The sequence below is a fragment of the Anolis sagrei genome, chromosome 11 (genome assembly GCF_037176765.1).
Source record: "Anolis sagrei isolate rAnoSag1 chromosome 11, rAnoSag1.mat, whole genome shotgun sequence".
In the NCBI taxonomy this organism is placed as follows: Eukaryota; Metazoa; Chordata; class Lepidosauria; order Squamata; family Dactyloidae; genus Anolis; species Anolis sagrei.
The window spans coordinates 18402375-18546553 of record NC_090031.1 but is presented as its reverse complement, the minus strand read 5'-3'; the positions used below and the strand labels follow the sequence as shown (position 1 = coordinate 18546553).

Genomic DNA, 144179 nt, shown 5'->3' with positions numbered 1-144179 from the left:
GAGAAGGAAGGAAGGAGAGGAGGGAGAGAATGAAATAAAAAGTGAAAGAGGGGAAGAAGGAGAGAAGGAACGAAAGACAGAAAGAGGGAGGGAAGGAAGGAAAGAGACAAGGAAGGGTGGAACCAAAGAGCAAAAGAAGTGAGAAAAGAAACATGTAGAGAAGGAAGGAAGAAGAAGGGAAAGAAAAAGAAAGAAAAAGAGGGAAGGAATGAAAGAAGGAGGGAAGGAAAGATAGGAAAAAAGGATAGAAAGAGGGAGGGAAGGTTGGCCACAGCAACACGTGGTGGGTACAGCTAGTATTTACTATAATTCAATATATAATATAAATATATAATAATAATATAATGAACATAATATAATCAATATATTATAATACTGTTATTATCTTATATATTATAATATATATTCTTTTGTCGAAGGCTTTCATGACCGGAATCACTGGGTTGTTGTAGGTTTTTTTCGGGCTATATGGCCATGGTCTAGAGGCATTCTCTCCTGACGTTTCACCTGCATCTGTGGCAAGCATCCTCAGAGGTAGTGAGGTCTGTTGGAACTAGGCAAAAGGGTTTATGTGGTGGCAATGTAAATATGTAAATAATTTTGGGGGAAAGTATTTAGAGAAATAGAAGATATAATGAATATTAAAATAGAAGTCCTAGTATAACTTTATTATAATTATAGCTTATCTTTATTATCTTTATAGCTTTATTATCATTATATAATAATAAACAATTGAAAAAAGAGGATAAAGAAGCGATAACAAATTTATTAACAACTAGCTGTGCCCTGCCACGCGTTGCTGTGGCCTATAGTAAAACTTATCAAAGTTGAGGTAGATATCTGGACTATTATGTGTGTGCAGCGGCGGGGGGAATGATGGAGCCTGGGGTTGCGTGTGTGTGTGCGGCGGCGGAGGGAGTGGGGTTGCGTGTGTGCGGCGGCGGAGGGAGTGATGGAGCGTGGGGTTGCGTGTGTGTGTGCGGCGGCGGGGGGGTGATGGAGCGTGGGGTTCTGTGTGTGTGGCGGCGGGGGGAGTGATGGAGCGTGGGGTTGCGTGTGTGTGTGTGCGGCGGCGGGGGAATGATGGAGCCTGGGGTTGCGTGTGTGTGTGCGGCGGTGGGGGGAGTGGGGTTGCGTGTGTGTGTGTGTGCGGCGGCGGGGGAGTGGGGTTGCGCGTGTGTGTGTGGCGGCGGGGGAGTGATGGAGCATGGGGTTGCGTGTGTGTGTGCGGCAGCAAGGGAGTGATGGAGCATGGGGTTGCGTGTGTGTGTGCAGCGGCGGGCGAGTGGGGTTGCGTGTGTGCGGCGGCGGAGGGAGTGATGGAGCGTGGGGTTGCGTGTGTGTGTGCGGCGGCGGGGGGGTGATGGAGCGTGGGGTTCTGTGTGTGTGGCGGCGGGGGGAGTGATGGAGCATGGGGTTGCGTGTGTGTGTGTGCGGCGGCGGGGGAATGATGGAGCCTGGGGTTGCGTGTGTGTGTGCGGCGGTGGGGGGAGTAGGGTTGCGTGTGTGTGTGTGTGCGGCGGCGGGGGAGTGGGGTTGCGTGTGTGTGTGTGGCGGCGGGGGAGTGATGGAGCGTGGGGTTGCGTGTGTGTGTGCGGCGGCGGGGGGAGTGAGGTTGCGTGTGTATGGCGGCGGAGGGAGTGATGGAGCGTGGGGTTGCGTGTGTGTGTGCGGCAGCGGGGGGAATGATGGAGCCTGGCGTTGCGTGTGTGTGTGCGGCGGCGGGGGGGGGGGGTGATGGAGCGTGGGGTTGTGTGTGTGTGGCGGCGGGGGGAGTGATGGAGCGTGGGGTTGCGTGTGTGTGTGCGGCGGCGGGGGAATGATGGAGCCTGGGGTTGCGTGTGTGTGTGCGGCAGTGGGGGGAGTGGGGTTGCGTGTGTGTGTGTGTGCAGCGGCGGGGGAGTGGGGTTGCGTGTGTGTGTGTGTGGCGGCGAGGGAGTGATGGAGCGTGGGGTTGCGTGTGTGTGTGCGGCGGCGGGGGGAGTGATGGAGCGTGGGGTTGCGTGTGTGTGTGCGGCGGCGGGGGGAGTGAGGTTGCGTGTGTGTGGCAGCGGAGGGAGTGATGGAGCCTGGGGTTGCGTGTGTGTGTGCAGCGGCGGGGGGGTGATGGAGCGTGGGATTGTGTGTGTGTGGCGGCGGGGGGAGTGATGGAGCGTGGGGTTGCGTGTGTGTGCGGTGGCGGGGGGAGTGATGGAGCGTGGGGTTGCGTGTGTGTGTGCGGTGGCGGGGGGAGTGATGGAGCGTGGGGTTATGTGTGTGCGTGCGGCAGGGGGTGTGTGTGTGCAGGAAGCGGCGCGGCGGGGCTTGGAGTGGGCATGGCTTCTGCAGAGGGAGCGCCAGGGAACTTGCGGCTGGGCACCAATGCGCATGCTCAGTTGTTTTGCCGTTTTGTGAGTGTGTTGTTGTGTTGTTTTTCATTTTGAGTAGATATGTTTGTACCTTGTGGGTTGTGTTATGGGCATGGGAATTTTGGTTAAGTTTCGTTGGGGGGTTTGTGAGTTTTGTTGTTTTGCCGTTTTGTGAGTGTGTTGTTGTGTTGTTTTTCATTTTGAGTAGATATGTTTGTACCTTGTTGGTTGTGTTATGGGCATGGGAAGTTTGGTTAAGTTTCGTTGGGGAGTTGTGGAGTTTTGCTGTCCAGTTGAACCAACCTAACAGATTTATATATATAGATAGCAAGACTGCTTATAGCAAGCAACTGGAAAAGAGAAATAAATATACAAATAGAGGAGTGGTATAAGGAAGTTTGGAAATTGGCAATAAATGATAAGCTGACATGTATTTTAAAAGTTAAAAGAAGTATATGGAAACAAAGTGATTTTGATAATGTATGGAGAAAAAATATTGGAAAAGGATTTAAAAATAAAGAAGGAAAGTTACCGCCACAAGAAGAATTGAAATTTTGGACCGATGAAATGTAAAAGCTGTGGCTTGAGAGTGGGGAGGGGAGCACAGCGGTGAGGGACTGAAAATATGTATAAGCAGAAAAATAACACTAGATGCCAAAAGTATGTTAGGTTGTATTTAATAATATGTATCTGCTGTAAAACAATGTATAACAAATGTATTAAACCATGATAAAATAATAAAAATATAAAAAAATAATATATATTCTATATATTCTATTTATTATATTATAATATATTTACTATAGTTCAATATAATGAACATGTATATAAAATAATATAATAAATATATTATAATAAATATAATAGTGTAGTAGATATTATAATATTACATATATTCTTTTTATTATATATATACATTATGCAATATATATTTATTATATTATTTCAATTATATGTTTATATTTATTTTATTTTATTATATATTACATTCAATTAATTATATAACATATTATAAAACAATACAACACATATTTATTATATTATTTCATATTATATATTTATTCTATTTAATGACAATATATTATTTATTATATTATTTCCTATTATATATTTATTCTATTGAATTATATATTATATTCAATGTATTAATAATAATCTATATATATATAAATGCTCTGTGCATAATGAGTACCTTAAAAACAAAACAACCAATGAACGATATCACACCAAATTTGGCAACAAAGCGTCTCACAACACAAGGAGTGACCATCACTCAAAACATTGTGGTTTTGTCATTTGGGAGTTGTAGTTGCTGGGATTTATTGTTCACCAACAATCAAAGAGCATTCTGAACTCCATCAATGATGGAAATGAACCAAACTTGGCACAAAGTTCTCCCATGACCAACAGAAAATATTGGAAGGGTTTGGTGAGCATTGACCTTGAGTTTGGGAGTTGTAGTTCACCTACATCCAGAAAGCACTGTGGACTCAAACAATGATGGATCTGGACCAAACTCTACAATGAATACTCAATATGCCCAAATGTGAACACTGGTGGAGTTTGGGGAAAATAGAATCTTGACATTTGGGAGTTGTAGTTGCTGGGATTTGTAGTTCACCTACAATCAAAGAGCATTCTGAACTCCACCAACGATGGAATTGAACCAAACCTGGTACACAGTTCTCCCATGAGCAACAGAAAATACTGGAAGGGTTTGGTGGGCATTGGCCTTGACTTTTGGAGTTGTAGTTCACCTCCATCCAGAGAGCACTTTGGACTCAAACAATGATGGATCTGAACCAAACCTGGCACAAATACTCAATATGCCCAAATGCGAACAATGGTGGAGTTTGGGGAAAATAGAATCTTGACATTTGGGAGTTGTAGTTGCTGGGATTTGTAGTTCACCTACAGTCACAGAGCATTCTGAACCCCACCAATGATAGAATTGGGCCAAACCTCCCACACACAACCCCCATGACCATGAGAATGGGCCACAGCAACGTGTGGCAGAGGGCAGCTAGTATTATATAAAACAATACAACACATATTTATAAGATTATTTTGTTATATATTTATTCTATTGAATTATATATTAATTATTTATTATATTATTTCACATATATTTATTCTATTGAATTATATATTTTATTCAATGTATTATATAATATAATATATTATAAAGCAACACATAGTTATATTATTCCATATTATATATTTATATTTCTTATATTTAATTATGTTATATTATATTCTAATATTTATTAATTAAATTATTTCATATTATATTATATTATTTATTATATTATTTCACATTATATATTCATTATATTTAATTGTGTATTATGCATTATATTTCTATTATATTTATTATATTATATTGTATATTCTATTTTTTTATATATAGTCTTTACAAATGAGGTCTTGAATGCTACCCTTGACTTCTGTGCAGTTTCCCCTTGAGCCGCTCCATGGGGTTCATCACAAATATCATGGTCAACACATTCTCTTTCCTTAATTAGAAACCTTATCCATTTTTGTGGTAATGACGGCCACTGACTCTGCAAATTGTGCACATTATAAATGGTATGACAGTCTTGACACTCGAACATCACCAGCACTCACTTCTATAGTGATTAAACCTTTCTAGGGGGTTTTAAACAGAGGCTGCATGGCCATCTGTTGGGGCCGTTTTGACTGTATCTTCCTGCCTGGATGAACGGGTTGGATTTGATGCCCTTTGGGTGCCCCTTCCAATTCCAGGATCCTATGATTGACATAGATATAGATATGGAGTCTTCCTTGGAGACTAGGATGCGGAACAATGGCTTCAAACTACAAGAGAGGAGATTCCATCTGAACATGAGGAAGAATTTCCTGACTGTGAGAGCCGTTCAGCAGTGGAACTCTCTGCCCCGGAGTGTGGTGGAGGCTCCTTCTTTGGAAGCTTTTAAACAGAGGCTGGATGGCCATCTGTCAGGAGTGATTTGAATGCAATATTCCTGCTTCTTGGGAGGGGGTTGGACTGGATGGCCCATGAGGTCTCTTCCAACTCTTTGATTCTATGATTCTATGATTCTATGATAGACATAGAAGGGTTCAGACTGGATGCCCTTTGGGTGCCCCTTCTGACTCTAGGATCCTACGATAGATATAGATACAGATATAGATATAGAGGAGTTGTGCTGGATGGCCTTTGGGTGCCCCTCCCAACTCTAGGATCCCTTGATAGATATAGAAATATAAATAGCTATATAGACATATACGTAGAAAAGGTTGGACTGGATGGCCTTTGGGTGCCCCTCCTAACTCTAGGATCCTGTGATAGATATAGATAAAAATAGACCTAGAGGAGGTTGGACTGGATGGCCTTTGAGCACCCCTCCCAACTAGCATCTCAGAATAGATATATACATAGAGAGGTTGGACTGGATGACCTTTGGGTGCCCCTTCCAACTAGGATCTCAGAATAGATATTTACATAGAGAGGGTTGGACTGGATGGCCTTTGGGTGCTCCTTCCAACTAGGATCTCAGAATAGATATTTACATAGAGAGGGTTGGACTGGATGGCCTTTGGGTACCCCTTCCTACTTTATGATCCTATGATAGATATAAACCTAGAGAAGGCTGGACTGGACCGGATGGCCTTTGGATACCCCACCCAACTAAGATCCCAGAATAGATATATACATAGAGAAGTTGGACTGGATGGCCTTTGGGTGCCCCTGCTAACTCTAGGATCCTGTGATAGATATAGATAAAAATAGACCTAGAGGAGGTTGGACTGGATGGCCTTTGAGCACCCCTCCCAACTAGCATCTCAGAATAGATATATACATAGAGAGGTTGGACTGGATGACCTTTGGGTGCCCCTTCCAACTAGGATCTCAGAATAGATATTTACATAGAGAGGGTTGGACTGGATGGCCTTTGGGTGCCCCTCCTAACTCTAGGATCCTGTGATAGATATAGATAAAAATAGACCTAGAGGAGGTTGGACTGGATGGCCTTTGAGCACCCCTCCCAACTAGCATCTCAGAATAGATATATACATAGAGAGGTTGGACTGGATGACCTTTGGGTGCCCCTTCCAACTAGGATCTCAGAATAGATATTTACATAGAGAGGGTTGGACTGGATGGCCTTTGGGTGCTCCTTCCAACTAGGATCTCAGAATAGATATTTACATAGAGAGGGTTGGACTGGATGGCCTTTGGGTACCCCTTCCTACTTTATGATCCTATGATAGATATAAACCTAGAGAAGGCTGGACTGGACCGGACGGCCTTTGGATACCCCACCCAACTAAGATCCCAGAATAGATATATACATAGAGAAGTTGGACTGGATGGCCTTTGGGTGCCCCTGCTAACTCTAGGATCCTGTGATAGATATAGATAAAAATAGACCTAGAGGAGGTTGGACTGGATGGGTGCCCCATCCAACTAGGATCCCAGAAAAGATATATACATAGAGAGGTTGGACTAGATGGCCTTTGAGCACCCCTCCCAACTAGGATCCAATAATAGATATATACATACAGAGGTTGGACTGGATGCCCTTTGGGTGCCCCTTCAGCTCTAGGATCCTATGACAGGCATAGCTATAGCTATTGATATATCCATAAACATAGACGGTATAGTTAGATATAGGTATAGTTATAGACATTGATGATACAGGCATAGAGGGGTTGGACTTTGGGTTCCTCACCCAACTCTAGAATCCTATGATAGCTATAGACATATACATAGAGCGGTTGGACTGGATGCCCTTTGGGCGCCCCTCCCACCCGCTGAGCGTACCTTGTTGCAGGCAAGGCAGTGGAAGGCCCCTCCCACTTCTGGGGGGAAGCGCAGGCTGTAGTCTAGCGGGTGGGGCTCCATCAGTGGCAATGGCAGAGGCCCCCCAAAGAGGTGGAAGGAGGGCGGCCCCGGGCGGAAGCCAAAGGCCAGGCCGGGCCCCGAGAAGCCCTCCCTGCAGAGGTCCTGGCTGCTGATTGTGCTGCTGCACTCTGTAGAGGGAAAGGAAGGGGACATTCACACTGTGCCACTGCCCTGGGGGGCCAATGCCTTGGCCGGACCACCCAAAAGCCTGGGCATGATCTCTGACCTGGCGTCCGAGTCCCATTGGCAGGGCTGCTGATGCTGATGGTCTGGGGCTGGACATTGGCGCTCTCCGCCTCTGCTTCCGCAGGTGGGCTTGGCAGCAGCTGGGCCATGCCTAGGAAGAATAATAATATATAATATATAACATAAAACACCATATAATATATTATTACAATTATTAATAAGAATAATATAATGCAATATAGTAATAATGATAGAATATCTATAATATAATAATATATTACAATAATATACAAATCATAATAATATAACAATAATAATATAATAATATAACAACTTAATTATTATATGATTTAATAATACAATATAGTAATAGTGACATAATCAGAAGATATAATAATAATAATGATGATAATAATAATAATAATTCATTATATATTATTATATCTTTTGATATATTTTATAATAGAATCATAGAATCCTAGAGTTGGAAGAGACCTGGTGGGCCATCCAGTCCAACCCCATTCTGCCAAGAAACAGGAAAATCGCATCCAAAGCACCCCCAACAGATGGCCATCCAGCTCTGTTTAAAAGCCTCCAAAGAAGGAGCCTCCACCACACTCCAGGGCAGAGAGTTCCACTGTTGAATAGCTCTCACAGTCAGGAATTTGATGATCATGCCTTCTAAGCCTTCGTCCAAGTCATTCATAAAGATGTTAAACAGGACCAGGCCCAGGACGGAACCCTGCTGATGGCACTCCACTTGTCACTTCTTTCCAGGATGAAGAGGCAGCATTGGTGAGCACCCTCTGGGTTCGTCCGCTTAACCAGTTACAGATCCATCTCACCGTAGTTTTGCCTAGCCCACATTGGACTAGTTTCCTTGCCAGAAGGTCATGGGGGACCTTGTCGAAGGCCTTACTGAAATCCAGGTACACTCCATCCACGGCATTCCCCGCATCTACCCAGCTTGTAACTCTATCGAGAAAAGAGATCAGATTAGTCTGGCATGACTTGTTTTTGATAAATCCATGTTGACTATTAGCGATGACCACATTTGTTTCTAAGTGTTGGCAGACCACTTCCTTAACGATCTTTTCCAGAATCTTGCCTGGTATCGACGTGAGGCTGACCGGACGGTAGTTGTTTGGGTCATCCTTTTTTCCCTTCTTGAAGATTGGGACCACATTGGCCCTCCTCCAATCTGCTGGAACTTCTCCCATTGTCCAAGAACTCTCAAAAATGATTGCCAATTGTTCTGAGATTACTTCCACTAGTTCCTTCAATACTCTTGGGTGTAGTTGATCTGGCCCTGGGGACTTGAAGTCGTTTAGAGCGGCCAGGTATTCCCGGATGACTTGTTTCCCAATTTGGGGTTTAATGTCCTCTAATCCCTCATCCACTCCGTCTTGCTGAGGTTGAAGATGACTTTCTTTTTGTGAGAAGACCAAGGCAAAGAAGGCATTAAGTAGTTCTGCCTTTTCCCTGTCCCCTGTCAGCATTGCCCCATATTCTCCTCGAAGAGGCCCTATCGCCTCCTTGTTCTTCCTTTTTCTACTGACGTAAGAAAAGAAGCCCTTTTTATTGTTTTTAATGTCCCTGGGAAGACTGAGCTCGTTTTGGGCTTTATTTATTTGATGCACTTATTGACCGCCATTCTCAGCCCATAAGGGCGACTCATGGCGGTGTACAGTACACATAAAAAACAATTACAAAAAGCCAGTTTCGACAACATATAGACTATACAACAACTACAAACTACACTAAAAATCCGCTTTGTCTCTTAGTGGAATCATAGCCAGTCTCATTCCAGTTCCATTCCAGTTCTCATAACCGTATTATTAGCACTTAATTAAATGCCCTCTCGAAAAGCCATGTCTTAAGGCTTTTTCGAAAGGACATGAGGGAGGGCGCCTGTCTGATGTGTGCCGGGAGAGTGTTCCACAGCCGGGGGGCCACCACCGAGAAGGCCCTCTCCCTCGTCCCCGCCAGCCGTGCCTGTGAGGCAGGCGGGACCGAGAGAAGGGCCTCCCCAGACGATCTCAAAGTCCTCGTGGGCTCATAGGCCGAGATGCGGTCGGAAAGGTATTTTGGGCCGGAACCGTTTAGGGCTTTGTAGGCCAAAACCAGCACCTTGAATTGGGTCCGGTAGCAAATCGGCAGCCAGTGGAGCTGGGACAACAAGGGCGTTGTGTGTTCCCTGCCACCCGCTCCAGTTAGTAGCATGGCTGCCGCACGCTGAACCAGCTGAAGCTTCCGGGCCGTCTTCAAGGGCAGCCCCACGTAGAGCGCGTTGCAGTAGTCCAGGCGGGATGTGACAAGAGCGTGTACCACCGTGGCCAAGTCAGACTTCCCGAGATACGGGCGCAGCTGGCGCACGAGCCTGAGCTGTGCAAATGCTCCCCTGGTCACCGCTGAAACCTGGGGGTCCAGGCTCAACGATGAGTCCAGGGTCACACCCAAGCTGGGAACCTGCGCCTTCAAGGGGAGTGCGACCCCGTCCAGCACAGGCTGTAACCCTATACCCCGTTCGGCCTTGCGACTGACCAGGAGTACCTCTGTCTTGTCTGGATTTAGTTTCAGTTTGTTCGCCCTCATCCAGACCATTACAGCGGCCAGGCACCGGTTCAGGACCTCGACAGCCTCCTTAGTAGCAGGTGGGAAGGAGTGACAGAGTTGGACATCATCTGCGTACAGATGACACCGCACCCCGAAACTCCGGATGATCTCACCCAACGGCTTCATGTAGATATTAAACAACATGGGGGACAGTATGGAACCCTGTGGCACCCCACAAGTCAAAGGTTGTGGTGCGGAACAGGAGTCCCCCAATAGCACCTTCTGGGTGCGGCCCTCCAGAAATGACTGGAGCCACTGCAAAGCAATGCCCCCAAGACCCATTTCCGCAAGGCGCCCCAGAAGGATACCATGGTCGACGGTATCGAAGGCCGCTGAGAGATCCAGGAGCACCAACAGGGACACACTCCCCCTGTCTAGCTCCCGGCGCAGATCATCCATTCGCTTTAGCCTTGCGAATCTTTTCACTATAGGAGTTGGCTATTTGTTTGAATTCTTCTTTGGTGATTTCTCCCTTTTTCCACTTCTTGTGCATGTCTCTTTTGAATCTTAGCACAGTTAGAAATTATTTGGACATCCATTCTGGCTTCGTTGCACTTGTCCTATTTTTTCTCTTTGTTGGCACTGTTTTGCAATTATGCCTTGAGTATTTCACTCTTGAAAAACTCCCATCCATCCATAACTCCCTGTGTCCACGGAATGCTGCTCAGTATTTCCTTCATTTTTCAGAAGTCAGCTCTGAAAATCCAAAATGCAGGTTTGACTTGCCTTAGTTTTGGCCTTCCTTTGTACCTTAAATTGCAGGACACTTGCCCCTAAGGGTCACTTGCCCCTAAGGATCCAACCACTTCAACTGCATTGATCAGGTCCTTCGCATAATAATATAAAATAAGAATAACATAATGCAATATATTGTTAATAATATAATATAATATAATATTACAATAATATACAAATAATAATTATAATAAGATATAACAATAACAATTATAATATAATGTAATATAGTAATACTGAGATAATAATAAAAATATATAATAATAATATTATAATAATATTATAATGATATATTATAATAATATAAAAATAAGAATGTTGTTGTTTATTCGTTCAGTCGTCTCCGACTCTTCGTGACCTCATGGACCAGCCCACGCCAGAGCTCCCTGTCGGCCGTCACCACCCCCAGCTCCTTCAAGGTCAGTCCAGTCACTTCAAGGATGCCATCCATCTTATATTGTTATTATTATTATTATTATTATTATTATAAGAATAATATAATGCAATATAGCAATAATAAATATAATAATATATTACAATAATATACAAATAATAATCATAATAAAATTATAATATAACAATAACAACTTAATTATAATGCAATGTAACATAGTAATACTGACATAATAATAAAAATAATATACTATAATAATATATAATGATATAGTATAATAATATAAAAATAAGATTACGTTTTTATATTAAAATAATATAACAATACTATAATACAAAAATAATATATTATAATATCATTGTAATAATAATAATACATTTCATGTCTTCCCCGCTCCTAATGGCCTCAGGCCCTTCTCTCCATGCCACCAAAGATATAAACAATGACTTGGTGCAGTAATTTGAAACTGGTATAGAGCGATGTCTAGATGACCTCGAATCCCCCCCGAAGGTGATGTGAGCCCGTATGTTTGGGAACAGATTATGACATCTCAGATTCCCTAGAAGGCATGCAAAGCAGAAGCAAATGACGCCCAGGCGCCCAGCCTTCCCCAAAGCAGGATTTCCATAGGCTCGTTATGAGTGTTGACACCTGATAACAGACCTTCTTCCCACGCAAGTTCACAAGATGCCGAGCAGAATCACACTTAACGGTGTATTAACAAAGAAGCCTCAAGTTGGACGGGACTCCCAAAGTTCATCCAGCCCAGCCTCCTTCTGCCATAAAGGGAGACACAATCCAAGCCCTCCCAACAGATTGTCATCCAGCCTCTGCTATTATTATTATTATTATTATTATTATTATTATTATTTTACTGACACAAAACCACAGTATGTTACAGGAAACGAGATCTATATGCTGGATTTCGTATCACAAAATCACAAGTCGAATACTTCCCAAGCGTCCAGGACTGTGTGATTTTTTATTATTATTATTATTATTATTATTATTATTATTATTATTATTATTATTGTCAATCAATAAAAACAAAATAGCACAATAATGTAAACAGAAATAAATAAACAATTTAAGACGATAAGGCCCTCTAAAACCAGTATATATACCTTGGGGTGGGGGTCCCACTGTGTCCGGTGGAGGGTCCCACCTGCTTCTCCTCTTGCTCCGCACCAGGAAGGAGCGTGGCATTCTATAAAATAATAAAGGGAGGTAAAGAAGGAAGGGGACACTGGCCTCAGAGAAGGAGGGGGGCACCAAAGGCTATCTAGTCTGACCTCCTTACCATCTTGGCCAGGAAGCATTTTTGATATGCCGACTGCTAAATCAATCCAGGAATCATCTGCATACAGGGGCGGCTCGTCCATTACGCAAAGTAAGCGGACGCAGAACACTTTTTTTTGCCAGGGGCACAGAGGCGCCTCTGTAAATGCCCCTCGACCGCCACTTGAGGAGCGACCCCTCAGCTCACAACAGCCCTAGCAGTTCGGGGGGAACCTCGGCTTTCTTGCCTCGCTGCCGGGCGATCCTCTTCCCAAAGGGGCCGGGCCCTTGAGCCTCACCTAGCCCCTCTCGTTCCTGCTCCACCTGGCCACCGGGTGCGCGAGCAGAGCCGGTGCTCAATCGTTCGCGTTCGATCCCTTCCCCATGATCGGCTCCCTTTCCCGATCCCCCAGCACTTCACCTGCCTCCTCTCCTCTCTCCAATCCGCGGGTGGGCCAAGGGGCGGAGCCGCCGCGCCTGGCCCGCTACGGGTCTGGAGGCATGTCTGAAGACCCCAGTGTGTGCACCAAAAGTTGCCTCTTCTCCTGACTTTCTCTTCAGCCATTGGGACCAAGGGAGAGAGAGAGAGAGAGAGAGAGAGAGAGAGAGCCTCTCTGGCTGGAGGTATCTCCCACCTTTGCTCCCTCCTTTGTTTTTGCGCCTACTTTCAGGAAAGGTGGGCATCTCCACCTCTCTCTCTCTCTCTCTTGGTCCCAATGGCTGAGGAGAAAGTCAGGAGAAGAGGTGACTTTTGGTGCACACACCGGGGTCTTCAGGCACGCCTCCGGACCCAAAGCGGGCCAGGCAAGGGAGCAAGTGCTGCAAGTATAGTTACTGGGATGTATAGTTCACCTACAATCAAAGAGCATTCTGAACTCCACCAATGATGGAATTGAACCAAATATGGCACACAGAACTCCCATAACAAACAGAAAATATATATCAATGATTGGTTGGGGGGGGGGGGGGCAAAATACTGTTTGCTTACCATTGAAAATTACCTAGGGCTACCTCTGTCTGCATACCCATGTCATCGTTGCCCTCAGTCCTCTCTGCAACACCCTGGCCCACTAAACCAACCCACAACACTCGGTAACAGTATGATTTTTGTTCCTGGGTGATAAATGTAATTTCCTATCATCAAAACATGGGGAAAGTTTATTAAACTGCCCAAGCTTTGTCTTTGCGGGAGGGACATCATCCTGCCACAGTGGATTTTGCTCTGGTTTCTCAATGAATATGTCATCATCGAGTCTCAACCGGTTTGAGGCCACAAAAACAAAGTTTCTGGAGTTGAACAACGACTTACAGCATAAGGACCTCACAATTATATAGGAACTACTTACACATTTGTGACTAACTATGTCACATTTTTTTAAATTTTGTGACATAGTTAGTATACTTAATATAGTTAGTATTGTTATTTATATTAGTTTTTCTCTCCAAAACTCAAAGTGGTTTTCAGTGAAACTGACATCATATAATAATAATAATAATAATAATAATAATAATGATAATAACAATTATTTCATTACGTCATCATGAACTGCATTGACTCTCTTTTTGGAGAGAGAAAGCAGAGTATAAATAATAATAATAATAATAATAATAATACTTAATATTTAGTTCTATTTTAATGTTGGTATATTTTGAAATTCAAATTGTAGGTTCATTTGGTTTTATTGTAAGCCGAGTATAAATAATAACAATAATAATAATAATAATAATAATAAATTCTAATATAAGTCTCTTTCTTGGAGAGAAAAAGCAGAGTAATAATAATAATAATAATAATAATAATAATAATAATAATAATTTAATTCTGTTTTAATATAAGCAGCTTTCTGTCTCTACCTTGGAGAGAAAAAGCATAGTAATTATTATTATTATTATTATTATTTAATTTTATGTATTGTCGAAGGCTTTCATGGCTGGAATCACTAGGTTCTTGTGGGTTTTTTCGGGCTATAGGGCCATGTTCTAGAGGCATTTCTCCTGACGTTTCGCCTGCATCTATGGCAAGCATCCTCAGAGGTGTGAGGTCTGTTGGAAGTAGGAAAAATGGGTTTATATCTGTGGAATGACTGGGGTGGGGCAAGGAGCTCTTCCCTGCTGCAGTTAGGTGTGAATGTTTCAGCTGATCACCTTCATTAGCATTTGAAGGCCTGCCTGAGCCTGGGAAAAATCTCCTGCTGAGAGGTGTTAAGCTGTGCCATTCCACAGATATATAAACCCATTGTCCTATTTCCAACAGACCTCACCTCTGAGGATGCTTGCCATAGATGCAGGCGAAACGTCAGGAGAAATGCCTCTAGAACATGGCCCTATAGCCCGAAAAAAACCCACAAGAACCTATTTAATTTTATTTTGAGGTTGTTATATTTTGAGATTTCAAATGGTGTTTCCCTTTGGTTTCAGTGTGAGCAGCAATGGGCGTCTTTCTCTGGCAAAAGGCCTCTGCTTGCACCATGTGCTGGAAGGCGACCACGAAGGGACCCATTTGCATCCTCCTTTGCATTTCCCCTCAACAACAACAACAGGTAACGGTCAAAAGCAAATTCTGGCCCCTGGGAAACATGTCATCTGACCACAAGGAACTGAACCTCTGCACTGAATCCCATGCGCAACTCAATGGTCAAAAGAAGGATTTGCTACCAAATGGAATGCGCAATAACAAAAGTGTTATTGCACCAAAAATAATAGAAAGAGAAAACCTTGCGATGCATTTCTGCTGCAGAATGAATGCACTTTAATTGCCTGGGTTCAATGTTATGGAGTCGTGGGGATTGTAGTTTTACAAGGCCATGCTTTATCATAAGCATGGCCTTGCAAAACTACAATCCCCACGACTCTAAAGCATTAAAGTGTATTCATTTTGCAGCATAGAATACACTATATTTTATAAAATGATCTATCATACTGTCAGAAGAGACTCCAAAGGGTCTCAGTAAATATATAAATGCAGGAATAAAATTGATATATCATAAAAAAAACTATCAATATAAGCAAATGTATAAATATATAAATAAAATAATTTATGTATAATAAAATATATATCAATAAAATCAATCAATATATGAGTAAATAATACAATTTATGCACAATAAAATATCAATAAAAAGGTAAAGGTTGTCCCCTGACATCAAGTCCAGTCATGTCTGACTCTGGGGTGTGGTGCTCATTTCCATTTCTAAGCCGAAGAGCCGGCATTGTCCATAGACACCTCCAAGGTCATGTGGCTGGCATGACTGCATGGAGCGCCGTTATCAATATCAATAAAATACATAAATATCAAAGTAAACATAGAAATAATGCAATTTAAATATGTAAATAAAATAATACAATGTATGTATAATAAAATACATATGAATAAAATCAATCAATATATAAGTAAATATGTAAATAATACAATTTATGCACAATAAAATATCAATAAAATACATAAATATCGAAGTAAGTATAGAAGTAATGCAATTTATGTATAATGAAATATATAAATAAAATAATACAATTTATATGTAATAAAATACATATCAATAAAATACATATCATATAATACAATTTATATGTAATAAAATACATATGAATAAAATCAATCAATATATAAGTAAATATGTAAATAATACGATTTATGCACAATAAAATATCAATAAAATACATATCTAAGTAAATATAGAAGTAATGCAATTTATGTATAATAAAATATATACATAAAATAATACAATTTATACGTAATAAAATACATATCAATAAAATCAATCAATATATAAGTAAATATGTAAATAATACGATTTATGCACAATAAAATATCAATAAAATACATCAATATAGAAGTAAATATAGAAGTAATGCAATTTATGTATAATGAAATATATAAATAAAATAATACAAATATATGTAAAAATATATGTAAAAAATACACATCAATAAAATCAATCAATATATAAGTAAATATGTAAATAATACAATTTATGCACAATAAAATATCAATAAAATACATAAATATCGAAGTAGGTATAGAAGTAATGCAATTTATGTATAATAAAATATATAAATAAAATAATACAATTTATACGTAATAAAATACATATCAATAAAATCAATCAATATATAAGTAAATATGTAAATAATACAATTTATGCACAATAAAATATCAATAAAATACATATCTAAGTAAATATAGAAGTAATGCAATTTATGTATAATGAAATATATAAATAAAATAATACAATTTATATGTAATAAAATACACATCAATAAAATCAATCAATATATAAGTAAATATGTAAATAATACGATTTATGCACAATAAAATATCAATAAAATACATAAATATTGAAGTAAGTATAGAAGTAATGCAATTTATGTATAATAAAATATATACATAAAATAATACAATTTATGTATAAATATATATATATATATCAATAAAATCAATCAATATATAAGTAAATAATACAATTTATGCACAATAAAATCATAAAATACATAAATATCAAAGTAAATATAAAAATGCAATTTATGTATAATAAAATATATACATAAAATAATACAATTTATGTATAATAAAATACATATCAATAAAATCAATCAATATATAGGTACGACACAAAAACCTGACGTTAAAATGGAATTAAACATTAACAATTGTTGTTATTATTATTACCACCACAATCATCATCATCATCATCATGACGTGATAAGCTCTAATGATAACTTTATTTATTTATTTACTATATTTGTATAGTGTATATATTTACTTGGCAAATGATAACCTATAGTGGACTGCTTATTATGGGATGGCTCCTCCTCCTCCTCCTCACCTGTTTCACGAAGTGCTGGACGAATGGCAGCCTCCTCTCTTTCTTTCTTTCTTTCTTTCTTTCTTTCTCTCGTTCTCTCTTTCTTTCTTTCCTCCCTTTGCTCCATTCCCCTCCCTGATTTTTCAATCAGATTATATTGGTGTCCAAATCTGGTGGCCAAAAGAAGAGCCAATGAGGAAGCCCAAAGCCCAGCCTGTATTTGCTTATCAAAACCTTCCAGACTTTGAAAACTTGGAGAGAACACGACTTCTTCTTCTTGTGGCTCAACTGCAGTTGGCAGCTTTTTTCCTCCTTTCTGTCCCCACGAATTCTGTTCTGTTGAGATAAATAAAAGTGTTTTGCACCCAAAGGCCTTCACCCGAGAAGCGGAAAATAGTGGCGTCCCTATTAGGTTACATATTTATTTATTTATTTATTTATTTCAGTTACTTCTACCCTGCCCTTCTCACCCTGGAGGGGACTCAGGGCGGCTTACAAAGGCACAATTCGATGCCGACATCACATAACAGTAGTATAAAACAATCTAAATCCAGACTAAACTAAACTAAATCCAGACAAGACAGAGGTACTCCTGGTCAGTCGCAAGGCCGAACGGGGTATAGGGTTACAGCCTGTGCTGGATGGGGTCGCACTCCCCTTGAAGGCGCAGGTTCGCAGCTTGGGTGTGATCCCGGATTCATTGTTGAGCCTGGATCTCCAGGTTTCAGCGGTGACCAGGGGAGCATTTGCACAGCTTAGGCTCGTGCGCCAGCTGCACCCGTATCTCGGGAAGTCTGACTTGGCCACGGTGGTACACGCTCTGGTCACATCCCACCTTGACTACTGCAACGCTCTCTACGTGGGGCTGCCCTTGAAGACGGCCCGGAAGCTTCAGCTGGTTCAGCGTGCGGCAGCCATGTTACTAACTGGAGCGGGATGCAGGGAGCACACAACGCCCTTGTTGTCCCAGCTCCACTGGCTGCCGATATGCTACCGGGCCCAATTTAAGGTGTTGGTGTTGGCCTACAAAGCCCTAAACGGCTCCGGCCCAAAATACCTTTCGGACCGCATCTTGGCCTACGAGCCCACGAGGACCTTGAGATCGTCTGGGGAGGCCCTTCTCTCGATCCCGCCTGCCTCACAGGCACGTCTGGCGGGGACGAGAGAGAGGGCCTTCTCGGTGGTGGCCCCCCGGCTGTGGAACACTCTCCCGGCACACATCAGACAGGCGCCCTCTCTTATGTCCTTCCGAAAAAGCCTTAAGACATGGCTGTTCGAGAAGGCATTTAATTAAGTGCTATAACAATGCGGTAAAGATGACTGGAATGGAACAAGGAATATGAGATTGGTTATGATTCTACTATGAGACGAAGCGGATTATTTAGTGTAACTTTGTAATTGTTGTATTGTTAATATGTTGTTTGTAATTGCCTTTTTGTAAATTGCCTTTTATATGTGTTGTACACCGCCATGAGTCGCCCTAAAGGGCTGAGAATGGCGGTTAACAAATGCATCAAATAAATAAATAAATAAATAAATCTAGCAGCAAGTAACAGTTAAGAAACAGTTTCTGCATATAACAATAAAACCAATAAAGCCGATAAAACCACTAAAAACCAATTGCACCTCATTAACGGTCAGCGTTCACCATCTCATAGTCCAGTTTCCAATTCCACTTTGTCAGTCCTGTCAGTCCAATCGTCTGATTGTCCTTATCTAGTTGTCAGATTGCCCAAAGGCCTGGTCCCACAACCACATCTTTACTTTCCTCCTGAAGGAGAAGAGGGATGCTGATGACCTAATTTCCCCCGGGAGTGAGTTCCACAGGTGAGGGGCCACCACTGAGAAGGCCCTGCTCCTCGTCCCCACCAGCCTTACTTGTGATAGCGGTGGGGTTGAGAGCAGGGCCTCCCCAGATGATCTCAAACTCCGAGGTGGGACGTAGAGGGAGATGCGTTCGGACAGGTACGCTGGACCAGAACCGTATAGGGTTTTGTAGGTCAAAACCAGCACCTTGAATTGTGCTCGGAACTGGACCGGCAGCCAGTGGAGCTGACACAGCAGGGGGGTGGTGTGCTCCCTGTATGACGCTCCGGTGAGTACTCTAGCTGCCGCTCGCTGGACCAGTTGAAGTTTCCGAACAGTCTTCAAGGGCAACCCCACGTAGAGTGCATTGCAGTCAGGCATGTAGCCGGGGGGGGGGGGGGCTTGAGGGGCTTCACCCCCCCCCCCCCGAAATTCTCATAGTGGTTTGCGAAAAGGCCTTACTGGTGCATTATTTAAACTGTTATGTTTATTCATATCATGAACTGATCACCATGCTCAATATATCCCATATGCATGGGGGTATTCGGGTAATGATACAAAAGGTTTGCTAGGCTAGACCCTCTTTCACTCAGACTCAGCCCCCCCTGAAACTCACCCCCCCCTGAAATCCCCCCTGAAAAAAACTCAGCCCCCCCCCCCCCCCCCGAATCGAAATCCTGGCTACGGGCCTGATTGCAGTAGTCTATTCGGGATGTAACAAGAGCGTGGACCACTGTGGCCAGATCAGACTTCCTAAGGTACGGGCGCAGCTGGCACACAAGTTTTAATTGTGCAAAAGCTCTCCCGGCCACCGCCTAGACCTGGGGATCCAGCGATGAGTCCAGGATCACTCCCAAGCTGCAAACCTGCGTCTTCAGGGGGAGCGTAACCCCGTCTAACACAGGCTGTACCAAGACGACCAAGGCTGTTTCCGTTCCATGTTCCGGTCTAAAGCCAGACTGTGCCAGATCTAGATAATCAGTGTCTACCAGAAATATTTGTTTGTCCTTGCTTTATCCTCTCAACAGCCCTGCGAGGTGGGACAAGGGAGCGCATTCAATGAAGGAGAGAATAGCCCAGCCTTATTGGAAACTCAAAAATCAAACTCTATAAGGCTCCTATAGAGACCTTTCACCTCCCCTGACCTTTGCAAAGAGTGTCTGGCAAGAAATAACAACAATAACAACAACAACAACAACAATAACAACATCAATAAAAGACCACCTGGATCTGCACGCGTCGTTCGAAAATACATCACACAGTCCTAGACGCTTGGGAAGGGTTTGACTTGTGATTTTATGATACAAAATCCAGCATATAGATCTTGTGTGCTGTGGCATACTGTGGTTTTGTGTCAGTAAAATAATAATATAATATATCATTATTATTATTAATATTATATTATTAATATTAATAATAAAGGAAGTGGATGAAACCATGGAACATCTCCTCAGCTATGGGAAGAAAATCACACAGATGGACTACAAACAGAGGCACAACTCTATGGCCCAAATGATTAACTGGAACTTATGTCACAAGTACCATCTGCCAGTGAGGCCGAACCCAGAACTCCCTGCCTTCAAGCTGATCTGACCTGTAGCAGGGAGTTCCTCAGTTCTCCATTGTCCTGCTTGGGCCAACTGCATGAACGTGGCCACAGCAGCAGCTGCAACTCAGAGGCCTTCTCATTTCTTTGCCTTTCCCCCCCCTTCTTAACATTGTAACTAATCCCCCCAATAAAAAGTATCAATTAATTGTAACCTTTTTCCTCTCCATCATGTAACCTTTTCCCTCTCCTTTTCCCTCTCCTTTGCGTCCTTTTTGTGACCTTTTTCTCTCCTTTTTCCTCTACTTTGTGTCCCTTTACTGCCTCAAACCTCTTTCCATAAAACTTTCTTCTCCTGGGCTGCAGATTACTGCTGGCCCTCGCGGGATGCGATTTTTGCGTCCAGGGAAGGCCGAAACCGCGGATACGGAAACCCCCTCGTGCCCCCGTATCCACGAGACAACAGATCGCTTAAAAATGGTGTCATTCTTCTCCTAGGAGAATTCTAAGATTAATGGCTATTTCGGTTTCACTCTGCTGCCCCTTCCACCCCAGGAATAACCTTTTTTGTCTCTGAAACCCCAACCTGGAGCCCAGCTGTTTTTCCAAAGACGTTGACTTGTTACCACCATTTTGTGGATGTCCAAGGAGCCTGCTGATCCTGGGAAACTGTCGCGGTCAACCCATAGGATCCCCAAGATGTCGGCAGGCCGCCTTGGTCCTTGGTGTGGAGGGATCTGTAGTCCTCTCCATGGATCACGATCCCCAACGTTGGTGGTCGGCTCATAAGGACTCTGTGGACACTGGGACACCTGTTCCCACTTGCCTTCCCTGGATCTTATAACTCTGACCAACTTTCACAAACTTTCAAGAACTTTTAAAAACTTTCTGGAATTTCTTCCCCAAGCTCTATGGACTCCCTTTCATGATCAAGGGATGATATGGTTTCTTTCTTTTGGACTCTGGTGGGTGGGATGGGTGTATATGAAATTTCCTTTCATCCCTTATGTATCTCCCCTGAACCTTATGTGTATGTATGTCTATGAAAATATGAAAAGTCACTTCTTGTGTCCCCAATGTGGCACAAGAGCCCAGAGGAAACTTCTCATCTCTCTGGGGAAGATAATCCTTTGATTAAGAAACCAGGGCAGAAACTCCTTGCATGGCAGAAACAAAAGATACGCCCCCCCCCCCCCAGGCCTCAGAGCCAGTCCTCCTGGGGAAGTGTCCACTCGGTTGATCCCATCATTCCACAAAGGGGCAAACAGCCCCAAGTTGCTTCACCCTTTGTTTACTTCCCAAACCAAAACTGCTACCCAGATCGCACCTATTGTCTTCATATCCTGACCTCAATAAAATCCGGATCCTGACGGTTACACCAGACACAAGATGTTGATCCTCACCCATCATCACAATACCTAGCCAGCTAGAAGACCCCCGAGGGGACTCGCCAGCCCATGGACAATTAATTAACCATTTTAATCCATTCAGTCTCCATTGTTTTCTGCTCGTCCCGCCCATCCTTCTCCTGATTGGCCAGGAGGCCGAAGCGGCGCGAGCTCACCAATTGGCTGAGGCGCTCAAGAGGCAGCCAAGCCTCCTCCCAACTGTAGAGCACCAGTCAATCAGTGCCAAGCAGGCAAGTGGGCGGGCGGTGGGGAATTCAAAATTTACAGGCTTGTATTTTCTATAAAAATGTACGGTTTTAAATCGCAAGGCCGAACGGGATATAGGGTTACAGCCTGTGCTGGATGGGGTCGCACTCCCCTTGAAGGCGCAGGTTCGCAGCTTGGGTGTGACCCTGGACTCATCGTTGAGCCTGGATCCCCAGGTTTCAGCGGTGACCAGGGGAGCATTTGCACAGCTTAGGCTCGTGCGCCAGCTGCGCCCGTATCTCGGGAAGTCTGACTTGGCCACGGTGGTACACGCTCTTGTCACATCCCTCCTGGATTACTGCAACGCTCTCTACGTGGGGCTGCCCTTGAAGACGGCCCGGTAGCTTCAGCTGGTCCAGCGTGCGGCAGCCATGTTACTAACTGGAGCGGGTAGCAGGGAGCACACAACGCCCTTGTTGTCCCAGCTTCACTGGCTGCCGATTTGCTACCGGACCCAATTCAAGGTGCTGGTCTTGGCCTACAAAGCCCTAAACGGTTCCGGCCCAAAATACCTTTCTGACCGCATCTTGGCCTACGAGCCCACGAGGACCTTGAGATCGTCTGGGGAGGCCCTTCTCTCGATCCCGCCTGCATCACAGGCACGGCTGGCGGGGACGAGGGAGAGGGCCTTCTCGGTGGTGGCCCCCCGGCTGTGGAACACTCTCCCGGCACACATCAGACAGGCGCCCTCCCTCATGTCCTTTCGAAAAAGCCTTAAGACCTGGCTGTTTGAGAGGGCATTTAATTAAGTGCTAAGCAACAACATTACGGTAATGAGAACTGGAATGGTATAAGGAAAATGAGACTGGCTATGATTCTACTAAGAGACGAAGCGGATTTTTATGTAGTTTGTATTTGTTGTATAGTCATATGTTGTTGATACTGGCCTCTGTAACTGTCTTTTTATGTGTACTGTACACCGCCATGAGTCGCCCGTAAGGGCTGAGAATGGCGGTCAATAAGTGCATCTAATAAATAAATAAATAAATTTTACCCTGTATGGCGTGTCTCTCCTGACGAACTATCGCAGTTTGGCATTTGTACCAGCTGGACGAAATAAAAACAACTCGGTGGCTTTTCTTCAACTTTAGTGAGATTTTTTGGGAAAAATCTGGGAATTTTTTATTGGTTCTTTCCTTTGCTCACTAGAGTATCGGATTCTTGTTGGTGGGTCTGAGGGCTTCTCTCTCCTGGGTGGGAGCCACTAAATTCTAGCTCAATATCACCAGCAGTAAAGAATTGGTGGGATCATCAACCTGCAAAAGTAGTGGAAGATTAACATGCAAAAATACTGTGGGACTTTTGAATCGAGACGGACAAAGTTTTGGAACACAATACACCAGACATCATGATTGTGGAAAAGAAAAAAGTTTGGATGATTGATGTCACCATTCCAGGTGACAGTCGCATTGAGGAAAAACAACAGGAAAAACTCAAGACCTCAAAATCGAACTGCAAAGGCGCTGGCATACACCAGTACAGGTGGTCACAATGGTCATCGACACACTGGGTGCCGTGCCAAAAGATCTCAGCCGGCATTTGGAAACAATAAACATTGACAAAATCATGATCTGTCAACTGCCAAAGGCCACCTTACTTGGATCTGCGCGCATAATTTGAAAATACATCACACAGTCCTAGATGCTTGGGAAGTGTTCGACTTGTGATTTTGTGATACGAAATCCAGCATAGAGATCTCATTTGCTGTGACATACTTTGTTTCTGTGTCAGTAAAATAATAATAATAATTATTATTATTATTATTATTATTATTTCTGTAATTCTATTATTATTATTATTATTATTATTATTATAACTTTATTTGTACCCTGCTAGCATCTCCCGAAAGACTTGATGCAGCTTACATAGGCCAAGGCCTCAAAACACCATAAAACAATACAATACCTAAAGCAAATTAAAAACAGTTAAGCAGTATAACAACAAACATAAACAATACATCAAGACACTATAAAACTGGGCCAGCCAGAGTAGTGGGTACAAGATTAAAAGTGCTGATGTGGCAGGAGGTATGTAGGATTATAAAATAAGTGCAGTGTGTGGTGTGCAGCAATCTTAGTTATACTAAAGTGCTTCTAGGACTTGGTATTGGAGATTCCTAATCTGAAAAGGCACACCGGAACAGCCAAGTCTTCAAGTTCTTTCTGAAGACTGCCAATGTAGGGGCCTGTCTAAGATCTTTTGGGAGGGCGTTCCAGAGTCGAGGGGCCACCACAGAAAAGGCCCTGTCTTGAGTCCCCACCAAACGAGCTTGTGACGCAGGCGGGATCACGAGCAGGGCATCTCCAGATGACCGAAGTGAACGCGTGGGTTCGTAGACGGAGATGCGGTCCTACAGAAAACAAACCTTGGCTACCAAACAGCAAAAAATCCACCAAAACAAATTCCCACTTCCTGTACATGATGATCTAAAGCTTTACAGAAAATCTAAAACTGAAATCGAGTCACTGACCAACACAGTCAGGATCTACAGCACTGACATCAGTATGGAGTTTGGTCTAGACAAATGTGCTACAGTGGCATTAAAGAAAGGGAAAATTACACACAGCGAGGGCATAGAGACGCCAAATGGACAAACCATAAAGTGCAATCAACCTGAAGCTTATAAATATCTGGGCATATTACAGTTGGACAATATCAAGAATGGGCAAATGAAAAACGTGGTCAGCAAATAATATATCCAAAGAGTCAGAAAGGTTTTGAAGATCAAATTAAATGGCGGAAATACGATCAAGGCTATCAACACCTGGGCAATCCCCATCATTAGATACACTGCTGGGATTGTGAACTGGACACAAGCAGAGCTGGATGATCTGGACAGAAAAAAAAAGGAAACTGATGACAATCCACTATGCGTTACATCTGCATAGTGATGTTAACAGACTTTACCTGCCCAGAAAATCAGGAGGCAGAGAGAGGGCTTCTGCAAGGGAAACGAACGGTAGGAGAAGAGAAACATGCACTGGCAGAAGATGGGAAAGGCAGTCAAGAACCAACATTGAGGAAAGTCAAGAGTAGTATAGGATCATAGAATCATAGAATCATAGAGTTGGAAGAGACCTCATGGGCCATCCAGTCCAACCCCCTGCCAAGAAGCAGGAATATTGCATTCAAATCACCCCTGACAGATGGCCATCCAGCCCCTGTTTAAAAGCTTTCAAAGAAGGAGCCTCCACCACACTCCGGGGCAGAGAGTTCCACTGCTGAACGGCTCTCACAGTCAGGAAGTTCTTCCTCATGTTCAGATGGAATCTCCTCTCTTGTAGTTTGAAGCCATTGTTCCGGGTCCTAGTTTCCAAGGAAGCAGAAAACAGGCTTGCTCCCTCCTCCCTGTGGCTTCCTCTCACATATTTATACATGGCTACCATATCTCCTCTCAGCCTTTTCTTCTTCAGGCTAAACATGCCCAGCTCCTTAAGCCACTCCTCATAGGGTTAGTAAACTGCTTCAAGTGCAAAATACAAAGAGAGAATACCGTAAAAACACAATCCAGAGCAGAAGAGAAAACTGGCCAAAGAAGGCTCTCAATGGACAGTTCCTGGGAAAAATTGAGAGCCAAATGGACAAGAAAAAAACATAAAGGGGTCAAAGGAGGGCCTGATTCTGGCAGCCCAAGAACAAGCCATTCGAACCAATGCCATCAAAGCCAGAATTGAAAAGTCAACGACAGATCCCAAATGTAGATTCTGCAAGGGAGCAGACGAAACAATAGATCACATCCTCAGCTGATGCAAGAAGATCACGCAGACAGACTACAAGCAGAGGCATAACACCATTGCTCAGATGATTCATCGGAACTTATGCCACAAATACCATCTGCCTGCGACAAAGAACTGGTGGGATCACAAACCTGAAAAAGTTACAGAAAATGAACACGCCAAACTTCTCTGGGACTTGCGAATTCAGACTTTGAAGCTGTGAGGCAGGTAAGAAATAATAATAATAATAATAATAATAATAATAATAATAATAAATCTTGTTGAAACACAACAAGACGAGTCCACAGCAGACAAGATCACTCTGTTGGCTGTTGTATTGGCTCACACGTCGGACACTTCCCAAATGTCTAGGACTGTGTGATGTATCGGCAAATAATGTGTGCAGATCCCAGTAAGGTGGCCTTTTGCAGCTGACAGGTGGGGATTTTGTCAATGATGATTGTGTTTAAGTGCAGGCCAAGGTCTTGAGGTACTGCACCCAGTGTGCCCATCACCACTGGGACCCCTTTGACTGCCTTGTGCCAGAGTCTTTGCAGTTCTATCTTTAAATGCTCATATCATGTCAGCTTTTCTAGTTGTTTCTCTTAAATCCTGCTGTCACCTGGGATTGCAACATCAACGATCAATACTTTGTTTTTAACACGATTGTGAGGTCAGGAGTGTTGTGCTCCAGAACTCTGTCCGTCCGAATTTGGAAGTCCCAGAGTAGTTCGACATGTTCATTTTCTGTAACTTTTTCCAGCTTCTGATTCCACCAGTTCTTTGTCGCAGGCATGTTTTTTCTTTGTCCAATTGTCTCTCAATGAGCTGTCCATGGAGAGTCTTCTTTGGCCAGTTTTATTATTTTTATTTTATTTTATTATTATTTACCCAACTTTCTTCTCTTAAACAAGACTCAAAGTCATTAAGGCCATGTATTATTATTATTATTATTATTATTTTGTTATATTACATATGTGTGTGTGTGTGTGTGTATGTATGTATACACACACACACACACACACATAATTACCCTGAAAAGATTTGCAAAAGAAGGATAATCACAATTAACTATGGAGTCCTGCCAGCCTTGGGTTTAATATCCAGCACCATCTCCTGGTGGAAAGTGGGATTCAGCGGCTTCCTTGTTTGTGTTTACAGAGGATGAAAACTCATTTCTTCTTTTATTCCCTCCCTCCTTCCCTCTTTCTCCTTCCTTCCATTTTCTCCCTTCCCTTTTTCCTACATTCCTCCTCCCTTTCTTGCTTCTCTTCATCCCCTCTTTTCTTTCTCCCTCCTTCCCTCTTTTTTCTCTGCTTCTTCCTTCCTTCCTTCCTTCCTTTCCTTTTCTCTCTCGCCTTCCCACTTTCTTTTCTCCTTTTCCTTCCTTCCCTCTTTTTCTACTTCCCTTTCTTTTTCTTCCTCCTTTCCTCCTTCCTTTTCTCTCATTTGTTTCCCATTCTTTCTTTTTCTCCTTCCTTCCTTTTGCTTTTCTTCCCCTTTTCCCACCTCTTTTTTCTTTTACTCCTTTCCCTCCCTATTTTTCCTACATTCCTTCTCCTTTTCTTACTTTCCTTCATTCCCTCTTGTTCCTATCTGCCTCCCTTTTTCACTCCCTTCCTTCTTCCCTCTCTTTCTCCTCCCTCCCTTCCCTTTTCTCCTTTTCTCGCTCCCCTTCCTTCCCATTTTCCTCCCTCCCCTTCATTTTCTTTCTCCCTCCTTCCCACTTTCCTTTCTCCCCTTCTTCCTTTCTTGAAGAAATAATATAAATGAAGTAAATAAATTCCTCTTCCTATTCTTTCTCTCTCTTTCCTCCCTCCCTTCCCAGATGCAAGCAGAAGTTGTGCTCAGGGGGCTGCCCCATTGGTTTCTGTGGGCCATACACAGCCTGGGCCCCCACATGCAGTGCAGACCTGTCGTAAAGCAAAGCCCCCCAGATTTGTTCCCGTGACCCCAAAGCATAGAACTGGAAGAGACCTGGAGGGCCAGTCCAATCCAGTCCAACCCCATTCTGTCAAGAAGCAGGATAATCGCATTCAAAGCCCCCCCAACAGATGGCCATCGAGCCTCTGCTTAAAAGCCTCCATAGAAGGAGCCTCCATCACAGTCCAGGGCAGAAAGTTCCACTGCTGAACAGCTCTCTCACAGTTAGACAGTTCTTCCTCACATTCAGGTGGAATCTCTTTCCTTTCCTGGCCTGTGGTGCAGTTGGCTAGGAGTCAGCTGCATTAAATCACCGAAAGATCATGAGTTCGAAGCCAGCCTAGGTCGGAGTAAGCTCCCAACCATTTGTCTAGCTTGCTGTTGACATTTGCAGCCTGAAAGACAGTTGCATCTGTCATGTAGGAAATTTAGGTACCACTTATGCGAGGAGGCTAATTTAACTAATTTACAATGCCATAAAAATCTCCAGCAGAGGGCAAAAGAATAAGGAAGTACTCCATTGAGGACTTGGTGTCACAAGTGGACCATGAAGCGACAGCTCCCCCGGTGGCCAGAATTTGAGGGTACCCTTATGAAGCTTACTGTTGTAATCCAGGACAGGAAAAGCCCTCTGACTTTAAACACCACACCATTGGATAGGGGAACAATCCTTTTATTGAAGATAATTAAAAAGCAGGAAAGTAAAAAGCACTCTAAAGAAATAAGTAAATCCAATTAGGCAGGAAGGTAAGCAGGAACAAAGTAGTCCAAGGTCCAGCAAAGTCCACAAAAACAGTCATAACTTCCCAAGTAAAATGCAAGAAATCAGGAAACATGAATCCAAGGCATGAATATAGCAGCATAGATCAAAACCATGAAACAAAGGCACTTAAAACATGAATTTCCCAAGCAAAGTTTCTATGAATGAGATCGTGACTTGATTCCAAACAATGCTACATCTGACTACATATCCTATACTTGGGACTTTTATCTCCTCGTTAGCTAAGTCTCTAGAGTTCAGAAATTGGTTTTGCTTTCGCTAAGAATTTCTTATCTTTTTCTCTCGGAGCCTGCCAGAATGCCGAAGTCACTGTTCGGCTCTCCTGTTTAGACGGATCTCCTCCCATCTATCTATTTGCTCATTAATTTCTGCAGCTGGGCCAGGTGCCGAGCTGTTTTCATGTTGCCTATCCCCATCATCCCCACACCCCTCAGGGACATTCTCATGGGAAACTACATATTGAACAGGGATCTCCTGGTCATTCTCTGCATCAATATCATTGACCAAACCATTGCCATCTTGAAACCACACATCCAAAGCACCCTGATCCTGAAACACAATCACAGGCTGAGCTCCAACACTTAAATTGCCTCTGCGTTTGTCTATACATGTTGTGTGTCTGTGGCACTGAATATTTGCATGTATATGTGCACTGTGATCTGCCCTGAGTCCCCTGCAGGGTGGGATGGGTGGAATATAAATACTGTAAACAAACAAATAAATACCCTGTTGTTTGAAGCCATTGCTCTATTGCAACCTAGTCTCCAGGGCAGCAGAAAGGAAGCCTGCTCTGTTCTGTCGCCGCTGGACCTGAAATGAAGTGCCCTTAAGAGAGGATGTATGGCTTGAATCCAGAGGGAAGCCAGGGGGCCCAATAAGGTGCCTTTAGAGAAATTTCCCTCATTAAACAGTCTTTAGGAGGTGTGAGCTTAAATATAACAGCCTTTAATTGATGAACAAACAGGAATTGTAAAGCTTTCTTGGCAAAAAACCAGTTCTCTCAAACTTGTCCACAGGGAACAGGCACTATCTTCAATAACTTTGCTCAAAGGAAAATCCCCCTTTCTAGTTTCTCCCAGGCTACTGTGAACCTAAACCTGACTGATTTGAATCCACTACCGGCTGAACTGCGTCTCAGAACCGAGCAGACGTACCAGCAGGCCTGTAGTCACTTAGCTGGAGATCTTGACGATTAGAGCTGTTATTCCCTCCGGAATTCTTCAGGGCTGTAAGGCTGTTTCCCCGGAACTTTTGGGAATCTTTAGAGGCTCTCAAGACTGTTCTCCCTCGGGAAGTCTTAAAGGACGAAGCCTTTGTACAGATGGACGTCTGTACACATCCTCTGCATTGACTTCCTTTGCTGAGACTAACTGAAAAATGGCCCCTTCCCTCCAAAATCCCCAGAGAGGGGCAGGACCAAGGATCCTAACTATTATTGACAGGTGGCTTGCCCTATGAATGCAGCCAAAGGAAGCCACCTATCTGCAAAGTCCCTGCAACTTAGGACTATGAACAAACACTCAGTGCAAAACACAAAATTGGAGCCCCTGGAACAGCCGTTCCAGAACATGCTCCCTCCTCCCCCCTAGGACTTCCCCTCAGATCTTGAATCATGGCCATCATTATGTCTCCTCTCAAGTTTCTTTTATGCAGCTCAACATGCCCAGCTCTTGAAGCTGTGGCGCTGGAGGCTCGTGGGCCACATCCGGCCCAGAAGCGTACACAAGCCATACATCAGAGTTGGGCTCGAAGGCCACCCAGAATCAAGCGATGCAGCCAAAGGTCTCGATTTGCAGGTCTTAATGCCTTCCTTCCTTTGCAAAAGAGGACGGTCCCCTAGGTCTCCATTGTGTCCTGTTGCCCTGCTCTGATGCTGGCCCTTCCGGGCCCGACAGGCCCAATCAATAAATCATTAAAGGCCGAAGCCTGGTGAGAGGAAAGGAGGTTAATGAGGATCCCATGGAAAGGGAAGGGAAGGGGGGTCTACATCTTTTATGCATTTTCCAAGGGAGGGGTCTCCTTGCCCCTCTCTCCGGCTGCTGCGATGTTAGCATGATGATAATTAACTCAAAGCGAAGCCATGTTTGCTCGTTGCTTCGGTCTCCTTCTTTCTTTCCTATTTATTTCATCTTCTCCCAGGGAAGTCCCAGGGAAGATGAAATAAACATATGCTGCCGGCCGAAGGAGGGAAGGAGGGAGAAAGCCGCCCAGGAGTGGGAGAGAAATTAATTGCAATGCACCAAGCGGGGCTCACATCAAGAAAAGCGTGTTCCCGCTGCCTCGCGCTGACCCTTCGCAGGTGAGACTTCAAGGGGAACAGCAAAGCAAAGGCAAAGAAGGAGCCGTGAGATATGCAAAGGCGGCCCGGGATCCCTTCAAAGGCAGACGGGCCCAGAGCTGTTATCTTGAATTAATGTCAGCAACGCTCTTAGTGTGTTTTAGCAAAGAGAGACGCCGCTTTGCACGCTCGGCCTCAAATGGAGTATATTTGGAAGGAACAGAATAAGAATAACTATTATTGTCATTGTACATAGCACAACGAAATCAAATGCCATCTCCAATACGCACATCTATATAAACAAAAATGTAATGTACGTTTGTGGGATTAACATAACTCCAAAACCACTGAACGAATTGGCACCAAATTTGGACACAAGACACCTCTCAGCCCAACGAGTGACCGTCACTCATACAAACACTGAAAATACAACGGAAGGGACTGCAAAAAGATGCTACAGTGCATGGAATGTGTCCAGAGGAGGGCGACTAAAATGATCAAGGGTCTGGAGAACAAGCCCTATGAGGAGCGGCTTAGGGAACTGGGCATGTTTAGTCTGAAGAAGAGAAGGCTGAGAGGAGATATGATAGCCATGTATAAATATGTGAGAGGAAGCCACAGGGAGGAGGGAGCAAGCTTGTTTTCTGCTTCCTTGGAGACTAGGACGCGGAACAATGGCTTCAAACTACAAGAGAGGAGATTCTATCTGAACATTAGGAAGAACTTCCTGACTGTGAGAGCCGTTCAGCAGTGGAACTCTCTGCCCCGGAGTGTGGTGGAGGCTCCTTCTTTGGAAGCTTTTAAGCAGAGGCTGGATGGCCATCTGTCAGGGGTGATTTAAATGCAATATTCCTGCTTCTTGGCAGGGGGTTGGACTGGATGGCCCATGAGGTCTCTTCCAACTCTTTGATTCTATGATTCTATGTGCAAAAATGACTCCCCAGACAAACAAAACACACACTAACATATCCACACTCTCTTCCGAACTACAGCTCCCAGCATTCCCTAGACAAGGCCTTTTAGGAGAGGAGGATGATCCAAATGCCCGGCTTCCAAGCTGCAAGCTTTCTTCTCCTTGGATTTCTCTGAGAACATCCCAACCCCTGCATGTTTCCAGTTTCCTATTCCTGGACTGCAACTCCCAGCAATAGATAAGATAGATAGATTAGATAGAGATAGATAGATAGGTAGGTAGAAAGGTCAGGAGGACTGCTGGGAGTTGCAGTCCAAGAATAGGGAGAGAAGGAAGAAAGGAGAGAAAGAGGAAAGAAACGATGGGGGGGGGGGGGGATAGAAGGGAATAAGAAGAGAAGGAAGGAATTAGAGAAAAAAGGAAAAAGGGAAGGAAGGAAGGAAAGAGGAGAGAGGGAGGGAAGTTTGGCCACAGCAACGTATGGCAGGTACAGCTAGTCTTCTATATAAATAAAAATGTAATGTTAGTTTGTAGAATTAGCATAACTCAAAAACCACTGGACGAATTGACACCAAATTTGGACACAAGACATCTATCAGGCCAACGAGTGACCATCACTCATAAAACACTGAAAAACACAACGGAAGGCCACTAAAGCAGAAAGACACTACAGCGCAGGTGTAAAAACAAACAAAACACACAATACCATATCCACACTCTCTTCTGGACTACAGCTCCCAAATGTCAAGCAAGGTCTATTTTCCCCAAACTCCATTTGTGTATATTTTTGGGCATATGATGTGTGTGTGTGTGTGTGTGTGTGTGTGTGTATATATATATATATATATATATATATATATATAATAGATATATATATATACAATGCTCTGTTTGTTTTGAGTGACATCATAACTCAAAAGTCGCTGGATGAGTTGCTGCCAAATTTGGCCACAAGACTAACCCAAGGAGTGACCATCACTCAAAAAAATTGATTTTGTCATTTGGGAGTTGCTAGGATTTATAGTTCACCTACAATCAGAGAGAATTCTGAACTCCACTAATGATGGAATTGAACCAGACTTGGCACACAGGACTCCCATGACCAACAGAAAACACTAGAAGGGCTTGGTGGGCATTGACCTTAAGTTTGGGAGTTGTAGTTCACCTACATCCAGAGAGCACTGTGAACTCAAACAATGATGGATTTGGACCAAACTAGGCATGAATACTCCATATGCCCAAATATGAACACAGATTGAGTTTGAGGGAAATAGACCTTGACATTTGGGAGTTGTAGTTGCTGGGATTTATAGTTCACCTGCAATCAAAGAGCATTCTGAACTCCACCAATGATAGAAATGGGGCAAACACAGAACCCCATGGCCGACAGAAAATACTGTATATTCTGGTGGTCTTTGGCGGCTTTTCTGACACCCCCTTGCGACCCCCAGTTTGAGAAATGTGGCCTTAAGGCCATCCAGTCCAACTCCCTTCACCAGGGCAAGAAAACATAATCAAAGCCCTCCTGACACCCAGCCAGAGATATCGATAGATAGATAGATATGATTCACACACACATATATGTATATGACAGATATAGTATCACAGATTTGAAAGGGACCCCTAAAGAAGGACAATAATATGTTTCATGATCCAGAGTAGGCAAACCAGACAATCTCCACATCAACACTGACAAAGAAACAGCAAGAAATACTATTTACCCATAAGCATAACGAAATTAAAAATATTAGAAACCAAAACTTTCTCATTATTTTATTTTCCAGATCACCAGACTGGGCCACAGCAACACCTGGCAGGGGACGGCTAGCAAAGGAAACATTACAAGGGTGTTTGGGGGTTATATATATATCTAAAACTAACATTCAAAATTGAAGGACTAGATTTAGTAAACAGAGTCCCAGAAGAACTATGGACAGAAGTCCGAGACATTGTTCAGGAGGCGGCAACAAAGCACGTCCCAAAGAAAAAGAAAACCAAGAAGGCAAAATGGTTGTCTGCTGAGACACTGGAAGTAGCCCAAGAAAGGAGGAAAGCAAAAGGAAACAGGGATAAGGGGAGATATGCCCAGTTAAATGCGCAATTCCAGAGGTTAGCCAGAAGAGATAAGGAACTATTTTTAAATAAGCAATGCATGGAAGTGGAAGAAGACAACAGAATAGGAAGGACAAGAGACCTCTTCCAGAAAATTAGAAACATTGGAGGTAAATTTCAGGCAAAAATTGGTATGATAAGAAACAAAGATGGCAGGGACCTAACAGAAGCTGAAGAGATCAAGAGAAGGTGGCGAGACTATACAGAAGATCTGTATAGGAAGGATAATAATATTGAGGATAGTTTTGACGGTGTGGTGAATGAATTAGAACCAGACATCCTGAGGAGTGAGGTGGAATGGGCCTTAAGAAGCATTGCTAACAACAAGGCAGCAGGAGACGACGGGATTCCAGCTGAACTGTTTAAAATCTTAAAAGATGATGCTGTCAAGGTGATGCATGCCATTTGCCAGCAAACATGGAAAACACAAGAATGGCCATCAGACTGGAAAAAATCAACTTATATCCCCATACCAAAAAAGGGAAATGCGAAAGACCGCTCCAACTTCCGTACAGTGGCCCTTATTTCTCATGCCAGTAAGGTAATGCTCAAGATCCTGCAAGGAAGACTCCAGCAATACTTGGAGCGAGAGTTGCCAGATGTTCAGGCTGGGTTTAGAAAAGGTAGAGGAACGAGAGACCAAATTGCCAATATCCGCTGGATAATGGAGAAAAGCAGGGAGTTTCAGAAAAACATCTACTTCTGCTTCATTGACTATTCTAAAGCCTTTGACTGTGTGGATCATAATAAATTGTGGCAAGTTCTTAGTGGGATGGGCATCCCAAGCCACCTTGTCTCTCTCCTGAGGAATCTGTACAAGGACCAAGTAGCAACAGTCAGAACTGACCACGGAACAACAGACTGGTTCAAGATTGGGAAAGGCGTACGGCAAGGCTGCATCCTCTCACCCAACCTTTTTAACTTGTATGCAGAACACATCATGCGATGTGCGGGGCTGGATGAATGCAAAGCTGGGGTGAAAATTGCTGGAAGAAACATTAACAACCTCAGATATGCAGATGACACCACTCTGATGGCCGAAAGCGAGGAGGAGCTGAGGAACCTTCTAATCAAGGTGAAAGAAGAAAGCGCAAAAGCCGGGTTGCAGCTAAACGTCAAAAAAACCAAGATTATGGCAACAAGAATGATTGACAACTGGGAAATAGAGGGAGAAACCGTGGAGGCCGTGACAGACTTTGTATTTCTAGGTGCAAAGATTACTGCAGATGCAGACTGTGGCCAGGAAATCAGAAGACGCTTACTTCTTGGGAGGAGAGCAATGTCCAATCTCGATAAAATAGTAAAGAGTAGAGACATCAGACTGGCAACAAAGATCCGCCTAGTCAAAGCCATGGTATTCCCTGTAGTCACCTACGGATGTGAGAGCTGGACCTTAGGGAAGGCTGAGCGAAGGAAGATCGATGCTTTTGAACTGTGGTGCTGGAGGAAAGTTCTGAGAGTGCCTTGGACTGCGAGAAGATCCAACCAGTCCATCCTCCAGGAAATAAAGCCCGACTGCTCACTGGAGGGAAAGATACTAGAGACAAAGTTGAAGTACTTTGGCCACATCATGAGGAGACAGGAAAGCCTAGAGAAGACAATTATGCTGGGGAAAGTGGAAGGCAAAAGGAAGAGGGGCCGACCAAGGGCAAGATGGATGGATGGCATCCTTGAAGTGACTGGACTGACCTTGAGAGAGCTGGGGGTGGTAACGGCTGACAGGGAGCTCTGGTGTGGGCTGGTCCATGAGGTCACGAAGAGTCGGAGACGACTGAACGAATGAGCAACAACAAACATTCAAAACTTGTATATACACACACACAAGCTTTGAATATTAGCTTGGGACACATATCACCCCCAAACACCCCTGTAATATTTCCTTTGCAGCCTGTGCCCCTCTTTGGAAGATTCCCCCACTTCCTGTCCCTGCAAGAATTTCGGAAATGGGCTTGTTGTAGAAACAAATATTGGAGAGGCAGCTTCATCGGAGCCCCTGATAAGAATAGCCCCTTTGGAGATGTCTCTAACTTCTGGTGGCCTCAGCATCATTGTTCTTAACCGTTAGTCATTTCATAAAATAAAAAGAGTTCTAGAGTTGGATGAGACCTGGTGGGCTATCCAGTCCAACCTCATTCTGCCAAGAAGCAGGACAATCACATTCAAAGCAATTAGGAGGGAGGGAGGCGGGACAAGGGGATACAATGCATTCTTGAGTGGATTATGAAAACTCGGGAAATGTCCAAATGCCTGGCGAGTCCTACAAAGGCTTGCAAGCCAGGCTAGTCTATTGTCCTGTGATGGGTGGCAATAAACATAATCCAGGTTTTCTTTAACAGCACAGACAAGGGAACAATGGGGGAAAACTTAGGTGGATGTCTTTAGTGAGAGGCTGAATGGGTGACAGGTTGGGAGGGGGAAACTTTTCGAGGGTTTCCCCTTATCCCGTGGTGATATGATTAAGAGTTTGCTAATTGGTGACTCCCTTGGTGGCCAAGTACCTCCGAAGCCAAAGAATATCACCTTTTGTCACTGTCCATGCAAGGGATGTCTATAGATAAGAGTTCTTTGTGATGGCTAATCTCTGCCCCTCCAGGATCAGGGCAACTTCCTTACACATTTTTCCTCAAGGAGATGGGAAGGGGGCAAAAAGGGTCAGGGCAAGGTCAGATACATGAAGGGAAGTATAGAAATACAGGAGAAAATATGAAAATATAGAAATCATAATACAGAGAGTAAACCCAACTACCCTTCCCCAGTGTCCATAAAGGGAATATGTATCCATGAGGGGGAAAGAGAGTCCCTTGTTTGTGAGATGGGGGACCATCAGGAGCCCAGGTGTGTCTCAGATGGAAAAAGTCAAATACTTTTGTGGCATGATTTTCAGTAATAAATTGGTTACCTTCTGCTATAAACATATGAAAATAGGGCACAAAGCCTTGATTAAATGATACACACCAAATTGACCAAGGCTTAACCCTTATTATCCAGTCTGGTCTTTTCTGAAGCCAGCTTGCTGTGGGATCAGACATGGGTCTATTTTTTCCGCAATTCTATGCAAAATAAGTCTCTCCAGAACTTTCTAGAGGTGGCACGACAGGGAGATTGGTCTGTAGCTTTTTGGGTCATTGCAGTCTTTGCCTGGCTTCAAGACGGCGATGACTCTTGCTTTCCTCCAGATTTTGGGGATCTGACAGGATGCAGTGCAGTTGTTCATCAGCTCCAACAGCCAGCGCCTTGCTTTTGGACCAAAGTTCTTGATTTGTTCCATCCATAGATAATCCAGGCCAGCCGCTTTGCCATTTTTACATTTATTGAGAGCCATGTCCAATTCAGTAGATGTAAAGGGTTCATGAACGTTATTGTTCTCAATCTCTGGTTGTCTGGCAGATCACAGGAGCTGTCTTCATAGACCTGTCAGCGGCTTATGATACTGTGAACCACCGCCTCCTCCTGAGAAAAATGTATAATATCACAAAGGACTACCACCTCACCTGCCTATTAGGAAACCTGCTACAAAACAGGAGCTTTTTTGTTGAGTTCCAGGGCCAGAGAAGCAGGTGGCGGAAACAGAAGAATGGCCTGCCTCAGGGGAGCGTGCTCACTCCATCCATGTTCAACATCTACACAAATGACCAGCCACTGCCAGAAGGGACAGAGAGCTTCATCTGTGCTGATGAGTGTGCCATTACCGCTCAAGCAGGGAGCTTTGAGATGGTAAAACAGAAGCTTTCCGAAGCTCTAGGTGCTCTTACTGCCTATTACAGGGAAAACCAACTGATCCCCAACCCATCCAAAACACAGACATGTGCCTTTCATCTCAAGAACAGAGAAGCATCCCGAGCTCTGAAGATCACCTGGGAAGGAATCCCACTGGAGCATTGCAGCGCACCCAACATACCTGGGAGTCACTCTGGACCGTGCTCTGACCTACAAGAAGCACTGCCTGAACATCAAACAAAAAGTGGGTGCTAGAAACAACATCATACGAAAGCTGACTGGCACAACCTGGGGGTCACAACCAGACACAGTGAAGACATCTGCCCTTGCGCTATGCTACTCTGCTGCTGAGTATGCATGCCCAGTGTGGAACACATCTTACCACACTAAAACAGTGGGTGTGGCTCTTAATGAGACACGCCGCATTATCACGGGGTGTCTGCGCCCTACACCACTGGAGAAATTACACTGCTTAGCTGGTACTGCACCACCGACATCCGCCGGGAAGTAGCAGCCAATAGTGAAAGGACCAAGGCAGAGACATCTCCAGCTCATCCCCTGTTTGGGGATCAGCCAGCACGTCAACGACTTAAATCTAGAAATAGTTTTCTAAGATCTACCTTTGTAACACCTCAGCAAGCGAGAGTCCAAAAGTGGCAGGCTCAAACCCAGAACCTCAACCAATGGCCGAGACCAAATGAGAAACTCCCTCCTGGGCACACAGAAGACTGGGTGACTTGGAAGGCGCTGAACAGACTGCGTTATGGCACCACGAGATGCAGAGCCAACCTTCAGAAATGGGGCTACAAAGTGGAATCCTTGACATGCGAGTGCGGAGAAGAGCAAACCACTGACCACCTGCTGCAATGCAACCTGAGCCCTGCCACATGCACAAGGGAGGATCTTCTTGCGGCCACACCAGAGGCACTCCAAGTGGCCAGATACTGGTCTAAGGACACTGAATCAACTACCAAACTCACAAATTTTGTATTTTGTCTGTTTGTTTGCTTTGTTCTGTTAGAAATGTAATATATTGTCGAAGGCTTTCATGGCTGGAATCACTAGGTTCTTGTGGGTTTTTTCGGGCTATAGAGCCATGTTCTAGAGGCATTTCTCCTGACGTTTCACCTGCATCTATGGCAAGCATCCTCAGAGGTAGTGAGGTCTGTTGGAATTAGGACAATGGGTTTATATATCTGTGGAATGGCTGGGGTGGGGCAAGGAGCTCTTCTCTGCTGCAGTTAGGTGTGAATATTTCAACTGACCACCTTCATTAGCATTTGAAGGCCTGCCTGAGCCTGGGAAAATCTCTTGCTGGGAGGTGTTAATCTGTGCCTGGTTGTTTCCTCTCTGTTGTTTTGCTGTTGTAATTTTAGAGTTTTTTTAATACTGGTAGCCAGATTTTGTTCATTTTCATGGTCTCCTCCTTTCTGTTGAAATTGTCCACATGCTTGTGGATTTCAATGGCTTCTCTGTGTAGTCTGACATGGTGGTTGTGAGAGTGGTCCAGCATTTCTGTGTTCTCAAATAATATGCTGTGTCCAGGTTGGTTCATCAGGTGCTCTGCTATGGCTGACTTCTCTGGCTGAAGTAGTCTGCAGTGCCTTTCATGTTCCAGCAAGAGATTTTCCCAGGCTCAGGCAGGCCTTCAAATGCTAATGAAGGTGATCAGCTAAACATTCACACCTAACTGCAGCAGGGAAGAGCTCCTTGTCCCACCCCAGCCATTCCACAGATATATAAACCCATTGTCCTAATTCCAACAGACCTCACTACCTCTGAGGATGCTTGCCATAGATGCAGGCGAAAGGTCAGGAGAAATGTCTCTAGAACATGGCCCTATAGCCCGAAAAAACCCACAAGAACCTAAATGTAATATAATTTGCCTGGTTGTCCTGACACAACAAATAAATAAATCCAGTCTGGTGTCCTTGCCCTTAGCAAACTATAAGTTACTATCTCTAATTGGGGGGGGGGGGGGGGGGAGAGTCATGTTCGACTTCACTGTGGCCTCAGGCCCATTGTCCTTAACTGTGAGTCGTTTGTAAGTCAAATGTTTGTAACTCGGGGGCTGCCTGCCTGTGTATATATAATACATATATATATAATACTAATAATATATAGTATAACATTCCTTGGGTCCTCTTCCTTTTGTTCGTTTCCTGAAGAGAGATCAGGTCAAGCCTTCTTCTGGGCTTCCAGGCGGTCAGGCAGGCTTCTCTACGCGAGCTAGGCCGCGTCGCCGTGGCAACGTGGTGGGCGTGGCCCGCGCCGAGCCCCCTCAGGCCCCGCCCACTTCCCAGCCTTGTTTATTCCTCCGCCGAGCTCCTTCCCGAGCGCCCTCTCGCAGTCACGTGACCTCTCCTGGAAGGCCGGATCTTTTTTCTTCTCTCCCTCCGCCTCTACCCATCACGGGATCTTCCTCAAGGGATATCCTTCCGCCACCTCAGGCCATGCCCTACGTGATGGCACCCTGGAGGAGTGGGCGAGGCGGCGCTTTGCGGGAGCGGGGGAGGCGTGGGCTTTGAGGCCAGCGAGAGGAAGGAGGCCCGGCGGAGGAGGGGGGAAAGCGAGGGACTCTTTGTCGGTGGGCGGGGCCTCGCGGAGGGATCTCCTTGCGAGGCTGCGAGAGGCGGTGGCAGGGCCAAGATGGCGGCGCCCTGTGGGCTGGGAGGGCCCTGAGAGGCAGGCCAGCGCCGGGAAGCAGGCCCCGCAGGAGGAAGAGGAAGCGGAAGCGGAAGAGGAGCAGGGCGACGGTGAGAAGGAGAAAGAGGCAGGCAGGAAGGGAAGGATGGAAGGGAAGAAGGGAAAGAGCCCACCTGCTCTCCGAAGGGAATTGGGGGAGGGGAACATCACAACAACAACCTCATATGAATAAGAGTCAGCATCTAACAGTCATATCATAATGTGGACAACAAGTTAAACAGGAGCCAGGAATGTCATGCAGCAGCAAAAAAAATCCAGTGGGATTTTTGCCTCATATATAGGTTGATCCAACCCCTTAGAGGAGTTTCATACACTATCTTATATTGTTTTATTATATACTCCATTTATTATATACTCCATTGACAACTGGAAAATAGAGGGAGAAATCGTGGAGGCCGTGACAGACTTTGTATTTCTAGGTGCAAAGATTACTGCAGACGCAGACTGTGGCCAGGAAATCAGAAGACGCTTCCTTCTTGGGAGGAGAGCAATGTCCAGTCTCGATAAAATCTGCTCTGGCCAGAGCGAAGACAGAAGGGAGCAGAAGACACTTCCATCTTGTCTTTACTAATAATATAATATAGTATATTGTATATACATATAATATTTATAATATTATAATGTAATACAATATAATACTAGTAATAATAATTTAATATTATGATTATAATTATATATTTACATTACATGTAATATTACAATATAACGGTATAGTGCAATATAGTAATATATACTGATATTGTACTATGCTAATAATATAATATATTGTATGAAAATATATATTGTAAGCTGCTCTGAGTCCCCTTCGGGCTGAGAAGAGTGGCATATAAATGCCGCAAATAAATAAATAAATAGTAAAGAGAAGAGACATCACACTGGCAACAAAGATCCGCCTAGTCAAAGCCATGATATTCCCTGTAGTCACCTACGGATGTGAGAGCTGGACCTTAGGGAAGGCTGAGTGAAGGAAGATAGATGCTTTTGAACTCTGGTGTTGGAGGAAAGTTCTGAGAGTGCCTTGGACTGCGAGAAGATCCAACCAGTCCATCCTCCAGGAAATAAAGCCCGACTGCTCATTGGAGGGAAGGATACTAGAGACAAAGTTGAAGTACTTTGGCCACATCATGAGGAGACAGGAAAGCCTAGAGAGGACAATGATGCTGGGGAAAGTGGAAGACAAAAGGAAGAGGGGCCGACCAAGGGCAAGATGGATGGATGACATCCTTGAAGTGACTGGACTGACCTTGAAGGAGCTGGGGGTGGTGATGGCCGACAGGGAGCTCTGGCGTGGGCTGGTCCATGAGGTCACGAAGAGTCAGAGACGACTGAATGAATGAACAACAAATATACTCCATTTATTACATATTATATTTATAATTTAATATATTATATATTATTATAATATTATTATAATTAAACTTTATTTGTACCCCGCTAGCATCTCCCGAAGGATTCGATGCGGCTTACACAGGCCGAGGCCTCAACACACAACATACAAACTAAGCAAATCAAACAATTAAAAACAGATAAACAGGATAAAGCAAATAAACAACAGGCAAAAGCAATACACTAAAACACAATAAAAACTGGGCCAGGCCAAAGTAATGGGTACAAGAATTAAAAGTGCTGATGTGACAGGAGGTGTATATGAGGTTTCTAGGGCAAATGCAATGTGCAGCAGTCATTGGTTCTGATAAGGTGCTTTTGGGACTTGGTAGAGGAGATTTTTTTATTACCTGCCTCTCCTAATGGCTCAAGGTGAGGTACAGCAAAGCAAAAAACATATGAACATGACATATAAATAAATTACATAGATAAAAACCACAAAAATTAAAAAAAAAGTTGCCCCAAACACAAATACAAAATTGACATGTAGTAGCAATCGAATGTAAATCAAAACTCATGGTTGAAAGTGGATGGGTACTAGTATTATTATTAGTATTGACATTATTATTAGATATTACAAGGAGCCCCCAGTGGCGCAGTGGGTTAAATCCCTGTGCCAGCAGGACTGAAGATCGACAGGTCGCAGGTTCGAATCCGGGGAGAGGTGGATGAGCTCCCTCTATCAACTCCAGCTCCTCATGCGGGGACATGAGAGAAGCCTCCCACAAGGATGATAAAAACATCAAATCATGTGGGCGTCCCTTGGGCAACGTCCTTGCAGACGGCCAATTCTCTCACACCAGAAGCAACATGCAGTTTCTCAAGTTGCTCCTGACATGGCAAAAAAAAAAAAAGATATTACTGTTATGTATTGTTGAAGGTTTTCATGGCTGGAATCATTGGGTTGTTGTAGGTTTTTTCAGGCCATATGGCCATGTTCTGAAGGCATTTTCTCCTGATGTTTCGCCTGCATCTATGGCAAACATCCTCAAATGTAGTGAGGTCTGTTGGAACTAGTTCCAATAGACCTTGTTCCAACAGACCTCACTACCTCTGAGGATGCTTGCCATAGATGCAGGCGAAACGTCAGGAGAAAATGCCTTTAGAACATGGCCATATAGCCCGAAAAAACTTACAACAACCCTATTACTGTTATATTTATATCTCACTTTTATCTTATTAAAGATAAGAGAGGTAGTTAATAAAATTATTATTATTATTATTACTATTATTAGGATAATGCTTAATTTATTACTGACTCTCTTATGTACGGTGTTCCCTCACTTATCGCTTGTGTTACGTTCCAGGACCACCCGCGACAAGTGAAAATCCTTGAAGTAGAGACACTATATTTATTTTAATATTTATACATTATTTCAGTAGTTATACACTATTTGAAGTCTTTATAAACACTCTGCACACACTTATACACAACATAACCCTCTATGTTGTTCACGTAATCCTCGGTTCCGGCCTTATCTGCAGAGGCAGCCTCTCCATACAGACAAACACTCTTAAATCCATATTGAAAAACCGCGAAAAAGTGAGTCCACGAAAGTGAAGCAGCGAGGGGCCACTGTATATTATAATATCTCGATTGAGAGTCAAAGTGGCTTATGATATTTAAACCCGTGTGCTTTAAGTTTGATGTAAGCCAGCTTTTGGAGGAAATGCAAGTGTCTTCCTTTTCCCTTTCCAGTTCTGCCATCATGAAAAGGGTCGGATTGATAGGAGAGACAACAGAGAGCCTGCTTCTCAGCAAAGCAGGTAAAGGCTTCCTATTTTTCTCTGTGGTGGAATTATTTTCAAGCGCTTCTTGGTGTTAAACAGCCTCTGTCCTAAACAATCCTTACGGTGTTTTGTCCTAAAATGTCAGGACTAATGAAAGCATTAATGGGAGCATTTCTTTGCATTATTGTATTGTCCATGCTTTATTTTAATTGCTTGTATTGTTGTTATTGCTTGTTTTCCTCTTTTTTTTCAATTTTTTTATTGTAGCTTTAACATATTTGGTATTTAAACATTCTTATACTTATCACTTTCCATTAACAATTGTACAGAACATGTATGTCTTGATACCTATAATATTTCATTCTCCTGCTTCATTACACCCAATCACCCAGTGCTAACCCTTCACCCCCGACCAGCCAATTACAATACTTATTTCCAAAAATCAGTTGTTTCTATTACAGGTTTGGTCCCCTTACCTTCTATATATACATATTCTATCAATTTCCCCCAAATCTTCCCAAAATCATCTTTTTTGATAATCCTCTTTTAACCTTAATGTTTCCTGTCAGTTTATCGTTTATTGCGATGTCCCAAATCTACCTATACCACTCTTCCAATTGGCACTCCCCTCCTTCTTTCCATTTTTTAGCTATTAATAATCTTGTTGCTGTTACCAGATTGGCAATTAATTCTTTTAGTTCTTTTGGTATTTTAACATTGTCAATAAATGACAGCAGTGCTATCTCTGGTGTTCCTGTTATCTCTATTTGGGTGATTCTTCTTATTTCTTGAAATACATTTTCCCAAAATTTTTGAACATATTTGCAAGACCACCACATGTGTATATATGTGCCATATATATGTTGTTATTGCTTGTATTGTTGTATTTGGGCTCGGCCTCATGTAAGCCACACCGAGTCCCTTGGGGAGATGATAGCGGGGTACAAATAAAGTGTTTTTTTTTATTATTATTCTTACTAGAAGGAGCAGAAGACCTTCTGGGCAGATAGAGCCAGTCAACATCACTGCGAGGATGTAGTGAATTATGAATGGTCATGATAATAATAATAATAATAATAATAGAGGCTGGATGTGGGAGCTTTAATTGTGCTCTTCCTCCATTTATTTATTTATTTATCGTGTCATCAGCAACCATTGTATTACAATTCTAACAGAGCAAAACAAACACAGAGATTAAAAAAGAAAAAGAAAGAAAAAAAAACCACACAGATTTTGCAAATTTGGTATTTGGTTAAATGTCCTTTGACCAGTATCTGGCCACTTGGAGTGCCTCTGGGGTTGCCGCAAGAAGGTCCTCCATTGTGCATGTGGCAGGGCTCAGGGTGCATTGCAGCAGGTGGTCAGTGGTTTGTTCTTCTCCGCACTCGCATGCCGAGGATTCCACCCTGTAGCCCCATTTCTTAAGATTGGCTCTGCATCTCGTGGTGCCAGAGCGCAGTCTGTTCAGCACCTTCCAAGTCGCCCAGTCTTCTGAGTGCCCAGGGGGGAGTCTCTCATCTGGTATCACCCATGAATTGAGGTGTTGGGTTTTGGCCTGCCACTTTTGGACTCTCGCTTGCTGGGGTGTTCCAGCGAGTGTCTCTGTAGATCTAAGAAAACTATGTCTTGATTTAAGTCGTTGACGTGCTGGCTGATACCCAAACAGGGGATGAGCTGGAGATGTCTCTGCCTTGGTCCTTTCACTATTGGCTGCTACTTCCCAGCGGATGTCAGGTGGTGCAATACCGGCTAAGCAGTGTAATTTCTCCATAAGAGGATTGTACTGGATGATTGTGTTTTTCCTGTATAGTGGTAAAAGGGGTTGGACTATTTGGTCTCTTCCAACTCTAGAATTCTGTTGTTGTTGTTGATGATGTTGTTGTTGTTATGGAGGCTGGATGGGTCTCTGTTGGGGGAGCTTTGATGGTTCTCTTCCTCCATCATGTGAAAAGGGGGTTGGACTGGATGGTTATGCTTTTTCAGCATGGCAGCAGAAGGGGGTTGGTCTGTGGTCTCTCCCAACTAGGATTCTGTGAATGGCTGACTTGGATCTAGGATGCAGTTCTCAATCCCTGCAAACGACATGGGATCCTCTTCCTGTCTTGTGTTGCAATGGCAGGAAGAGGGCGGTGACCCTGGAATGGTAGACAACAGTGGCACTGGTCCAGTGCACTGGGAGTGAGCCAGGCTGGGTTTTGGCTGCTGTCCTTCGGCCTTGGCTTTGGCCTTAAAAAACTGTCCCGGATTGCTTTCTGCTGTTTGTAGAAAGCAAAGGCAAGGTTTTCGTTACCAGGGTTCAAGGAGAACCGAGGTATCTGACTTGAAATGTGGCCCATATTTTCTACAGATACCTGGGCTGTTCTGGCCAGCTTGTAATACAGGCCGTTTATTAATTAAAATATTAATAAATATTATTCATATTTTATTATTATATTTTATTATTATTAGATTTATTATACTATAATTTTTAAACATACAGGCAGTCCCCGAGATACAAAATTCTGACTTACAAATGACTCCTAGTTCAGAAAGGGGCTGAGTCAACAGGAAGAGCCTGGGGCATCCTGAGGCACAGTGGTGAAGGCCTGCCTCCCTGGCCTCCGCAGACACCAGAAGTGTGGTGGACAGGGAGGCAGGCCTTCCCCACCATCCCTCAGGCCACCGCACTTCCCAGGTCCATAGACACCGGAAGTGCGGCGGCCTGAGGCATGGCGGGGAAGGCCTGCCTCCCTGGCCTCTGAAGATCCCGGCAGAGCGGCAGCCTGAGGGGTGGCGAGGAAGATCCCGGAAGGAACAGCCGCACAACTGCTCCTGTCGTGGAAGGGCAAGGGGAGCCGGTGGAGGGAATTCCGGCCCGCACAGCAATAAACATTTTAGATTTAATATTAATATTTTCAAAACCCCGCAACACAGTGAGTCCGCGTAAAGTCAAACCACGAAGTCACAGGGGAACATGTGAGGTTCTCTGAGAACATCCCAACCCCTGCATGTTTCCAGTTTTCTATTCCTGGACTGCAACTCCCAGCAATAGATAAGATAGATAGATTAGATAGAGATAGGTAGGTAGGTAGGTAGGTAGAAAGGTCAGGAAGACTGCTGGGAGTTGCAGTCCAAGAATAGGGAGGAAAGGAGAGAACGAGGAAAGAAAAGATGGGGGGATAGAAGGGAATAAGAAGAGAAGGAAGGAATGAGAGAAAAAGAAAAAAGGGAAGGAAGGAAGGAAAGAGGAGAGAGGGAGGGAAGGTTGGCCACAGCAACGTATGGCAGGTACAGCTAGTCTTCTATATAAATAAAAATGTAATGTTCGTTTGTGGGATTAACATAACTCAAAAACCACTGGACGAATTGACACCAAATTTGGACACAAAACACCTATCGGGCCGGCGAGTGACCATCACTCATAAAAACACTGGAAAACACAGTGGAAGAGACTTAAAAAGCAAAAGAAATGCATTACAATAAATGTGCAAAACCACATATATACACCCACATAAACACATATGTACACACACAAAACACATATACACAGACTGGGCCACAGCAACACGTGGCAGGGGACGGACTAGTTCTAAAAAAAAAAGCAAAAAGCTGCTACAGTGCATGAGCAAAAATGACTCCCCCTGGCAAACAAAACACATGCTAGCATATCCACACTCTCTTCCATACTACAGCTCCCAGCATCCCCTCGACCAGGCCTTTTAGGAGAGGAGGATGATCCAAATGCACGGCTTCCAAGATGCAAGCTTTCTTCGCCTTGGATTTCTCTGAGAGCATCCTAATCCCTGCATATTTCCAATTTCCTATTCCTGGACTGTAACTCCCAGCAATAGATAAGATAGCTATATTAGATAGAGATAGGTAGGTAGGTAGAGAGATCAGGAGGACTGCTGGGAGTTCCAGTCTAAGAATAGGGAGAGAAGGAAGAAAGGGGAAGGGAAAGAAAAAGTGTGGGGGGGGGGGGGAGGAAGGGAAAAGAAGGAAGGAAAGAAAGATAAAATGAAAGAAAAAAAGGGATGGATGGAGGGAGGGAGGGAGGGAGGGAGGGAGGGATGGAAGGTTGGCCACAGCAACCCGTGGAGGATAGTGCTAGTAAGGAGATAAAGCTGATAATAAATCTTCCAGGAGTGGATTTCCCTTCTCTCCTCTCACTTCCTTTGGTCTCAGCCCCATTGTTCTTAAGTAAGTTTGCAAGTTGGATTTTCGTAACTCAGGAACTGCCTATATATCTATCTTATATAAATGCTCTGTGCATAATGAGTACCTTAAAAGCAAAAGAATCAATGAACGAACTCACACCAAATTTGGCAACAAAACATCTCACAACACAAGGAGTGACCATCACTCAAAAATTATGATTTTGTCATTTGGAGCTGCAGTTGCTGGGATTTATAGTTCACCTACAATCAAAGAGCATTCTGAACTCCATCAAACGATGGAATTGAACCAAACATCACACAGAACTCCCATGACCAAAAGAAAATACTGGAAGGATTTGATGGGCATTGACCTTGAGTTTTGGAATTGTAGTTCACCTACATCCAGAGAGCACTGTGGACTCAAACAATGATGGATCTGGACCAAACTTGGCACAGATACTCAATATGCCCAAGTGTGAACACTGGTGGAGTTTGGGGGAAATAGACATTGACATTTGGGAGTTGTAGTTGCTGGGATTTATAGTTCACCTACAATCAAAGAGCATTCTGAACCCCACAAATGACAGAATTGGGGCAAACTTCCCACACAGAACTCCCATATTTAAGGCCATCCAATCCAACTCCCTTCATCAGGGTAAGAAAACGTAGTCAAAGTCCTCCTGACAAAGAGCCATCCAGCCATAGATATACATAGATAGATGGATAGATGATCGATAAATAGATAGATATTATTCACACACAGAGAGATATAGTATCATAGATTTGAAAGGGACCCCTAAAGAAGGGCAATTATATGTTGCATGTCCCAGAGTAGGCAAACCAGACACTCTCCACATCAACACTGACAAAGAAACAACAAGAAATACTGTTTACCCACAAGCATAAAGAAATTACATATATTAGAAACCAACACTTTCTCATTACTTTATTTTCCAGATCAACAGACTGGGCCACAGCAATGTGTGGCAGGGGACAGCTAGTACATATATATAATTTTAAATTGCTCAACTTTCATGTTGTCTCAGCCTCGTTCTGAACTAGGAGTCATTTGTAAGTCAGATCTGTAACTCAGGAACTGCCAGTATATAAAATAATAATGTAATAATATATAACAATAACATAGTAATACATTATTCTAAAATAATGTATAAATATTAAAATTAATACAGCGTCCCTATTTTGTGGATTTTCACTTATTGCGGTAGGCTCTGGAATGGAACACACGCGATAAGTGAGGGAAGATTGTATTAATGGAGAGAAAAAGTGGAATATAAATAGATGTCATCATAATAATAGTAAATAGCAGGATTGCAAGCTGGTCCATGAACGACCATCTTCTGATGGTTGCCCTGAAGCAGCCACCACTACAATGTGTTTCCAAAGGTTTCCTTACAATTAGTGTCCAAAAACCCCAAAGTGCCCACTGTCTGTCTGTTCTGCGCTCACCCATCTGGCCTTTCCCTCAGCTTGACAGGCGCACCCATGGGGGTCCGGTAAGAGCTGCGCCTGGGGGGGCCGCCGTCGCACGTAGAAGGAGGGGCCAAGATGACCCAGCAGGGGAACGTGGGCGACCTTCTCGCCATGCTGGACTCCCCCGTCCTGGCCGTCCTGGAGGACATCACGGCCGCCTTTACAGAGAACCTCAACTCAGGTGAGTGCCTTTCTCCCTCCTCAAAGGACCTGCCAATCAAGTCTGCACATGGGACCAAAATGAGAGGAGGGAGAGCTCATGCTCCAGGGAACAGGGTCAGAGATGAGAGAACAGATTGGCTAAAATTGGCACAAGGAATTTCCACAACGAGAAACATAAGATACAACACTTTTAGGCAGAAAAATGAAATGTGCAGATTCAGAATGGGTAACACTTGGCTCGACAACAGAAATTCACGTGAAAGAAATCTTGGGTTCTACTGGAACACAAGCCCAACATGAGCCAAGAGTGTGATGCCGCAGCTAAAAAAGCCAATGGGATTTTAGGCTGCATCAAAAGGAGTTGAGTGGCCAGATCGAGGGAAGAACATGTGGTGCCTCTCTGTTTGGATTTGCTCAGATGTCTTCACCTATTGGCTCTAAGCTGAAAGGTGTCCAGAGGTAAAGGGCAACTAGAAGGATCAGAGACCATTAATCCCTATGAGGAGCGTCTTAAAGACCTCAGTGTTGTATGTCAGCCTGTTCAGCCTGTGATTGTGTCTCATGCTGATGTTCATGATGGGCCTGGGGATGAGTGTTTGCTTGGGCCTGAGTTAAGTACAGAAGAGATGCCTGACCTATTTCAGGAAGATGCCGAAGGCCACATTCCTGGGAGAGACCTTTCACTGCTCTTCTCAGAGCTACTATCTGAAAATGATGCTGAGATTGATTTGCCAGGTGTAGGGGCTAATGAGGGTGAAGTTAGTGAAACCTTGGATAGAAAGCAAAGTTTTAGTAAACAGAGGCAAAGCTTTCAGAGGCTGAGGTGATCACTTCATCTACTGAAAAAGAAAGATATTTATTTATTTACGACATTTACGACATTTATATACCGCCCTTCTCACCCTGAAGGGGACTCAAAGCGGCTTACAAGTTATATGTAAATACAATACATTATATTATTAGCATAGCACAATATTAGTACCATACATTCCCATATTGTAATATACCATTGTATTGTAATATTATTAGTAATGTAATATGAAATATATAATTATTATATTGTATTATTATATTTTATTACATTATAACATTATTATCAATATTATATGTGTCGGAACCCAGAAGCCTTAAAGAGCCAGACACAATAATGTAATCAAAGCAACAGTTTATTAAATCAAAACAAACAGAACTCAGAGACACTTGCTTCAGTGCTGCTGGTCAAAACTCAAAGTTTGCAGCAGTTTGCAGCTTGGAAAACGAACTTGGAAAATAAACCGGATTAAACAGGCAAAAAATCCGGATTAAACAAGAGTTCTAGCAAAATGCACCTAAATCACACAGTTCAAAGATAACGCATAAACAAAAAGCCGTGAAGAGAAGTTGTTGTCGAAAAGCAGTCCAAAGTTGAAGAAGTCCCAGTAGAAGATACCAAAGTCCAAAAAGCAGCGTTGTCATCAGGAACAGTCCATGGTAAAGGAGAGAGGAGATCCGCACTTACGAGAATCCAAGCCGGTCAGCACACAAAGAACACAGCAACCTGCAGTTCCAAGGACACAAGCCCAACAAGAGAAGCGGCAGCAACAGGACCCAAAGCATGTAACCAACACTTTGCCTACTGCAAAGTTCCATTCTTCCAGTGCCTTCATTTATGTTTGACATATATTCTGTGGTGCTTAAGAACAGAGGCGTACCTGCTCTGGGATACGACACTCAGTCTGTTTAACCTGCAGAAGAGAAGGTTGAGAGATGAGAGCCATGCATAAATATGTGAAAGGATGCCATAATGAAGAGTGAGCAGGCTTCCTTTCTGCTGCCCTGGAGACTGAATGACTGTGTTGTGACAGGATGCGTGTCTCAAAACCATGTTACTGTGAAAAGCTCTGTTTTAGACTGTATCCTGCTGCTTAAACTTCCATTGTATTTTCTCTCTCTCGTTTTGGTGGACGTGCTGCCCTGACAGACCGCGGGCCCGTGCTTGTCAATGCCTTGGTGGATTACTACTTGGAAACCAGTTCCCAGCAAGCCTTGCACATCCTGTCCACACTGCAGGAACCCCACGACAAGGTGAGACATACTCAAGGCTGTTTTGGGCCTCCTGTTGGTTCTATGCCTTCTTGGGTTTTTTGTGTGTGTGTGTCACGAGTTGCCTTCTCTTATTTATTTATTTACGACATTTATAAATAAAGGGTGGCTTATAAATGTCTCACCCCAAAGGGGACTCAGAGCGGCTTACAAGATATATATATACATACAATATATTATATTATTAGCATAGTTCTATATCAGCATTAAATATTACTATAGTGTACTATACCATTATATTGCAATATTATTAGTAATATTACATGTAATGTAAATATAGAATTATAATATATTACTATTAGTGTTAGTATTATATTGCATTACATTATAATATTATAAATATTATATGTATATACAATATATTATTGTACATTTTATTATAATATATTATTAGCATAACATTGGAGACAAAGTGGAACTGTCCCTTGGTCCCTTCTCTCTTCACCCTGGCCCAGAGCGGCAGTTGGTGCTAAAGGGACGGGTCCCCAACTGATGACATATGCAGGCGACAAGATGGAACTGTCCCTTGGCCCCCTCTCTCTTCACTTCTCTTCTTCTCCCCACAGCACCTTCTGGATAAAATCAACGAATACATGAGCAAGCCAAGCACCCGCCTCTCCACCCTCTCCCTCCTGGGCCATGTGATCCGGCGACAGCCATCTTGGAAACACAAGCTCTCCCAAGCGCCGGTCCTGCTTTCTCTGCTCAAATGTCTCAAGGTAGGCTCTGGTGCTTCCCGGTTGTGATTTTCATTGCTGTGGCACTCGACGGAGGCCATGCTGTTTGATTGACAGATTTGGACATCATCTGCAGAGTGACAGATTTGGACATCATCTGCATACAGATAACACCTTACTCTGAAACTCCGGATACTCTCCCCCAGCGGCTTCATGTAGATGTTAAATAACATTGGGGACAGTACTGAACCCTGAGGGACTTCAGAAGACAATGGTTGTGGAGTCGAACAGGTGTCACCCAGTAACACCCTCTGAGACCGACCCTCCAGGAAAGACCGGAGCCACTGCAGAACAGTACCTCCAAGTTCCATTTCTGCGAGGTGTCCCAGAAAGAAACCGTGGTCAACGGTATCAAAGGCCGCTGAGAGGTCCATCAGAACTAACAGGGACACACTGCCCCTGTCTAGCTCTCGGCGTAGATCATCTACTAAGGCGACCAAGGTTGTTTCAGTGCCATGTCCCGGCCTAAAGCCAGACTGTGCCGGATCTAGATAATCAGTGTCTACCAGGAACCCCTGGAGTTGCGAAGCCACCACACGTTCCATGACTTTTCCAAAGTAGGGAAGATTGGAGACTGGCCGAAAGTTGACAAATTGAGTTGGGTCCAGTGATGGTTTTTTTCAACAGTGGTTTTATAACAGCCTTTTTTAGGCTGGCTGGAATGTTGCCGTCCTGTAAGGAGGCATTAACCACCACCTTAGTGCAACTTTGTCCGCAAAGAACCAAGCAAATGCTTCACAGCGATCTTCCGAGTTGTCAGGGATCTCGCTCTGAGGCGGATTTAATAGTCCTCTGACAACTCGGAACAGTTCAACCGGATGGTTCTTAGCGGATGCAATATTGGCTGCAAGTAATGTTTTTTGTGCAGCCTTTATTGCCACGCTATAGAACCTTAAAAAGGAATCTAGACGTGCTTGGACTGACCTGCTATGCTTCCGTCGCCACACGTGCTCTAGCCACCTCTTCTTTTGCTTCATTGCTGCCAGTTCCTCAGTGAACCAAGGAGCCGGTGTAGCTCGGTTACTCGAGAGGGGGTGCTCTGGAGCGATCGTGTCTATAGACCTGGTCATCTCCCTATCCCAGAGAGAGACCAGAGCCTCGACAGGGTCACTTACCGAGGAGCCGGGAAAATTCCCCAAGAGCCGTCAGAAAACCATTTGGATCCATAAGTCTCCTGGGGGCGGACCATTTTAATGGGTCCACCACCCTTGCGGAGGTAGGAAGGCTCAATAAGTCTGATCAGGTGGTGGTCGGTCCAAGGCAACGGAGCGATGGTTAACTCCTCCTCCCTGCCACCTTCTTCCCATCCCTGACAGAAAACCAGATCCAGCGTGTGTCCAGCACTGTGGGTGGGACCTGATACTAACTGGGACAGGCCCATGGTTGCCATGAAGTTCTGAGCCACTCTTGACAGAGTGGTCTCAGCATGAACATTGAAGTCCCCCAGCACAATGAGCCGTTGTGACTCCAATGCCAGGCCTGAGAACACTCTGGCTAGCTCAGGTAGGGAGAGTGTAGTGCAGCGGGGTGGTCGGTACACTAACAGAATCCCTATCCTGTCCCGGTCACTGACCTTCAGGCTGACACACTCAAACATGGCAGACTGTGGGATGGGGCACCTAGTCAGGGGATGGAATGCTTATAGACAATTGCGACTCCCCCTCCCCGCCCTCCAGATCTCACTTGGTACTGCACGGAGTAACCTGGTGGACAAAGCTGGGAGAGATTAACCCCCCCCCCCCCCCCCCCAGCCTCATCCAACCAGGTCTCCATTTCAAAGCTCCCTGCCTGAGCGGTGATGGCACGATCGTCAGCATAGATGAAAATCTCTGTCCCTTCTGGCAGTGGCTGGTCATTTGTGTAAATGTTAAACATGGATTGAGCAAGCTCGCTCCCTTGAGGCAGGCTGTTCTTCTGTTATCGTCATCTGCTTCTCTGGTCCTGGAAGCGACCAGAAGTGACTTGCAGCATGCTGTTTGATGACACGGTGTGTCTTGCAATGCAAACCTTTGCTAATTGTGCAAAGTGGGTTCTTCATGGGGTCCCTCCTGTCACTAATTTTGAACCTTGAACATGTTCTTTAGTCTATTTTCAGTGGGATGGAGTGCACCAGGCCCTTTCAAAGAAAGAAGTAGACACACAGGCCCAGGACTGGTTTTATAACAGCTATATAACAAACAAAGGCCATCCTCATGTTCACACAAAGAGCAAAAACAATGTGAATCATTGATAGTTACAGATGCATTATGGGAGAGGGTCAAATTAGCCCTTTGAGTCTCCATGGCAGTTGATGGCAATGTTGTCTAGCTCTCTCTTTCTGATCTTTTTTTGCAGGCAAAGCAAAGAGGGACACTCTATAGTTGCCCTTGTCTTTTGACAGCATGGGTTTCAAATATCTTCCTCTGGGGTCATGATAAAAGGGCCGTGTAACATGTAGTGCACAATGCCTTGCGTCTGACACTGGCGACAGATGCAAAGTTTGTTTTCCAATCACCATATGACACTGCAGTGGGCATTACTTGGTTTGATTTGCCTACTCTGTAACACACAGCATAGAATTGTCCTTTTTAGGAGTCCATTTCAAATCTATGATACTGTATCTGTGTGTATGAATCATATCCAGCCATAGATATATGATATATATCTATGGCTGGATGGCTGTTTGTCAGCAGGGCTTTGATTACGTTTTCTTGCCCTGGTGAAGGGAGTTGGACTGGATAGCTTTAAGGATTTTTCTGTTGCTCATAAGGGTTCCGTGTGGGAAGTTTGCCCCAATTCTGTCGTTGGTGGGGTTCAGAATGCTCTTTGATTGTATGTGAACTATAAATCTCAGTAACTACAACTCCGAAATGTCAAGGTCTATTTCCTCCAAACTCCATCTGTGTTCAAATTTGGGCATATTGAGTATTCGTGCTCAAATTTGAAGATGGAAGGCCAACCGGACTCTGTACCTGATTGTTTCCATCAGTGCCTCGAAGCGTGCCAGCAGGTTGAGGGTGAATCCAGCAAAGACGGAGATCCTATGGCTGGGTCAACCGGGCAGTGGGGACATCCAGCTGCCTACCCTGGATGGCGAGGCGCTACGCCCGTCATCATTGGTAAAGAGTCTGGGAGTCCTTTTGGACCCTCTGCTGACGATGGAGGCCCAGGTCTCCGCTGTGAGCAGAACGGTCTATTTTCATCTGCGGCAGGCTAGATGGCTGGCCCCCTCCCTGTCCAGGGACGACCTAGCTACGGTGATCCAGGCTATGGTCATCTCAAGACTGGACTACTGTAACACCCTCTACATTGGCCTTCCTCTGTCGGTGATCCGGAAGCTCAAGTTGGTACAAAATGCAGCTGCTCGGCTTCTTGCAGGAATTCTGATGAGATGCCACATAACACCAATCTTACTGCAGCTGCATTGGTTACCAATTGAGCACCGGATCACTTTCAAAGTGATGGTACTCACCTTTAAGGCCTTGCATGGTCTGGGGCCGATGTACCTGAGGGACCGCCTCACCCCCTACCAACCCCAGAGATCCCTCCGCTCTGAGGACCAAGATCTATTGGAAATTCCCAGTGTCAAGACCTTGTATCTAACAGCAACCAGACGCAGAGCCTTTACAGCAGTGGCACCATCACTCTGGAATACTCTGCCACCTGAAGTCCGTACCTTGCGGGACTTATCAGTCTTCCGCAGGGCATGTAAGACATATCTGTTTCAACAGGCCTTTGACTTTTGATATTGCTGATCAAACCCTTCTAGTGTTTTCTGTTGGTCAAGGGAGTTCTGTGTGCCAAGTTTGATTCAATTCCATCATTGGTGGAGTTCAGAATGTTCTCAAAATCAGTAAAATATAAATCCCAGCAACTATAACTCCCAAATGACAACATCATTTTTTTTGAGTGAAGGATATACATTGGGTTGTTAGGTGTCTTGTGTCCAAATTTGGTGTCAATTCGTCCAGTGGCTTTTGAGTTCTGTTAATCCCAGGAGAATTTTGAGTTCTCAATAAGTTACTCTGCTGTGCATTAATGGGGAGGGTCTTTGGTGAATAAACCCACTTGCCCAACATGGTCTACCTGGGCTGACCTGCCTTCCTTCTCTGCAGACGGATGCTGACGTGGTTGTCCTGACGACGGGGGTGCTGGTGCTCATCACTTTGCTGCCCATGATCCCTCAGTCCGGGAAGCAGTACCTGCACGACTTCTTTGGCATCTTCGGCCGCCTCTCCTCCTGGTACTTGAAGAACCCAGGTGAGGCGCAGGGGGGTTTGTGCTGATGTGTGTGTGTGGGGGGTGTGTGGGATTTTGGAGGGGATGGTGAGCTTTAAATGTAATTTTATTGGATTTACTAGCGGTGCCCTGCCACGCATTGCTGTAGCCCAGTCTGTTGATCTGGAAAAAAAAGTAATGAGAAAATGTTGGTTTTTAATATATGTAATTTCTTTCTTCTTGTGGGTAAACAGTACTTCTTGCTGTTTCTTTGTCAGTGTTGATGTGGAGAGTGCCTGGTTTGCCTACTCTGGAACATGCAACATATTATTGTCCTTCTTTAGGGGTGGCTTTAAAATCTATGATACTATATCTATGTGTCTGTGAATCATATCTATCTATAGCTGGATGGCTCTTTGTCAGGAGGACTTTGATAATGTTTTCTTGCCGTGATGAAGGGAGTTGGATTGGATGGCCTTAAGTATTTTCTGTTGGTCATGGGGGTTCTGTGTGGGAAGTTTGCCCCCATTCTGTCGTTTGTAGGGTTCAGAATGCTCTTTGATTGTAGGTGAACAGTGAATTGCAGGGACTACAACTGCCAAATGTTAAGGTGTATTTCCCCCAAAGTCCATCTGTTTTCATATTCGTGCCAAGTGTGGTCCAGATCCATTATTGCTGGAGTCCACAGTGCTCTCTGGATGTAGGTGTACTACAATTCCGAAATGAAAGGTCAATGCCCACCAAACCCTTCCAGTATTATCTGTTGGTCATGGGAGTTCAGTGTGCCAAGTATGGTTCAAATCCGTAAATCCCAGAAATGAGGAGTACATTGTTATAAAAGTGAAAAAGCAACGGGCAGGAGAAGCAGTTGGGAGAGACCCACCTCCCACCGGGCAGGTTTGGAGGCCGCCGAAGGCAAGAGGGGCGTCGGGCCGTGGTAGAAATCGAGGCCCCGGCTTAGGAGAAGACGGCGAGCCTCCCGTCTCGTGTTGTTTTTGTTGCCCTCGGCAGCCCCCCGCAGCTTCTGTGCCCTCCCTGGCCGTTAGTGCTTACATCGGCCTGGTGGGCTTTCTCAGGCTCTCATGGTCTTTTTCCGTCTGTGTATCTGAGGCAGCGGCAAGAGCGATGGGGTAGAGGGAGGCACGCAGGCAGCAGTGCGCATGCGGAGGGTGACTTGGGCGCGGGGGAAGCTGGGAAATGGAGTCCTTCCTCCTCATCGTATTCCTCCCGAGGCCTCTGCGCATGCTCCGCGTTTTTAGGGTATTGTGCATTTGTGTTGTTGCGTATTGATGTTTTGAGGGTTGTTGGTCATACCTTGGGGGAAGAGGTATTAGCAGGCCAAATTTGGTGAGATTTCGCCCGGTGGTTTCTCCGTTTTTGAACGCCTAAGGACGCCCTTAAGCTTCTTATATATATAGATTGTGATGCCTGGAGATTTTGTGGGCAACAAGCGGAACATGAGCCAACAGTGTAAAGCATCAGCTCAAAAAGTCAAAGGGATTTTGGACTGCATCCAAAGTAGTCTAGATCGAGGGAATAATAATAATAATATAATAAAGCTTTATTTATACCCCGCTCCATCTCCCCCAGGGGGAGTCGGTGCAGCTTACCATGAGACCATGCCCATCAATACAATACAAGCTATAACACAAACACAGTAAAACAAGCAAAATACATAAAATGTAAAATTGAAATAATATACAACACAACAATATAAAATCAAGCATTAAAAACACAGGAAATTTCACTAGGCAGGGCCAGATGCATGGATAAAATTATAGAAAATATTAAAAACACTGGGAGATAGGGCAGAATAACTTATAAGGAGGAGGCTCCGGGAATGAGGAAAGATTTCATTGCACAACCCATAAAGTAAAGTGCGTCTAATGACATTTTGTTCAAAGTGTGGTCAGGGAGAATCTTTCATTCAGTCACGGAAGGCACATTGGAATAACCAGGTTTTCAAATTCCTCCTGAAGATTGCCAGTGTGGGGGCTTGTCTAATGTCTCCGGGAAGTGAGTTCCAGAGCCGGGGGACCAGCGCAGAGAAGGCCCTCTCTCTCGTCCCCGCAAGTCGCACTTGCGATGCGGGGGGAGGGGGGGAGGCAAAAGAAGGGCCTCTCTGGAAGATCAAAGGGATCATGTGGGTTCGTAGATGGAAATACGGTTGCGCAGTTAGGAGGGTCCCAAACCGTTCAAGTCCTGGTGCTTTGTCGGACCTCTTTCTCTGGAATCACACTGTCTCCAATTCTGGGCACAACAGTTTAAAAGATATATTTATGTATGTATGTATTTATTTATTTATTTACAGTATTTCTGTTCTGCCCTTCTCACCCTGAAAGGGACTCAGGGTGGATTACAGTGTACATATACATGGCAAACATTCAATGCCATAGACACACAACATATATAGACAGACATACAGAGGCTATTTAACATTCCAGCTTTTTCATGAGGATATTCTGGCCACCAGAGGAGCTGTCACTTCACCGTCCATTTGTGACACTAATGGAGTACTTCCTCATTCTTTGCATGCTTCCTGGAGATTTTTATGGTGTCGTAAATTAGCCTCCCCCCATAAGCGGTACCTAAATTTCCTACTTGAAAGATGCAACTGTCTTTCAGGCTGCAAAGGTTGACAGCAAGCTACACAATTTGGTCGGAAGCTCACTCTGACCCGGGCTGGCTTCGAACTAATGATCTTTTGGTCAGTAGTGATCTTAATGCAGCTGACTCCCAGCCAGTTGAGCCACAGTCCCGATATGGACTCTAATCTGGAAGGGATCCAGAGGAAGAGGGAGACTCAAAGGACTGAAGGTCTGGAGACTATGCTCTATGGAGATGGCCTTAAAGAACTGAATCTGTTTAGCCTCAGAAGAGAAGTTGGTAGGAGACGTGATCACGTGAAAGGGTGTCATAAGGCGGAGGGAGCAGGGTTAGGGTTAGGGTCTTTTGGCACGGCACCCAGTGTACCCATTACCACTGGGACCACCTGTACTGGTTTATGCCAGAGCCTTTGCAGTTCAATTTTGAGGTCTGGATAATGGCTGAGTTTTTCCTTTTGTTTTTCGTCAATGCGGCTCTCACCTGGTTTGGCGACATCAATAATCCAGACTTTTTTTCCACAATTGTGATGGTGTATTATGTTGTTGTTGTTATTGCTGTTATCATTATTGATTTATGGTTATTGAGTGGCCATCTGCTGGGGGTGCTTTGATTGTGCTTTTCTTGCATAATTGCAGAAGGAGGTTGGACTAGATCAGGGGTCCTCAAACCTTTTAAACAGAGGGCCAGGTCACAGTCCTTCAAACTGTTGGAGGGCTGGATTATAATTTGGAAAAAAACCCGAATTAATTCCTATGCACACTGCACATATCTTATTTGTAGTGCAAAAAAAAAAACCATTTAAAAACAATACAATATTAGAATCATAGAATCATAGAATCAAAGAGTTGGAAGAGACCTCATGGGCCATCCAGTCCAACCCCCTGCCAAGAAGCAGGAATATTGCATTCAAATCACCCCTGACAGATGGCCATCCAGCCTCTGTTTAAAAGCTTCCAAAGAAGGAGCCTCCACCACACTCCGGGGCAGAGAGTTCCACTGCTGAACGGCTCTCACAGTCAGGAAGTTCTTCCTCATGTTCAGATGGAATCTCCTCTCTTGTAGTTTGAAGCCATTGTTTTGCGTCCTAGTCTCCAAGGAAGCAGAAAACAAGCTTTCTCCCTCCTCCCTGTGGCTTCCTCTCACATATTTATACATGGCTATCATATCCCCTCTCAGCCTTCTCTTCTTCAGGCTAAACATGCCCAGCTCCTTAAGCCGCTCCTTATAGGGCTTGTTCTCCAGACCTTTTATCATTTTATTCGCCCTCCTCTGGACACATTCCAGCTTGTCAATATCTCTCTTGAATTGTGGTGCCCAGAATTGGACACAGTATTCCAGGTGTGGTCTAACCAAAGCAGAATAGAGGGGTAGCATTACTTCCCTATATCTAGACACTATGCTCCTATTGATGCAGGCCAAAATCCCATTGGCTTTTTTTGCCACCACATCACATTGTTGGCTCATGTTTAACTTGTTGTCCACGAGGACTCCAAGATCTTTTTCACACGTACTGCTCTCGAGCCAGGCGTCCCCCATTCTGTATCTTTGCATTTCGTTTTTCCTGCCAAAGTGGAGTATCTTGCATTTGTCACTGTTGAACTTCAATGAAATGAAGTTCAACTAAAATGAAGAACAATGTTAATAAATATAAATTTCTTAGTATTTCAATGGGAAGTGTGGGCCTGCTTTTGGCTGATGAGATTGTTGTTGTTGTTGTTGTTGTTGTTGTTGTTGCGTGCTTTCAAGTCATTTCAGACTTAGGTTGACCCTGAGTGAGGGCCAGGTAAATGACCTTGGGGGGTCGTATTCGGCCTTAGTTTGAGGACCCCTGGACTAGATATCCAGTGGTCTCTTCCAGCTCTAGAATTCTATGATTCTATCCATGCACAAAAATACCATTTCTTAATTTTTGTATTTGAATTGTTTTAAATTGTCCTTAGCTATTATTATTATTTTATTATTATTTGCTTTATTTTTATACCGCATTTTTCAGCCTAATTCGGCGACTCAATGCGGTTTACAATGCAATTTATTACAATAACAATTAGTTAAAAACACAGTATACACAACGGACAATACAAACAACACAACAACACAACATAGTCATCAACGCCTCAGTAAAAATCAGATTCCGTTCTCGTAATCCTTCTACCATTCCTTGTTCATTTATACCGTCTTCATGAGTTCAATTGCTATGTTGACCGAACGCCTGTTCATAGAGCCACGTCTTGACCTTCCTCCGGAACTCCAGCAACGAAGGGGCCTGCCTGATGTCTACGGGTAGGGCATTCCATAGCCGAGGGGCCACCACCGAGAAGGCCCTGTCCCTCGTCCCCGCCAGCCGCGCCTGCGACGCAGGCGGGACCGAGAGCAGGGCCTCCCCGGACGATCTTAACGTCCTCGTCGGTTCATAGGTGGAGATGCGTTCGGAGAGGTATTGTGGTTGTTAGCTGCCTTGAGTCCTCACAAGGAGAAAGGTGGGGTGGTAATAAAGTGTATAATAAAAATAGTAAGGGGGAGTAATTCAGGCCCAGAAAAGTTGTTCCCGCACCAGGTCTCACGCCCTGCTCCCTCCGCTTCCCTGCAGGTCACGTGGCCGAGATCTACCTGGTGCACCTGCACGCCAGCGTCTACGCCCTCTTCCATCGCCTTTATGGAATGTACCCTTGCAACTTTGTGTCTTTTCTGCGCTCCCACTACAGCATGAAGGAGAACCTGGAAACCTTTGAAGAGGTGGTCAAGGTGAGCGAGGGAAGCCCAGGCCCCAAGGGCAGCCTCAACACAAGCTGGGCTTGTCTTCCCATTACCTTGGGAGAAGTGCACAGGCCGCCCCCGAGTTACAAACAAGACCCGTTCTGTAGGTTTGTGCTTAAATTGGATTTGTGTGTAAGTCAGAACAGGGACATTCTTTAAGTGTCACTCCAGTCATATATACAGTGTTCCCTCACTTATTGTGGGGGTTATGTTCCAGGACCCACCACAATAAGTGAAAAACAGCGATGTAGGGACGCTATATTTATTTTAATATTTATACATTATTTTAGTAGTTCTACACCAGTGTTTCTCAACCTGGGGGTCGGGACCCCTGGGGGATCACATAGGGGGCGCCAAAGACCAGAAAGAACAGTATTTTCTGTTGGTCATGGGGCTTCTGTGAGGGAAGTTTGGCCCAATTCTATCATTGGTGGGGTTCAAAATGTTCTTTGATTGTAGGTGAACTATAAATCCCAGCAACCACAACTCCCAAATGGCAAAGTGTATTTTCCCCAAACTCCACTAGTGTTCACATTTGAGCATACTGAGTATATGTGCCAAGTTTGATCCAAATCCCTCATTGTTTGAGTCCTCAGTACTCTCTGGATATAGGTGAACTACAACTCCAAAACTCAAGGTCAATGCCCACCAAACCCTCCCAGTATTTTCTGTTGGTCATGGGAGTCTTATGTGCCAAGTTTAGTTCAATTCCATCATTGATGGAGTTCAGAATGCTCTTTGATTGTAGGTGAACTATAAATCCCAGCAACCACAACTCCCAAATGGCAAAGTGTATTTTCCCCAAACTCCACTAGTGTTCACATTTGAGCATACTGAGTATATGTGCCAAGTTTGATCCAAATCCCTCATTGTTTGAGTCCTCAGTACTCTCTGGATATAGGTGAACTACAACTCCAAAACTCAAGGTTAATGCCCACCAAACCCTCCCAGTATTTTCTGTTGGTCATGGGAGTTCTGTGTGCTAAGTTTGGTTCAATTCCATCATTGATGGAGTTCAGAATGCTCTTTGATTGTAGGTGAACTGTATATCCCAGCAACTACAACTCCCAAATGACAAAATCATAATTTTTTTAGTGATGGTCACTCCTTGTGTTGTGAGACGTTTTGTTGCCAAATTTGATGTGATTTCGTTCATTGGTTCTTTTGTTTTTAAGGCACTCATTATGCACAGAGCATTTTTATATATATAGTTTGTCAGATATTATTATAGATCTACAAATATTATTATAGACATGTAGATATTATTGTTATAGACATATAGATATTATTATTATTATAGAGCTATAGATATTATTATTACAGGCATAGATATTATTATGAAAGACTGATAGATATTATTATTGTAGATCTTGTAGCCCAGGGTTGCTATAGAGTAAAAATGGATGGCCATCTGTCAGGAGTTCTTTGTACCTTCCTGGACAGCGTTTCCTATTTTTGTCCTTTCTTTGAGTACTGGACTTTATTTCCCAGAATTCCTTCCCATAACTCAATATGGAAGTTGAAGTGTGTAGAGATGTGTGTGTATATACACATACACACTTACACAGACACACAGAATACCTCCCGTGACAGGAGGAAAAGGGAAGGGAAGGGAGGGAAGGGGTGGATCTGGAGAAGCGTGCTCTCCCTCTCTCTTTCTCTCTCTCTTAAGCTTTCCTTTCTTTCTCCCCTCCCTCTCCTTTCCGGCTTTGCCCAAACAGCAATGCAATGGGAGGGAGGAAGGCAGGCAGGCAGGCAGGCAAGCAGGCAGCACCTCCATGAGGAAGACCTCTAGGTGTAAGGAGGAGGAGGAGGAGGATGCCACCTCTCTTTCTCTCTCGGCTGGCAAGAAGGAGGTGAAATGCTTTAGCCCAGAAGTGTTTGGGAGGGGAGAGGCAGGGCTATCGAAAATGATCCATGGGACACCATTCCCTCCCTCTCTCTCTCAAGCCATTCTTTCTCTCAACTGTTGGTCCCCCGTCCCCCCCTTGTGCAGAAGGGAGGGAGTCATTTTAACGCATGCTGTGTATACTCATTTAGCATTGTGGCAGATTAAGTTCCTTCCGGTTAGTTTTGTTGGGTTTTTTTGAGTGGAGAACATACATTGGGTTGTTAGGTGTATCGTGTCCAAATTTGGTGCCAATTCATCCAAGGGTTTTTGAGTTCTGTGAATACCACAACATTACATTTTTATTTATATAGACTAGCTGTACCCGCCATTCGTTGCTGTGGCCAACCTTCCCTCCCTCTTGCTCTCCTTTCCTTTCCTCTACTTCTTTCCTTTCCTATTTATCTTCTTCTTTCTTCCATCTCTACCTGTTTCTTTCCTCCATTTCTTTGCTCTTTGGTTACATCCTACTTTCCCTTTCACTTTTTTATTTCCTTCTCTCCTTCTTTGTTTCTCTCCCTTTCTTTCTTTCTTTCTTTCTTTCTTTCCTTCCTTCTTTTCCTCCCTCCTTCTCCCTTTCCCTCCTTCAATCCTTCCCTCTTTCCCTCCTTCTCTCATTACTTCTTGACAGTCCCTTCCAACTCTATTCTGTAAGTCTATTTAATTTGTATTATATAGTAATATATAATGGTAATATATTATATAGTAATGTATATAACAATATAGAAAATATTGTATTTATATCTTACATAGAAAGAAGGAAAGGAAGAAGGAAGGAAGGAAGGAAGGAAGGGAGGAAGGGAGGGAGGGAAAGAAGGGAAGGAAGGAAAGGAAAGAAGGAGGGGTGAAGAAAGGATGGAGGGAAGGAAATGAAGAAAGGGAAAGGAGGGTGGAAGGAAAAGAAGGAAAGGAAGAAGGAAGGAGGGACAGGATGGAAGGGAAGGAGGGAAAGAAGGAAAGGAAGGAAGGAAGGAAAGGAAGGAAGGAGGGGTGAAGAAAGGGGGGAGGGAAGGAAATGAAGAAAGAGAAATGAGGGTGGAAGGAAAAGAAGGAAAGGAAGAAGGAAGGAGGGACAGGATGGAAGGGAAGGAGGGAAAGAAGGAAAGGAAGGAGGGACAGGAAGGGGGGAAGGAAAGGAAGGGAAGGAAGGAAGAAAAGGGGGGAGGAAAAAAGGGAAGGGAGTGAGGGAGAGAAGGAGTGTGGCAGAGGGAGCTACCTCCCGGTCTGGATGTTAATAGAAGAGAGAGAGAGAGAGAGAGAGAGTTAAATGTGTACTCGTGTTGCCGGAGAACATACATTGGGTTGTTAGGTGTCTTGTGTCCAAATGTGGTATCAATTGGTCCAGGGGTTTTTGAGTTCATTACAAACAAACATTACATTTTTATTTATATAGATTATTATTGTTATATTATGTTTGTTTATACCACGCTTTTTTTCTCCACAAAGAGACTCAAAGCGGTTTCAATTACTAATAACTCAATCGCTAATTATACAAATACTAGCGGTCCCCTGCCAGGCGTTGCTGTGGCCCAGTCTGGTGATCTGGCAAATAAAGTAATGAGAAAGTGTTGGTTTCTAATATATGTAATGTCTTTATGCTTGTGGGTAAACAGTATTTCTTTGATTGTAGGTGAACTGTAAGTCCCAGCAACTACAACTCCCAAATGACAAAATCATAATTTTTTGAGTGATGGTCACTCCTTGTGTTGTGAGACGTTTTGTTGTCAAATTTGGTGTGATTTCGTTCATTAGTTCTTTCGTTCTTAAGGTACTCATTATGCACAGAGCATTTTTTATATATAGATTCTCTCTCTCTCTCTCTCTCCCTTTGTTTTCAGCCAATGATGGGCTATGTGCGCATCCACCCTGAACTAGTGACAGGATCTAAGGATCATGAGCTGGATCCTCGGAGGTACGGCACCCCTAAAGACCTTTGAGGCCCATGTTTGGGCTGCACCTACTTCCTGCTGCGGTTGGGCCTTGTCTCGGTGTGACTCTCTCCGAGTGAGGACTGATGGACACCTCTTTGTCTTTGTCAACAGGTGGAAGCGGCTGGAGACGCAGGACGTGGTCATCGAATGTGCCAAAATCTCCCTGGACCCGGCCGAGGCCTCCTACGAAGATGGCTACTCCTCCGCCGCCCAGCAGGCCGGGCTGCACATGCCCCACCATTGCCCGCCTGACCCCGAGGCCGGCCCCTTCCTGGCTTCCCACAGCAGCTTTGGTACGACATCTAGAGAGCCAAGCTTGGGGGGGAGGCAGAGGCCGGGAGGAGGGACCCTCCTTCCTTTCGTCTCGTCTTTCCTGTTACTGTTTAGGGAGACCTGCACTCCCCATTGCCAAATTTGCAGATGATGCAACCGTGGTGGGGCTTCTTATCTCTGAAGGGTATTGGTCTCAACTGCTCTTGGGTTGCAGCGACAATAATAATTGTGTTCTCTTTTTTAAAAAGATACAGTGTTCCCTCACTACTTTGCGGTTCGCTTTCCGCGGACTCGCTATTTCGTGGTTTTAAAAAAATGAATTAAAAATATACAAATACAAGTAGCAAGGAAACACTGAGGAGCAAGGCCCGCCAATGCGTTCTGGAGGAAGGGAAGACGTAGGGTGGAGGAGTTTGTGGCCGCTTTCTGATTGGCTGCCACTTTCACAGGCCACTGTGACCAACACGAGTGACGCACCTGGACCAAACATGGCACACCTAACCCCTATGATGCCCTTTACGTCCTGGTGCGGTTTGGGGGAGGTGGACCATGGATTATGGGATTTGTAGTACTTTCCCACGGACTGCCGTGATCCCCAACAAAGACCGATAAAGACCAAACTTGGCACACAGAGCCCCCATGACCCACTCTACATCCTACTGCAGTTTGGAGGCAGGCAGACTATGGATGATGGGACTTGAAGTACCTCCACTCGCTTTCCGAGACCGCTGCGACCCACAACAATGACTGAACAAGACCAAACTTGGCACACATAACCCCCATGATACCCTTTACGTCCTGGTGAGGTTTGGGGGAGGGTGGACCAACACTGTGACCAACAGCCATATAAATAACTGATAAAGGTCAAACTTGATACAATATTCCTTTCTCAAATAACCCGGGCAGCGCCGGGTCCCCAAACTAGTATAATAATAAAACTTTATTTATACCCCGCTCCATCTCCCCCAGGGGGACTCGGTGCGGTTTACATGAGGCCACACCCATCAATACAATACAAGCAATATAACACAAAACACAATAAAACAAGCAAAATACATAAAATGCAAAATCAAAATAATCTACAAACACAATATAAAATCAAACAGTAAAAACATAGAAAATTTCACTAGCCAGGACCAGATGCATTGATAAAATTATAATTTTTTAAAAAAACACTGGGAGATAGGACAGTGTAACTTCTAAGGAGGAGGAAGGATTTCATTGCACAACCCATAAAATAAAGTGTATCTAAGGACATTTTGTGCAAAGTGGACACCCAAGCTGCGGACCTGCGATTTCAGGGGGAGTGCAACCCCATCAAGCACAGGTTGCCACCTTATACCTCGATCCAGTCTACGATTCACCTGGAGGACCTCTGTCTTGTCAGGATTGATCCTCAGCTTATTCTTCCTCATCCAGACCGTCCTTGCTCTCTTCCTTCTCCTCGGCATTTCCCTTCCCACCGATTGAGTAAGAGTGAGTGAGTGAGAGAGGGAGAGGCACCTCATCGCCGCCTGGGCTTCCTGCTGCCACTTGGGCCCTGCAACACCAATGGCAAGAGGTGGAAAGGGAGGCACCAAAGAGGAGGATGGTAAAGAGGGCTAGGAAGGAAGAAGAGCGGCAAGCGGTGGCTAGAGGCCCAGGTGGCGACGGGGTGCCGCTTCTGGAGCAGCAAGGAGGGGAGGGGGAAGGTAAAGAGAGTGAGGAGTTAATGAGAGAGAGGTGGAGAGGGCTGTCCCTACTTTGCGGAATTTCACTTATTGTGGGTGGTCCTGGAATGTAACACCCACAATAAGTGAGGAAACACTGTATTTTTATTTATTTTATCATAATTCAATACATTTGTTATACATCTTTTTTTTCCAGTAGACACCTAGTATTCAATACAATCTGCCATAGATTAATTTTTTGGCATATACTGTTATTTTCACGCTTATATACATTTTCTATCTCTCACCACTGTGTTCTCCTCCCCTGAGCCACTGCTTTTATATATTATCTGTCCAAAATTTCATTTTCTCTTGTGGAGGTAACTTACCGTCTTTCTTTTTTGAATTCCATCATTAGTGGAGTTCAGAATGCTCTTTGGTTGCAGGTGAACTATAAATCCCAGCAACTACAACTCCCAGATGACAAAATCGACCCCCTGCAACCCCACCAGTATTCAAATTTTGGGCGTATCGGATATTTGTGCCATATTTGGTCCAGTGAATGAAAATACATCCTGCATATCAGATATTTACATTACGATTTATAACATTAGCAACATTGCAGTATGAAGTAGCAATGAAAATAATTTGATAGTTGGGGGGTCAACGCAACATGAGGCACTGTATGAAGGGGTCGCGGCATTAGGAAGACTGAGAAACACTGACCTAGAATGATCAAAACAAGGACAAATAGGTTGAGATAAAGTGTTGTGTCCTAGAGTTGTGACTACATTGTGAAATAGCAATTAGAATATGGAAGGATGGGTGTTTTGTAATTTGTACATATGTAATGTGTCTTGGGGATGGCATTTAGTGTTGTATGATGACAAGAAATCTCTTCCCGGCCAGGGGCGTCCACATCCACCCCGTGTCCTGCTTCCCGCTTGGCGCTGTCGCACGCTTCGGGTCAGCTACCTCAGATCCTGAACCCCCATCATCCCTTGGGCCTCTCCCTCGAGCATCAACAGGTAAGGCAGACGTGAGGCCTTCTTGGTGGCAGAAAGTCTCATTGGCGATTTGAGGAGTGTTTGGCTGCATCCAAAGCTGCCTTGTGGTGGGTGGAAGGGGCACTTTATACCTCCTCCTGCTTTCACTACTTTCCCCCATGATGTCAAAGGCCTGTCTGCAGAACCTGTTTACACAGCTAACCATTGCATACTCAAAAACAGCCTGAAGTCATATACAGTGGAACCTCCACTTAAGAGAGTCCTCACTTGAGAGCATTTTGAGTTAAGAGTCATTGCTCGGCCTGGGTTTTGCTTTGATGTGTTTTGAGTTAAGAGTGAGTGCCAGAGTCCAGGGCTTTAGGGCTTCAAAGAAGCCACCTTCATGCTTTGTGCTCTTGTCTGGGAGATTTCTGTCCATTTTACTCTTGTCTGCTTGGAATTCGTTTTTCTTGTTTCTTGGCTGAATAGGGTTGGACTGGTTGGCCTACCAGGTCTCTTCCGACTCTAGGATTCTATGAGAAGGGGCTCCGTGACTGAAAAACTTTGAGAAGCCTTGCTGTATGGCAATCAGTCCAACAAAAGCAAAGCATATGGAGAGTCCAGAGTTTCTTTCCAAGGCCCAAGCCAAGCAATCTCACCAATGCCAGTTGTAGTTCAACCAAAGGGTTCAGCAACAGAGATTCAGGCTGTAGCATTTCCACAACGTTGCTCCCAGCAACTGCCACCTCCAGCTATTTATTTATGTGCACTCCCCTATTGGCCCTCCTCTGAGCCAACCAGTTAGATCTCCTTGTTTGGATGACATCAGTACTTAATTGCAGCCTCTTTAGCTGGATCCCCATCCCAAGCCCTGACACAGTCTCCTTCTCCTTCCAGGCCTCGTTCTGGAGCCCCTCTGCTGTTTGCGGTATGGCCACCCCTCCCACGTCTCCCGGAACAGCGCTCGACTCTTCGCAGAATTCCTCCCAGCCTTTCAGCAAATTCTTCGGAACGCCGGGTAGGTTGAATTGCATGCTGTTGTTATGGTCACAGACCAGGACATTGAAAACAGAGGGGTTAACATTAAGGCCAGAAATTCCTAATATTCAAAGCAGAAAGTCCATAATATGGAGTTGCATCTGTAAAATCTGTGGGTATAGATAATAACACAAATCAATTAAAACTTTATCTGCTAAAGTCATCCAGATGGGCCTCGAGCCGTGAGGAGAGGCGGGCAAGAAATAAAATTTATTGTTGTTATTATTATAGTCCAAAGCTTCCCAAAGTTTCATGCTTTTTAAAGATTTGCGAATTTTCATGACACAGCCATTCATTTAGACTAGCAAAGCGGAGGTTAAACCAACCCCTTACCGGAGTTAGATGTTTTATAATATACTAGCTGTACCCAGAGGCGGCCCTAGGTAATTTTCAACAGTAAGCAAACAGTATTTTGGTGCGCCCCCCTCCCCAACCAATCACTGATAATATATTTTTTGTTCATCGTGGGGGTTCTGTGTGCCATATTTGGTTCAATTCTATCATTGGTGGAGTTCAGAATGCTCTTTGATTGTAGGTGAACTATACATCCCAGTAACTACAACTCACATATGTCAAGGTCTATTTTCCCTCAAGAGCACCCCTGGGCAGAATAAACTATACTGCGAATGCTTACTTTGCGTAATGGTTGAGCCGCCCATGGCTGTACCCGCCACGCGTTGCTGTGGCCAACCCTCCCTCTCTCTTTCTCTCCTTCTCCCCCCTTCTTCCTTCTCTCCCTCTTCCCTTCCTTCCTTTTTTTCCTTTTCTTATCCTCCTCCTTCCTTCTCTTTCTCTTTCTTTCCTTCCCCTCCCTCCTTCTTTCCCTTTTCTTTCTCTCCTTTCTTCTTTCTCTACCTCTTTTTCCTTCCTTCCTTTGTTCTTTGCTATCATCCTTCCTTCTCTCTTTCCTTCTTACTTTCTCTCCTCCTTTCCTTCTCTCCTTCCTTCCCTGGCGGTGGATGAAGCCCCCCCCCCCTCGACGGACCCACCATTGTGCCATCCATTCTTAGCAAAAAACCTAGCGGAATGGACTTAAACCCCCCCCCCCAAAATAAACTATATATACATATTCACATACACCCATATACATATACACAGGCACACATACATACAGACACACACACATATATCTCTGTCTGTCTGTCTGTCTATCTATCTATCTATGCAAATGCACAAATATACACATATACACAAATATATACACAAATAGATAGATAGATGGGTGTATATGTGTGTGCATATGTGTGTATATATGTGTGTATACGTGTGTGCTTGTGTATATATGTCTATATGTATATGCGTGTATGCATGTGTATATGTAAATATATGTGTATGTGTGCATGTATGTGTGCATGTGTATATTTGTGTGTGCTTATGTATATATATGTGTGTCTGTATGCATGTATGTGTGCATGTGTATATGCGTGTATGTGTATATTTATATATAGTTTATTTTGGGGGGTTTTAAGCCCGTTCTGCTGGTTTTTTTGTGCGTTTTTAGGGGTGATGGACACTCATTGGCCTGATAGGTGTATTGTGTCCAAATTTGGTGTCAATTCGCCCAGTGGTTTTTGAGTTATGTTATTCCCACAAACGAACATTACATTTTTACTTATATAGATATGTTATTTAACAATGATACCTATATTATATAGCATATAATATTGATAGAAGTTTCATATAATCTCTGGTGTATAAACAAGGTTTGGAAATGCTTCCTTTCCTCTTACTACACTGGATTCTTACGTAGTTTCGTCTCTAGCCTCTCCATCATTGTCAACACATATTCAATTTCTGCGGAAATTACTGCAATTGAATTAAACAAATTGTGCAAATTATCAAAGTTGTGGTTGAACAGCACCAATGCTTCCACTTCTGTAAGGATTAAACCCCACTGGAGGTTTCTAAATAGAGGCTGGATGGCCATCCATGGTTGAAGGGGCTTGGTCTAGATGCCCTCTGGGGATCTCTTCACAACTCTAGTGAAATATAACCTGCCTGGGAGTCCAGTGGAGCCTTCTTCTCGGGAGGTTTTTGAACTGGAAAGTTGTCTGTTGGGAGGACTTTAACTGTGTCTAACTGGAGGTTGGACTAGATGCCTTTTGGAGGTCTCTCCCAGTGGCAGGAGGAGAAGGGGAGGAGCATATTTCAGGCAAAATGCTGGTTTGGAAAGCTCTGTTCTACACAGCCATGGGGAATTAGATGAGGCCCCTGGGTGAGAGAGAAGGCCTTGTTCACACGGGAATAACCGCCTTCGAGAGAGATAAAGCGGTGTATAAATATAATATAATAATAATAACAACAACCTTTCCTCTGCTTGGCTTAGCGGTTGGAAAAGGGACTCCACTGGGAACACCGGCCACCTCCCCACCTCCGCCGTCCTCGTCGTCGTGCATTTCGGAGGAATCTCTTCAGGGCTCCGTTCCCCCGAATACAGCTTCAGCTCACAAGAAGGTAAGGCCAGGCCTTTGGGGCCTCATTGGGGCAAATGGGAAAGAAGTGTGGGAATGGGGCTGCTCTCTTGGGAGGGAGAATCTCCATGTTTCCAGGTAGATTTGCATGAACCGGTCTCCTAATCCCCTTCACTGTCAGCCGCCTTGTTGTGAATGTCAACATGGGTTGGCTTCATCAGAAATCACAAAAATAACAATAAACAACAACAACAGCAGAAAGTTCTACATAAGGAGACCCTTTTCTCTTTGAAAAGTGTGCCCAATCTATGAGGAATACAGAGTCTGAACACCCGCCTCTTTCCAAGGTGGACAGAATGAAGGAGGACGGCGAGTATGAATGATTGAATGAATGGATTAGGAGTGAATGCTACAGTAAATGTGATGTTTTTCCTTTTTGTCTGTGTTGGAGTTAATTAGACTCCGGAACTTTCAGTTTCGTTCAAAATACTTGAAGGCTTTGTATTATTGACTTGTTCTGTATGTACAGTCTATCATAGAACCATCAGTCTTACTCAGGGCCGTAGCCAGAAAAAACTTTTGGGGGTGGGTTTTGAAAATTTCAAGGGGGGGGGGGTTGAAACCTGCATCTTAGCTCACACTGAAGCAAAGAGCACAGCAGGGGCAGAGCAGCCTTCAATAGCCTGCAGCTCCGCCCCTGTCAACCACCTCCACCAAGTCTGGCCTTCTTAATTAGAGCATTCAACACTCCCCCCCCCCCAAACTTGGTTGCTTTGCTACATCGGCTATTGGTGCAAGTATTGACAGTGTGAATAAATTGTCAATATTTGCTTGAGAAAGTGCTTGCAGTTCTGGAGGGACTCTTAATTTTTTGCGTCTCATAGACTTACCATGGGGATTTGGTTAACCAGTTCAAATTCATGAGTAAACCAGTTTTTTTTAACCTGAAAAATTTCGGGGGTGGGGGGTGTTGAACCCTTAACCCCCCCCCCCCCCCCGGGCTACAGCTCTGGTCTTACTCACAATCTTATATCAGTGACATAGAATGGAGATTGCGATGCAAGAGCCAAGATGTAGTAGATGAGAGAGAATGAGCACATGGCTCCCTTCTCCTATATAATCCAACACATGCCCGGGGACAAAGTATATGACGTGGAACTGGTCATTCCAGTCACATGGGCGTGACACAGCTTCCTTGGCCAGTCCCACTTACCGTATTTCCAGCGTACTAGTTGACTGGGCACATAAGACGACCCCTCAACTTTTCAGCTTTACCCCCCAACTTTTCAGCTTAATGGAAGGGGCTCTTCCATTCCAGGCCCACCTCGGCTGTCACTGTGGCGGCAGCGGAGGAGGAGGGGGTGATGGCGATGCAGCGGTCTGGTGAGTATATCATCTCCTCCGCTGCTGTCACATTGACAGCCGAGATGGGCCTGGAGTGGAAGAGCCCCTCGGTGAAGCTTATTATTGTTGTTATTATTATTATTATTATTATTTTACTGACACAAAAACACAGTATGTCACAGCAAACGAGATCTATATGCTGGATTTTATATCACAAAATCACAAGTCGAACACTTCCCAAGCTCCTAGGAATGTGTGATGTATTTTCAAATTATGCGTAAGGTGACCTTTTGCACTTGACAGATCGTGATTTTGTCAATGTTTATTGTTTCCAAATGCCGGCTGAGATCTTTTGGCACAGCACCCAGTGTGCTGATGGCCACTGGGACCACCTGGACTGGTTTATGCCAGAGCCTTTGCAGTTCGATTTTGAGGTCTTGAGTTTTTCCTATTGTTTTTCCTCAATGCGACTGTCACCTGGAATGGCAACATCAATCATTCAAACTTTTTTCTTTTCCACAGTCATGATGTCTGGTGTATTGTGTTCCAAAGCTTTTTCAGTCTGGATTTGAAAGTCCCACAGTATTTTTGCGTGTTAATTTTCCACTACCTTTGCAGTTTATGATCCCTTTACCAGTCCTTGACTCCTGGCAGGTGGTCCTTGTGACACAAGTTCCAATGAACCATTTGGGCCACAGAGTCGTACCTCTGTTTGTAGTCTGTGCGATTTTCTTCCCGCAACTGAGGATATGGTCCATGGTTTCATCAGCTTCCTTGCACATTCTTATATATTACTAGCCCTTCCCTGCCACGCATTGCTGTGGCCCAGTCTGGTGATCTGGAAAATAATGTAATGAGAAAATGCTGGTTTCTAATATATGTAATTTCTTTCTGCTTATGGGTAAACAGTATTTCTTGCTGTTTCTTTGCCAGTGTTGATGTGGAAATTGTCTGGTTTGCCTACTCTGGAACATTCAACAAATCTATGATACTGCATCTGTCATATACATATATGTGTGTGTGTGAATGGCTGGATGGCCCTTTTTTTAGGAGGGCTTTGATAACGTTTTCTTGCCCTGGTGAAGGGAGTTGGGCGGGATGGAAGGCAGCATTTCTCACCCTGGGAAATCAAGACCCGGGGATGGGGGGGTCACCAGGATGTCAGAAGGGTCACCAAAGACCACAAGAAAACACAGTATTGGGATGTTTGGCCCAATTCTCTCATTGGTGGGGTTTGGGATGTTCCTTGATTGTAGGTGAACTATAAATCCCAGTAACTACAAATCCCAAATGTCAAGGTCTATTTCCCCCAAACTCCACCAGTGTTCACATTTGGGCATATTGACTATTCATGCCAAGTTTGGTCCAGATCCATCATTGTTTGTGTCCACAGTGGTCTCTAGATGTAGTTGAACTACAACTCCCAAACTCAAGGTCAATGCCTGCCAAACCCTTCTAGTGTTTTCTGTTGGTCAGGGGTATCCTGTGTGCCAAGTTTGGTTTAATTCCATCGTTGGTGGAGTCCAGAATGCTCCTTGATTATAGGTGAACTATAAATCCCAGAAACTACAACTCCCAAATGACAAAATCATAATTTTTTGTGTGATGGTCACTCCTTGTGATGTGAGATGCTTTGTTGCCAAATTTGGTGTGATTTCGTTCATTGGTTCTTTTATTTTTAAGGTACTCATTACGCACAGAGCATTTATATATATATATATATATATATATATATATATATATATATATATATATAAAATTATCTATTATTATTGTTATTGTTATTGTTATTATTATTATTTATACCCCACTTTTTTCTCCACAAGGAAACTTAAAAGTGGCTTACATTAAAAGCAATTAAAAATTATTACAAACATTAAAGCAGGATTTAATGTCATGGGTATGAATACATTAAAATCAATCAATACATATACAAACTACGCTTTTCTAGGAGGAAAGGACGGATCCTGGGAGGCCCTCCTTATCCCGGCAGCAAAACATTAACAGCCTGAGAACATTCGGTAAGTTTCATCGCAGAGCTTCCTTCCGACAACAAGATCCCTTCCAGTTAGTGCTCAAGTGATGCTGCAGGGGCATTGTAATAAGGATAATGATCATCAGTATATTACCCAGCCCTCCCTGCACTGGATGTGGGTCGCAACATCATTAGAGAGATTTTAGAGATAAGAGATTTTACTTGTATTTCCTTGAGTCTCACGTGCCATGAAATCTAATGTGCACCTCGATTTTCAAAACCCTGAAAGCAAAAAAAGGAAAGGAAAGCCTTGAATGCATCTCTGCTGTAGAATGAATACACTTTAGCTGCCGGGTTCAATGTTATGGAGTTATGAGGGATGTAGTTTGACAAGGCCTTGAGCCCTCTCTTGCTGCTTCATCAAGCTACAAATCCCAACATCCCATACCATTGAGAAGTGAGGTCTGTCAAAGAGGAGCTCCGGAAGCAGCTTCCCCTTTGCCTTTGGCTCAGTGCTAAGATGACCATATGACGCAAATCTAATGCACACCTAAATGGGCCGGGCCATTTAGCCTAAAAAGGTTGAGCCTTGGACTTGAGTAAATGCATAAAACAAGATCCACCTGACCCCTCCCTTCCTCTTTCCTCCTCAGACTCCCAAGGCAGCAAAAGTTCAGTCACATTGAGTGACCTCCCCAGCATCTTAGGAGAACTGGACGGCTCTTTTGAAGACAGTGGTGAGAAGGACCGAGAGGAAGGTAGTATTATTACTGCTACTACTCTACTACTACTATTATGATGATGTTTATTTATACCCTACTTCTCTCTACACAAGGAGACTCAAAGCAGCTCAAAGGTAATTACCTCAGGGCTGATCTCTGAGAATGACCGAGAGGAAAATATTATTATTATTATTAGTAGTAGTATTCGTATTATTGTGATGTTTATATATTCCCTACTTCTCTTTCCATAAGGAGACTCAAAGCAGATATATTAATATATTATTATATTTATTATTATTATTTGTATTAGTATTAGTATTATGTTTATTATTATGTTTATTTTACATCCCACTTTATCTCTCCACAAGGAGACTCAAAGCAGATATATGCATCTATTATAATTATTCTATTTATTATTGTATTTATTATTCTATTTATTTACCTCTCCACAAGGAGACTAAAAGCAGATATATGTATCTGTTATTATATTTATTATTATATTTATTATTATGTTTATTTACACTCCACATTATCTCTCCACAAGGAGACTAAAAGCAGATATATGTATCTATTATTATATTTATTATTATTATTATTATTATATTTATTATGTTTATTTACACCTCACTATATCTCTCCACAAGGAGACTATAAGCAGATATATACATATATTATTATTATTATGTTTATTTACACCCCACTTTATCTCTCCACAAGGAGACTATAAGCAGATATATACATATGTTATTATTATTATGTTTATTATTATGTTTATTTACACCCCACTATCTCTCCACAAGGAGACTAAAAGCGGATATATGTATCTATTATTAGAACGTCTTATTATTATTATGGTTATTTCTATCCTGCTTTTTCTCTCTACAAGGAGACTCAAAGCGGCTATGTATCTGTTATTGGTACTAAAATGTAGTATTATTATTTTTATTATTATTATGTATAAATATACACTGCTTTATCTCTCCCGAAGGAGATTCAAAGCAGCTACATATCTATTATTATTATTATTATTATTATTATTATTATTATTTATAGCCCACTTTTTCTCTCCAAGAACACTCAAAGCAGCTGTGTGGCTATTATTATTATTATTATGTTTATTATTATGTTTATTATTATGTTTATTTATACCCTGCTTTAGCTCCCCACAAAGAGACCCAGCTATGTGTCTACTATTAGTTTTATTATGTTTATTTACCCCCCACTTTTTCTCTTCTCCAAATAAATCTGGGTTTTTCTTAACCTATATAGTGATTATTTTGTTTGCTTTCTTGATTGCCTTTTCCCGGAAAGTTTGTATCCGCCTACAGTAGGTCCACCAAGCGTGGATTTGGCATCTCCAGCATGTGTCCCAAGGTGGGATTTATCTATTTTGCTGATGGCCTCAGGAATCCTATAACATCTGCAGAACATTTTATAAAATGTTTTCTATTGAAAATAGTACAAAAAATCCCAATTTTCCAAATTTTCCAGATGCCATCTCGAAAGAGATCTCGGAGATCACCACTGCAGATGCGGAGCCCCTGGTGCCGCGGGGTGGCTTTGACTCTCCCTTTTTCCAGTGGGGCGAAAGTCTTTCCAGCTCCAAGAAGACCCAGTCAGCCAACTCCAGCGCACAGGGGGTGGCCCTGAACTCGGAGCCCTTGCCGCCGCTCTTGTCGTCGTTTCTGGACCAATTTGGGCCCGAGACCAACTCCCAGGAGGCGCCGAAGCAGAGCTTCACCCCCATCGAGCGGCCCTCATGCAACTCAGGGAGCCGTGAGAGTGGCACCACGGCTGCGTTGTCAGTGCCCCTGGAGCCCGGCCTGCTGACCCCCAGCCCTTGCAAGGGAGCCGGGCCCGGCTGTGAGGGGCCGTCGCGCTATGAGCATCTCTTTGAGGTGGCCTTGCCCAAGACGGCCTACCTGTTTGTGGGCAGGAAGACGGAGGAGCTGCTGAGGAAGGCCCGAGGAGGAGGAGGACTACAGCAGGAGGAAGGGCGCTGCTCTCCGGCCTCTCCCCTGGAAGTGCTGGACCGCCTCCTCCAGTACGGAGCAGACGCCCACAGCAGGGAGCTCAACAAGTAAGTTGCCCTCCAGGGGAGAACGCCTTTGTGATATGCAGCAGGCCTGGGCCAACTTCAGCCCTCCAGGTGTTTTGGACTTCAACTCTCACAATTCCTAACTTGATGCAGGTCGGAAGTCTGTAACTTGGGGTCGACGGATAGATAGGTAGATGGATAGATAGGAAGATGGATAGATAGATAGATAGATAGATAGATAGATAGATCTATCTACAGAAAGATGGATGGATGGATAGATGTACAGGAGGATAGATAAAAAGATGGATGATAATAATAATAATAATAATAATAATAATAATAATGGATGGCTAGATCTACCAGAAGATAGATAAAAAGATAGATGGATAGATAGATAGATCTTACAGGAAGATAGATAGATAAAAAGATGGATCAATGGATAGATCTACAGGAAGATAGACAGACAGACAGACAGACAGATAGATGGGTGGGTGGATGGATGGCTAGATCTACCGGAAGGTAGATAAAAAGATAGATGGATGGATGATTGATAGATAGATAGATAGATAGATAGATAGATCTACAGGAAGATAGATAGATAAAAAGATGGATGGATGGATAGATCTACAGGAAGATAGATAGATAGATAGATAGACAGACAGACAGACAGACAGACAGACAGATAGATGGATAGGATGGATAGATGGATAGATCTACAGGTAGATAGAAAGATGGATGGATAGATAGACAGATAGATCTACAGGAAGATAGATAGATACAAAGATGGGTGGATGGATAGATCTACAGGAAGATAGATAAAAAGATGGATGGATGGATGGATCTGCAAGAAGATAGCTAGATAAAAAGATAAATGGATGGATGGATAGATAGATCTACAGGAAGATAGATAGATAGATAGATAGATAGATAGATAGACAGATCGATCAATAGATAAGATAGATAAGATGGATAGATGGATGAATGGATGGATGGGTGGATCTACAGGAAGATAGATAAAAAGATGGATGGATGGATTGATGGGTGAATGGATAGATAGATGGATGGATAGATCTACAAGAAGGTGGATAAAAAAGATGGATAACTAGATCTACAGGAAGATGGATAGATTTTCAGATAGATGATAGATAGATAGATAGATAGATAGATAGATAGATAGATAGATCTACAGGAAGATAGATAAAAAGTTGGATGGATGGATCTACAGGAAGATAGCTAGATAAAAAGTTAGCTGGATGGATGGATGGATAGAGGTACAGGAAGACAGATAGACAGACAGACAGATGGACGGATGGACAGACTAGATGGATAGATAGATCTACAGGAAGATAGATAGATAGATAAAAAGATGGATGGATGGATAGATAGATCTACAGGAAGATTGATAGATAGGTGGGTGGGTGGATAGATGTATGGACGTATTTGTTGTTGCTCAAGGGCTGCCTTGCCGTCCAACATAAATCATCATTCCCTTCGTATGCTTGTTTTCAGGCTACCCTTGCCAAGTAAATCCGCTGACTGGACTCACTTTGGAGGTAAACAGAAACTCTTTTCATTCTTGGCCCAGAAGAAAAGGGCCGCTTTGTTTTGTTTTGATATATATCTTTATTGAGAATACAACTCACTCCTCAGGAGTAGGAGCTTAAAGAGAAAAACTGTTACACATCTTATTTTTCCATTGTTTTACATAAAAAGAGTGGGGAGAATCCATTAAGGAAAGTCAGAAAGGAGATAGAAAGAGAGAAAGAGGGGGGAAAAAGAAAATAAAACGTAAAAACAAACTTCCAATAATCAGATAACAATAAAAAAATAACAATAATCAGATCATGATTAAGTGAGAAGATTTTCAACTTGGGGAGACCTGGAACTTTCGGGTTGTTTTGAGCTTGTGATGGAAACCTAGCTTGGGTTTGGCCTTTTGTATCGTTGCTTATTAGGCATAGACACTGGTTTGTTATTTGATGGTATGAATGGCCCCATTAGATGGCCCCATTTGTGGGGTTCACAGTGTTCTTTGGTTGTGGGTGAACTAAAATTCCCATCCTCCAGGGTCAATTTCCCCTGACCCCCCCCCCCCTCCCCCGTTAGTTAAATTTGGCTGTGACATGTTCCTCCGTTCCTTCTGCGCAGGTTCCCCTCCCTCAGACGAGATCCACACGCTGCGCAACCAGCTGCGGCTGCTGCACAACCAGCTCCTGTACGAACGCTTCAAGCGGCAGCAGCATGCCTTGCGCAACCGGCGCCTCCTGCGGAAAGTCATCAAGGCCGCTGCCCTGGAAGAACACAACGCCGCCATGGTGGGTGAGAGAACTGGCTGGGTCAAACGCTTGTGTGGCTGAGGGGGGAAAGGAAAGGGCCCAAGGCTGTTAGGAATGGTGGGAGTTGAAGTCCAAAACACCTGGAGGGAGAGCCCAAGTTGGCCCATACTGGTTTTTATCCTACAGCTGTGGCGATATTGAACTCCATGGCATCCCATTGGTGTGGCATTGGGGGATATGCCATGGCGATTAGAATGTGGAGGGATGGGTGTGTTGTTTTGTGGTGTGTGCTGGAGAAGGTATTGAATTTCGTTGTGCAATAGCACCACGACAATAAAACTATTTATATATTTATTTACAGTATTTGTATACCAAGTTCTTGTGGGTTTTTCCAGGCTATATGGCCATGTTCTAGAGGCATTTCTCCTGACATTTCGCCTGCATCTATGGCAAGCATCCTCAGAGGTGAGGTCTGTTTTGTAACTGGGAAAAGGTTACCAGTTACCCAAAAAGGTTTCCCAGTTATCAAACAGACCTCACTACCTCTAAGGATGCTTGCCATAGATGCAGGCGAAACGTCAGTAGAAATGCTTCTAGAACATGGTCATATAGCCCGAAAAAACCCACAAGAACTTAGTGATTCCAGCCATGAAAGCCTTCGACAATATTTGTATACTGTTTTTCTCACCCCGAGGGGTGAGAAAACTACAGTGTTCCCTCACTACTTCATGGTTCAGTTTACTCAGACTTACTGTTTTGCAGATTTCTGTAAATATTAATCTAAAATATAAAATATTTATGTACATTACAAAGGGCCTCAGAAAGGGAGGCTGGTGTGTGGCCTGGAACTCTCTCCGTGGCTCCGCTTGCCCTCCCGCAACTTGGAGCAATTGTGTGGCTGCTCCTTCCCGAAGGCACCTGCCTTCCCGCACCTTAGGCTGCTTTTCTGTCGGGGTTTGCAGAGGCCAGGGAGGCAGGTCTTCCCCGCTGCGCCTCAGGCTACCACACTTCTGGGGTCCTGAGGCGCGGTGGGGAGGGCCTGCCTGCTGCCTGCATGGCTCCGGAGACTTCTGGGGTCCACAGAGGCCAGGGAGGCAAGCCTTCCCCTCCACGCCTCAGGACCCCGGAAGTGCGGCGGCTTGAGGCGCGGCGGGGAAGGCCTGTCTCCCTGGCCTCTGCAGACCCCAGGGAGGGAAGGTCTGCCTGCTGCCGCCTGCGTAGCTCCGGAGGCCAAGGAGGCAGGCAGACAGTCTCAGGATGGGCCAGGAGGAGCGGCTGCACAAGCCCTCCAAGTTGCGAGAGGGCAAGTGGAGCCAGTGAAGGGAGTTCTGGTGCGCACACCAGCCTCCCTTTCTGAGGTATGCTAAAATAATGTATAAATATTAAAATTAATATAGCGTCCCTACTTTGCGGATTATCACTTATCGCAGGTGGTCCTGGAATGATAGATAGGCAGACAGACAGACAGACAGATAGATAGGATGGATAGATCTACAAGAAGATAGATAGATAGATAGATAGATAGATAGATAGATAGATAGATAGATAGATAGATAAAAAGATGAATGGGTGGGTGGATAGATAGATCGATCTACAGGAAGAATAGATAGATAGATAGATAGATAGATAGATAGATAGATAGGATGGATAGATCTACAAGAAGATAGATAGATAGATAGATAGATAGATAGATAGATAGATAAAAAGGGATGGATGGATAGATCTACGGGTAGATAGATAGATAGATAGATAGATAGATAGATAGATAGGATGGATAGATAGATAGAACTACAGGAAGATAGATAGATAGATAGATAGATAGATAGATAGATAGATAGATAGGATGGATGGATAGACCTACAAGAAGATAAATACATAAAAAAGATAGATAGTTCTACAGGAAGATAGATGGATGGATAGATAGATAAGATGGATAGATAGATCTACAAAAAGATAGATAAAAAAGATGGATGGATGAATAGATTACAGGAAAGTAGATAGATAGAAGGGAGTTGGTTGCTATGTCCATGGGTTTCCAGGGGCCTTGACGTGGGGTCTCTGCTTCCGGACAGAAAGACCAGCTGCGCCTGCAGGAGAAGGACATCCAGGCGCTGAAGCTGAGCCTGCAGAAGGAGCAGGCCAAGGCCCGGCTCTCCCAGGAGGAGAATGCCAGCGCCGTGGCCCAGCTCCAGGGCCAGATCCGCCAGCTGCAGCAGGAGCGCCAGGAGTACTACGGGCAGAGCCAGGAGCGGAAGGTAGGCCAGCAGGCTGTACTTCAGTCAAGAAGCCCTTCTCCTTTGGGGACGATGGAGCTGGGGGTGGCCTTCCCCAAACTAGCTGTGGTCGATCCAAAGTTCTCATTTTTGCCAAAAAGCGGAAGCCTGTGTCTGTTGGTCATGGGGGTTCTGTGTGGGAAATTTGTCCCAATTCTGTCGTTGGTGGGGTTCAGAATGCTCTTTGATTGTTGGTGAACTATAAATCTAAGTAACTACAACTGCCAAATGTCAAGGTCTATTTCTCCCAAACTCCAGCTGTGTTCATATTTGGGCATATTCATTATTCGTGCCAAGTTTGGTCCAGATCCATCATTGTTTGAGTCCACAGTGCTCTCTGGATGTAGGTGAACTACAACTTCCAAACTCAAGGTCAAAGCCCACCAAACCCTTCTAGTGTTTTCTGTTGTCATGGGAGTCCTGTGTGCCACGTTTGGTTCAATTCCATCATTGGTGGAGTTTAGAATGCTCTTTGATTGTAAGTAAACTATAAACCCCAGCAACTACAACTCCCAAATGACAAAATCAATTTTTTTGAGTGATGGTCACTCATTGGGTAGTAGGTGTGTTGTGTACAAATTTGGTGGCAATTCATCCAGTGGTTTTTGAGTTATGTTAATCCCACAAACGAACATTACATTTTTATTTATATAGATTACTAAAACTGTTGAGATTAACTTCACAATTCAGCAGCAGATCAGTTGCACAACTTCAGCGCTTTCCAGTAGCTTCTTCATTAACAGTATTTTCAGTCAATTGCTCCCACAGCCTGCAGTCACTCTGGAACCTTTTACAGAAACTTGAACACATGCCCGGCCATTGTCAGTTTTACCATTGTCTTTTCCCCAGTCTAGATGATATTGCAAACTTACCACAGCATACAGTTATATCTTGTCTTAGCAGACAGGTTCTGTTATTACATATAGCCTTCGACGAACAACATCACAGCACAAGGAGAAATATACACTGTACATGACTTCCTTATATACAATTCTATACAATTACACATAGCAATCTCTGATTGGTTCCCAACTCATTAACTTAACTCAGACCCAGGATTACATCATTCACAATCACCTGGACTAGGCCAGAACACGTTCCCCAAATGAAGTTCTATATAGAGTTAGTGCATGACTCAGCATTTCCAATAGAAGCCTATTAGCACTGCATGACGCAGCTATATTACATTACAATACATTGTAAAACCCGACAAAAACTACAGACTGTATACAGGAGTAGCAAAAGACACATCTTTCCTTCTAGCTGTACATCGTTGGAAGAGAACACATGCTTATCTGATTCTCTGAAATGCATCACATAACAGGAACTCTCCAAAGTTACGCTCTAGGCATTAAGCACAGCTCTGTGCATTTAACCCTTACACTGCATTGCATAACTACACCACACACAGAGTTTAAACTACAAACAATATTTCATTACGTTTAAACCAACGTTCCAACAGCCTGCAGGTCAGTCAAGAGCAGGCTTTTGGATCTTGGCTTCCCTCATAATCTGACACTTGCAGCCAAGACAGCTTGTTCCCCCACCACGCCGTTGATTCCGTGCTTATCTCCGCATTTTGATCCATTCCACCCAGAGGAATATAACTGTGTTGTGATGTTAGAATCATAGAATCATAGAATCAAAGAGTTGGAAGAGACCTCATGGGCCATCCAGTCCAACCCCCTTCTAAGAAGCAGGAATATTGCATTCAAATCACTCCTGACAGATTGCCATCCAGCCTCTGTTTAAAAGCTTCCAAAGAAGGAGCCTCCACCACACTCCGGGGCAGAGAGTTCCACTGCTGAACGGCTCTCACAGTCAGGAAGTTCTTCCTAATGTTCAGATGGAATCTCCTCTCTTGTAGTTTGAAGCCATTGTTCCGCGTCCTAGTCTCCAAGGAAGCAGAAAACAAGCTTGCTCCCTCCTCCCTGTTGCTTCCTCTCACATATTTATACATGGCTATCATATCTCCTTTCAGCCTTCTCTTTTTCAGGCTAAACATGCCCAGCTCCTTAAGCTGCTCCTCATAGGGCTTGTTCTCCAGACCCTTGATCATTTTAGTCGCCCTCCTCTGGACACATTCCAGCTTGTCAATATCTCTCTTGAATTGTGGTGCCCAGAATTGGACACAATATTCCAGGTGTGGTCTAACCAAAGCAGAATAGAGGGGTAGCATTACTTCCCTGGACCTAGACACTATGCTCCTATTGATGCAGGCCAAAATCCCATTGGCGTTTTTTGCCGCCACATCACATTGTTGGCTCATGTTTAACTTGTTGTCCACGAGGCCTCCAAGGTCTTTGTCACACGTACTGCTCTCGAGCCAGGCATTGTCCCCCATTCTGTATCTTTGCATTTCATTTTTTCTGCCTAAGTGGAGTATCTTGCATTTGTCCCTGTTGAACTTCATTTTGTTAATGTTGTTGGTGTATGCCCATAAAGGCTGTGTGTATGTGTGTATATACGCCTGATGACATGGCTTCTCCCGCAGACCAAGCTGGAGGACTGCCACACCGTCATTGGGGATCTGCAGCTGGAGCTCAAGAAGGCCAGCAACAAGGTCTGCCACACGGAGCTGCTCCTCAGCCAGGTCTCTCAGAAGGTAAGGAAGGACATGGGCAGCCACGTCCTGACCACGTGGAATAGTGCAGTGACAATTTGGAATTTCAGATAATGTGATTTTAAATACTGTTTTAAAGTTTGATACGTTTTAATATGTCTGTTTATATTTTTATTATTAAAGTTTTAATAAGATTTTTAAAAACTTAAGAGGAAAGGCTTTTACATCGAAAGTGTTAGAACATATTCATTTTGAATAGGAAAGTGGGAATAAGAAAGACAGGATGCGAAGAAGAAAAGAGATCCAAAGGAATATATATATATATATACCATATATTCTCGTGTATAAGACTACTTTTTAACCCAAGAAAATCTTCTCAAAAGTCAAGGGTCGTCTTATACGCGGGGTCGTCTTATACGCAGGAGTACACTTGTATGCGGGAGTAGTCTTATACACGGAGGTCTTATAGAGTGGGTGCTGAAACTTCCAATCGGATTGGAGAATCTGTGGTTGCCGCATATGGTGGGGAAAGCTCAAAAATTGTAATGGCCGTGTCCCTGTTGTATGCAGCAACTGTATGAAAGCAAGGGTGACGCTGTACAAGTACGGTAGAAGAAAATCCATTCATCAGGATTCGTGCACTTAATTCGACCCCGATGGTGAGGTGAAGGGGTGCCTCACCAGGAAGGGGTAAGTGAAGGGCGGAGCTAGCTGCAGGCTTCCGGGGTGCCCGGGGTATGGAAAAAAGAGATAGAGTGGCTCTGGGCCCAGAAAAACACACCTCTTTTACCTGTCTGGCCCGCCCTTGAATCCTATTACCATACCTCCTCCTCCGCCTTTCAGATCTCGCTCCTGAAGACTGCAGTGAAGTGGTGCAGGTGCGCATGTGTGAGATCTGAGAGGCAGAGAAGGAGGTACAGTAATAAGAAAATTACCATATTGAAATCAAATCTAATGCTTTTAAAAATTTTAATTGGTGTGCGTTGTAACAGGGGTAGTCTTATACGGCAAATATATAACAATCTCTATATTTTAACTGGAAAAGTTGGGGGGCGTCTTATTTATTTATTTATTTATTATTTGAACTCATATGCCGCCACTCCCCTGGGGCTTGGAGCGGCTTACAAGAATGACTAAAATCTAACACAGTTTAAAAACAATTTAAAACAATTTAAAAACAGCAATATCAAAAATCAAAGGCCTGTCGAAACAGGTATGTCTTACATGCCCTGCGGAAAGCTGGTAAGTCCCGCAAGGCACGGACTTCGGGTGGCAGAGTATTCCAGAGTGATGGTGCCACTGCTGTGAAGGCTCTGCGTCTGGTTGCTATTAGGCGCAAGGTCTTGACACTGGGGACTTCCAATAGATCTTGGTCCTCAGAACAGAGGGATCTCTGGGGTTGGTAGGGGGTGAGGCAGTCCCTGAGGTACATCGGCCCCAGACCATGCAAGGCCTTAAAGGTGAGTACCATCACTTTGAAAGTGATCTGGTGCTCAATTGGTAACCAATGCAGCTGTATATGCCCAGTCGACTTATATGTCGATGTGCGTGTGTGTGTGTGTGTGTGTGTGTGTGTGTATATATATATATATAAAAACCTAGAAATGCAAATAGTAGCAATAGTAAAAATTAAGAAATTGAAAAAAAAAGTTGACTACCATTTAGTCTTTGGTGGTCTTTAAAGCCTTCTTTCTTCAAGCTACCTATGTTAAAGAGTTATCTTCTTCGCCTTTATTTTCTCCTTAGTTTTTTAAAGTAATGATTTCTATTTTCCATTGTTTAAAATAGTATTTTACTGCGTCCCAGTTTGTTTGTTTATTTGCTTGTTTATTTTACTACACAATGTTCCCTCACTTATCGCGGCTGTTATGTTCCAGGACCACCTGTGATAAGTGAAATTCTGCAAAGTAGGGACGTCTCCTCCCCGCCCCTACTCACTCCTTGCCCTCTTTACCTTCCTCCTCATCAGCGCCCCCCTTCCCGCCAACAGGCCTGGCCCGGGTGCTGCGGCTGCTCCAGAAGCGGCGGTTGAGGCACCTCATCGGCGCCTGGGCTTCTTGCCGCCACTTGCGCCCGCAACGCCTCCGCCGCCTTCTCAGTCGCTCCAGAAGCGGATATTCCTGGCAGAGGAGGCACCGCTTCTAGAGCGATTGAGGAGGTGGCAGGGGTGTCACAGGGCCCAAGTGGCGGCAAGAGGCCCAGTGGTGACGAGGTGTCTCCTCCACCAGTTCTGGAGCCATTAGCAGTTACGGTACCCGGGCCAGGCCTGTTGGCGGGTAGGGAAGTGCCGAGGAGGAGGAGAAGGAAGGTAAAGGGGGCAGCAGCGGAGCAGTTGCAGCAATTTCTAGACGACACAGCTGGACTAGATCTCTTCCAGTCCAGCTTCTGTGCGGGGCATGGGGCAGAGACTGTGCTGGTCTCCATCACGGATCACCTTCGATGCCAGCTTGACCTGGGCGGGTCAGCGCTGCTTGTGTTATTGGATCTCACAGCAGCATTTGACACAGTCGACCACAATCTTTTGACCCACCGCCTTGCTGTTGCTGGAGTCAGGGGGAGAGCTTTAAACTGGCTGTCCTCCTTTCTTCACAACTGTTGACAGCGAGTGGAGAGGGGAGGCCTGGTCTCTGAGAGGTCCCCTCTATCTTGTGGGGTTCCTCAGGGGGCCATTCTCTCCCCTCTGTTATTTAACATCTATATGCGACCACTTGCTCAGCTGGTTCGAGGTTTGGGACTGGAGTGTTACCAGTACGCCGATGACACTCAGCTGGTGCTGAAGATGGAAGGCCGACCGGACTCTGTACCCAATTGTTTCCATCTGTGCCTCGAGGCTGTTACTGGATGGCTGCGTGCCAGCAGGTTGAGGGTGAATCGGAGATCCTATGGCTGGGTCAACCAGGCAGTGGGGACACCCAGTTGCCTACCTTGGATTGTGAGGCGCTACGCCCGTCATCATTGGTCAAGAGTCTGGGAGTCCTTTTGGACCCTCTGCTGACGATGGAGGCCCAGGTCTCCGCCGTTAGCAGAACCACTTTTTTTCATCTGTGGCAGGCTAGACGGCTGGCCCCCTCCCTGTCCAGGGATGACCTAGCTACGGTGATCCAGGCTAAGGTCATCACAAGACTGGACTACTGTAACGCCCTCTACATTGACCTTCCTCTGTCGGTGATCCGGAAGCTCAAGTTGGTACAAAACGCAGCTGCTTGGCTTCTTGCGGGAACTCCGATGAGATACCACATGACACCAATCTTACTACAGCTGCATTGGTTACCAATTGAGCACCGGATCACTTTCAAAGTGATGGTACTCACCTTTAAGGCCTTGCATGGTCTGGGGCCGATGTACCTGAGGGACTGCCTCACCCCCTACCAACACCAGAGATCCCTCCGTTCTGAGGACCAAGATCTATTGGAATTTCCCAGTGTCGAGACCTTGCGTCTAACAGCAACCAGACGCAGAGCCTTCACAGCAGTGGCACCATCACTCTGGAAAACTCTGCCACCTGAAGTCCGTGCCTTGCGGGACTTATCAGCTTTCCGCAGGGCATGTAAGATATCTATTTCGACGGGCCTTTGATCTCTGATTGTTTTTAAATTGTTTTAAATTGTTTTAAAATTGTGTTCGATTTTAGCCTGTTCTTGTAAGCCGCTCCGAGTCCCAGGGGAGTGGCTGCATATAAGTTCCAATAATTAATAAATAAAGAGGTCAAGGAGTGAGTGAGAGAGTGAGAGAGAGAGGAGGGGGCGTCCCTACTTCGCGGAATTTATGCAGATTGTCCTGGAATGTAACACCCGTGATAACATAACACCCGGAGGAGGAAGGTAAAGAGGGCGAGGAGGGAAGAAGAGCTGCCCTTAGAGGGAAAAAGAGCCCATTGGGTGAGTGAGAGTTATAGAGAGAGAGAGGGGCACTTTGTCATCTCCTGGGCCTCTTGCTACCAGCATCACGGGGCCCAAGCGGTGGCAAGAGGCCCAGGCAATGACGAGGTGCCTCTCTCTCTCTCTCTCTCTCACTCAATCGGTGGGAAGGGAGGCGCCAAGGAGGATGAAGGTAAAGAGGGTGAGGAGTCTGAGACTATGCCGCAACTGCCACCACCAGATCTGCATCCAGAGCGCATTGGTGGGGCCTTTCTGCTCAGTGTTCTCTTGCTCCTTGTACTTGTATATTTTAAATTCATTTTTTTTTAACCGCAAAACAGAGAGTCCGCAAAAAGCAAACCGCGAAGTAGTGAGGGAACAATGTATATGTATGTTTACATGGCATCGATTCATTGCCTATACATGGAAGCCGCCTTGAGTTCCCTACGGGATTGAGAAAGGCAGGTATAAATGTGGTAAATAAATAAATAAATTATAGTCCTCAACGAGGAAATCCTTTCCTCTTGTCATTTAATCCCATTTTACCACAATATATTATTGACTCAAGTTTTTTATTTATTTATTTATTTACAGTATTTATATACCGCTTTTCTCACCCCTAGGGGGACTCAAAGCGGTTTATTTTAGTCTTCTGTTACAGGAGTTTTAGCAGAGTGATGAGTACCTGTTTGTCTGTGTATTTTGGTTGTTTATTGTTGATAGTGGTCAGTGGGCAAATCAATAAACAGATCTATCAATCTTTTCTCCTCTCAGCTATCCAACAGCGAATCAGTCCAGCAGCAGATGGAGTTCCTGAACCGGCAGCTTCTGGTCCTGGGGGAGGTGAACGAGTTGTACTTGGAGCAGCTCCAGCACAAGCATGCCGACACCACCAAGGTATTATTATTATTATTATTATTATTATTATTATATTTATTTAAGGAGCCCGCAATAGCACAGATAGGACTGTAACCTGACAGATAGGATTGTTGTTATTGTGTGCTTTCAAGTTGTTTCAAACTAAGATTGTCCCTGAGTGAGGGCCGGGTAAATGACCTTGGAGGGCCGTATCTGGCCCCCGGGTTCTTTCTAGCCCTCTTTAGGCAGTAATTCCAGGAGCAGAGAATGGGAAATCTTCCTATTTCTAGTCTGAACAAAATCTGGCTACCAGTATTAAAAAAAACTCTAAAATTATAACTGTAAATGAAGAACAACACTCAAACACAGGGGAACTCCAGACAAGAAACAATCAGGGCCAGCTAATCACCTCTCAACCAAGGATTCTCCTTAAAAACTGTCAGGCTATGAAATGGTAATCAAGGTGGCCAATTGAAACATTCATACCTACCTCCAACAGACAAGAGTTCTTTCTCCCACCCTGGATCTTCCACAATTTTCCTAGTTAAAGGTTTTCCTCTGACATGAAGTCCAGTCGTGTCTGACTCTGGGGTGTGGTGCTCACCTGCATTTCTAAGTCGAAGAGCCGGCGTTGTCCATAGACACCTCCATGGTCATGCGGCTGGCATGACTGCATGGAGCGCCAGGGCAGCCTCCCTTGGCTGGCTCACGCTGCCCATCAGGCCCAAGCCAGGGGAGGAGCCTGCCAGGGGAGCCTGCCAGGGGAGGAGCAGCCCCGCGAGGTGCTTTACGCGCGAGTAGGCCACGCGGAGCAGCTGCCCTTGACTGGCTCACACTGCCCATTGGGCCTGATGGATAGCGTGAGCCTGCCAAGGGAGGAGCTGCCCCGCGCGGCCTACTCGCACGTAAAGCACCTTGCGAGATCCTTTACGCGCGAGTAGGCCACGTGGAGCAGCTGCCCTTGGCTGGCTCACGCTGCCCATTGGGTTTGACGGATAGCATGAGCCAGCCAAGGGAAGGGGCACTGTTTGGGGGGGGGGGGCACTCCTCCTCCGCAGGCCGGATAAGTGCCCTTGGTGGGCCGGAAATGGCCCGCGGGCCGTAGTTTGGGGACCCCTGAACTAAGACAAGCTGACTGCATCAGTTCCAGACAGATGTTTCCTTCTCAAGTAAAGAGCACAGTGTTTGATTTCCTTCACTTAAAAGGACCATTGTCTCTGGCAATGTAAACATGTTGTTTTCCACCAAGAGTTCATCATTCATCAGTAGTTCTCATCGGCAACAGTTCTTCACCTCCTTCCGTAATTTTCCAGACCCCAGTTATTCTTAGGATGGTGTCTTCAGCCTTATATACGCCCCTGTCATCCTGATTTCATACCATTTTATTCAAGCCACACATGATATTTCTCACAGTACGAGTCGCCGGGGTTGCGGTGACGCTAGGCTGGAGCCCACCACCTTCTTCCTTTCCTGCTAGGAAGTGGAGCTGATGCAGGTGGCCTTCCGGAAGGAGCAGGAGCGGGCCAAGGGCTGCCTCCTGCAACAGGCCCAGCAGTTGGAGGCCTCCCAGAAGCGCAACCTGGAGCTGGAAGCCCAGTTGGCCAAGCGGGACCACCTCCTCCTGGAGCAGAAGAAGTACCTGGAGGACGTCAAGCTCAAGGCCAGGTAGCGGGCCGCACGGGGGCTTGGGCAGGCTGCAAGGGAAACATGGTCGGGGTGCTTGCGATGCTGCCGGGAGGGAAGGCTCCTTCCACACAGGCCGCCCGAGGGCAGCTGGGTCCTTATGGGGAACAATGTAAACAGGAGCGAGGAGTGTGAGGCAGCGGCGCAAAAAGCCAATGGGATTTTGGGCTGCATCCAAAGGAGTCTCGTGTCCAGACTGAGGGAAGAAGTCTTGGTGCCTCTGTATTCTGCTTTGGGCAGACCTCTTTCCCTGGAATCACACTGTGTCCAGTTCTTGGCATCTCTGGGGCCAGAGTGAAGAGAGGGGGCCCGGGAAGACAGTTCCATCTTGTCTCCTGTGTTATGCTAATAATATAATATAACATAACATAACATAACATAATATGCGGCTGGCGGGGACGAGAGACAGGGCCTTTTCTGTGGTGGCCCCTCGGCTGTGGAACGCCCTTCCTATGGAGGTTAGATCAGCCCCCTCGCTAATGGTGTTTCGAAGAAGATTAAAAACTTGGATGTTTGAACGGGCATTCGGATAAACAGTGCAATGAATGTGATGATTACAGGAATGGAAATATGGACGACGAATTGGATCACGACTCTAGTGATGAGATGTATTGGGTTGTTTATTGTTGTGTCAATATTGTATACTATGCTCTTATGGTTTTAAATTGTATATCGCTGATTGATTTTTATCCTTGTTGTAAACCGCGTTGAGTCGCCTGTTGGGCTGAGAAACTGCGGTATACAAGTAAAGTAAATAAATAAATAATGTTTATAATATTATAATGTAATACAATATAATACTACTACTAATAATATATTATAATTATATATTTTACATTATGTGAAATATTACTAATAATATTACAGTACAATGATATAGTACAATATAGTACTATATAATACTGATACTGTGCTATGCTAATAATATAATATATTGTATGTATATGTATCTTGTGAGCCGCTCTGAGTCCCCTTCGGGGTGAGAAGGGCGGCATATAAATGTCATAAATAATAATAATAATAGTTCAAAAGAGAGTTTGACCCTAAGCGTGAAGGAGCCCGGAGAAAGAGGGCAACTGAAAAGATCCAAGGTCTAGAGACCATGAATAATCCCCCTGAGGAGCGACTTAAAGAGCTGGGTCTGTTTAGCCTTCAGAAGAGAAGGTTGAGACATTAGAGGTGCCATGTATCAATATGTGAAAGGCTGTCCTAAGGAAGAGGGAGCAGGCTTCCTTTCTGCTGCCCTGGAAACTAGGACTCAGTGGAGCCATGGCTCAAATGACAGGAAAGGAGACTCCATTGAACATTAGCTGTAAGGACAGCTGCTCAACAGTGGAACTCTCTGCCTCGGAGTGTGGTGGAAGCTCCTTCCTTGGAAGCTTTTAAGCAGAGGCTGGATGGCCAACTATCAGGGATACTTTGATTGTGTTTTTCCTGCATGGCAGAATGGGGTTGGCCCAACTCTAGGAGTCTATGATTCTCCTTCCTTCCATCTGTCGGGGGGGGGGGGGGGGGCTTTGCTGGTGATCTTCCTGCATGAAGACAGAAGGGGTTGAACTGGGTGGCCCCTTGGGTTTCGGTTATTACTATTCTAATTACAAAGGCTAGGTGGTCATCTGTTGGGGGTGCTTAGATTGTGCTTTTACTGCATGGCAGAATTAAGGGGGTTGGGATGGGTGGTCTCTGGGTGGCCCCTTGGGTTTCGGTTATTACTATTCTTATTAGAAAGGCTAGGTGGCCATCTGTTGGGGGCTGCTTAGATTGTGCTTTTTACTGCATGGTGGAATTAAGGGGGTTGGGATGGGTGGTCTCTGGGGTTTCTGTTGTTGTTGTTGTTGTTGTTATTATTATTATTATTATTATTATTATTATTATTATTATTGCAAAGGCTAGATGGCCATCTTTCACAGTCAGGAAGTTCTTCCTAGTGTTCAGGAGATTCCACCTGAACATGAAGAAGAACTTCCTGGATGTGAGAGCTGTTCAGCAGTGGAACTCTCTGCCTCGAGTGTGGTGGAGGCTCCCTTCTTTGGAGATTTTTAAGCAGAGGCTGGATGGCCATCTGTTGGGGGGGGGGGGGCTTTGAATGCGATTTTCCTGCTCCTTGGCCAAATGGGGTTGGACTGGATGGCCCACCAGGTCTCTTCCCACTCTAGGATTCTAGAATTTTATGATTCTACTAGCTGTACCCACCACGTGTTGCTGTGGCAAACCTTCCCTCCCTCTTTCTCCTCCTTTTTCTCTCTCCTTCCTTTCCTCACTCTTTCCTTCTTTCCCTCTTTTTCTTTCTCTTCTTCTTTCTTCCTTCTCTACTTGTTTCTTTTCTTGCTTCCTTTGCTGTTTGGTTTCATCCTTCCTTGTCTCCTTCCTTCCTTCCCTCTTTCGTTCCTTCTCTCCTTCCTTCCTTTCACTTTTTTATTTCCTTCTCTCTTTCCTTCCTTCTCTACCTTTCTTTCTTTCTTTCTCTCCTTCTTTCCCTCCTCTCTTTCCTTCCTTCTCTATCTTCCTTCTTTTCTTTCCTTCTCTCCTTATTTCCCTCCTCTCCCCTTCCTTCCTTCTCTACCTGGCTTTCTTTCTTTCCTTCCCTCTTTCTCTCCCTCCTTTCTTCTCTATCTTTCTTTCTTTCCTTCTTTCTCTCCTTCCCTCCTTCTTTCCCTCTTTCTCTCCCTCCCGTTTCGTGTCGTTTTAGTTGCCCTCGGCAGCCCCCCGCAGCTCCCATGCCCTCCCCAAGCGTGAGTGCTTACTTCGGTCTGGAGGGCTTTCTCAGGTGGGCTCGTGTAGAGGGAGGCAAGCAGACGGCAGTGTGCATGCGGAGGGAGACTTGGGCGCGGGGGAAGCTGGGAAATGGAGTCCTTCCTCATCGTATTCCTCCCACGGCAGTGCGCATGCGGAGGGAGACTTGGGTGCGGGGGAAGCTGGGAAATGGAGTCCTTCCTCATCGTATTCCTCCCACGGCAGTGCGCATGCGGAGGGAGATTTGGGTGCGGGGGAAGCTGGGAAATGGAGTCCTTCCTCATCGTATTCCTCCCACGGCAGTGCGCATGCGGAGGGAGATTTGGGTGCTGTTGTGGTTCAGCACCAACTTGATGGGAATGGGAGTGAGGAGCGTGCAGATGGGATTGAGAATAGTGCAGATGTGGGTTCTCAGCTTTCTTCCCATGACTTTAGAGACAGGCAATTTAGAGACAGGTCTGTGTCTTCAATGTCTTCACAAGATCGGAATGTGGGTGATAAGACAGTTGCTGGGAAGCAAGGTCAGACGGTCGGTGGGATGCAAGGCCGCGCAGGACAGGTGGTGCGAAGGAGTGCGCGGCTGGCAGAGAAGTGTTGACCTCATCTGTGGGAAAACTGCTCGTTAAGGCTTGTTTGATGTTTGCTGTTTTGCTGTGAAACGTATAAGTAATCTGCCTGGACAGTGATCCTGTGTTAGTTTCAACGTTGCAATATGGCTTACAGTAGCCCAGTTCGGGGCTAGGGATTTAGCAACGGCCTGCTTCATGTAACCTTAAGCTGCTTCCTGGTTTGGGACTTCTTGTTTTGCTTCATGTCTTCTGCTTAAACTTCAAAGGATTATATTGGACTTTTTACCTTGTAACCACTGAATTTTTTACTGCTTTTACTCTGATTGTTTCAATAAACTTCCTACCTCTCAAGATTGGCTGGTTTTGTCAGAGAAAGCAAGGTGAATCTATTCTGAGGCACAACAGTTTGAAACTAACCCCAACAAAGTCCTTGCTTCTCACAGCCACTATGAATCCCGCTGAGGCTCAGGCGATGCAACAACAGCTGGTGACCCTTCAGCAGCAGATAGCAACGATGCAAGGGCAAGCAGCAGCTAACCCTCCGGTCCAGCCGCTAAGGACTCCCATGGCGTTGCCTAACAAGTTCTCCGGAGACAGCCAACGGGTCAAGGACTTCCTGGGGCAGTGTGATGCCTATCTCACAGTGCGGGCAGCGGAGTTCCCGGATGAAGCCGCCAAGGTGGGCTTTGCCTACAGTCTGTTGGAGGGCCCGGCCCTCTCCTGGGCCACCGCGTTACGTGAGGCTGCTTCCCCTGTGTGCAACACCGCCAAGGCTTTTATGGATGAACTGCACAAAGTATGGGGAGGCCAAGTGCACCGGGAGATGGCGGATCGTAAGTTGCGAGCTCTCAAGCAGAAAGAAGGGCGTTTGGCCGAATACATCTCAGAATTTCGTGTTTTGCAGCGGGAGCTTGCCTGGAATGATGCCGCCTACATGAGCGCTTTCAAGGCGGGGCTCACCCAGGAGATGCAGTTGGAGGTGGCCCGTTCCGCTGTTCCAGCCGATTTGGAGGAGTTGATGTCCCTGTGTATCCGGGTTGATGGGACTATGACTACCCAACGCCATATCCTTGCCGGCTCTCGGCCAGTTGGTCGAAGGGGGGCCGATGCAGGGGTACCACGTCGCTTGGGACCGCCGCCAGCTCATGTGCCTGACGCAGAGGAGCCCATGCAGTTGGGTTCCATGCGCCCCAAAATCGATGCGGCGGAAAAGGCGCGAAGACAACGGCTGAACCTGTGTTGGTATTGTGGGGGCAGTGGACATTTTTCTCGGGAGTGCCCAGTAAAGAAGAAGACAAGTCCTCGCCTGGCGGGGGCCTCTGGTTCAGCGGAGGCCGTGGCGCCCCCGGCCCAGAGTTCGGGTGAACAATGGGCCGACCAGCCGGCGGGGGAAGGCAACGACCGAGTTTAGCTGGGCTCGCTGACTCGGTCTCCATCCCGTTTCCAGAGCCCGCGACTGGGGTGCTGTTCTTTCTCTTGGTTTCGTTTTGTGTAGCCCAAAAGATTCCCACAGCGGTGCACGCCTTGGTCGACTGTGGGGCCACTAACAATTTCATGGACAGTCGGTTTGTGGAATACCTTAGATTACAATGCTTAGACCTTCAGCCTCCCCGGGATGTACAAAACTTTGATGGGCGCTCGCTGAAAGCCGGGCCGGTCGCTCGCTATACGGCGCCCGTACAGATGAAGGTCGGGGACCATGTGGAAGAGGTCTCCTTTTTGGTCACGGACCTTCCACACGCTGTGGTGTTGGGGATTCCATGGCTGGCCAAGCACAACCCGACCATTTGGTGGTCCCAGAAACAGTTACGGTTCACTTCGGCCTTTTGCAAAGACCATTGCGGCGGGGAGCGGAAGTGTCGGCTCACAGAGGTTGCCGCACAGGCTACGGGCCAGCTGCCCGCCAAATACCAAGATTTCTGGGACGTTTTCAGCGAAAAGGAGGCGGAGAGACTTCCTCCCCACCGTCCATACGACTGCGCTATTGACTTGATTCCGGGCGCCCCGATTCCGCGTGGGCGGTTGTATTCTCTCTCGGAGCCAGAGATGGCAGCTCTCCGGGAGTTCTTGGATACCAACCTACGCAAGGGGTTCATTCGTCCCTCGCAGTCGCCGGCCGGCTCCCCAGTTTTGTTCGTCAAGAAAAAATCAGGGGAGCTGAGACTCTGTAATGACTATCGGGCATTGAACAACATCACGATCAAGAACCGTTATCCGCTTCCCCTCATCCCGGAGTTGCTCAACCGGTTGCGAGGAGCTCGGATTTTCACCAAATTGGACCTAAGGGGGGCTTATAATTTGGTGCGTATCCGGGAAGGGGACGAGTGGAAGACAGCCTTCCAGACCCGTTTCGGGAGCTTTGAATACAGAGTTATGGGTTTCGGACTCTGCAACGCTCCAGCCACGTTCCAGCACTTCGTCAACGACGTCTTCCGCGACTTTTTAGACCGTTTTTTGGTCATTTACCTGGACGACTTCCTGATTTACTCGACGAATCCCCGTGACCACACTCAACAGGTGCGTGCGGTGCTTCAGCACCTGAGGGATCATGGACTGTACGCGAAGCTGGAGAAGTGCGCTTTCGACCTGGAGGAAGTAGACTTCCTGGGACACCGCATCTCGGCGGAGGGAATCTCCATGGACCCCACTAAAGTCTCCGCGGTGTTGGAATGGAAATCCCCTGGGAGCAAAAAGGACATCCAAAGATTCATGGGGTTCGCCAATTATTACCGCAAATTCATCCCCGACTTTGCCCACTGGGCGGACCCTATTACCCAATGCCTGAGAGGTAAACGGCCGTTCCTATGGACTGAGGCGGCTGAAAGAGGGTTTCAGCGGCTCAAAGAACTTTTCACTTCCCAGCCTATCCTGCAACATCCTGATCCTACTAAGCTGTTTGTGGTGCAGGCCGACGCGTCGGATGTGGCGGTCGGGGCAGTGTTGCTACAACCTGCGGGGGATCATCTCCAGCCCTGTGCATATTTTTCTCGACAGTTGACTGCCCCAGAAAGAAACTACACCATTTGGGAAAAAGAGCTCCTAGCCATCAAGTCAGCGTTTGAGACTTGGAGACATTGGCTAGAGGGTGCTCCCCAACCAGTGGAAGTTCATACGGATCACCGCAATCTGGAATATCTCCGTACGTCCCGGAAGTTAAACCAACGACAGCAGCGTTGGGCATTGTTTTTTGAGAGATTCAACTTCCGAATTTGCTATGTGCCGGCGGCCCAAAACAAACAAGCAGATGCTTTGTCGCGCAAGCCGGAATATACTCGGGGCCAAGAAGACTCCTCAGAGTCCTGTATTTTGCGGCCAGAAAACTTTGCATTCACCAGCACAACGAGGCCCCCTTCGACTTTGGCTGAAAGAATCCGGGCGCGGCAGCAAGAGGACTTGTGGGTGCAAGAACAACTGGAGGCCGGATTAAAGTTCCCATTTCAAGAAATAGATGGGATGCTGTGTCATCGTTCACAGGTCTATGTGCCGCTCGGCCCCGAGCGGGAGGAAATCTTAAAACTATGCCATGATACCAAGCCGGCGGGACATTTTGGGATTTTTAAAACACTGCAGCTAATACTGAGGGACTTCTGGTGGCCCAAGATCCGGCGAGAGGTCGAGAAATATGTCAACGGCTGTCCTGTTTGTCACCGCGCCAAGAATCCTACTGGCAAACCGGCTGGTTTGCTACAACCTCTGCCTACTCCGAGTCGGCCCTGGGAAATTGTGTCGGCCGATTTCATCACGGATTTACCAGAATCCCAAGGTTTCACTACCATTCTGGTGGTGGTGGATCTTTTTACCAAGATGGGACACTTCATTCCCTGTGGGGGAGTGCCTACTGCCAAAGAAACTGCCGATTTATTCCTAAGCCACATTTTCCGTCTTCATGGACTTCCAAAGAGCTTGGTGACCGACCGTGGGGCTCAATTTACCTCGCACTTCTGGAAGGAGATACAACGACAGTTAGGCATCGCGAGTCGGATGTCGTCGGCGCATCATCCACAGTCTGATGGCCAGACCGAGAAGACCAACGCCACCCTTGAACAATACTTGAGATGTTTTGTCAACTATCAACAGGACAATTGGGCCTCGCTTCTTGCTGTAGCCGAGTTTGCCTACAACAATGCTACTCACGGGTCGACTAAAGAGGCCCCGTTCTTTGCTAACTATGGATACCACCCCCGGTTCTTTCCCTCCGTGATTGGGCCTGGGGAGGTCCCTGCTGCTACCACTTGGCTGCAGGAGCTCTCAGCGATTCAAGAGATCTTAAAGGCTCAGCTTGAACAGGCAAAAGAGGATTACAAACGGATGGCTGATACCCATCGTCAACCAGGTCCACCAATTCAAGTGGGAGATCGTGTTTGGCTGTCCACTAAACATCTGCCTATCCAACGCCCCTCTCGGAAGCTTGACGCACGTTTTGTGGGACCATACCCAGTGGTGGAACAGTTAAATCCTGTGACCTTTAAACTAAAACTTCCGCACGGCATGCGGATTCATCCAGTTTTCCATCGATCTTTGCTGCGACCCGCCACGGAAGTCCGGCCGGATGCTGGCGGGGCTCCTCCGCCCCCCCCCCGATTCTACGCGATGGCGAGGAGGAGTTCGAAGTAGCGGACATTTTAGACTCTCGCCGTCATCACCGCAAGTTACAGTACTTGGTGGACTGGGTGGGCTATGGGCCTGAGGAGCGCTGTTGGGTGGATGCTCGGGATGTTCATGCTCCTCTCCTAGTGTCCCGTTTTCACCGGGCCTACCCGGCCAAGCCCGGGCCGGTGGGGGGCCCACGGGGGGGCCCTAGGGGGGGGGATAGTGTTGTGGTTCAGCATCAACTTGATGGGAATGGGAGTGAGGAGCGTGCAGATGGGATTGAGAATAGTGCAGATGTGGGTTCTCAGCTTTCTTCCCATGACTTTAGAGACAGGCAATTTAGAGACAGGTCTGTGTCTTCAATGTCTTCACAAGATCGGAATGTGGGTGATAAGACAGTTGCTGGGAAGCAAGGTCAGACGGTCGGTGGGATGCAAGGCCGCGCAGGACAGGTGGTGCGAAGGAGTGCGCGGCTGGCAGAGAAGTGTTGACCTCATCTGTGGGAAAACTGCTCGTTAAGGCTTGTTTGATGTTTGCTGTTTTGCTGTGAAACGTATAAGTAATCTGCCTGGACAGTGATCCTGTGTTAGTTTCAACGTTGCAATATGGCTTACAGTAGCCCAGTTCGGGGCTAGGGATTTAGCAACGGCCTGCTTCATGTAACCTTAAGCTGCTTCCTGGTTTGGGGCTTCTTGTTTTGCTTCATGTCTTCTGCTTAAACTTCAAAGGATTATATTGGACTTTTTACCTTGTAACCACTGAATTTTTTACTGCTTTTACTCTGATTGTTTCAATAAACTTCCTACCTCTCAAGATTGGCTGGTTTTGTCAGAGAAAGCAAGGTGAATCTATTCTGAGGCACAACAGGTGCGGGGGAAGCTGGGAAATGGAGTCCTTCCTCATCGTATTCCTCCCACGGCAGTGCGCATGCGGAGGGAGACTTGGGTGCGGGGGAAGCTGGGAAATGGAGTCCTTCCTCATCGTATTCCTCCCACGGCAGTGCGCATGCGGAGGGAGACTTGGGCGCGGGGGAAGCTGGGAAATGGAGTCCTTCCTCATCGTATTCCTCCCACGGCAGTGCGCATGCGGAGGGAGACTTGGGTGCGGGGGAAGCTGGGAAATGGAGTCCTTCCTCATCGTATTCCTCCCACGGCAGTGCGCATGCGGAGGGAGATTTGGGTGCGGGGGAAGCTGGGAAATGGAGTCCTTCCTCATCGTATTCCTCCCACGGCAGTGCGCATGCGGAGGGAGATTTGGGTGTGGGGGAAGCTGGGAAATGGAGTCCTTCCTCATCGTATTCCTCCCACGGCAGTGCGCATGCGGAGGGAGATTTGGGTGCGGGGGAAGCTGGGAAATGGAGTCCTTCCTCATCGTATTCCTCCCACGGCAGTGCGCATGCGGAGGGAGACTTGGGCGCGGGGGAAGCTGGGAAATGGAGTCCTTCCTCATCGTATTCCTCCCACGGCAGTGCGCATGCGGAGGGAGACTTGGGTGCGGGGGAAGCTGGGAAATGGAGTCCTTCCTCATCGTATTCCTCCCACGGCAGTGCGCATGCGGAGGGAGATTTGGGTGCGGGGGAAGCTGGGAAATGGAGTCCTTCCTCATCGTATTCCTCCCACGGCAGTGCGCATGCGGAGGGAGACTTGGGTGCGGGGGAAGCTGGGAAATGGAGTCCTTCCTCATCGTATTCCTCCCACGGCAGTGCGCATGCGGAGGGAGACTTGGGTGCGGGGGAAGCTGGGAAATGGAGTCCTTCCTCATCGTATTCCTCCCACGGCAGTGCGCATGCGGAGGGAGATTTGGGTGCGGGGGAAGCTGGGAAATGGAGTCCTTCCTCATCGTATTCCTCCCACGGCAGTGCGCATGCGGAGGGAGACTTGGGTGCGGGGGAAGCTGGGAAATGGAGTCCTTCCTCATCGTATTCCTCCCACGGCAGTGCGCATGCGGAGGGAGATTTGGGTGCGGGGGAAGCTGGGAAATGGAGTCCTTCCTCATCGTATTCCTCCCACGGCAGTGCGCATGCGGAGGGAGATTTGGGTGTGGGGGAAGCTGGGAAATGGAGTCCTTCCTCATCGTATTCCTCCCACGGCAGTGCGCATGCGGAGGGAGATTTGGGTGCGGGGGAAGCTGGGAAATGGAGTCCTTCCTCATCGTATTCCTCCCACGGCAGTGCGCATGCGGAGGGAGATTTGGGTGCGGGGGAAGCTGGGAAATTGAGTCCTTCCTCATCGTATTCCTCCCACGGCAGTGCGCATGTGGAGGGAGATTTGGGTGTGGGGGAAGCTGGGAAATGGAGTCCTTCCTCATCGTATTCCTCCCACGGCAGTGCGCATGCGGAGGGAGATTTGGGCGCATGGGAAGCTGGGAAATGGAGTCCTTCCTCATCGTATTCCTCCCACGGCAGTGCGCATGCGGAGGGAGATTTGGGTGCGGGGGAAGCTGGGAAATTGAGTCCTTCCTCATCGTATTCCTCCCACGGCAGTGCGCATGCGGAGGGAGATTTGGGTGTGGGGGAAGCTGGGAAATGGAGTCCTTCCTCATCGTATTCCTCCCACGGCAGTGCGCATGTGGAGGGAGATTTGGGTGTGGGGGAAGCTGGGAAATGGAGTCCTTCCTCATCGTATTCCTCCCACGGCAGTGCGCATGCGGAGGGAGATTTGGGCGCGGGGGAAGCTGGGAAATGGAGTCCTTCCTCATCGTATTCCTCCCGCAGCAGTGCGCATGCGGAGGGAGATTTGGGTGCGGGGGAAGCTGGGAAATGGAGTCCTTCCTCATCGTATTCCTCCCGCAGCAGTGCGCATGCGGAGGGAGATTTGGGTGCGGGGGAAGCTGGGAAATGGAGTCCTTCCTCATCGTATTCCTCCCACGGCAGTGCGCATGCGGAGGGAGATTTGGGCGCGGGGGAAGCTGGGAAATGGAGTCCTTCCTCATCGTATTCCTCCCGCAGCAGTGCGCATGCGGAGGGAGATTTGGGTGCGGGGGAAGCTGGGAAATGGAGTCCTTCCTCATCGTATTCCTCTCACGGCAGTGCGCATGCGGAGGGAGATTTGGGCGCGGGGGAAGCTGGGAAATGGAGTCCTTCCTCATCGTATTCCTCCCACGGCAGTGCGCATGCGGAGGGAGATTTGGGTGCGGGGGAAGCTGGGAAATGGAGTCCTTCCTCATCGTATTCCTCCCGCGGCAGTGCGCATGCGGAGGGAGATTTGGGAGCGGGGGAAGCTGGGAAATGGAGTCCTTCCTCATCGTATTCCTCCCGCGGCAGTGCGCATGCGGAGGGAGATTTGGGCGCGGGGGAAGCTGGGAAATGGAGTCCTTCCTCATCGTATTCCTCTCGCGGCAGTGCGCATGCGGAGGGAGATTTGGGCGCGGGGGAAGCTGGGAAATGGAGTCCTTCCTCATCGTTTTCCTCCCGAGGCCTCTGCGCATGCTCCGTGTTTTTCGGGTATTGTGCGTTTGTGTTGTTGTGTATTGGTGTTTTGAGGGTTGTTGGTCATACCTTGGGGGAAGAGGTATTAGCAGGGCAAATGTGATGAGATTTCGTCCGGTGGTTTAGCCGTTTTTGACCGCCTAATTATGACCTTAAGGTTCATATGTATATAGATGATCTGTTGGGGGGGGCTGGCTTTGATTGTGCTTTTCCTGCATGACAGGGGATTGGACTAGATGGCCCACAGGGTCCCAACTTGATGATTCTATCCTTATAATTGTTATTAAGGAGAGCCTGGGTGGCCATCTGTCAGGGGTGTTTTGATGGTGCTTTTTCTGACTGGCAGAATTAAGAGGGTTGGACTGGGTGGCCCTTGGAGGTCCCTTCCAATCCTGTGATTCTCTGATTCTCCTTTTATTTCATTTATTTAAAACTTTTATATCCCGATCTTCTCAACCTCTGTAGAGGGACTCAGACCGGCTTCCATTTGTCAGGAATGTTTAGATTGTGCTTTTCGTGCCTGGAAGAATAAAGAGGGTTGGACTAGGTGGCCCTTGGAGGTCCCTTCCAACTCTCTATGGTTCTATGATCCTCTGCCTCTCCTCCCTCCCTTGCAGGGGTCAGTTGCAGGCCGTGGAGGCCCGGTACCAGGCCCAGAAGAAGGTCACTCAGGCCTTTGAGCTGGAGGTCCTAGATCTCTATGGCCAGCTAGCGAACAGCTCGGGGCTGCAGCGGAAGCGCGACGGCAGCAACAAAATGGAAAGTGAAGCGGCAACAGTGGCGGCAGAGGAAAGGTACAATGGGCATCACTCGGCTGGCTTGGCTCTCTCTCCGTTTTGCTCCTCTCGATCTTTCCCTCCTGCTCTTTCCTGTCTGTTGGAGTGATACTTCTCCAAGTTTCCAGCCACCCCGCAAGCCCCTGAGTTTCAGTTTTGTCCTTCTTCTCCTGTGAGTCTGGAGAGAGACCAGATGTCTCTAGAGATGTAGATAGCAAGAAAGGTGCATATATAACCTTCCCTGTATACAAGGGTTGAATGAAAAGTAATGCCTCCACCTTCGTAACTCCTCAACAGATGGCCGTACTGGTATGCGGCAGGTACTGGCTTGTTCAGTAGACTCTCCTCTACAGTTCCATTTTGGCGGGAAGCCTTAGCATTGAACAGTTGTGTTGTTAAAATGCAAAGTTTGCAGCTTGGGAGTGATCCTGGACTCATCGCTGAGCCTGGAAGCCCAGGTCTCGGCGGTGACCGGGAGAGCTTTTGCACAATTAAAACTTGTGCACCAGTTGCGCCCGTACCTTGGGAAGTCAGATCTGGCCACGATGGTCCACGCTCTTTTTACATCCCAATTAGATTACTGCAACGCCCTCTATGTGGGGTTGCCCTTGAAGACTGTTCGGAAGCTCCAACTAGTCCAGCGGGAGGCAGCCAGACTGCTCACCGGAGCGTCATACAGGGAGCATACCACCCCTCTGTTGTGTCAGCTCCACTGGCTGCCGATCCAGTTCCGAGCACAATTCAAAGTGCTGGTTTTGACCTACAAAACCCTATACGGTTCCGGCCCAGCGTATCTGTCCGAACGGATCTCCCTCTATGTCCCACCCCGGAGTCTAAGATCTTCTGGGGAGGCCCTGCTCTCGACCCCGCCTCTATAACAAGTGAGGTTGGCGGGGACGAGGAGCAGGGCCTTCTCGGTGGTGGCCCCCCACCTGTGGAATTCACTCCCCGGGAAAATTAGATCTGCAACATTGCTCCTTTCCTTTAGGAAAAAAACTGAAAACATGGATTTGGGACTAGGCATTCGGACAACCGGGCAGATAAAGAAAGGACTTTGACAATGATTAGGAAATGATTAATGGAATAGAACTATGGAACTCTGAAAAACGAAACGCTGAGCATGAGAATAGTTTTTATATGATATGTTATATACTGATTGTTTTGATTGTTTTAACTGTGATAATTGTTTTAACTATGGTTTTGTACATTATGTGTAATTTGTATAGGCATCAAATTGTGCCTTTTTTGTAAGCCGCCCTGAGTCCCCCCTCGGGGGTTGAGAAGGGCGGGGTAAAAGTACCTTAAATAAATAAATAAATAAAGTATGGAACCCTGCGCAGATGGTCGGCAGCAACTTGCAGTCATTGAATTCTTGACAGCAGAAGGTGTCACCCCAAAGGAGATTCATAAGAGAATACAAGCTGTTTATGGTGATTGTGTTGATGTGAGTACTGTGCATCGTTAGGCGAGTAAGTTTAAAGATGTTGAGGTAGGAACATCTGACCTACGTGACAAAGAAAGAGTTGGACGTCCTGTGACAGCAACCACTGAGTTTCACAACCAAAAGGTTGACAGATAGATTCAGGACGATCGTCGTATCACTCAGAGAGAATTTTCAAGCATAATCGACATTTCACAAGTACATGTGGGTCACATGATTGCAATGCTTGACTATCAGAAAATCTGTGCATGATTGGTACCCAAAATGCTGACGCTTGAAACTCGCCCAGCGATGCATAGTATTCACATCAACACAATTGGTCTTTGTTGTGGGAACCAAAGGGTTGGTAAGTACTAAAAATCCCATTGTCCAGTTTCCGTCCACCCCCAAACTTCACCAGGACCTAAAGGGGGTCATCGGGGTTATGCGTGCCAAGTTTGGTCTTGATCGGTCATTGGATGAGGGTCGCAGCAGTCTCAGGAAGTGAGTGGAGGTACTTAAAGTTTCATCATCCATGGTCTGCCCTCCAAACTGCAATAGGATGTAGATGTGGTAGGATGTGGGTCATGGGGACTCTGTGTGCCAAGTTTGGTCTTTATTGGTCTTTGTTGGGGGCCACAGTGGTCTGTGGGAACTAAAGGATTTGAAAGTACTACAAATCCCATCATCCTTTGTCCATCTTCCCCCAAACCTCCCCAGGACGTAAAGAGGGTGATGGGGGTTATGTGTGCCAAGTTTGATCCCGTGCAGGTTGTAGTGGCTTGTGAAAGTGAGAGCCAATCAGAAAGCTGCCACATGCACCTCCCTCCCTACATCCACTCTATGTCCATCTGCCCTCCACATACAAACATTCTCTTATAATTTCTACTTCGTGGATTTTCACTTTTTGCGGGTGGTCCTGGAATGTTAATACCTGCGATAAGAGAAGGGAACACTGTATATATAGACAATGTGTTTGTATATCCAGCTTTTTCTCCCTGTATGGAGACTCAGATCAGCTTTTGGAGACCGACCCAATGCCGTCTGAGCCACTTCTGCCTTTGCCGCTTCCCTCACCCTCTCTCCTTTCCTCTCTTAGGAACAGGCTCAGCGGCCCAACGGAAGGTGGCGGTGCAGACCCTCTCCTGGTGGGACGCAGCGAAGAGGCCTTGGAGCGCAATGGCGAGACCAAACCTCCCAGCGCTTGGAGCCACGGAGGCAGCGGCGGTAGCGGTGGTGGTGGTGGCAGCAGCGAGGCAGCCTCCCCGGAGAAGCGGGAGAGCAACAACGGGAGCGGTGGTGGAGGGCGGCCCCAGCGCCTGGCGGTGGGCTCTTTTCCCAGCTCGGAGAGCTTCCTGGGCATGAAGGCACGGGAGCTGTTCCGGCACAAAAGTGAGGGCCACGCTGAGGAGGAGGAGGAGGGCCATGGGGGCAATGGGGCGCGGGCCCCCCTCAGCAGCCTCTGCGGGACCCTCAAGAGCGAACTTTGCAAGGGGCCCCCTTCTGGCGGGCAGGGCGCCCTGTCCCCCCGGACCCCCGAGGGAGAGCCCCCCCTCCTCCTGCTCAGCCCCGGCCAGGAGGGCGGCCACGGCGGTGGCGCAGGCGGGCAGCTGCGCATCATGGACTACGACGACGAGGCCGCCCACCAGCAACAATACCCGGGGCAGAGCTAGGCCAGCACAGAATGAGGAGGAAGAAGAGGAGGAGGACCACCCCCCACGGAAAAGCGTTTCATGTCTGTGGCACGGGAGGAGCCCCCGGAGATTGGAAGAGGGTAGCCTTCGGGCTTTGGTTGAGAGTAGGGAGAGCCCATCCACACCCGCCCACCCACTTGCCTCTTTCCCCAAAGCCTTGTCTTTCAGGAAAGCCCTCCCAAGGGTTGGGAGTGTGGCCTCCGCCTTCTCCTCCAGGGACCCCCCCCCCTCCCCCAGCAATAGGGAGGCAGCTCCGCTTCCCTCCCCAGCAGCCTTGGAGGCTCCCAAGATAATGGCCCTTCCCTGACCTTTCTTGCCGGCCTCCCTTCACTTTGCCTGGAATGGTTCCTGTAGCCCCCCAATCCCAGCCCCCCCCCCCAGTGTTCCCCCCCCCCCCCAAGCTGGGCTTCTTTAAACACCCCCCTCCCAAATCTCAACACCTTCCTTTGGTCTAATAAGCTGGTCTAATAAGCGCCTCCCCGCGGCTTTCCTTGCCTGAACTGGGCTTGGTGGCAGAAGCATTTCTGGTGGGAATCAGGCTGGGGGGGGGGGGGAGTCTTGCCGATAAAAGGGACCTCTTGGGTGGGATGGAGTCCGGTGGGCCCTTCCTGTCTTCTTTCCTTTCATCTTTCCTTCTATCTTTCCTTCTTCCCCTCCTTTCATTCCCTGTTTCCCCTCCCTCACTCCCTTTCCTTTTTTCCCCTCCCTCCTTTCATTCCTTCTTTCCTTTCTTTATTCCTTCCTTCCTTTCCAACTTTCCCTCCCTCCCACTCTCCTTCCTTCCTTCCCTCTTCCTTCCTCTCACACTCCTTCCCTCCCTCTTCCCTTCCTTCCCTCTTCCTTCCTTTCTCTTCCTCCCTCCGTTCCTTTTTCCCTCCTTTCATTCCTTTTTTCAATCTTTCCTTTCTTCCTTTCTTTCCTACCTACCCTCCCTTCTTTCCCTCTTCCTTTCTTCCTCCTTCCCTCCCTCTTCCCTTCCTTCCCTCTTTCTTCCTTTTCCCTTCCTCTCTCCCTCCCTCCCTTCTTTCCCTCCTTTCATTCCTTTTTCCATCTTTCCTTCCTTTCCTACCTTCCTTACCTTCCTTGCTCCCTCCCTCTCTCCTTCCTCCCTTCCCTCTTCCTTCCTCTCACCCTCCTTCCCTCCCTCTTCCCTTCCCTTCCTTTCCTCCCTCCCTTACTTCTTTCCTTTTCCCTCTCCTTTCATTCCTTCTTTCCATCTTTCCTTCCTTTTTTCCTTTCCAACCTTCCCTTCCTCCCTCTTCCTTCCTTTCCTTCCTTCCCTCTTTCTTCCTTTCCCTTCCTTCCTTCCTTCCGCCCTTTCTTCCTTTTTCCCCCTCCCTCCTTTTATTTTTTCCATCTTTCATTTCTTCCTTTCCTCCCTTCCCTCCCTCCCTTTCATCCGTCCTCCCTCCCTCCCTCCCTTTCCTTTTTCCCCTCCTACTTTTCATTCCTTCTTTCCATCTTTCCTTCCTTCCCTCTTCCTTTCTTCCTTTCCTCCCTTCCCTCCCTCCCTTCATTCCTTCTTTCTTTCCTTCTTTTTCATCCCTTCCTGGGCCTGTTGCCTTCTTCTGCTTTGCTGCTTCTTCAGTCCTGGCCTTGCTCCGGGCCTGAGCCCCTTGGAGGGCATGTGGATGGGCCCTTTGCTCCTCCTCCTCCTCCTCCTCCTTCCCCACTTCCTGGCTTCTGTCCCTTTGCAGGGATGTGCGCTGTGGTTCCCTTTCCCCTTACAGTGCCTGCAGCCTGCCTGTCGGGGGGGATTGTGCCTAGACCCTCCGGTGGTCCTGCGTTACATTTCCAAGGCACGCCATTCAGAACACCCATGCAAACCCTCTCTTTGGGAACGGAATAGCTTGGGGGTTGTTGGAAAAGATGTGGAAGGAAGTGCTGGTGGTCGGTGGCCTCTCCCTCCCCCTGCCCAGAATGCTACGCAGCCCATCCAAAGGCATTCAGCCTTCCCGTAATGTTGGGGACAGGCTTCAACTGGCTCTCTTTGCGGCCCTTCCCGCTCTCCTTTCTCATCCCGAAGCAGCGTATTTAAAGAAACTTGGGTCTCCTGGGTGATTTACTCTCTGACGGAATGATGGAGGACACGGCTCCGTTCTGCACTCAGTCTCCGAATCATGGATGTAGCAAAAAGAACAGAAAAAAGCACCGTTTCTTGGCGGAAAAAAACAACACGGATCTCGTTGCTTGAAGCTGGGAATGGATTCTTTTTTGTATTTTTTCCTTCGGAAGCACGGCCAACGAGGACAATTGACAACGAATGCCAGAAATACGAAATGACGACATGAAATGGTACTATCTAAGCTAAGAGAGGACTCTTTTTGGGGGGAGGTGGGAAGGGGGAGGGGAATTGGTGGTCCTGACTAGAAGGTTCTAAGGCGTCAAGGCGGTTCTGCTTGTGTTTAACTGTGAACAGAAAATAAAAGGAAAGCATATTGTTTTGCACTGGGCTTGGTGTGTGGCTGCACAAAGGTCTCCTTCCCCAAAACACTGTTGGGCCATCCACTCTGATATGGCAAGGCTTATTGGCTAAATACTAAACTTTGCCCCATTTTTTTGCCATTTGGAAGGTGAGGCTTGGATGAGAACACAATGCAAAACTTCAGCTGCCGGATCTCGACAAGCAAAAGAACCCTTTCGGTAAGTAACTCAACCAAAGCACTTGTCAGAACCTTCCATCTGGATCTGTTTCTCATAAGTTTCCAAACCTTTGACCATTATTACGAGGGTTGAATGAAATACTGGGAAGTCTTTCTTCCTTTTATGCAGCAAAGATGGGAACGGTGTTCAGCCGTGGCTTTCCCGACATAGAAGATTGTCATTAGAAGGAGAAAGGTCGAAATGATGTTCAAATCAACAGGCAGCAAAGCGGGAGGCTTACCGTTTACTTTAGTAGGTGTTGCTTGCGAGGGTTGAATGAAAAGTAATGCCTCCACTCAGAGGCGGCCCTAGGTAATTTTCAATGATAAGCAAACAGTATTTTGGCACCTCCCCCCCCCCCCCAACCAATTACACCAGGGGTCGGGAACCTTCGGCCCTCCAGGTGTGGTGGACTTCAACTCCCACAATTCCTTGAGGCTCGGCATTCGCCCCAAAGGCTTACCTTGGCCCAACGAGGTTTGTTTGGCTCTTTTTCATGGAGGACGGGCAGCAAAGGGGGAGAGACGAGCATAACGTAGCTGTGCAGATGGCGAGGAAGGATGCGGAGGCCACAGACTGGCCTCGGAGGGAGAGAGCGGGCGGAAACCCCTGCGGGCAACGCGCCTCCTCGCCGCTTCGGCCCTTAGCAACCGCCCCGCATGGACCCCCTCCCTAGCTATAGCCACTTTGAACTGCAGGTCACATGTTACTAGCAAGGCTATTTCTAGTGCCACAGAACTTTCTTGTGCCCCTCTCCCCCAAAATGCATGACAGGACACTACAGGGCCTGGCCATGCCCCTCTGTATAAGTGTGACATCCCCCCCCCCCCCCCATTTTGTCCAAGAGGACAACAACATTCCCTGTCTCTGTAAACAGCGCAGAGCCCTTTCCCTCCAGCCTTCGCCTTCCCTTTTCCCCGACAAGCTCTGCACGATGTCACTCAGCCGGTGTCGTTGCTAGGGAGGGGGTCCATGCGGGGCGGTTGCTAAGGGCCGAAGCGGCGAGGAGGCGTTGCCCGCAGGGGTTTCCGCCCGCTCTCTCCCTCCGAGGCCAGTCTGTGGGCTCCGCATCCTTCCTCGCCATCTGCACAGCTACGTTACGCTCGTCTCTCCCCCTTTGCTGCCCGTCCTCCATGAAAAAGAGCCAAACAAACCTCGTTGGGCCAAGGTAAGCCTTTGGGGCGAATGCCGAGCCTCAAGGAATTGTGGGAGTTGAAGTCCACCACACCTGGAGGGCCGAAGGTTCCCCATGCCTGAATTACACTGTTCTACAAATTTTCTCAGTTGCAGAAACGAAATGTGCCGTTTCTTAATAAATTTAACATGCTGAATTCAAATATAATAATTAAATGTGTTAATTGGCTCTGGTTTTTATGCAACAGCTATTTCAATTTTCTCCACAATAGGTAATTCGTTAATATTATGATAATGTGCCTAACCTTACTGCATGTATATAAACCGTGAATATTTACTAAATTTTAGTCAAATTTTATTGCCAATAGTTTATACATGAGAAATATTTATTTAATTAGTCTATTGTTTATGTTTGTGCAGCAAGAAACTATATTAGTAGGCCTAATGCAGTTGAAAAGTCTGAAAGTTTAAATGTCGCTTTAATCGCGACTTTAGTTTTTATCCTGTTTGCTTCTCTTGACTTTTCTTTTGTATTCAAGGAAAGGATTGTCTCTGACAATGCTCCAGCAGTAGTCTGACAGCATTGACGGAGTCCATTTGCCTTGATACCTTTTTTCCATAGTGTTTTATTTACACACGTGCGAGGCATAACTACAGTAAAAAGAACAATGTAAAACGATGTTTAACGATACTGTCTCAGTCTTCAACTGACTGACCCTCACCGTTCAAAAGTCTGGCCTTATATAGGGCTTTCTGGCTTTTGCACATGGCACTAATACTGCGTCATCAAATTTTCTAGAATATTCTAGAATCTTCCATAGTGTAAGTCGCAACATACATTTTTTCAACCATACGTGATCACGTGATTGCTTATATCATAAAAACTAGAGCTGTCATTTTCGTTTTCAGCACTCCAAAATCATAAAAGAACAACTATTTTCAGGCCCGTAACTTTTTCTCCGTTGAACAGTGTTATTGATATATATTTTCTGTTCGTCGTGGGAGTTCTGTGTGCCATATTTGGTTCAATTCCATCACTGGTGGAGTTCAGAATGCTCTTTGATTGTCAAGGTCTATTTTCCCCCAAGAGCGCCTCAAGAGTGCCCCTGGGCACAATCACCTATACTGCAAATGCTTACTTTGCGTAATAGGTTGCTGAGGCTTCCCCGGACTGCTAGGGCTGTTGTGAGCCGAGGGGCGCACCTCAAGTGGTGGTCGAGGGGCATTTACAGAGGCGCTTCTGCGCCCCTGGCAAAAAAAAACTGTACTGCGACCCCTTACTTTGCGTAATGGATGAGCCGCCCCTGCCTCCACCTTCTTAACTCCTCAACAGATGGCAGTACTGGTATGTGGCAGGTACTGGCTTGTTTAGTAGACTCTCCTCTACAGTTCCATTTTGGCGGGAAGTCTTAGCATTGAACGGTTGTGTTGTTAAAGTGTAAAGTATGGAACCCTGCGCAGACAGTCGGTAAATGTGACTTCAACAATGTGCAGTCATTAAATTCTTGACAGCGGAAGGTGTCACCCCAAAGAAGATTCATCAGAGAATGCAAGCTGTTTATGGTGATTGTGTTGATGTGAGTACTGTATGTCATTGGGCGAGTAAGTTTAAAGATGATGAGGTGGGAACATCTCACTTGCCTGACAAACCAAGAGTTGGACGTCCCGTGATAGCAACCAACAAGTTTCACAAGCAAAAGGTTCATAGATTGATTCAGGACGATCGTCGTAACACTCAGAGAGAAATTTCAAGCATAATCGGCATTTCACAAGAACGTGTGGGTCACATTGCTTTGCTTGGCTATTGGAAGATCTGTGCACGATGGGTACCCAGGATGCCGATGCCTGAAATGAAGGCACACAGACTTGAAACTTCAGAGACTGGATCTCAGCACCGTACGGCATCATCCATACAGTCCAGATTTAGCACCGCCTGACTTCCATCTGTTCCCAATATTGAAAGAAGATCTGTGGGGACATCATTATTCTTCTGATGAAGACGTTGAGAGAACTGGGAGACGCTGGTTGCGGAAATAGTGTCTACTTCTTCTGTGACGGCTTCAGAAAACTTGTTCATCGTTGGCAGAAATGTATCCAATTGTCTGGTGATTATGTGGAAGAGTGAATAGTGGTCGTTAAAGAGCACATTCTAAGGATTAGTTCTGTGTTTGGTTTATTAAAATATTTCCATCCAAACCCAAGTAACAAAGGTGGAGGCATTACTATTCATTCAACCCTCATATTATTCTTATTATTATTTTGGCTACCTTTCCATTTTGTCCATCTGCTTCTTGAATGGTGCAGAAATTGACATCATACGGCTCGACAGCAGTACGTGTGAAAATGATCTTGGAGTCCTCATTGGTAACAAGTTAAACATGAGCCAACAATGTGATGCGGCAGCAAAAAAAGCCAACGGGATTTTGGCCTGCATAGTGCCTAGATCCAGGGAAGGCTTGGTTAGACCACACCTGGAATCCTACTGTGTCCAGTTCTGGGCACCACAATTGAAGAGAGATATTGACAAGCTGGATTGTGTCCAGAGGAGGGCGACTCAAAGGATGAAGGGTCTGGAGAACAAGCCCTATGAGGAGCGGCTAAAAGATCTGGGCATGTTTAGCCTGAAGAAGAGAAGGCGGAGAGGAGATATGATAACCATGTATAAATATATGAGGGGAAGTCCTAGGGAGGAGGGAGCAAGCTTGTTTTCTGCTGCCCTGGAGACTAGGACGCAATGGAACAATGGCCTCAAACTACAGGGAAGGAGATTCCACCTGAATTTCCTGACTGTGAGAGCTGTTCAGCAGTGGAACTCTCTGCCCCAAAGGTAGTGTGGTGGAGGCTCCTTCTTTGGAGACTTTTAAACAGAGGCTGGATGGCCATCTTTGGGGGGTGCTTTGAAGGTGATTTTCCTGCTTCTTGGCAAAATGGTGTTGGACTGAATGATGGCCCATTAGGTCTCTTCCAACTCTAGGATTCTATGATATTATTACAGGTGAGAAGGTCTCAGTAAAGCAGGAGAGAGCAGGACTATGACTTCCCTCCATCTAGTCTCGTATTGTTGCAGTCCGGAATCACGTTGGCCTTTTCCGCTGCAGCATCACACTCTTGACTCATGTTCAGCTTGTGACCTACTAAAGACTTTGAAGTCCCTTTCCCATTCGTCACTCATCTATAATGTATATTTGTATTGATGCAGCCTAGGATCGCATTGGCCTGTTTCACTGCAGCATCACACCCTTGATCAGTGGCCCACTAATGCTCCTATGTCCCTTTCCCATTTATTTCGACTTCCATTGGCCTGAGGACTATGCTTCTATTATAATAATAATAATATTTACAATAATATTATATATTATAATATTATAATATTATATATTATATTTATTATAATATTATATATTATATTTATTATAATATTATATATTATAATATATAAATATTATAATATGTATTATTACCATATCATATTTATTAGATTTATGTGCCAGCTTTTCTCTCTTGAAAGAGACTCAGAGTGGTGTGTAGAAACTGTAATTCTATGGCTGCAGCCTGGAATTACATTGGCCTTTTCCACTGATGCATCACACTTCTTGTCACATATTCATCTTGAGGTCCATTATGGCTCCTAGATATCCTATATATATAAACACACACACACACGCACACACATATATGTATGCACTAACCATCCCCTGCAATATGTTGCTGTGACACAGTATGTGTATATGTGTTTTGTGTGTATATATGTGTATATATGTGGTTTTGCGCGTGTGTTGTAATGTATTTTTTTGGCTTTTTAAGTCTCTTCCGCTGTGTTTTTATGAGTGACAGTCACTTGTTGGCCTGGTAGGTGTCTTGTGTCCAAATTTCATGTCCATTCGTCCAGTGGTTTTTGAATTACGTTAATCCCACAAATGAACATTACATTTTTATTGATATAACTAGCTGTCCCTTGCCACGTGTTGCTGTGGCCCAGTCTCTGTGTACATGTGTTTTGTGTGTGAATATATGTGTATATATGTGGATTTGCGCATGCGTTGTAATGTAATTTTTAATTTTTAGCTTTTTAAGTCCCTTCTGTTGTGTTTTTCAGTGTTTTTATGAGTGATGGTCACTTGTTGGCCTGGTAGGTGTCTTGTGTCCAAATTTCATGTCCATTCGTCCAGTGGTTTTTGAATTATGTTAATCCCACAAACTAACATCATCTGTATAAATAAAAATGTAATGTTCGTTTGTGGGATTAACATAACTCAAAAATCACTTGGCAAATTGACACCAAATTTGGACACAAGACACCTAACAACCCAATGTATGTCCTTCACTCATAAAAATTAATTTTGTCATTTGGGAGTTGTAGTTGCTGGGATTTATAGTTCACCTACAATCAAAGAGCATTCTGAACCCCACCAACAATAGAATTGGGACAGACTTCCCACGCAGTACTCCTATGACCAACAGAAAATACTGGAAGGATTTGGTGGGCAGTGTCCTTTGGTTTGGGAGTTGTAGTTCACCTACATCTAGAGAGTACTGTGGACTCAAACAATGATGGATCTGGACCAAACTCTACACAAATACTCAATATGCCCAAATGTGAACACTGGTGGAGTTTGGGGGAAATAGATTCTTGATATTTGGGAGTTGTAGTTGCTGGGATTTATAGTTTACCTACAATCACAGAGCATTCTGAACCCCACCAATGATAGAATTGGGCCAAACCTCCCACACAGAAGCCCCATGTGGACCACAACAATGCGTGGCAGGGGACAGCTAGTTATCTATATAAATAAAAATGTAATGTTCGTTTGTGGGATTAACAGAACTCAAAAACCACTGGACGAATTGACACCGAATTTGGACACAAGACACCGATCTGGCCAACGAGTGACCATCACTCATAAAAACAGTGGAAAACACAGCAGAAGGGACTTAAAAAGCCATATATATATATATGTATATGTGTATGTGTATGTGTGTGTATATATATATATATATAGAGAGAGAGAGAGAGAGAGAGAGAGAGAGAGAGAGTCGTGTCAGGAGTGACTCCTGGTGTGAGAGAATTGGCCGTCTGCAAGGACATTGCCCAGGGGATGCCTGGATGATTTGGTGTTTTTATCATCCTTGTGGGAGGCTTCTCTCATGTCCCCGCATGAGGAGCTGGAGCTGATAGAGGGAGCTCATCCTCCTCTCCCCGGATTCGACCCTGTGATCTGTCGGTCTTCAGTCCTGCCAGCACAGGGGTTTAACCCACTGGGGGCTCCAATAAATAAATAAATAAATAAATAATAAAAAGTACACGCGCAAAATCACATATATACACACAAACGCACATATATACACAGAACACAAATATATATATATACACACAATGAACATATGCACAGATTGGGCCACAGCAACGCATGGCGGGATGGCTGGTATGTAATATTTATGTTGATGTAATGTACAATTGCATTGCTCTGTTTTGCCACTGCACCACACTGTTGTCTCATGTTCATCTTGTGCCTTACCAAGACTCCAACGTCAAGTCAGGCCTCACTCATTTATAATGTAGATTTGTATTGAGGCAGCCTGGAATTGCTTTTCTTGCTGCAGCATCACACTCTCGGCTCAATGGCCCACTAAGACCCAGGCCTCACTCATCTATAATGTACTAGCTGTCCCCTGCCATGCGTTGCTGTGGCCCAGTCTGTTGATCTGGGAAATAAAGTAATGAGAAAGTGTTGGTTTCTAATATATATAATTATGCTTGTGAGTAAACAGTATTTCTTGCTGTGTCTTTGTCAGTGTTGATGTGGAGAGTGTCTGGTTTGCCCACTCTGGAACATGCAACATATCATTGTCCTTCTTTAAGGGTCCCTTTCAAATCTATGATACTATATCTCTCTGTTTGTGAATCATATCTATCTATCTATCTATCTATCTATTTATCTATATCAATGGCTGGATGGCTCTTTGTCAGGAGGGGTTTGATGACAGAGTGAGAGGGACGGAGGACGGCAGGGCCCGAAACAGCCGGGGAGGAGTTGCTCCTGGGAAAGGTGGGCCAAGCGTCTCCCAGGCGCAGTTGTTATGGAGTGGAGAAGCCACCTTCTGCTTCTACTCCCTCGGTTGAGGCTCGAAGAGGCATTGAGGAAGTGAATAGGAAGAGGCCCCTCTGTCTCTGTTGCTCAGGCTGGTGTTTCAGATGGTGAATTTTGGTGGAGCTGTGGCTGGCTCCGGGAGGCCCAGCAGCCATTGCCGCCACAAGTTCCACCGCGAGACGACGGAGGAGCTCTTACATGCACGTGCACACCCCCCACAGCTGCACGCATGCGCTGTGATGCCTTCTCCTTTTATTAAGGGTTTCTAAGTTGTTTTCGATGTTTTTCTAAAAAAATTTATTGTTGGTCACACCTTGTATGGTGAGGAGTTTTGTTGGCAAATTTGGTGGGTATTGGCCCAGCGGTTCTTTTGTTTTTAAGCCACTCATTACGACATGAAGCATTATATATATATAGATTGTCAGTATTAATAGAAGATTATTATTATCACCACACTTTGTCCTCTTCAATGAGAGTCTTCAATTGTTTTTAAGCCACTCATTACGACATGAGCATTTTTATATATATAGATATATGTCTGACTCTGGGGTGTGGTGCTCATTTCCATTTCTAAGCCGAAGAGCAGTGGGTTAAAGCACTGAGCTGCTGAGCTTGTTGATCGAAAGGTCGCAGGTTCGATTCCGGGGAGCGGCGTGAGCTTCCGCTGTCAGCCCTAGCTTCTGCCAACCTAGCAGTTTGAAAACATGCAAATGTGAGTAGATCAATAGGTCCAGCGTATCTGTCCGAACGTATCTCCCTCTACGTCCCACCACGGAATTTAAGATCATCTGAGGGGGCCCTGCTCTCGACTCCACCGCTTTCCCAAGCAAGGCTGGTGGGGACGAGGAGCAGGGCCTTCTCAGTGGTGGCCCCCCACCTGTGGAACTCACTCCCAGTGGATATCAGGGCATCGACATCACTCCTGTCCTTTAGGAGAAAGGCAAAGACGGGGTTGTGGGACCAGGCCTTCGGGCAATCTGCTAACTAGATAGGACAACCAGGCAATTAGGACCGGCAGGACTGATATATGTGGACTGATAAATGTGGAAGAAAACTCTGAACCATGAGATAGCGAACATTGACTGGCAAGAAGGAAGAAGCGGTTTGTATCGGTTTGTATGAAATTTTTATTGGTTTTATTGGTTTTAACGGGTTTAGATGCAATGTATTGTTGTTGTTGTTGTTTGCTAATTTGTTATTTTGTTTTATTGCTTATTATTGATGTATGCTACGGGCATCGAATTGTGCCTTGGATGTGTAAGCCGCCCTGAGTCCCCTTCGGGGTGAGAAGGGCGGGGTAAAAGTAAACCAAATAAATAAATAAATAAATACTGCTCCGGCGGGAAGGTAACGGCGCTCCATGCAGTCATGCCGGCCACATGACCTTGGAGGTGTCTACGGACAACGCTGGCTCTTCGGCTTAGAAATGGAGATGAGCACCACACCCCAGAGTCAGACATGACTGGACTTAATGTCAGGGGACTACCTTTACCTTTACCTTTTTAGATATTTGTACTGACATAGCATTGAATTGCATTGTCTGCTGCCACATCCACTTCGCAACGAAGGGTGATTAGATTTTCGTTGCAAACAATTCCCTAGAACAGTTGGGACCTTTTTTTTGTGTGCCAACTCCCCTTTTTGGAGCGGCTTCTTTGGCCCAGGAGAAACCCGGCGCTTCAAACTTTTCCTCTCTTTTGGTACCAAAAGTGATCGCCCCTCTTCCCCTCCCCTTCCCCTTCCTGGTTTGCTTGCTATTCAAGGGGCCGCTCCAGCGCCGGGATCAAAACGATTAAATATGTATCCTGTTAGAGGGCGGAGGACGACGCCGGCGGGCGCGAGAGAAAAAGAGAAAAATAAATTGCCTTCCCTGGCTTTCTAGTGCTAAGCAGGGCGGTGGTATGCTGGATCGCTCCATAAACAGCCCCATAAATAATGAACACTTTGTGCTCTAAGAGCCGGAGGCTGGGAAAGGGCTCAATTATTCATTGGCTCCTTGCCCTGAATGGAGAGAAGGAACCCAAAGCGCGCGGTGCATCTTAACCGACTGCTTCTTTACAGGGAGGCTTTGCTTTTCAGGGCAAAGGAGTTTTGGTGGGTCTTTTGCCCTTTTAATGCTTGCAGGTGCTTTTTAGATTGGTTCAAAGAAGGGAGGGACTATTTAGACCCCACAATGCATGGTCCAACCCTTTGCACCTCAACACAGTCCTCCTTTCCACAATTCTAATTATATCTGTGTTGCTTTACGAAAGTGAGATATAAAATACCATATTTCATCACATAATAGTCGCGCTTTTCCTTTTTTCCCATGAAAAAGAGGGGTGCGACCATTGCATGAGGAAATGAAAAATCTGCCTTTGATTCTTTTGCTTTTGGTTGTTTTAAATAAAATGCCTTACCTCCAAAAGACGGAGGAAGAAGGATCCAGCCTCAGACAAACAGCTCTGATTCTGTTGGTTAGTTTGTTTTTCTTTAATGCAGGGCGGGAGGAAAGAAAGAAAGATGGAAAGAGAAGGAAGGAAGGAAAGATGAAAATAGATGGAAAGGTAGGGAAAGAAAGAAGGAAGGAAGAAAAAGATGAAAAGAGAAGGAAGGAAAGATGCAAAGGGATGGGAAGGAAAGAAGGAAGGTAGAAAAAGAGGGAAAGAGAAGGAAGAAAAGATGGAAAGATGGGAAGGGATGGAGAGAAGGAAGGACGGAAGAAAAAAAGATGGAAAGGGAAGGAAGGAAAAAGATGGAAAGAAAAGGAAGGAAAGATGGAAAGATGAAAAGAGAAGGGAAGAAGGAAGGAAGAAAAAGATGAAAAGAGAAGGAAGGAAAGATGGAAAGATGCAAAGGGATGGAAAGGGAGACAAGGAAGGACGGAATGAAAAAGATGGAAAGAGAAGGAAGGAAAGATGAAAAGAGAAGGGAAGAAGGGAGGAAGAAAAAGATGGAAAGAGAAGAGAAAAGATGGGAAGATGAAAAGGGAAGGAAGGAATGGAAAGGGAGGGAAGGAAGGAGAAGGAAGGAAAGATGAAGAGGGTAGGAAGGAATGGAAAAGGATGGATGGATGGAAGGAAGTGTGGGTAGGTGGGTGAGTGAATCAGCCTCAAACAGCTCTGCAACTATGTGTTGTTGAAGGCTTTTCTAGTTGGAATCACTGGGTTGCTATGAGTTTTCTGGACTGTGGCCGTGTTCCAGAAGCATTCTCTCCTGATGCTTTGCCCACATCTATAGCAGGCACCCTGAAAGGTTGGGAGGTCTGTTGAAAACTAGGCAAGTGAGGTTTATACATCTATGGGCAAAATGTCAGGAGAGAATGCTTCTGGATCATGGCTATACAGCCCGGAAAGCTCACAGCAACCCAGTTTGTGTTCCTCACATAATAGGAGCAGAGCTCTTTGGGGCTGATTCTCCCTCCCAAGGCAAGGCAGTTTACAAAATTATAAAATGGAGGTCTCTGGAGCTTCGCTCTTCCCACGTTCCTTGTTTCTCTGAAGGCAAAACTGTTTACAAAATCTGAAATGGAGCTCTTTGGTGGAAGCAGGGAAAAGCCGAGCTGTAGAATCTCAATTTCAGTGTGTTTAAACTGCCTTAAGACCTTGGAGGAAGCAGGGAAGAGCAGAGCTTCAGAGACCTTCGAGTCATAGTTTTTAAACTGCCTTGCCTTCGGAGAGAGAAAGGAAAGGAAAGGAAAGGAAAAAGGATGGAAGGAAAGGGGAATCAGCCCCAAACGGCCCCATGACTGTTTTGTGTTCCTCACATAATAGTTGCAGAGCCCTTTGGGGCTGAATTCCCCCAAATTATACAATGGAATTATTTGGAGGAAGGAGAAAAGGATCGACTTCCAGATACCTCCGCTTCAGGTTTTTAAAACTGCCTTTCCTTTGGAGAAAGAAGGAAGGGAGAATTGCCTCTAAAGGTCTCTGCGACTATTATGTGAGGAACACAAAAATACCAATTTTGCCACCCCCAAAAATGGATGTGCGACTATTATGCAATGGTGACTGTTACACGATGAAATACGGGAAGTGTAATTATGATAATGGTGATGATATCCCCCCGCTTGCCCCCCGGTCCCTCTCTCCCTCTCTCAATGAGCTGCCATGCGTGCACAGGGGAAATGGCTTTATTCAGAAGCATCTTCCGCAAAAAAGACAGGAGCTAAGTAGCCTGTGGGGAGGGAGGGGAAAACAGCCATCAGACCCCAGATCTAAGCCTTCCCATCCCAGGTCTAACTGCTGGACCCCCATCCCTCACATGGGGTGGGGCTTGGGGCCCGGAAGAACTGACCCATGGGTCAATGCAGACCCATTAAGGGGCCGCCGGAGGCTCTGACCCTGCCGCTCCCCCCTAAGGTCCCCTCCTCTCTCTCTGTTGCAGGAAAGGGTATGACGGAAGCCAGTACAGGGAGACTCTCTTTTAATTGTGGCGTTTTCTCTCTTTCCTCTTTCTCTCTGCTAGGTGTGTGTGTCTTATAAGGCGCTCTTCCCCGGCGGCTTCCAGGGCCCATCCAGGAACTTGCGGATGGCCCTCCCGAGGCCCCCCATGGTCGCCAGCTTAGCCTCCCCCCTCCGCTCCCGCCGCCGGGCCGCCTTCTCCGTCAGGCTCAGGGAGGTCTGGGCGGCCGCCTCAGCCACGAAGGGGGGCACCCCTCGCCGGGGCCCCACGTTCAGGTTGGGCAGCTCCGGCTGCTGGTAGACGGCCGCTCGCCGGGAACTCACACTCTGCATCATGTGGCGGGGCAGCTTCTCGCTGTGGGCCACCCACTCCTTCATGCAGTCCAGCACCACTGGGATCAGGCTCACCACCCCGCCGTAGTGGTTGCGGGCCTCGTCGCAGCTCAAGTGGTTCACCACGTCGTGCGGGTACCTGGGAAGAAGGGGCAGAAGGGTTGGAACCTGGAGGGTCCTGCCGAAGCTCACGGTCCTCATGAAGGAAATGTCATAATCCATCATATGACAGTCACACTCATTTTAAAAAGGAGGGGTGCAACTATTATGTGAGGGAAAAGGTCTGCCTTTTGTGGGTACCTGGGCAGAGGGGGGCAGAAGGGTTGGAACCCAGCGAGTCCTGTCCCGGCTCACTGTCCTCATCGGGGAAATGGCCTATTCCTTCATGTGAGTTACACTCATTTTAAAAAGGGTTGTGACTATTATGTGAGGAAAAAAACATTTGCCATTGACTCTGGTTTCTGAGGTTTTTGCTCCCAAAAATACTGCCTTACTGAGGGCATAAATGATGGGACTTAGCTCATGTTCATAATCATCATTGAGGAAATGCTGTATTCCATCACATGAATCAGACTCATTTAAGAAAAAGGGGGGGGGGGGTGCGACTATTATATGAGGAAGTCTGCCTTTTGCAGGAACCTGGGCAGAAGGGGGCAGAAGGGTTGGAACCCGGCGAGTCCTGCCCAGGTTCACGGTCTTATTCCATCACATGAGTTACACTCATTTTAAAAAGGGGTGTGACTATTACTTGAGGAAAAAACACCTGCCCTGGGGAACTCGCCCCACCTACTTGGCTCGGACGGCGCTGAGGTCGTTGCTGTGGCTGACTAGGGTCTTGCACCTGTCCAGGAGGGCGTTGGTGGTGGCGTTGCCGGAGTGGAGGGCCTCCAGGCGCTGGCACAGCCGGCTCAGGTCGGCACAGATGCTCAGGAACATCAGCAGGATCCGCTTGTCGGTCGTGTTGTTGCAGTAGTGGTCCGTGTAGGTCTGCACCTGTGCAGAGGGAAGGAGGGCAGGTGCCGAATGAGGCTGAAGGGTGAGGGGCCCATGTGGCCCTCCCCTCTTTGAGGGGCTGCCCTGGATCACCCTCCTGGTGGCTTTGGGACACCTTTGGCCCCAGGGAAGAAGGCTGGGAGAAGCCCAGTGCGGCCTCCCCAAAGGCTCCCCAGCCCCAGAGGAGGAAGGCTCACCTATCCCAAGGGCTCTCTAGCCCCAAAGGAAAGGACACCTGCCGCAAAGGACGGTTTCTCTGCCGTTCAAGGCTTTCTGGCCTCAAAGGCTCACCTGTCCACAAGAATTCCCTGCCTCAAAGGAAGGCCCACCTTTCCCCAAAGGCTCACCTGCCCCAAAATCAAGACAGGTACAAGAGGACCTCTAAGGAAGACTCATCTGTCCCAAAGTCTCACCTGTCCCAAAGGCATTTCCTGCCCTAAGGCTCCCCTGCTCCAAAGGAAGGCTCCCCTCCGTCAAGGCATTACCTGTCCTGAAGGCTCCCCTGCCACATAGGATGGCTCCCCTTCCCCAAAGGCCCACTTGTGCCCAAAGGAAGATTCACCTGTTCCAAAGTCTCACCTGTCCCAAAGGCAATCCCCGCCTTAAAGGCTCCCCTACTCCAAAGGAAGGTTCACCTTCACCAATGCATTACCTGTCCCAAAGGCTCCCCTTCCCCAAAGGCCTACCTGTGCCCAAAGGAAGTCTCACCTGTCCCAAAGGCATTCCCTGCCCTAAAGGCTCCAAAGGAAGGCTCACCTGCTGCAAGGCATTATCTGTCCCAAAGACCTTTCTACCCCATAGAATGGCTCCCCTTCCCCAAAGGCTCACCTGCACCCAAAAGAAAACTCACCTGTCCCAAGGTCTCACCTGTTCCAAAGGCATTCCCTGTCCTGAAGGCTCCCCTACTCCAAAGGAAGGTTCACCTGCCCCAAGGCATTACGTGTCCCAAAGGCTCCCCTTCTCCAAAGGCCTACCTGTGCTCAAAGGAAGTCTCGCCTGTCCCAAAGGCATTCCCTGCCCTAAAGGCTCCCAAGGAAGGCTCACCTGCCGCAAGGCATTACCTGTCCCAAAAGCCCCATAGGATGGCTCCCCTTCCCCAAAGGCTCACCTCCACCCAAAAGAAGGCTCACCTGTTCCAAAGGCATTCCCTGCCATAACGGCTCCCCTACTCCAAAGGAAAGTTCACCTTCCCCAAGGCATTACCTGTCCCAAAGGCTCCCCTGCCCCAAAGGCCCACCTGTGCCCAAAGGAAGACTTACGGGTCCCAAAGTCCTACCTGTCCCAAAGGCATTCCCTGCCCTAAAGGCTCCAAAGGAAGGCTCACCTGCCCCAAGGCATTACCTGTCCCAAAGGGCCCCCCTGCCCCATAGGATGGCTCCCCTTCCCCAAAGGCTCACCTGCACCCAAAAGAAGGCTCACCTGTTCCAAAGTCTCACCTGTCCCAAAGGCATTCCCTGCCATAACAGCTCCCCTACTCCAAAGGAAGGTTCACCTGCCCCAAGGCATTACCTGTCCCAAAGGCTCCCCTTCCCCAAAGGCCCTCGTACCCCAAAAGGAAGGCCTACCTGTCCCCAAGCATTCCTTTTCCCAAAGGCTCACCTGCCCGATGCTGGAGATGGGCTTGATCTTGTCATGGGCGTTCTCCCTGGAGTGCTCCAGGGCCGCGATGAAGGTGAACTGCTGCTGCTGGAAGACCTTGTAGGTCTGCTCGATGTTGCGAAGGCTCTCCTTGATCTCGTTCATCTTCGCCCCCTCCTGCGCAGCATGGCGAGAGAGACAGAGAGAATGGGAAGGAATGGAGCCCTTAACTTGGACAGTCAAAGCCCTCCCGGCAGAAGGCCATCCAGCCTCTGCTTCAAAGCAACATTGTGATGGGAGCAAAGCCAACGGTGGTCGTTTCACCTTGAATTGTATATTATTATATATTTGTTATATTATTATATAATATATTATTATATATTTGTTATATTATTATATAATAGTGTATATTATACTATAATAGAATAATAAATGATTGCATTTATTTTATTATAGTAATAATAATTACTGGTATATTATAATAAATCTATATATGGTAATCTTAATATAATATATTTATATTATATACTATTTTGAATTATATATTAATATATTCATTAAAATATAATATAGTAATATATATTATAATTCTATTACATTCTATTGAATTATATATTATATAGTAAGCATTTTAATATATTGTTACTATAATACAGTAAGTATATTATTATTATTATTATTATTATTATTATTATATAAGACTGAATTATATATGATATATTAAAGAATTATATATAGAATCATAGAGTTGGAAGGGACCTCATGGGCCATCCAGTCCAACCCCCTGCCAAGAAGTAGGAAAATTGCATTCAAAGCACCCCCAACAGATGGCCATCCAGCCTCTGTTTCAAAGCCTCCAAAGAAGGAGGCTTCACCACACTCTGAGGCAGAGAGTTCCACTGCTGAACACCTCTCACAGTCAGGAAGTTCTTCCTCATGTTCAGATGGAATCTCCTTTTTTCCCTGTAGGTTGAAGCCATTGTTCCATAGCGTCCTAGTTTCCAGGGCAGCAGAAAACAAGCTTGCTCCCTCCTCACTAGGACTTCCTCTCACATATTATAGTATTAATATGGTAATGGTAATTATATTAATTGTACTCCATTATATATTATATAGTAATAATTTTACTGCAAGAATATATTGCTGTTACTTGTTTATATTGTATTTATAATATATAAATTATATCATAGAATTATATATTTATTATATTTATATATTATGTTATTATTATACAATATAATTAAGTATAATAGAATTAATACAATATTAATAATATATAACAATATTAATATAATATACTATTAATGTATCTAAGGAACGATTTGAGAAAACTGCAAGTTGCTTCTGGTGTGAGAAAATTGGTGGTCTGCATGGACGTTGTCCAGGGAACGTTGCCCAGATATATTACTATCCTGTGGGAGGTTTCTCTCATGTCCCCACATGGGAAGCTAGAGCTGACAGACGGGAGCTCACTCCCTCTTGCGGATTTGAACTGCCAACCTTTTGCTCAGCAAACTTGCCCACACAAGCATTTAACCCATTGCACCACTGCAATAGCATAATAAAATATATAATTCATATAAAATAGTATAAAATATATTATAATTCAATATAATGAAATGTATAATTCCATATCAATATAATAGCATAATAAAATAAATATTATAAAATAGTATAAAATATATTTCAATACAATGAAATAATTCCATATCAATATAAATATAATAGTGTAATAAATTATATAGTTCAATATAATAAAATATATAATTTATTAATATACTAGCATAATAAAATATATAATTATTATAAAATAGTATAAAATATATTATAAAATATATTATAATATAATATAAATATGATATAAAATAGTATAAAATATATTATAATTCAATATAATGAAATGTATAATTCCATATCAATATAATAGCATAATAAAATAAATATTATAAAATAGTATAAAATATATTTCAATACAATGAAATAATTCCATATCAATATAAATATAATAGTGTAATAAATTATATAGTTCAATATAATAAAATATATAATTTATTAATATACTAGCATAATAAAATATATAATTATTATAAAATAGTATAAAATATATTATAAAATATATTATAATATAATATAAATATGACATAAAATGGTATAAAATATATTATAATTCAATATAATGAAATGTATAATTCCATATCAATATAATAGCATAATAAAATAAATAACTATTATAAAATAGTATAAAATATATAATTCAATATGATAAAATATATAATTCCATATCAATATCAATATAATAGAATAAATTATATAGTTCAATGTAATAAAATATATAATTTGATATTAATATACTAGCATAATAAAATATATAATTATTATAAAAATATAATGAATTATTATAATTATTATAAAAATATAATGAAATGTACAATTCCATATCAATATCATAGTGTAATAAAATATATAATTCACTATAATAAAATAATATAATATAATAAAATAGCCCAATACAACTAATGCAGTAAAATATATAATTCAGTACAATATAGGATTGTGATAGCAGAACACCTATTAAGACAAGTCTCTTCTATGCTGTCTAATCATGATAACACAGAGACCTTCCGTTGAGAGAAAGGGAGGGAGGGCCCTTTAAACGGGCCAGACTACAAGGCCCAGGCTGCCCCTCGCGCGCCCCCTAGGCGGGAGGAGGGCGTTGCGTCCCGGGCGCTGCTGGGATTTGGAGTCCCCCCCTCCTTCCTACCTTGCCTCCAGGCCCCGATCGCGCATGTCCCGAGGGGCTGGCCTGGCTCCTCCTCCTCGCTGCCGCGGCTCCTCCTCTCCCTCCAACGCTCCGCCCCTTTCCTTTGGGGAGAGGCAGGCAATTGTTACTTCCGCGTTGCCGGGGCAACCCAGGGGGCGGGGAAAGGCGCCGCCGTCGCCGCCAGATGGCGCGCTTGGGAGGGGGCGTGGCCTGGCCTGGCCTCCTCGGCGCCCTCGGGTGACGCGCTCCCCGTAGCAACGGAGGCGTTGCTAAGGCCGCCATGGACGCCACGCAGAGGCCGCTCGTGGTCCCGCCGCGCATTGGGCTCTACGCCGAGGAGAAGGGCCTCTTCCGCCTCATGCAGGTGCGAGGAGGGCGTGGGCAGCAAACAACAACAATAACAACAACAACATTGGGGGTCCTTTCGGGCGGGAAAATGGCCCCGAGGCCTACTCGGGCCCTCCAGCCTCACCTAGAGTAGTAGTATTAACATTGTCACACTTTGCCCTCTTCAATGAGAGTCAATTTGACTCTGGCTCTTTGTATTTCTCTCAGTATATTATTATTATTATTGTCAGTATTAATAGAGGATTATTATTATTATCATCACACTTTGCCCTCTTCAATGAGAGTCAAATTATATATATATATATATATATATATATATATATATATATATAATAGAATATTAAAATCAAATTATATAATAAAATAATATGTATAATGAAAATATATAATGAATTTAAATTATTATGCACTGTTGTTTATGTTTAATTGCACTGAATGTTTTTGCTTTTGTGGCACTTCAGGATAAGCTTCACCTTGCTCTCAAACACCACCAGACAACAGCTGTAGGATGTATAGTTTATTGTAAAGTTTCCAAAAGAAGTCAAAGGTTAAATCAATACAAAGTTACAAAGTTCAGGTAAAATGCATGGTACAGTTCCAGAAATCCATAAGAGAAAATCAAGGTAAACTGGAAGCAGGAAGCACAAACCCTGTGCCCAGCAGCTTAGACCAAAAGCAGCACAAAGTTTTCTCCAAAGCAGGAGCATGAAACAGCTAGCAGATAGCCACGTTGAAACTGACAGCTATTGCCTGTGGAAGGCCTAAATACATTTTGCACATCAAAACAATCTAGTTTCCCACAATCTACTTTCTCACTGCTCCCTTGACCTGATGCTGACCTAACTTGGCTGCGATCCGAGAGCTCCGTCTCACGGTTTCGTTATCTCTTTGAAGCAGCACCTGGCCCTCCTCCTTATCAGTTGCATTCCTGTCCTGTGAGAACTGCTTCTCCAACTCAGAAGCAGGTTGAGAAAACTGAAAACTGAAAACCATCAGGCTCAGGCCGCTCAGGAGCCTGTTGAACCACAACAGCTTTATCAATGTATGTATTTTGTTTCGGCATCGAATTGTGCCGACTGTGTATACTGCCCTGCGTCGCCTTCGGGCTGAAATGGGCGAGATAGAAATAATGTAAATAAATGTAAATAAATAAATATTATATTATATTATATATAATATTATTATCCATATATTATTATTATTGTCAGTATTAATAGAGGATTATTATTATCATCACACTTTGCCCTCTTCAATGAGAGTCAAATTATTATTATTATATATATAATAATAGAATATTAAAATAAAATAATAATATATAATAAAATAATATATATAATGAAAAATTATATATATAATGAAATTTTATATATATATAATATTATATATAATATTATTCTCAGTATATTATTATTATTGTCAGTATTAATAGAGGATTATTATTATCATCACACTTTGCCCTCTTCAATGAGTCAAATTATATATATAATAATAATATATTAAAATAAAATTATAATATATATATAAAATGAAATTATATATTATATTATATTATATTATATTATATTATATATAATATTATCAGTATATAATTATTGTCAGTATTAATAGAGGATTATTATTATCATCACACTTTGCCCTCTTCAATGAGAGTCAAATTATTATTATATATAATAATAATATAATATTAAAATAATAATATATAATAAAACTATATATATATATATATATATATATATATAATGAAATTATATATATATAATATTATATTATATATAATACTCTCCAGGAGCCCCCGGTGGCGCAGTGGGTTAAAGCACTGAGCTGCTGAGCTTGTTGATCGAAAGGCCGCAGGTTCAATTCCAGGGAGCGGCGTGAGCTTCTGCTGTCAGCCCTAGCTTTTGCCAACCTAGCAGTTCGAAAACATGCAAATGTGAGTAGATCAATAGGTACCGCTCTGGTGGGAAGGTAACGGCGCTCCATGCAGTCATGCCGGCCACATGACCTTGGAGATGTCTACGGACAACGCTGGCTCTTCGACTTAGAAATGGAGATGAGCACCACACCCCAGAGTCAGACATGACTGGACTTAATGTCAGGGGACAACCTTTACCTATAATATTCTCCGTATATTATTATTATTGTCAGTATTAATAGAGGATTATTATTATTATCACACTTTGTCCTCTTCAATGAGAGTCAATAATAATATATTAAAATAAAATTATAATATATATACATATAATGAAATTATATATATATATATATATTATAATATTCACAGTATATTATTATTATTGTCAGTATTAATAGAGGATTATTATCATTATCATACTTTGCCCTCTTCAATGAGAGTCAAATTAAAATTATAATATATAATAGTATTATATATATATATATATATATAATGAAATTATATATATATTATATTATATGTTCTCAGTATATCAGTGGAGCCCCCAGTGGCGCAGTGGGTTAAACCCCTGTGCTGGCAGGACTGAAGACCGACAGGTCACAGGTTCGAATCCGGGGAGAGGCAGATGAGCTCCCTCTATCAACTCTAGCTCCTCATGCGGGGACATGAGAGAAGCCTCCCACAAGGATAATAAAAACATCAAATCATCCGGGCATCCCCTGGGCAACGTCCTTGCAGACGGCCAAGTCTCTCACACCAGAAGCGGCTTGCAGTTTCTCAAGTCGCTCCTGACACGACATATATATATATGTATATGTATATGTATATATTATTGTCAGTACTAATAGAGGATTATATTATTGTCAGTACTAATAGAGGATTATTATTATCATTATCACACTTTGCCCTCTTCAATGAGAGTCAATTTAACTCAGGCTCTTTGTGTTATTCTCAGTATATTATTATTATTGCCAGTATTAATTGAGGATTATTATTATTATCATCATCACCACACTTTGCTCTCTTCAATGAGAGTCAACTTGACTAGGGCTATTTGTATTATTCTCAGTATATTATTATTATTATTATTATTATTATTATTGTCAGTATTAATAGAGGATTATTATTATCACCACACTTTGTCCTCTTCAATGAGAGTCAGAAGGATTATTATTAGTATCACACCTTCCCCTCTTCAATAAGAAGCAACTGCTCTTTGTATTATTCTCAGTATATTATCATTGCTGCCACATTGGTCCATGCTTTGGTTACCTCTAGACTGGACTGTTGCAACACACTATGTGGGGCTGCCCTTGAAGATGGTCTGGAAACTCTAATTGGTCCAGCGCTCAGCAGCCAGATTGCTAACTGGAGCGAATTACAGGGAGTGGTCCACCCCCCCAGTTTAAGGAGCTCCATTGTCTGCCATTCATTTTACAATCCCAATTCAAGGTGCAGGTTATCACCTACAAAACCCTGAACGGTTTGGGACCCGCCTACCTTCGTGACCGCATTTCCTTCTACGAACCTGCACAATCCCTTTGATCTTCCAGGGAGGCTCTCCTCTTGCTCCCACCCTTGTCGCAAGAGCAGCTTGTGTGGATGAGGGAGAGAGCCTTCTCGGTGGTGCCCCCCTGGCTTTGTAACTTATTACCTGGGGAGATTAGGCTATCCCCCAGCCTGTCAGCTTTTAGGAACCGCTTGAAAACCTGGTTGTTCTGCCTTGCTTTTGATGAATGAACAATAATCCCTATACCAAGACGGTCACAGCATATACTCCTTATCCTCCTGGTTCATTGCACCTTATTCTTAGTGGGCAATTAAACCCCATAGCTTGTCCTGCCTCTATCTCCCACCAGATAAATCACTCCAGTCTTCCCATCTCACCCAATGTCTCCTTGTTTTTATCTTTGCATTTGGTCCAGCCCACTTTGTTTACTCCTTATCCTTAATTTTCATTTTATTTCATTCCCGGAGTTTTTATCCAACTGTGTTGTTTTTCCTTTATTGTTGTATTTTATTGTTTTTACTCCTTGTACTTTATTTTTGTTATTATTTGTTGTATGTATTTTATTTGCTTGTTATATTTGTTGAGCTTGGCCTCATGTTAGCTGCCCTGATTCCCTGAGGGGAGATGGTGGCAGGGTATAAATAAGTTTAATAACAACAACAACAACAACTGATGAAAACTTGACACTTTCGTGTCTGTTTTGTCTCTCTGCAGATCATGCTGGAGGGTTTGATGATCCACAGACCAGATGATCCCATTGGGTTCCTGATTGAGCTGCTGTTGCTGGACAATGACGACAGTGAGCGCAATTATTCTTATTCTTATTATTATTGCTGTCATCATTATCTAGGTGAATGGAGGGGGCCTTTGCACCTGGATCCCTTCCAGAGATGCCCTTTGAACCATGTTATGAGTTGGGCTTCTCCTGATGGAGCCTTGTTGTGTTCCCTGCACTTGAAAACCACATGGTCCTACATTGCTGGGCTGTTGTATAAGTTGCCAAGAGCATATGCAAGGCTCTGTATTCAGGAAGCGACAGCAAACTTTGAGCAGTCTATGGCTCAGACTGGGTTGTTGATGTGATGATACCTTATGAATGGGCCCTTGGGATCAGAAAAGCCAAAAGGAGGCTCCCTCCACATACAGTCATCTGTCTGTCTATCTGTCTGTCTGTCTGTCTGTCTGTTTTGTAATGAAGAGCATTCCGAAATACCTCACCTGGGCATCGCCACATACCTAAGTTAGATTGAACACTAGTGTATAGGAAACACTGCTTGAACTCCAAGCACAAAGTAGCTGCACGCAATAACATCCTGTGGAAACTTAAGGGCAGCACATGGGATGCAGAACCAAAATTAATAAGAATATCAGCCCTGGCCTTATCTTACTCAATTGCCGAGTATGCCTGCTCTGTTCAGCACAAGTCTGCCCATGCAAAACAGGTGAACATAGCATTGAACAAAACATGCAGAATAATCACAGGATGTCTTAAATCTACACTTGTTGATAAGCTCTACAAGCTAGCAGGCATTCCCCCACTGCCCGCCCCATGTGTGATGGCAAGTTGCTGCTAAATGTAAGAGAAATAAGGTTGAACCCTGTGAAAGCCACCCACTGCATGTCTGTCAATCTCCACCCAGGAGACTCAAATCAAGGAAAAGCTTTATGAGAACTACCATTCCTCTTGGCGCCCAACCCCCCCCCCCCTCCAGCGACAGCAAGGGTATCCCTCTGGGTGGCTCAACCAGGAAATCTCAACTGGATGGCCTCCCACGTGGGAGGGTCTTCCTCCAGGGGGAAACCAAGAATGGGCAACTTAGAAATCCCTGAACAGACTCAGAAATGGAGTGGGCAGATCAAAAGGGAACCTGGCAAAATGGCACGACCTAAAACAATCCCACACCTTGTGTGACTGTGGAGCAGATCAGACAACTCCGCATCTGTATGCTTGTCCACTGTGCCCTGCCTCATGTACAGATAAGGAATTGTTGGAGGCTACCGACATTGCTGTTGCTGTTGCCCGTTTTTGGTCAAAAGATATTTAGCTGCCTGCGCACCTTCTATTTTTGTCAGTTTTATACTAATTTATGCAATGCTTTTGATACGAAATAAATAGATAAAGCTAGCTTATAACAACATACAAATGTCACTCTGTTGAGATGCCAGGACGGAAATGTTGGCTGTGCATCGGCCTCCTCCTGTCAGTCCCACTGCATCCGCACCTTTTTGGGGCCTGAAAGTGGAAGAACCGAACGGGAAAGAGTGTTTGCATGCGCGCGCTTATGAACACGTCAAGCCCTTCTCGGGGACTGTCAGAGGAGCGCCTGGGCATCCATTATTTATACGCTCTGCCCCCGCCCGATCACATTTCGCGAGGCTGTTAAACTGGCTAATTACCCCTTTTGTCAGGTGTACGTTTGGCTTCCTGCTTCTGTCTGGGGTGGCAGCTTCTCTCTGCCTCTGCGTATCCCCGTTTTCCTAATTAATGGCTTCCTTGTCGCCGCCAGCGCATTATTCCCCCCTCGGTGGCACCTGCGCAGTCTCCGGAGAAGCCGGAGAAGCGAGACTGGCAGGCCTTCCTTACCCTGTGTTTTGTCTATGTGTGTGAGGATGACGGACGGGACGGGATGGGACGGGGCTGGGCGGGGGGAGCCTGGCATTTGCTTTCCTGCCGCAACAAACAGCCCCGACTTGAGATACAAACCGTTCAGCCTTAGGCAGATTAGGCTTGGCTGCGCGCAACATTTGCTGTCAGGGAGCCGGTGGCTGTCTGTCGCCACGTGGCTTTGATGTTCCCCTAAAAAACCCAGAGTAAACCATTACAGGAGTTCTGTTGCGGTGTCAACAACAGCGCCTCGTCTGTCAATAGAGGTGTCCAGGGCGCCGCTTCTGTGGATTTTGAAGCTCGAGACGTCGTTGTCGTTGCTGCGTTTTGGGTGACGGCTGGGGAGGGCAGGGAACGCGGCGCGGTTGTCGCTCGCGGTTATGTCGCCGCTTGTCCCAGATTGCTCTTTGAAAAGCCTCGAGTGTTACCTGAAACCTCTTGTTTGGAAATGGTGCTGCTCTCTCTTTCTGTTTTCATATGAAACATCCATAACACATTCGTGTCAAAAAGACCCCAAAACATTGGACTAAGGTACAAAGGATGCTAGAAGGTGTGATAAAGGTTACAATGACACCCAAACTGCGTCTTGTTGGAAATGCCGGGTGGCCAATTAGGAATGAAACAAAACAAGGTGACTATTATTTATGACGACAGCAGTGAGAACAGTCTCTGCCCAGAGATCGGCGGATGGAAATAAGTGAATTAGTGGAGATGGACACATCGGCAGTGTTGATTCCGGAGACATCCTTGCCTCAATTCAAGAAAGACTGGGGTCTTTCTTCTTTTTATGCAGCAAAGATGGGAACGGTCTTCAGCCGTGGCTTTCCCGATATAGAAGATTGTCATTAGAAGTAGAAAGGTCGAAATGATGTTCAGATCAACAGGCAGCGAAGCGGGAGGCTTACCCTTTACTTTAGTAGGTGTTGCTTGCAAGGGTTGAATGAAAAGTAATGCCTCCACTTTCTTAACTCCTCAACAGATGGTAGTACTGGTATGCGGCAGGTACTGGCTCGTTCAGCAGACTATCCTCTACAGTTCCATTTTGACGGGAAGCCTTAGCATTGAACGGTTGTGTTGTTAAAGTGCCAAGTATGGAACCCTGCACAGACAGTCGGTAAATGCGACTTAAGCAACTTGCAGTCATTGAATTCTTGACAACAGAAGGTGTCACCCCAAAGGAGATTCATCAGAGAATGCAAGCTGTTTATGGAGATTGTGTTGATGTGAGTACTGTGCGTCGTTGGGCAAGTAAGTTTAAAGATGTTGAGGTGGGAACAGGCCTGTAGCGGGGGGGGGGGGGGTTAGGGGTTCAACACCCCCTCCGAAATGTTTCAGATTTTTTTAAAAAAACCTGGTTTACTCATGAATTTTAACTGGTTAACCAAATCTCCATGTTAAGTCTATGAGACGCAAAAAAATTAAGAGTCTATCCAGAACTGCAAGCACTATCTCAGGCAAATATTGACAATTTATTCACACTGTCATTACTTGCAGCAATAGCCGATGTAGTGAAGCAACCAAGTTGGGTGGGTGTGTGTGTGTTGAATGCTCCCATTAAGGAGGCCAGACTTGGTGGAGGTGGTTGACAGGGGCGGAGCTGCAGGCTATTGAAGGCTGCTTTGCCCCCTGCTGTGCTCTTTGCTTCAGCGTGAGCTAAGAGGCAGGTTTCAACCCCCCCCCCATGAAATTTTCAAACCCCCCCTGAAATTTTCAACCCCTCCTGAATTTTTTTTCTGGCTACGGCCCTGGGTGGGAACATCTGACTTGTGTGACAAAGAGTTGGACATCCTGTGACAACAGTCACTGAGTTTTACAAGCCAAAGGTTGACAGATTGATTCAGGATGATCATCGTCTCATTCTGAGAGAAATTTCAAGCATAATTGGCATTTCACAAGAACGCATAGGTCACATTATTGCTTTGCTTGGCTATCGGAAGATCTGTGCATGATGGGTACCCAGGATGCTGACGCCTGAAATGAAAGCGCACAGACTTGAAACTTCAGAGACTGGATCTCACCACCGTACGACATCCTCCACACAGTCCAGATTAAGCACTGCCTGACTTCCATCTGTTCCCGATAATGAAGGAAGATCTGCAGGGACCTCATTCTTCTTCTGATGAAGACGTTGAGAGAACTGTGAGACGCTGGTTGTGGAAACAGAGTGTCGACTTCTTCCGTGACGGCTTCAGAAAACTTGTTCATTGTTGGCAGAAATGTATCCAATTGTCTGGTGATTATGTGGAAAATGAATAGTGGTCATTAAAGAGCACATTCTAAGGATTATTTCTGCGTTTCATTTATTAAAATATTCACATCCAAACCCAGGTAACGAAGGTGGAGGCATTACTTTTCATTCAACCCTCGTAGAATGTGTACAGGTCAAGGTGTGCGAGTTACTTTCGTACAGACCAGAAACTTGTTTTTAAAATGGTAGCTTTAATTTTGCTCTGCGTTGTTGTACTTTACAAGTATGTTTTTGTTTCAATAATAATCCTTTTTTAAAAAGCAAGGAGAAGGAAAGAGTGTGCGGCACAAACGAGAGAAGCTCTACAGGTTCACCCTTAAGTTGGAACAGGACACTTTTTTTAACTGTAAGCTTCTTACAAGTTGAATGTTTGTAACTTGGGAACGGCTTGTTAATAATAATATAGTCAAACTGATAATACATATATAAGATTCCTCTCACTTTCTGTGGTCCCAGCTCCGTTGTTCTTAACTAGGAGTCATTTATAAATGGGATAATATATAATACTATATAGGATTCCTCTCACTTTCTGTGGTCTCAGCCCCATCCTTAACTTAGAGTCAGATGTTGTAACTCGGGAACTGCCTGTAGATATAATATTTATTCATTGCGTTGGAGGCAAGCTGAGGGAACAGCGACTTGTAGCATTGATAATATGATAATACAAATAATACACAATATAATAACCCTCTGGTGACGTAGTGAGCCAAACCACTGAGCTGCTGAGATTGCTGACCGAGAGGTTGGCGGTTCAAATCCAGGGAGCAGGGTGAGTTTCTGCCCAGCTCCTGCCAACCTAGCAGTTTGAAAACATGCAAGTGTGAGTAGATCAATAGGTACCGCTTCTGCAGGAAGGTAACAGCGCTCCATGCAGTCATGCCGCAGCCACATGACCTTGGAGGTGTCTACGGACAATGCTGGCTCTTCGGCTAAGAAATGGAGATGAGCACCAGTGTCCCAGAGTCGGCACAACTAGACTTCCTGTCAAGGGGAAAGCTTTACCTTTACTAATACTAATCTGTATAAATAATAATGTCGTGTTCGTTTGTGGGATTAACATAACTAAAAAACCACTGGATGAATTGACACAAAATTTGGACACAAGACACCTATTAGGCTAATGAGTGACCATCGCTCATCAAAACACTGAAAAACACAGCGGAAGGGACTTAAAAAGCCAAAAAAGCAAAGAGATGCTGTAGCGCATGCGCAAAAACGACTCCCTGGCAAATGAAACACACAATATCATATCCACACTGTCTTCTGGACTACAGCTCCCAGCATCCCCTAGACCAGGCCCTTTAGGAGAGGAGGATGATCCAAATGCATTGCTTTCAAGCTGCAAGCTTGGATTTCTTTGAGAGCATCCCAATCCCTGCATATATCCAATATCTTATTCCTGGATTGCAACTCCCAGCAATCCTCCAGATAGATATATTAGATAGAGATAGGTAGGTAGGTAGGTAGGTAGGTAGGTAGATTGATCAGGAAGACTGCTGGAAGTTGCAGTCCAAGAATAGGTAGAAAAGGAAGAAAGGGAGAAAGCAAAAGGAAAAGAAAAGGGGGGAAAGGAAAGGAAGAAGAAGAGAAGGAAAGTAAAAAAGGGAAGGAAGGGGAGAAAGAGGGAGGGAAGGTTGGCTATACCAATGCTTTGGCGGGTACAGCTAGTAATATATAAGGTAAGACTCCTCTTACTTTCTGGGGTCCCAGCTCCATTGTTCTTAACTAAGAACTCAGAGTGGCCTACAAGTTATATGTAAATGCAATACATTGCATTATTAGCATATTATTAGCATATTAGTGCCATGCATTCCCATATTGTACTATACCATTATACTGTAATATTGGTGCCCCCGGTGGTGCAGTGGGTTAAACCCCTGTGCCAGCAGGACTGAAGACCGACAGGTTGCAGGTTCAAATCCGGGGAGAGGCGGATGAGCTCCCTCTATCAGCTCCAGCTCCTCATGCGGGGACATGACATCATCCCACAAGGATGATAAAACATCAAATCATCCGGGCGTCCCCTGGGCAGCTTCCTTGCAGACGGCCAATTCTCTCACACCAGAAGCGACTTCCTTGTGGTCTCAGCCCCGTTCTTAACTTGGAGTCGAATGTTTGTAACTCGGGGACTTCTGGCCCCGCTCTCTCCTGATGATTAAGAACTCCTTTGGAGAAGAAGGGGAGCCGAGGAGGAGAAGTATCTCGAAAGCGGCCTTAAATTCCTTTCTGCCTTGATCACCAAAGAAGGTGCTGACTGTTTAGAAGGGGAGGGGGCATCGCGCCTTATTACAACCATCAGCCAAGTTATGAATTTTCATGCTCTTCCCTTGCAAGCCAGTTCCTGCCCAGGAGGAGATTTCAAACAAAGATTTGGGGGGGGGGGAGCGGGTCCGTCCCTTTGCGCGGAGGCGCAGAACGCTTTTAATTAGTAATTGCCTCTAAAGAACTCCTTTCGGAGGGGAGCCAGGCCTGGATTTGCAGAAGTGGCATGCGTTTAGAGTGGTCCTGGCAATAGCAGCGCTTGGAGAGGGAATGATGCGTGGACCCTCACCCGGCGTCTCCCTCGACATCCTCCACATTTTGAGTGGTTGCGCAGTATGATGGACGCTGTTTAAAATACAGTATACGATGGATGTTCCAGGATCTCCTGCAATAAATGAATAACCGCGATGTAGGAATGCTATATTTATTTTAATATTTATACGTTATTTTAGTAGTTATACACTATTTTAAGTCTTTATAAATTTAAAACAAACTGAAGGAAAGGAAGGAAAGGCCCTTCAAGGCTTGAGGGAGGGAGGACTGAGGAGGGAAAGCGCCTCGGAGAGCGGTGGCGGCAAAAACCCGCGAAACAGCGTAAATACCACAACATATATTTTAAATTAATATTTTTTGAAAACCGCAAAACAGCGAGTCTGCTAAAAGCGAACCTCAATGTAGTGAAGGAACACTGTATACCCAAAATATACCCGGGTTTGTTGACATCGCCAGCTACTCATCCTTGACTTGTTCTTGGCTCCTTGACAGGTGACTAGATTATGGAAATGTTTCTGGTTTGTGGGCCAGGAATTGAGCAAAGCAAAGCTTCGTCCCAGTTTGAGCCTTTGAATCAACTCCCTCTGGAAATGCCAAATGCCTCCTCCTTGCATTCATCTTTGGAAGGAAAAGGGGGAAACGCACTGCTCTGCGCACAAGCAGCCTCCATGTTTCAGGAACAGCATCAGGCACATAAGAAACTGCGGGGGGGGGGGGGAGATCAGGTCATGATGCTGCCTAGCTGTTTTGATGAGGAAATGTGGTGAATGGCTAGGGTTCCTGCTTTGGAAACTCACTCTCTCCGAGTTCAGCTATTATTATGTCATCTCTCAGGGCTACATCCCCCAAAGCCTCACTTACTCACATTGAAACCAGGCGTTTCTGGGCCACGTAAGTTAGGAATCAGGACCCTAACCCACCCACCCCCTCACCTATTTGAGGCCCTCACCTGCCTGAAAAGGAGCCCACCTCCAGCACACGTCCCTCCATCCTTTCCTTCATTTTCCCTCCCTTCCTTGTCATCTTCTCCTTCCGTTCTCTTTCCAGCTTTCCCTTCCTTCCCGTTCTACCCTTTCCTTCCTTCCTTCCTTCCTTCCTTCCTTCCTTCTTCTCTTTCCCTTCCTCCCTTCCGTGCCATTTTGTCCTTCTCTTCTGTTCTCCTTCCTTCTCTTTCCAGCTTTCCCTTCCTTCCTGTTCTACCGTTTCCTTCCTTCCTTCCTTCCTTCCTTCCTTCTCTTCCCCTTCCTTGCCATCTTGTTTTTTCTTCCTTCTTTCACTTTCCCTTCCTCCCTTCCTTGCCATTTTGCTCTTCTCTTCTGTTCTCCTCCCTCCTCTTTCCAGCTTTCCCTTGCTTCACATTCTACCCTTTCCTTCCTTCCTTCCTTCCTTCCTTCCTTCCTTCCTTCTCTTTCCCTTCCTCCCTTCCATGCCATTTTGTCCTTCCTTCTCTTCTGTTCTTCCTTCCTTCTCTTTCCAGCTTTCCCTTCCTTCCTGTTCTACTCCTTCCTTCCTTCCTTCCTTCCTTCCTTCCTTCCTTCCTTCCTTCCTTCCTTCTCTTTCCCTCCCTCCCTCCCTTGCTATTTTGTCCTTTCTACCCTTCTCTTCTGTTCTCTTTCCAACCTTCTTTTTTCAGCTTTCCCTTCTTTCCTGATCCATCTTTTCCTTCCTTTCTTCCTTCTTTCTTTTTTCCTTCCTTGCCATTTTGTTTTTCCTTCCTTCTTTCACGTTTCCTCCCTTTCTTGTCATCATCTCCTTCCATCTATCCATCCATCCACCCTTCTCTTTTCCTTCCTCCCTTCCTTGCCATCCTCTCCTTCCTTCCTTCCTTCCTTCCTTCCTTCCTTCCTTCCTTCCGCTGTGCCATCCTGCCTGCTGCCAGCTCCGAAGCAGAAGGAAAACCAGATTTAGTACAAAGTGAGCGTTTACAGTGGCCCTGGGCAATATTAAGGCGTGATATGGTTGTGTATAATGGTACATTTCGTTTCTTATCAAACGTTTGTCCAAGAAAGCTGTGTATTAAAGCTTCAGCACCTTGGGGTTTTTCTTGTGAATTTTAAATCGTGCTCCTACTTAAACCTCAAAAGGATCCACAGATAGAAAGGTTCTTTTCCTTTTCATTTCCTTCCCCCCCCCCCTCCCCGTTTTGCTTTGAAGCGGGTTGAAGAAGTTGATTAGTGTTGGCACCAGAGCACATTGCGATGGCTCTGTTTATAAATAATTCCTGGCTACCAGGCGGTGGAGTTTCAAGGTGTTGAGGGAGCCAGAAAGGAGAAGGAGGCATGGGGGGGGGGGGGGGGGGGAAGCGGCACATTTTCATCACTTTACCTTTTGAAAGGAATTAGGCAATAAATCCTGGCTGACACCCCATTTGAAAGCTTTCTTTTCCCAACGTTTATGGAGCCTTTTCAGAGAGCCGATTTGGTACAGGAGCTGACCCCGAAGCCTCCCAAGTCGGACAACTTTGTCAAGATGAATGATGTGTGATTTCGGGGTTCATGCATGATTCACACGCCACGGGCGCCCCAAAGAGGCTGCTGCGAGGCGTTTGGAAGGAGCGGCTTCCCCTTTCGCTCGCCTTCTGCGCTGAGATCAGAGCGCAGCCAAGCTTCCCTCGACTGGTTGTCATCGCCGCCGCTTCCTCCCTCTTTTAAAAGTTCTGACAGAATATTATGTCTGGCTGGAAAAACGGCCTTCGCGCAGCAGGGACCTCGGAACGGTCCTCTGGCGCAATCAAAAAGGCCGAAACGGCGGCAACACAAAGTGGCAGGAGGAAGTTGTGGGGCGTAAGGCTTGCAAGGTCTGGCCGAGGTCTGAGTTTCATTCGAGGGCAACCACATCGTGCAACAAACACGCAATGTGTGACAGGGATGAATGTGTCACGGGTGCGAAAAGCCCTGTCGTACTCCAGAGCAGAATCACCTCTGACTTTAAACGCCACAGCAGTTGGGTAAAATCAGCAAGCAGTTTATTTAGGAATATATGTAGCCAAAGTAGTAAAAAGTAATCCACAGTAAAATAATCCAGTTTAGTCCATCAGATACAAAGGAAGACAGGAACCAAGAATCCAAGGAAATCCCTGAAACTAGGCACTTGAATCCATGAACAATACAAAAGCATATCCCATAGACAAGACATGAGCTAGGCAGACCTTGATGCGTGAAACTTGGTTTTATCACAATGTTGCCTCAATGGAAGCAGTCATCTCTCACACATCAATATAACTCTTCCTTGACTCCAAAGCTGTTAGGAGCAGATTCTTTCTTAATTTCAGTTTACTATCTAATTTCTTTTGAATCCGAGCTGAGCGTCTTAATTGCTGCCCAGACTGCCTTTGTTTACTAAAACTTCTTTTCCTGTTCAAGGTCTCATTAACTCCTGCACCCGGTACATCCAAATAAGTTTCATTCTCAGATAACTGACCAGGGAACTGCCGTGAAAGGCCTTTCCCAAGCCCAGGATCTTGAGAATCCTCTTGCAGCAACCCGGGTCTCTCGTAAACTCATTTCAGGCCCAAGCAACCCCTCATCCCCAAATCCAACAGTCTCTGGCCCAGGAACCAGATCAACATCCTCACTCTCTTCATGAACATTAACATGAACGTCATCCCCATTCCCGTCATGAATATCAACATGAACATCAGACACAACCACAGGCTGAACAGGCTGATATACAACAGGCCCATCCACAGACCTGTGTACAACTTCCACATGGGTGGGTCATTCCACCCCAAACCCCTCCAATAATCCTGGGTACCACAATTCTGTGTGATAAGTTTCGTCCATATCAGTCATCGTGTGGGTTCATTGCTCTCTGGATAAGGGTGACTATAACTCGCATATCCAAGGTCAGTCTCCCCCAAACCCTGCCTGTATGCACAGTTGGCCGTGTTGGGTCTGTGTGCCAAGTTTCATCAATTCTCCTGCTTCTTGGCAGAATGAGGTTGGACTGGATGGCTCACCAGGTCTCTTCCAACTCTAGGATTCTATTTTCTGTGTTTTGTGTCCTCCTAAATGTCCTGTTTACTTGAATCTAATGCTCACCTTTTGGTGCGAAATGACCTTACCAAAACAAAGGTGCGCATTAGATTCGCATCATACAATCTTCTTAGTGCTGAGCCAAAGCCAAAGAGGAAGCTGCTTCAGAAGCTCTCCTTTAAAAATGTAATGTTTGTTTGTGGGATTAACATAACTCAAAAACCACTGGACAAATTGACACCGAAATTGGACACAATACACCTATCAGGCCAACAAGTGACCATCACTCATCAAAACCCTAAAGAACACAACGGAAGGGACTTAAAAAGCCAAAAATTAAAAATACATTACAACGCATGTGCAAAACCACATACAGTGTTCCCTCATTTATCGCGTGGGTTACGTTCCAGGTCCACTCGCGATAAGTAAAAATCCGCAAATTAGGGATGCTATATTAATTGTAATATTTATAGATTATTGGATGTTATTGGGGAGGCATTGGGGCCTCCAATGGGCAGCATCCTTGCCCGGAACGAGAAGGTGGACAAAGCACATCCACTCACAGCCTGAGCCATCGATTGAATGAGCAAAAAGAAGCGACAGGACGCAAGGAGCCACACACCAGCCTCCCTTTCTGAGGCCCATTGTAATGTAAATATTTTATTTTCATTTTTTTAAATCCACAAAACAGCAAGTCTGCGTAAAGCAAACTGCGAAGTAGCGGGGGAACACTGTATATACACACATACATAAATATACACACACACATATACACATATAGACACATGCAAAACACATATACACAGACTGGGCTACAGCAATGCATGGCAGAGAGTTAGTATGTATGTGCATGTATATACATATACATACATATATACACACATATACATACACACACATATATATACACACACACTCATAGAGGTGTCATGCGCTCATTACTGTATAAATGCTCCACATTTCTCAACCTAGGTGTTGGGACCCCTGGGGGGTGGCAAGGGGGTGTCGGAGGGATCACCAAAGTCCATAAAAAAACACAGTATTTTCTGTTGGTCAGGAGGTTCTGTGTGGGAAGTTCGGCCCAATTCCATCATTGATGAGGTTCAGAATGCTCTGTGATTGTAGGTGAACTATAAATCCCAGCAACTACAATTCCCAAATGTCAAGATCTATTTTCCCCAAACTCCACCAGTGTTCACATTTGGGCATATTGAGAATTTGGGCCAAGTTTGGTCCAGATCCATCCTTGTTTGAGTCCACAGTGCTCTCTGGATGTAGGTGAACTACAACTCCAAAGCTGAAGGTCAATTCCCACCAAACCCTTCTAGTGTTTTCTGTCGGTCATGGGAGTTCTGTGTGCCAAGTTTGGTTCAGTTCCATCGTTGGTGGAGTTCAGAATGCTCTTTGATTGTAGGTGAACTATAAATCCCAGCAACTGCAACTCACAAATGACAAAATCAATCTCCCCCCAAACCACACCAGTATTCAAATTTGGACGTATCAGGTATTTGTGCCATATTTGGTCCAGTGAATGAAAATACAACCTGCATATATGATATTTACATGATGATTCATAACAGGAGCAAAAAGTTATGATCTAGCAGCGAAGATAATGTTATGGTTGGGAGTCACCACAACATGATCATAGAATCCTAGAGTTGGAAGAGACCTCATGAGCCACCCAGTCCAACCCCATTCTGCAAAGAAGCAGGAAAATTGCATTCAAAGCACCCCTGACAGATGGCCATTCAGCCTCTGTTTCAAAGCCTCCAAGAAGGAGCCTCCACCACACTCCGGGGCAGAGAGTTCCACTGCTGAACAGCTCTCACAGTCAGGAAGTTCTTCCTAATGTTCAGATGGAATGAGGAACTGTATTAAGGGGTTGCGGCATTAGGAAGGTGGAGAGACACTGCTCTACAGCAATTCCAATGACAAACCTCATTGTCAACAGATTTCTTCCTAATTAGACACATATCCATTTTTAGAGGTAATTCCTGCAATCAACAAACCGTGCAACACAATAAACAAACTGTGCAAATTACACAAGTTATCGCAATCCCGACACTTCAGAGTTCCTGCACTCAACTGGTGTTTGTCAGCACATGAAAGACAAGCGTCATTTGGGCCAAGTTTTCGAAGGCGTCGGATGATCTATCTGAGGATCGACGGGAAGTTTCCCTTCGTTCTCAACCCTCCCTCCCTGCCTGAAACTTAAAGAGCGAACTCGCCTCGGGAAGAGGATTTAAAGGTGTTTTTGTTCCTTGCCAATGTATAATTGATGAAAAGCATTTGGGATTTTGCTCGAGATCTCTCTTCAGAACCACCGTAACCGCCTGAAATGCTTTTTGAGGATATTTTTAATTGGAAGGGACTCGTTTTTCGGGGTATTTTTTTAAATAAAAGGAGCCTGGAGTCATCTGCATAAGTGCGTTGTTTGTTTTGCGCTCCTCGTGCTCCGTTTCCGAATTTTGCGACTG

At 45.3% G+C, this 144179-nt stretch overlaps 4 protein-coding genes across 5 annotated transcripts in view; 2 read left to right on the top strand and 2 right to left on the bottom strand.

Annotated features, from left to right (window-relative positions):
- GFI1B (growth factor independent 1B transcriptional repressor) overlaps positions 1–17355 on the bottom strand; it is a 28117-nt gene extending 10762 nt beyond the window's left edge. Inside the window, exons 1-4 of the mRNA XM_060757127.2 lie at positions 17269–17355; positions 12292–12374; positions 7463–7573; positions 7156–7364 (exon numbers count right to left, since the gene is read on the bottom strand). Coding sequence (XP_060613110.2) covers positions 7156–7364; positions 7463–7573; positions 12292–12373 — 402 coding nt within the window. The 5' untranslated portion in view covers position 12374; positions 17269–17355. The remainder of the gene's footprint in view (positions 1–7155; positions 7365–7462; positions 7574–12291; positions 12375–17268) is intronic.
- A 22952-nt stretch (positions 17356–40307) lies between these two features.
- Positions 40308–109105, top strand: TSC1 (TSC complex subunit 1). The gene is made up of 23 exons (XM_067471982.1): positions 40308–40450; positions 43486–43553; positions 49141–49325; positions 51267–51370; positions 51955–52107; positions 56220–56364; positions 61517–61671; positions 65410–65483; positions 65614–65795; positions 68334–68452; positions 69308–69428; positions 71775–71902; positions 75155–75224; positions 75832–75936; positions 77392–77980; positions 79448–79491; positions 80087–80253; positions 82287–82469; positions 84982–85092; positions 89682–89804; positions 91243–91430; positions 103385–103561; positions 106063–109105. Exons 3-23 carry the CDS (start codon positions 49220–49222, stop codon positions 106634–106636), a joined length of 3618 nt encoding a protein of 1205 aa, XP_067328083.1. The 5' UTR covers positions 40308–40450; positions 43486–43553; positions 49141–49219; the 3' UTR covers positions 106637–109105.
- An 11360-nt stretch (positions 109106–120465) lies between these two features.
- On the bottom strand, positions 120466–126639 carry SPACA9 (sperm acrosome associated 9). Its single transcript, XM_060757133.2, has 4 exons — positions 126571–126639; positions 123831–123986; positions 122029–122231; positions 120466–121377 (listed from the first exon to the last, which is right to left on the bottom strand). Exons 2-4 carry the CDS (start codon positions 123972–123974, stop codon positions 120981–120983), a joined length of 744 nt encoding a protein of 247 aa, XP_060613116.1. The 5' UTR covers positions 123975–123986; positions 126571–126639; the 3' UTR covers positions 120466–120980.
- Positions 126640–126789: 150 nt separating this feature from the next.
- The window catches only part of AK8 (adenylate kinase 8), a 115733-nt gene continuing 98343 nt past the window's right edge, over positions 126790–144179 (top strand). For both annotated transcript variants that reach the window (XM_067471984.1, XM_067471983.1), the window contains exons 1-2: positions 126790–126934; positions 131055–131139. In XM_067471984.1, coding sequence (XP_067328085.1) covers positions 126851–126934; positions 131055–131139 — 169 coding nt within the window. In that variant the 5' untranslated portion in view covers positions 126790–126850. The remainder of the gene's footprint in view (positions 126935–131054; positions 131140–144179) is intronic.

Excerpts from the sequence above, each read along its gene's own strand:
- TSC1 (XM_067471982.1), top strand. The coding sequence starts at position 49,220 with ATGACCCAGCAGGGGAACGTGGGCGACCTTCTCGCCATGCTGGACTCC. Across the intron at positions 61,672-65,409 it reads CCTTTGAAGAGGTGGTCAAG|CCAATGATGGGCTATGTGCG; the intron begins GTGAGCGAGGGA and ends CTTTGTTTTCAG. Across the intron at positions 91,431-103,384 it reads GACGTCAAGCTCAAGGCCAG|GGGTCAGTTGCAGGCCGTGG; the intron begins GTAGCGGGCCGC and ends CCTCCCTTGCAG.
- SPACA9 (XM_060757133.2), bottom strand. The coding sequence starts at position 123,974 with ATGAACGAGATCAAGGAGAGCCTTCGCAACATCGAGCAGACCTACAAG. Across the intron at positions 122,232-123,830 it reads CCATCTCCAGCATCGGGCAG|GTGCAGACCTACACGGACCA; the intron begins GTGAGCCTTTGG and ends CCCTCTGCACAG. Across the intron at positions 121,378-122,028 it reads CTCAGCGCCGTCCGAGCCAA|GTACCCGCACGACGTGGTGA; the intron begins GTAGGTGGGGCG and ends CCTTCTTCCCAG.